At 32.1% G+C, this 142,814-nt stretch overlaps 12 protein-coding genes and 1 long non-coding RNA gene across 29 annotated transcripts; 6 read left to right on the plus strand and 7 right to left on the minus strand.

The window, feature by feature from the left end:
- Positions 1–3,502: 3,502 nt before the first annotated feature.
- Positions 3,503–11,107, minus strand: LOC7485506 (glycosyltransferase BC10). 2 transcript variants are annotated; one of them, XM_006381096.3, is made up of 11 exons: positions 10,743–11,107; positions 9,075–9,592; positions 7,837–7,935; positions 6,669–6,769; positions 6,509–6,580; positions 6,216–6,306; positions 5,779–5,859; positions 4,831–4,890; positions 4,623–4,745; positions 4,147–4,185; positions 3,503–4,048 (listed from the first exon to the last, which is right to left on the minus strand). In XM_006381096.3, the coding sequence occupies exons 2-11, from the start codon at positions 9,456–9,458 to the stop codon at positions 3,920–3,922; spliced, it is 1,179 nt and encodes a 392-aa protein (XP_006381158.1). In that variant the 5' UTR covers positions 9,459–9,592; positions 10,743–11,107; the 3' UTR covers positions 3,503–3,919. The 2 variants fall into 2 exon arrangements, with proteins under 2 accessions (XP_006381158.1, XP_024460178.1); XM_024604410.2 differs by having other exon boundaries at positions 9,075–9,530; positions 10,743–11,104.
- Positions 11,108–18,613: 7,506 nt separating this feature from the next.
- LOC7485507 (uncharacterized) lies at positions 18,614–22,029 on the minus strand. Of its 6 annotated transcripts, none has more exons than XM_052453533.1 (10): positions 21,731–22,022; positions 20,937–21,064; positions 20,755–20,826; positions 20,568–20,681; positions 20,204–20,263; positions 20,049–20,111; positions 19,820–19,882; positions 19,439–19,505; positions 18,952–19,049; positions 18,614–18,864 (listed from the first exon to the last, which is right to left on the minus strand). In XM_052453533.1, exons 1-10 carry the CDS (start codon positions 21,876–21,878, stop codon positions 18,745–18,747), a joined length of 933 nt encoding a protein of 310 aa, XP_052309493.1. In that variant the 5' UTR covers positions 21,879–22,022; the 3' UTR covers positions 18,614–18,744. The 6 variants fall into 6 exon arrangements, with proteins under 6 accessions (XP_052309493.1, XP_024459131.1, XP_024459133.1 ...); XM_024603363.2 differs by having other exon boundaries at positions 18,952–19,116; positions 19,368–19,505; positions 21,731–22,021; XM_024603365.2 differs by having other exon boundaries at positions 18,952–19,116; positions 19,368–19,505; positions 20,937–21,157; positions 21,731–21,876.
- LOC112327816 (uncharacterized) lies at positions 22,030–23,379 on the plus strand. The gene is made up of 2 exons (XR_002982188.2): positions 22,030–22,429; positions 22,663–23,379. It is a non-coding gene; the product is annotated as an uncharacterized LOC112327816 (long non-coding RNA).
- A 164-nt stretch (positions 23,380–23,543) lies between these two features.
- On the minus strand, positions 23,544–25,143 carry LOC7485509 (uncharacterized). 2 transcript variants are annotated; one of them, XM_024602493.2, is made up of 6 exons: positions 24,930–25,143; positions 24,411–24,478; positions 24,241–24,282; positions 24,027–24,152; positions 23,847–23,911; positions 23,544–23,736 (listed from the first exon to the last, which is right to left on the minus strand). In XM_024602493.2, the coding sequence occupies exons 1-6, from the start codon at positions 25,057–25,059 to the stop codon at positions 23,718–23,720; spliced, it is 450 nt and encodes a 149-aa protein (XP_024458261.2). In that variant the 5' UTR covers positions 25,060–25,143; the 3' UTR covers positions 23,544–23,717. The 2 variants fall into 2 exon arrangements, with proteins under 2 accessions (XP_024458261.2, XP_024458259.2); XM_024602491.2 differs by having other exon boundaries at positions 24,411–24,481.
- A 20,123-nt stretch (positions 25,144–45,266) lies between these two features.
- On the minus strand, positions 45,267–53,178 carry LOC18099955 (cadmium/zinc-transporting ATPase HMA3). 3 transcript variants are annotated; one of them, XM_052453630.1, is made up of 11 exons: positions 53,025–53,178; positions 52,651–52,885; positions 51,221–51,478; positions 49,682–49,779; positions 49,028–49,283; positions 48,805–48,942; positions 48,003–48,330; positions 47,725–47,924; positions 47,430–47,632; positions 46,462–47,339; positions 45,267–46,395 (listed from the first exon to the last, which is right to left on the minus strand). In XM_052453630.1, exons 2-11 carry the CDS (start codon positions 52,862–52,864, stop codon positions 45,483–45,485), a joined length of 3,486 nt encoding a protein of 1,161 aa, XP_052309590.1. In that variant the 5' UTR covers positions 52,865–52,885; positions 53,025–53,178; the 3' UTR covers positions 45,267–45,482. The 3 variants fall into 3 exon arrangements, with proteins under 3 accessions (XP_052309590.1, XP_052309591.1, XP_006381163.3); XM_052453631.1 differs by having other exon boundaries at positions 45,267–46,304; positions 46,434–47,339; XM_006381101.3 differs by having other exon boundaries at positions 45,267–47,339.
- Positions 53,179–76,685: 23,507 nt separating this feature from the next.
- Positions 76,686–81,531, plus strand: LOC7485511 (protein ROLLING AND ERECT LEAF 2). Of its 5 annotated transcripts, none has more exons than XM_024603860.2 (5): positions 76,686–76,874; positions 78,200–79,475; positions 79,790–80,001; positions 80,217–80,440; positions 80,580–81,531. In XM_024603860.2, exons 2-5 carry the CDS (start codon positions 78,320–78,322, stop codon positions 81,328–81,330), a joined length of 2,343 nt encoding a protein of 780 aa, XP_024459628.2. In that variant the 5' UTR covers positions 76,686–76,874; positions 78,200–78,319; the 3' UTR covers positions 81,331–81,531. The 5 variants fall into 5 exon arrangements, with proteins under 5 accessions (XP_024459628.2, XP_024459633.2, XP_024459634.2 ...); XM_024603865.2 differs by lacking the exon at positions 76,686–76,874 and adding an exon at positions 76,923–77,539; XM_024603866.2 differs by lacking the exon at positions 76,686–76,874 and adding an exon at positions 77,635–77,702.
- A 267-nt stretch (positions 81,532–81,798) lies between these two features.
- Positions 81,799–85,687, minus strand: LOC7487217 (mitochondrial outer membrane import complex protein METAXIN). The gene is made up of 6 exons (XM_024603867.2): positions 85,407–85,687; positions 83,779–84,113; positions 83,515–83,588; positions 83,291–83,351; positions 82,515–82,674; positions 81,799–82,289 (listed from the first exon to the last, which is right to left on the minus strand). The coding sequence occupies exons 1-6, from the start codon at positions 85,564–85,566 to the stop codon at positions 82,108–82,110; spliced, it is 972 nt and encodes a 323-aa protein (XP_024459635.2). The 5' UTR covers positions 85,567–85,687; the 3' UTR covers positions 81,799–82,107.
- A 4,714-nt stretch (positions 85,688–90,401) lies between these two features.
- Positions 90,402–91,120, plus strand: LOC7485512 (60S ribosomal protein L12). The gene has a single exon (XM_002308087.4). It carries the CDS (start codon positions 90,470–90,472, stop codon positions 90,965–90,967), a length of 498 nt encoding a protein of 165 aa, XP_002308123.1. The 5' UTR covers positions 90,402–90,469; the 3' UTR covers positions 90,968–91,120.
- A 3,037-nt stretch (positions 91,121–94,157) lies between these two features.
- Positions 94,158–97,261, minus strand: LOC7485513 (uncharacterized). Its single transcript, XM_002308984.4, has 2 exons — positions 96,953–97,261; positions 94,158–94,392 (listed from the first exon to the last, which is right to left on the minus strand). Exons 1-2 carry the CDS (start codon positions 97,118–97,120, stop codon positions 94,345–94,347), a joined length of 216 nt encoding a protein of 71 aa, XP_002309020.3. The 5' UTR covers positions 97,121–97,261; the 3' UTR covers positions 94,158–94,344.
- Positions 97,262–99,366: 2,105 nt separating this feature from the next.
- Positions 99,367–99,962, plus strand: LOC7485514 (mitochondrial import receptor subunit TOM7-1). The gene has a single exon (XM_002308088.4). It carries the CDS (start codon positions 99,485–99,487, stop codon positions 99,707–99,709), a length of 225 nt encoding a protein of 74 aa, XP_002308124.1. The 5' UTR covers positions 99,367–99,484; the 3' UTR covers positions 99,710–99,962.
- A 4,804-nt stretch (positions 99,963–104,766) lies between these two features.
- On the plus strand, positions 104,767–109,288 carry LOC7487219 (methyl-CpG-binding domain-containing protein 2). Of its 2 annotated transcripts, XM_002308089.4 has the most exons (6): positions 104,768–104,973; positions 105,486–105,530; positions 106,170–106,784; positions 107,226–107,279; positions 107,429–107,586; positions 108,751–109,288. In XM_002308089.4, exons 3-6 carry the CDS (start codon positions 106,189–106,191, stop codon positions 108,927–108,929), a joined length of 987 nt encoding a protein of 328 aa, XP_002308125.3. In that variant the 5' UTR covers positions 104,768–104,973; positions 105,486–105,530; positions 106,170–106,188; the 3' UTR covers positions 108,930–109,288. The 2 variants fall into 2 exon arrangements, with proteins under 2 accessions (XP_024458377.1, XP_002308125.3); XM_024602609.2 differs by lacking the exon at positions 105,486–105,530 and having other exon boundaries at positions 104,767–104,973.
- An 18,568-nt stretch (positions 109,289–127,856) lies between these two features.
- On the plus strand, positions 127,857–135,759 carry LOC18099958 (auxin response factor 19). Of its 2 annotated transcripts, XM_006381104.3 has the most exons (14): positions 127,857–128,501; positions 128,910–129,025; positions 129,884–129,982; positions 130,079–130,135; positions 130,329–130,484; positions 130,572–130,656; positions 130,788–130,878; positions 131,062–131,226; positions 131,340–131,462; positions 131,721–131,796; positions 131,888–132,026; positions 132,576–134,437; positions 134,601–134,791; positions 135,169–135,759. In XM_006381104.3, the coding sequence occupies exons 1-14, from the start codon at positions 128,438–128,440 to the stop codon at positions 135,302–135,304; spliced, it is 3,360 nt and encodes a 1,119-aa protein (XP_006381166.1). In that variant the 5' UTR covers positions 127,857–128,437; the 3' UTR covers positions 135,305–135,759. The 2 variants fall into 2 exon arrangements, with proteins under 2 accessions (XP_006381166.1, XP_052309447.1); XM_052453487.1 differs by lacking the exon at positions 127,857–128,501 and having other exon boundaries at positions 128,544–129,025.
- Positions 135,760–135,891: 132 nt separating this feature from the next.
- Positions 135,892–138,833, minus strand: LOC7487221 (proteasome subunit beta type-6). 2 transcript variants are annotated; one of them, XM_002308985.4, is made up of 8 exons: positions 138,597–138,826; positions 138,432–138,508; positions 138,294–138,349; positions 138,102–138,174; positions 137,869–137,980; positions 137,080–137,153; positions 136,490–136,564; positions 135,892–136,278 (listed from the first exon to the last, which is right to left on the minus strand). In XM_002308985.4, the coding sequence occupies exons 1-8, from the start codon at positions 138,709–138,711 to the stop codon at positions 136,147–136,149; spliced, it is 714 nt and encodes a 237-aa protein (XP_002309021.1). In that variant the 5' UTR covers positions 138,712–138,826; the 3' UTR covers positions 135,892–136,146. The 2 variants fall into 2 exon arrangements, with proteins under 2 accessions (XP_002309021.1, XP_024460174.1); XM_024604406.2 differs by having other exon boundaries at positions 136,230–136,378; positions 136,423–136,564; positions 138,597–138,833.
- Between the last annotated feature and the right edge of the window lie 3,981 nt (positions 138,834–142,814).

Genomic DNA, 142,814 nt, shown 5'->3' on the forward strand with positions numbered 1-142,814 from the left:
ATCCTTTTCCACCGGAGGCCCAGACAATAGCTAGAGTCACTGTGCATTTGAATTTCTATTTGTATTTTACTGGAAATTGCCTGTTTATATGCTAATTATTTTTAAAAAAATCTTTAAATATGATAGGTGCTCTTACGAGCCATCATAAGCTAATGATTATCTGTCGAGCTAGTAGTAGTTTCTTTTAATAAAATAGGTTTGAGTCTCAATATATAACTGGATCCATGTTATTATGTAATTAATTAATTCCCATTCAATTAACAGATTTCATGAGAATATATAGAACATGATTGATATACGATGAGAAAAAGGAAAAGCACAAATAAAGAAATAAAGAGTGTAAATTTAAAAAAAATCTAACATTAAAGAGATCAAAGAAAGACTCATTAAGGAAAGATATATAGAGTCATTTAACTCAGTTTTAGTTATCAACAAAACCATTCATTAAACTTGCGTACGTTGGCAAAATCAAACGTTAAAGGAACAAATTAAGGCGGACACCGTCTGCGAGGAAGACTTTTTATAATCTATATTTAATCTTATCATAAGCAAATGGACCCTCAATATGTATATATATAACAAAGTCAAAACATTAGGAAAAAAGAAATATTATTCTGTCGGCTACGAACAGGTGGCTATGGGAGCACTTGATAATAAAACAACGTTGAACAAAACAAAAAAGAAAAGGGAATTTTTTAAACTAGAAATCCACATGCGTTGTTATGCTGTAATGACACCTTTTGTGCTTGAGATGAGTTGCTGCTCCTGCTTTCCATGGATTATATATATATATATATTGAGGTTTCTTTTTTAATTTTTGTTTGCGAGTTCGTTTTGGCTCCTGGGTGTTCCCGATGGGTAGCATATAATAAAAAATTAATAATATTTGAATTAGTTTCATGAGAATTAATCTCTTCTCAGTTTTTATTTAATTATCATGAAATTAATCCTGCTTGCCTTGTGATCACTTAAAATTAGTGGGGTATCCTTAGGGATTGTGGGGCAGTCCTATCTTTTTCCAACTAGGTGGATAACTAGATTGCTTGACTTGTTCATGTAATCTTAAAAGCACACCATCCCTATAGAGATAACACTAATTGTTGATTATTACTTGGAGAAATTCAATAATCTTAATACTATAATGATACCATAGCAATTTATACCCACTGACATAATGCCTAGAAACTGTCAAAAGAAACAACTTGAAAGTCCAGAATCACACGCATTATCGCGTATCATATAAAATTATATATATTGAAACAAAGGTTACTTTTTTTTATTAGCATGTTTGTTTTTAAAAAACAATTGTAAAAATAATACAATTTAAAAAAACTAGTGAAATAATATAGTTTATACATGTCATGATTGATAAACATGACTTTTAAACTTGTTATTATTCAGAAATGCAGGATCGATACCGTTAAAAAAATATCGTGTTTATCAAAATAGCATCTTTCAATTCTAATTTGAAAACCCTCTCGACCTCAAATGATTACGGTCAGCTGGCCCCTAGTAAAAATAGATTTGTAGAATCTCATGTTCAGATTCAATAATTGGGTTGAAAGTAATGTATTTTTTCATTAGACTGGTCATTTGACGTGATCTTGGACTTAGCTCTTTCTTTCTAGTCCATAAACAAGTCTATTAGGCTTCCTATGTCAATCAAATATGACAGATATGCTGGGTTCCTGAATATCATACACGCAATGAAAACAATAGAACAAAATTATTCGGGAATCCTTAGGATCCTATTAGACAGATCTAGAGTTATTTAAGGATTTATTATTTAAAGATCTGATCTTTTCTGGTTTTGAATAGTTCTTTAAAGGTTGAGTTGTCGCAAACTACAAATCGTCCAATTGTTCGACATCCAATGGAAATCCACACGAACCACCAGTAAGAAATCTCTTAAGTCCCCATTTAGGAAAGAGAGATTGTTATGTCTAGAGTGTTAATTCTTTATTTTGTGACTTACGTAATTTTTCTGTCTAACAGACAACTTCTTAAAAATAAGAGGCATATCTTTATATTTATAGGGAATCCTAAAAACCCAATAAATGATAAAAATATCTATTTGCGCCTTAAATAATATTCATATATTATTTAAGAATAATTTTAGAAATTTAATCAATCAAGTCCTTACTTGATTATTCTAGGACTAGAATTATAATCCCTGAATTAAATACATTTCGGTGCTTAATTTCTAAAATTATTTTCAATCAAGTCATGCTTAATAAATTATCCTAGTTTAATTTCTAACTAATTGTTCTTAATGTGTGTGACCCATTAGGTTTTTAATATGTTGGTCCAAATATAAATTATAATTCTAAATAAATATAATTAAATAAATCAAACAATTTAATTTATTATCAATTCAATAATTGATGAATTTATATTTGAAAGATCAAGTGCATTGTCTAATAACATGTTATGATCTCTAAAATATTAGGAAAGTCATAAGTGATTTGACTTAACCTTTCAGTGACCGGTTTTTCAGTGTAATTATTATCCCTTCATCAATAATATTTCGATTTAGACATTTTAGCACGAAGTGTGTTTGTCATGTCAAATCATATTTGTTCGCAACATTATAGTCATTAATTATTTGAATCAGATTTGAAACTCTTTTTAAATCTCATTCCACATTATACAAGGATTTAACAATCAATACTAATTGAGAACATGCAGAACATTTTTTTTCTAATTCATCTAGGATAATAAATCTTCTTTTGATCATTTAAATATCTTCTTCATATAATTTATATTATATCCAATATCTACTTATTTATTATATTTATTAAAATAACGTGTAACAGGATCTGCTGCACAATAACATACCCAAGCAGACAAACCTGATCCAGCAGCCTTCTCCCTCTTGATCAAACCAACCCAAATCAACCCTATCATTGTGAACCAGACCGACCCTTTCAGAGCCTCAACAGCCACGCCTCATCTTCTCCACTATCAACACCTCATTGGGGCATACATATTAGCAAACTTCAACTCCCATATTAATCAAGAGAAACACATTAAATTAGATCCCCCAAAAACCAAAGAAGTTGAATAAATTGGTCGGAAAACAATCTCCCCTTTGCGTGGAATTCAATTCCTCCCTAGTCAGGATTAATTCCCATGTAAACAGGCGCGGCCCGTCAGGTTTTTGCTGTAGCATCATTCAAATCTCAAGTTACAACCTTCACAAGCATCGTGGAAAAGGCTGCCGACTCCCAAATCGTCGTTAGAGCCTCCAGTAATACTAACTGAAAGGTGGCCCTGGCATCAGAATAAAAGCGTTTACAAAGACACCCATCAACATTCAACAAGCACCATTCCAGAAGCAAAATATTTTGTCCAGCTTCTGCGACTACGTGCTTTCAAAGGTGAGATTGCATGTACACTTCCACAATTGAGAAGCAAAGTAGGAGAAGGGTGATTTTAAGCTTACATACAATTTCTTGTACATTTTTCAGACTTACACAATTTTGACTCAAAGCTTCTGATAGATTTTCAAAAGAGTTGTACCAAGTTTTGTAATTGCAGCTTCATATTTTTTAGTCAGTTTTTACAAAATATCCAACCATCAAACGAACTAAAATAAATTCCCCAAAATTCACTATACCAAAGGAGAACATTAATGGCCCAAAATGAAGGGAAAAAATGGATAATAAATCACCCACTCCTGTGGAAGCAACACTAACTAACTCTGTTAGCCTCCAACCCATCTAATTCATCCCTAACTGCTCTCAAAGTTGCCCTTGCACACAAGAATTGTGCTAGGGGAACGGAGGATTCACACCTCAATGTCACAGCATTTACAAATTTGTAACTTGTAAGATTTAATGAGAAACCGAGATGGGAGTGGGTGGTCGAGAGCAACTGCGGATTCGATCAAAGAATTTATGTGTCAAAACTATCTCACTCAAAGTGATGTGTAATTGGAGAAAAGCTTCAACAAATTATCGGTAGTTTCAGGGTGGAATTTCCTCGCAAACAAGTAACACGGCCGTGTGGTACCATTCCATAGGCAAGGTTGCACCTGCACATCCCTCTATAAAAGCCCAAGGGGAGGAGGAAAAAAAAAGAACAGAAGTCAGCCAACAGCTTATAAAAGAATACAGTACCCAAAACACCTTTAAGAAACTGTACCTTTTCATCACTTGTCACATGAATACTCAAATCGATTGACTGCAGAAAGATAAAACACTCAAAGTGTTACAGTCAAAACCACAAGAATAACACAGTTCAAAACGAAAGTCCATGAGAATAATAACTAGAAATATAACAAGAAATACCAATCAGCCTTTAGACCGATTGATAATGACCCGCTGCATTGTGCAAGCTGGTCACGGTTTGTCCCTAGAGGAGACAACCTCACCCACACTTCCACCTTTGTAGACACAATAATAACAAGGAATATAAGATCCATTTACACATGTAAATATAAAATTTTTACACAATCTTATATTTACATTTATAAGATCCCTGTTGTATTGACTATGTAACATGATATGATGGGCTTTTTGGAAGGAAAAGAGTAGGTATTTGATGGATGTTAGTAAACTCCAAACACTCATATTGAGCAGTGTCTGGAAAGAACAAAGACTACTGAGTCAAGACCATACCGTAATATTCTTCAGAAGTTCAGAAGTAACATCCTGAGTCCTATACAATTTTGGATGCCACTTTCTCTCAGACCAGTCAACATGTGTTACAGACCAGTTTGCTATTCCACCAGGATCAACTATCTGAATTCACATAAAAAAATGAAAGTCATAAAGAGAAACCAAGATAAGGAAGGTAAAGTTGAAGGAATATGAGGAAGATTCTCACATGGAAAAATGTTGGCAAATAATGTTCATCGGCAATGCAATTTTTCCCTTCCAAACCAGGCTGAAATTATGTAAAAAAAGAAAGAAAGAAAGAAAACATGTCAATATCATAACATACACAAAATTTAGAAAGTCTAATTTACAAAATCCCAAAAGCAAGCATAGTCACAAAAATTTGAGCACAGTTGTACAATGAACAAATGCAAAATAACAGATAGTGCTTGAGCTTAAAACATGGAAGAAGGGTCCCAATGTAAAGCTCAATGTGACACACCATCTGAAACATTATGCAATTTTGATTTTGATCATCCCGCTGTTCAGTGATGACATCATATAATATTATTATAGGATGTTGCCCACCCAAGTTATGAGAATGTGATACGGTTCCAGGTAGAGAACAAAAGTTAGACGCAAGCTTACAAAATATTTTGTTGGCAAAAAAATTGCACTTACTAGGTTTCATATTCCAATCAAAGTACAAAGAAATGGGCAAATAATTAAGAAATTATTAAAAAAACAAATGAATAACCAAAAAAATTAAAGCACTCATCAATCATGAACAAATAAAGAATTCTATATTCTGATTTATGACTCCTAACATCGGAGTTCCATTACCAAGGCAATGAAGATAGCATTAAAAAATGTTCACTGTATGGAGGGCACATGGATCAAACAAATTTTAGGAAGATCTCTTGAATCTTTTCTTTATTGAAAACAATTCCCTGATATCTCAACCTTTCTTTAATATTCAACTCTGAGAATCAAGAACAAAGGGTGCATCCACCAAAAATCTTGGTACACTCACAAAACACAAGTAACATGATAAATATATAACAATCATACACATGCAAGTAAATCTGTAGCTGTTTGAATAGAATGCAAGCCATATAGAACAGACCATACGCCTATAACAAAAGCATAGCTTAATTCAGAATAAAGGAAAACCTGCCTTGCAGTAATCGCGGAATTTGGTGTAGTAAAGGCTGTCAGCCATAACTATCACAGCATGTTGTCGCTTCATTGAGAACCACTGCATAAAAGTTCATTCATTAAAACTGCACAAATAAACTAAGAATCTAAATCAATGTGATCTATGCTGAAGAATCTAAACAAAAAGCTCAATTGCCAACATGACACCATGTCCAGAACTCACACACATGTTTCTTGCATGTTGAACATTATACACGTATTAAATCAAGAACCCACATTTAAGGTTAAATAGACAAATGCTAAGGGATGATCATGACTAGTAAGAATTACAAAAGCCAATGATGGAAAATATGAAATCAACATACAGCATTATTTTACTTAGTTTGATCTGGCATAATAATAAAGGCTGCATGAAAAATAGAGCCATATGGTCATAGTGGCTTGGAGAAAGTATACCTGTGCACCCTTTCTAAAGTCTTTCAACTCAATTTCAGGTAACATGTGCTCTGAATACCTACCATTCCCATGTGGACCAGGATCATAAAAGCTGAAAACAAAAGGACATGTCAATCAGGAAGGGAAAACCAATTTGGAAAATAAAGATCTTCAATTTTACTCCATTAGTTGCGATTGACCTCTTGCAGTCCAAACTCCAAACGATAACATTTTTATAGAAGTAATAACCGACAGGAGAGCCTAACACAACAGAAGAACACAGGGTAACTACCGTGTAAGAGAACAGGGCTTACCAATCAAGATAGCTCATGTTCGAGTACATCAGATAGTTGTAGATGTGGTCAAACTTGTACAATGGCACGCAACTGCAATGTCAGGTGGTCAAAATTATATCAAATTCAGATTATTTTATAGATTGAAAAGATAAAAGCTACAAAAGATATAATGTTCTACCTATCAGAAAGTAACACAAAGTGTTGGTTATCAGGATCTCCAAGAGCATTTGCCAATAGGCGTCTCTCTGCATCAATCATTGAAATTTGTCCCCATATCACCTGCAAAAATTTGCCCATGCAGAATTGATTAGTTTTCATTAGTGATTTGAGAGATATGGAATCTATTTTTCAGTCTCAGAAACTTAAAACTACAAAATATGGTTTTCATTATGTCTATTTTGATGGGATAGTTCAACCATTCATCACATATATTTTATAGGCAGTCCCACCACTGATAGTCACAATGGTAATGTTAGTGTTATCATTACACCATAATATGGATAAATTAACTAGTTTTACCAACTGCTTGGGGCTTAAGCGAAGATTTAGTACATCAATATCCGGCAGTACAATAATGATGTTGAAACAAATAGCAGTCCTTTACCAATAGTCTGCCAGCATGTTTAGATTATCCCACTCTCAGAGTAACTATTAATCTGTAAAAATTTGTTTTAAAGCTTCATCTATCACAAACAGGATAGTTTTTACAAGATTAATGATGATGTTTTGGTTCATCATCATTAAAGAGGGCTGACCACAGAACAGATGGACAACTGAAGAAGGCAACAGGCCACCACTGATTCATCTTTCAAAGGCTGACACTAGACATTATTAACAAAGCAGGGGAAAATGATCAATCAGGGAAAGGAAAGTTGACACCTTAGATAAGGAACAGGACTCCAAGAACACCATGGCGTTATCCTAAAAAAGCATCTTATATGGGTGGATTAAAACAAGCCAAATCCTATAAATTCATCTAACATGTCTTTCTTTTCTTAAGAGCTCCTGATACAAAATACGAGATCTATGGTGCAAGTATGTTTGAGAAATCATTGCCCAACTATCTACCCTTGATAATACAGAACATGAACCTAGAAATATCTAATCAATCTGTTATGTAGAAAGCAGACCAGGTACCAGAAGGCAAGAAACTATATATAACTGAAAACTAATGGAGAAACTAAAAGACTGCAAAGCCCTTAAACAAATGTAACAAATAGGAAAAGTAGAAAAGCAATAAGATATGCTTTTAAACATACATCCAAAAGTGTGGAAAATTAAAGTAAGACATGAATATATTAAATACATGAAGGCAGACATAGCATATTGACATTAAATTTACAGACCTGGTCGCTGCGTACATCTCGATCAACAAAGTAACGGCTCACATGAACTGGTTTTTCCTTGGATGCATGCACATAAACAGAGAATCTGTCCTCATGGCCCTGCCAGAAAGATAAATTAGCTTCAGCAACAGATACAAGTAGTGTAACAGAACATACAACAACAAGGAAAGTCCACCACAAACACTAACAGTTTTGACATTTATTACAACTTATTAACATTCCATCACCTCAACACCTAAACTACACAGTCAACATCATGCACATCCACACAGATATCTGAGTTAGCTAAATCATTTGTGCAAACTGCAAACCACCTAATATCTATACACTGTATATATGTATATATAACAATCTAAATCATTAAAACAGTTTCGCCATGTTCAGGAGCATCAGCAGTTACAGTTCAGAACAGCTTGCACCTTAACAATATTGACAATGTTTTTCAATTGCAACTTCACTGGAACATGTTATACCAGTCAATAATGTCTTGACTCTTGAGATATTACAATTTCTTTTGGGACAAGAATCACATCTCCAACGATAACTGCTGGAAATGAATCTTTGTTAAATAAGCTTCCAAGCAAGATTATTTGTACAACTACATTTTGGAGTCCTTGCATCATGTCTTCAAACATATTAATGGATCTAAAACAAACAAAATGATGTCTATCAGTATACTTTCTTTTTTTTTCCTTCTAGAGTTCTTTTACATTTTTTTTCCTATTATATGCATGAAAAACCTTTCCCAGAAACTTCCTTAAATAAACTTGCTTTCATCCAAATCATTTGAGCATTCATCAAAACCATCTTATCTATATTAAAAATTTAGAATAGTAAGACTTCTCCACTAGTTAATGGAATGTACCAATTTTCTAGCCCATCTGATCCACAAGGAGAAAAACTTTAAATGCATATATGGACAAGTTAAAAAATGAAAAATTCATTGATGGGAACTAACAGTCCTCAATTGATATAGAGCAAAACCTTATCTATAAACTCAAGATTGGTGAATAGTTCAAATATGCTTACATATATACTATGGAAGCTGGTCAGAAATATGAACACACAAAAGCTTCAACTATGCTTGTGAAATTTATAAACCAAAACTTAAAAACCATTTCTTTGATCCAATAGCTTTAAAGTCAATAGTTGACAAAAATTCCAAAAGTAAATGAACATGAAGAGAATGTCTAGAAAAGCAATGCATATTTAACATAAAAGTGTGATAGAAAGCTTACAGAGAAAAATTTGTCCCAGAGTTTCTCGAAAGGTAACAAACTGGTAGTCAAAAACATAAAAGCAATTTTAGCTTTTTTTGTAGGAATAGAAGGTGTATTCAAAATTTCCCTAACCACAATACGAGAAGCAATTTCTTCATCCGTAAATTCCCTTGTAGGAGCAGGTGGAAGCCAGTCTGTTAGAACCTTGCAACCTCTCGAAGAAAATACATAACAAGCGCTACTGCTTTGTGGTGGATAGATATAAGCACAGACTAGAAACAGGCTGACCATTGAAACCAAAATTATAATCCACATTGGCCTCTTCAAAGGAGGGCGGTGGCGAGCTCCATGCAAGATCTGCACATCACCCATGCCTAGACGCCACAATTGAGGTGTCTTCATCTACTACAAGCACATCTGAAAAGAAACTCCTAATGATGCATCCCTTTCCTCACAGCCACATTTCACCACTCTCTGTCAAACAAGGAATTAGGACTTTAAAGCAAGCAGCGATTCCCCAACAGAGTGAGAAAAATCTGAAGTCAAGGGTACAGATAATTAATTGGTGTAACATAAACCATCAATTATTACACCATATTTGAATTTCATAATTGATAATCAGGTGTAAACCCAGGAACGAGTAAAAAAAGAGAAGTTTTCTTTTCAAAAAGTGGACAGAGATTCTTCAATGCTTTGCAATATCCAATAGGAAATCATTTATAAGCAGATACACCTTTCGCAAACAAAATGAGAAAAAACAGCACCATCATGACATCATTAACCCAAACTAATCAACAGAGAAATTATAACAAAACCATTAACCGAAACAAGCATGCAGCAAACTCCAGAACATAAGAGATAGTGTAGGAAGTGTGTAAAGTCAAAAGCACCTTCACAGTCAAACCAAGATAGCACTTGCAATTTACTTTGCTAATACCCCAGAATCTAAATTCTAAAACTTAAAATCTTTACTTTCATTCCCTCTTCTTCCTATCTTTTGTAAACAAACAAACAAAAGGTGCATGCTCTTTGAACAATTAAAGATAAAAACCAAACAATAACAACAGATCAAATATAAAAAAAAAAAGATCAAGAAACTTAAAGAAATAAACCAAGCTGGATACTAACAATTCAAAGTCCTCAATTTGCCCAACTACTAAAACCAAACCCCATATTCCCAACTTCACCGATAAATACATATAAAAAAACCATCCCCTAAAAAAAGTCAAACCAATCCAACACACCCTCCTACAGTTCCAAGGCATACCCAGAACCAATTACTCATTCAAAATCCAAATCCAAAAACAAAACCAAAATGCACCATCAATTACACTTTAGCCAACCCCTTCCCTTTCTAAAATTCAAGATTTCCACACTTTCACTCACACCCCTGTTTGGTTCCCGAGATAACACAACCAAATAAAACACAAGAAAGAAAAGAACCAATTTTCTCTTGCATACTCGATCAGCCATTCACTCAACCTGGATAAAACACTCACTTAGATCCATGCAACTATACAAAGTCCTAATAACAATACAGCCACGTCCAAAAGATTCCTTCTTTCCTCTCCTTCCACTCTCTTTTTTCTCAAAAACCAATCAAAAAACAAGAATCAAAATCTCTCCGCGTCAACGAAACATCCACAATGAATGAGACTAGAACAAGAAAACCAACGATTACCATACCTGATAAAGCTGAACAGAGAAGAACCAGATCTTAAATCATGTCAATCTATTCAAAAACTGGATTCAAAAAGATCAAATCTTTCACCTCCTTATTGGCTAATCAAGATCTGGGGCCACACAAAACAAGAAATAAAAAACACAAAGACCCAGAAAGGGAAAGACTATATTTATTTATAGAAAGAAGCAAGAGAGTGCTGAGTTTGTATTCGTTTATGTGTTGTGTTTTGTTGTAGGTTTCTTCTATATGTTGTTTAGTGCCTTTTCTTTCCTTCTTTCTTTCTGTATATTTCTTCTTCTTTTTTTTCCTCTCTCTCTCTCTCTCTCTCTCTATGTAATGAAATGAGAAAGTCTTATGTAGTATCAGTCGTTGTTTAGGGCTGCACTGTTCCGAACATGGAAACAGGAAACAAATTAAAGCCGGCGAATTATATTTGTTAATTATATTTATTTATTTCACAATAATTAAGGTTTTTTTTTTGTTTTTGTGTTTAATTGGACTCGTTGCTTTGGTTATTGGAATTTGGAAGAACAAATTAGGAAAAGTACAAAACTGGAAATGTGGTTTCGGGTTTCGAATCGCGTTTTAATCGGAGCTTTTAATAAATTGAAAATTAATTAATTTAATATTTTTATATTATTTTAATAGACTGATATTAAAAATAAATTTTTAAAAATAAAAAAAAATATTATTTTAATATATTATTAAATAAAATACATTTTAAAAAACAATCATAATGAACACTCATTTCTTATATTTTTTTTATATTATCAATTTAATGGCTAAGAATTTATGTTTTCTATTTTTGTAAGAAGTAAATTTAATTTTGATAGATTAAAATTAATTTAAGATACCATCAATCATAAAATAAAACAATGTATTATTTTGTGAAAAATATTTCTTTTATATATATATATATATATATATGTATGTATATAGATTTGTTCAAATTTCCATAAATATTAGGTACAAGGGAAACATTGGCGGAACAATTCAAAGTACAATAATATATCATAATATATTTGATATTACGATAGAGTTACTTTTTAAAATATTATTTATTTAAAAATATATTAAAATAATATTTTTTATTTTATTTTTTAAATTTTATTTTTAACATTAATACATTAAAAAAAATTAATTTCAAACAAAAAATATTAATTTTTTTATAAAAATATTTTCCAACCAAAAAAATAAAATAAACAAAACCCAAATTTTCTATCAAATCCAGACCACAATAAAATATAATAATATCTCTCTCATTGTATGGATTTTGCGAGCCTTATGACTGGTGGTTGCCACCCTTGGGAAATTGTTCTCTTTTTTTCTTTTTATTTTTTAATGTAGTCTGAAGATGTTCACTTTTACATAAAAAGAAACTTGTTTTCAAGACCCGATTTCTTGTACTAATTGTTTCAAACATTTTTATCTTTGCATCAAACAACTATCCCTAAATAGTAGGATCCTCTATAATTCTGTTCAAAAATATTTTCTATAATCAAAATATATTAAAAAAACATGAAAAAAAATATTAATTCTATTTCTAGACCAATAAATCAACAGAAATTAAAAAAAAAAAAAGAGTAAAACCCTGTTTGTTTTTACCTTTCGAAGCGTTTTTGAAAAAATTTGAATTTATTTTATTTTTTTATTTGCTTCAAATTAATATTTTTTTGTGTTTTTAGATCATTTTGATACGCTGATATCAAAAATAATTTTTAAAAAATAAAAAAATATTATTTTAATATATTTATAAATAAAAAACACTTTAAAAAACAACCATAAAATATTTTAGCAGGCTAATCTCATTTCTTGTTTTGCAGGCCAGGTTACATCAGCCAAAGGATCCAAGGTAAGCTTATTTTAATTGCCAGTTGAGACATATGCATATTTAAAAAAAAAAAAAAATTAGTTTTCAAAATTATGGGAAAGCATAAGGAAAGGTTTCCGTTGATTTGATCGATCTGAATGTTCCTAGCAATAAGCATTGAACGTTCCTAGTAACACACACTACTTGCATTCTTTTTCTTTTTATCCTTTTTTATTTATTGATAAAAAAAAATTATAAAAAATTTATAAAATTATTAAATTACAATAATTTTCTCGCATATTATCATTAAAAATATTTTATAAAATTATCAAATTCTTCTTAGATCCACCAATAAAATATTGATCTAGCGGTTAAGATATTGTTATATCCCTATAAGGATGAGAATACAAGTTTAATTTTTCAGGAAGTGCATTTATTAAGAGGAATAACCACGAATCCTGAACGAAATTAGTCTTACCTTTTAAAAATATATGAAAATATCTACATAAAAAAAAAATTGTTCTTAAATCTGTTTTTAAACAGATCTTCTATACATCAAACCGATATATTTATATAAAATTATTTTATTTCTTATAAAATTCAAACCTCAAACAATGATACGTATAATTAAATTGGGGAACCTACCAATCTTAGACGTTTACTAATTACTATTAGCATAATCCTTTTTATAATTAATATTGGTGGGGTCCACATACATATTAACAAAATACTTCACGTGGGGAGGGTCAGCTGTTAGCTGTTCACCTTATCAAGTATCCATGGACTCCTATCATGGGTCCAACATTCATATGCTAATATAAAATAAGATTCCATTGTACACACAAATTTTTGTGTAGTAAACAAATATCAAGATTACAATAATAAATTTAATTAAAAAAACTCTCTCTTGCATGTATAAATTCTCTAATTAACAGTTAGATCTAAATTTTATTTTGAATTAGAAAATATTCACACGCGTGTCAGATTTTAACTTGATTTGATTTGATAAAAATTAAAAATATTTATATGAGTTTGAAAGTTTTAATAGTGTGAGATCTTAGCTTATTTTGATTTGATAAAGAGGAAATGTATTTAGACAAGTATGAAATATTTTGCTCAGTTGCTTACTTGGTTTGATTTGATGAAGGTAAGGACTTTGATCATCTTTGTAGATTTTAATTAAATATGTTTTATTTAGAAGATATTTTAGAAAAAGTGATATGAAAATTATTTAAAATACTCTTATTGAGAAGGATATTAAAGGAAGAATTTTTAATTTATTTTGAGTCCAAACTCAATAAATTTAATCAGTTTGATCACAACAATCTTTGGATCATAGGCTTATATTTTTTGAAATTTTAATGTCTATATCCATTGTTCTTTATCGTTTAAATTTTTGTAACATGGCTTTGTGCATCTAAGCCTATGTTTAATTAATTAATTATGAGGTCATCCCAAGAGACAAATTAATTATTAACCATTTTTATGTTTAATGACTCTATTTGTTTTAGAAAAATATATTTGTTATCTTATAAGATGGACACATTTTCACATGAGAAGTTTTAGACTCATAAATGTTTTTAGTTCAATTGATCTCCTCATACAAAAATAAAAAAATATTCTCATTCTTTCTATAGCTTTAATTATAAAATGATCGTTTATTTAAAATTCTTTCTTTCTGTTTTAAATTTTATTCTAGAACGCAATATAAGTAGACTTTTATTACTAATCCCACTCTGGAATAGCTTCGTTGCTCCTTTCTTTTTCTGTGGAATTGTCATTTTATCATGCAATTATTAGGGAATATTCAGAAACTCACCATTTCTTCTTTAATTTATTTCCTGTTAAAATAAGGTGTTGTTAATTTCTAGAAGTAGTAGAATGGTCTCCATGCACTGCTTCTGCTTCTGCTTCTGCTTCTGCTTCTGCTTCTGCTTTATTTGAATTGTATTAGTGTTGACGTCTAAGATCAATTTCGGAGTCTAAGACTTGAATTTTGACCATTGAAAAGGTGAACGGTAAACGGGAGACAAAAGAGAAGACCTTTTCATGGATTGTATATTTGCTTCTAAGCAGATTAATTATATATTCTATAAAGGTGACTCGTGATATATTACAGATCATATCAAATCTTTTCTATATATAAAAAAATATTCAAGGATGAAAAAATATTAATAAAAAACCCTATAAAAAACAGAGAAAAAAAGAAAGAGATACTAATCTACAATTGAATAAATAATGAAAGATGAAACTAAGAAAATATAATTTTTTTAAAAAAAAAAGACTCAAGCAAATCCAAGCGAATCTCCTAAACATGAGTTAATCTTTCAAATTACAACTTGTTGAATCTTAGACTCGGGCTTAATCAATTCCCAACCAATTTAGATTGTTGAAAGATGAAACTGAAAAAAATATTAATTTTAAAAAAAATTTCAAGGTAAAAAAATAGCAATCAAAAGAATGAAGATAAAATTCGATAGGAAAAAAAAAGGAGGATGAAATCGTAAAAAAATCAATTTTAAAAATTATCAAAAATAAAATAAATAGAAATTAAAAAGAAAGAAGGGCATATCTAATTAACACATGAAAAAACTAGAGGAGGATGAAATTAAAAAAAAAATTCTAAATCAGACATGAAAATTGAGGTAAAGAGAGAAAAAAAAAGCTCATCGACACTAAATCAGAGGTTGTTGACCACACGCGCAACCTAAGGATAGAGGGGTTGCCGAGGCAATTCAAATGTTGCCCTAGAAATTGATATATGGCCACTGAGTGATGATACATGCCCTATCCAAAAAGCACTACCAACACATGCATCAACCACCTTTTTATTAATATTTATGATAATTAAATTACTAAATCATCACTAAGTTAATTTGATTATAAAACAAAAAACCATACTGAGAAGATGAAAACACCAATGAACACCAACTTTTTTTTTAATTTAAAAAGTAATTAAGTCATCACTTTGTTGAAACAAATGAAAAGACTAAAACGCATTTGAATGCCGATTTAATCTATTTATAATGGTCATTAAGTCATTTTACTCTACCAACAAAAAAATTGAAAAGGATTAATTTGTCCTAATCAATATGATAATGAGCAATAAATCATGTGAAAAACATAGTATTACCCCTAACAGCAAGTTATATGATTTTGTTTGATATGGGTAAAATATTTATTCCACTATTCCAATTCATATTGATATATATATATATATATATATATATATATATATATATATATATATATATATATATATATATATATATATATATATATATATATATATATATATCTTGGTTTACAGTGAATGACTAAGCCTTTTAATTATTTTTTTAATTTAATTGTATTGTAACCAACACAAATATGAGAAACTCAAGTGCCTTCTTATATCTAGTGTGAGTATCATAATTTTAAAACCCGGCCCGGCTCGGCGGGTCACCCGGGTCCTGACCGACCCGGGGCTGGAACCGGGCCAGGTTGAAGAACAAATAGGGGAAGAAAAAACTTGTCTGACTCGGCAAAACCCAGTAAAAAACTCGGTTGCGACCCGTTGACTTTTGTTTTTTGTTTTTACTAAAACAACGTTGTTTTGATTTAAAAAACATTGACCCGGGTGACCCGGCCAAAACCCGGGACCCCGGCCTTGGACCGGGCCGGGTCTGAAAACTATGGTGAGCAGGACCTACTTTTAATTTCTCATAAAAAAATATGGTCTAATTTACACTCTATAAAGAAAATTTAATTATTTTGAACAACGTGAGACCTTTCATGGTGTTATTTTTGAACCATGAACCCAAAATTTTCCATTTAATTTGATCAAAATACTTTGATATTATAAAATAAATAGATTTGATAAAATGCTTCGAACCCTCTCTCATCATGTAATTTTCTCTCACATTTTTTTCACTTTTCAATTTGGAACTGACAACGACTAGTTATTGTTTATATTGTTAAATCGCAGGATCAAGTGATAAATGAATTTATTTATACTATTACCATTTCATATATTTGGATTTCAAAGAGTCATATGATAAAAAACATTTCGTCTATGCACTGATAAAGAGCTCCCTGTAGCATAGAATCATATATCTTTATATGTGGTTATTTTTTAATCTTTAGTTAGCATTAAAATCTCTTCTAAAATTTATTACCATACATAATCCTTAATTTATTTTATTAAACTTATGCATAAGTTTTGAGTTCATGATTATTTTTCTTTTTTACTAAAAAAATACATTAGCAATATATAGATATATATATTCTTTTATATTTATTTATTTTTTATCTATTCTGCATTGTAGTTGATGTCAATGATCTTGTAGGATGTAGGCCAATGATCTAGTTACCTAAACACACTAACAGAACTATATTACGTCACGGAGCTTCACTACTATATGAATAGTGAAGTTTCTTATTCTTTTTCTTTTTTTTGTATTTATTTATTTTTTGTTTAATTTAGTCCCTCTCTAGCATAATTATATGAAATTATGGTAGATTTATAAAATTAAAAGACAAAAGACTGGATGTGAGACACAAAGATAATATATGTCTAATTCCAATTTTTTGCAATTTTTATTTTGGCCATAAAATTTATTTTTGTCATTTTTAGTCCTTGGATGAGAGAGTGACTCACCAGAAAATGGTTGTAGAGAGAAAATATTTGATTGTCGTGATTTTGGCAACAAAAATGATCAAATTTAATATCAAAATAATTTATTTTATGAAAAGAGTTTAATGATAGTTATTTTTTGTTCTCATCTCGTTGGAAAAAGTAAATTCGAGCTTGAAAATATTTCTGGTGCTGATTTGATTTTTCAGCTTTTAACTTATTTTTTTTTTGCAACTTTAAGGGCAGAAGTGAGTTTATTGAGGTTCGTTAGGTGCTTCTCATGTATTTTTAGATGAAATATTGGTTGAGAAATGAGTTGTTTGGTAAAAAACACAAGCTTGTTTTTCTGCCCAATTCCTGGCCATTTTGACTACCCGAAACTAGACAAGTGTATGACATGTTATCCACCCTCTAAATTAAAAAACATAAAGCAAGGCCAAATGCATGGGCCTAACCTTCAGACACGCTTGTGCTTGCCTTCAAACTCGCTTGTGATTAATTTGCTGAGGGTTAAGCATCGAGCAAGCCTCTTTTTTTTTATTTCTTCCTCTTTTTTTTTGTTCATTTTCAAAATGTTTTTTTTTAGCTTTTGAAATTCTTAAAGAGATTTTGAACATGATTTTATTATATTTATGATTTTTTTAGCTTTCAATCACACATAAAATATGAACATACTATTTTGATATTTTTTTTAACTTGCTTTAACAATCATAAAATATTTTTTTAATAGAAATAATGATTTCAGTTAAAAACCTTGCATTTACTAAGATAAATAATAGATACATTAAAAAAAATTGATTATATACTTAATAAATATATTTTTATATAGCCCTCAATTTATTTTATTGAATTTACATATTAACTTTTTATTTTTAAATGAAACTTTATCTTGATGGAAGTTTTCTTTTAAAGGATCTTATTTTCAGATTTAATAATAATGTAAAATAATTTTTTAAAACTTAAATATTGTTTTTTTATATTAACAAAATTTCTGATCCCAAAACATATACAAACTAGTTTTTTTTTCCCTGTATTTTACTCTCGCTGTTAATTTTAGTTTTTTGAAAGAGGAAGGAAGTGTGAGTGTGTGTGTGTGTGTATATATATATATATATATATATATATATTAGCTAAACAACAGGGCCAAAGGTCCAAAATTAAAGTCTAACCGACAATATATAATCATGAAAATTAAGTACTTTATGAAAAAAGGCTGACGGCCCAAAACAAAGAACTGAATAACACTATCTGCAGAGAATATTCAGAAGGAGATTGCTTTATTGGGTTAATGAAGAGGCCTTGGATGCCGCATAGAAGGAAAGAAATGAGCTGATAAAATTTAGTTATATTCAGCAGAAATGGTCCAAATTTCACTGCAATAATAAAATCAATGACCAGATTTTTCAAATGCTATAATAACTAAGTGTTTGTGTTGTGTAAAATATTAATTACAATCAAACTGTAAACTTAATTAATTTATTAAAAAATATTTTTAAATGCATAAAACCATAAAATATTTTACAAAAATTAATAAACAATATCATTCAATTATTTCTAATAACATTGCTCTACTCCTGCCCTACCACCACTTCACCATCAACCCTATCATCGTCCTTATTGCTGCCACCACCCTTTTAACTAAGGATCTTGTCATTTTTGCAACCTGGTTGATGCATGGCTGAGTAAACTTCCTTGCTTCCTGTAAGAAATGCCCTTGTCACTGGAAGAAAAGTCTAGCAGAAAACCATAATTTAGGAGAAAAAGGTTTCAACTTCTTTTGTCTTACTTTCAAGTAAGGACCAGCCATTTCTTGTACGTTGATAGCATGGTGTAATGCAGTCTTCTTCCATGCATGGAAGAGCTCATCACACTTGGTAGTTTGTGGTGGAATGCATTCCCAAAGATAGCTTATACAGTTCAACGACCAGTCCTTGAACATGGGGATCCATTTCTTGACAATGAAAGATGGACAGCAGAATCAGACTAAACGATCCACTTGATTTCCCCATAATTCTAACACTTCAATATAAATTGGAAGTAAAACATGTAAATTAACCAAAATCTCCATCTTTCTTGATTCTTTGTTGCTATGTTCTCTTGTGTAGGACAAAGATACATTGACGTAAAAGGAACTACAACAAAGGAAATTCTACAGATTGAGTTTGCTTTCAAGAAATTTATCAAGAATGTTAGAAGTTGTACTCTGTTGATAGCATGGTGTAATGCAGTCTTCTTCCATGCATGGAAGAGCTCATCACACTTGGTAGTTTGAGGTGGAATGCATTCCCAAAGATAGCTTATACAGTTCAACAACCAGTCCTTGAACATGGGGATCCATTTCTTGACAATGAAAGATGGACAGCAGAATCAGACTAAACGATCCACTTGATTTCCCCATAATTCTAACACTTCAATATAAATTGGAAGTAAAACATGTAAATTAACCAAAATCTCCATCTTTCTTGATTCTTTGTTGCTATGTTCTCTTGTGTAGGACTAAGATACATTGACGTAAAAGGAACTACAACAAAGGAAATTCTACAGATTGAGTTTGCTTTCAAGAAATTTATCAAGAATGTTAGAAGTTGTACTCTGTTTTGACTTCTTAGCAAGAAGCACTAGGAAAATGACGAGAAGGTGTTCGGACAACTCACATTATAAATTGTTTCAGTGTGGTGCTCGGCCCACTTGTCAAATTGAGATTTCTTTTCTAGCACCTGGTGATCAAATAGAAGAATTGTGAAATCAATCAACGGGAATTATGTACAATAAGTAGGATTCTTCAATACAAGATTTCTCTGGAAATCTATCAAGATGTTTGTTCACAGAATGTTCAGAGTTGAGTTTATTGAATTGTAAGACAAACAATCTAAAAGATCAAACCTTCTGAACTGTCATGTCCAAGGCTTGTCTTCCGTGTTCATCCCAGTGAGTCACCACATGGTACTGATTATGGAAAAAACAAGAGAATGAGAAAAGGAAAATATTTTGTAGAAACACCCCCCCCTCCAAATATGCCTGAAAACAACACTATTTACCTGAAAATTAGAAAAATAAACTGTAAGCCAGTGTGGAAACCATTCTCCATGAACCTGAACCTGGTTAATTAAGAACAGAGATCATTAATTTTTTCTGACTCAAACGTTAAACCAAGGTTACCAATCTTTCACACGACAGAAATTCAGAACATGTAGCATATGGTTACTGGTTTTTGTATAGCTTATAGCAATAAGCTCTGCATTCAGGCAATTATGTAACTAGAGAAATCTAAAGTTCCTACCTGATATCAGAGAGAGGAGACAAATCAGCGAAGGTGTAACGAGCCGAATACTTGTGAGACTCGTGAAATGAAAACAAAATTGAAAAAGAAACAGCAACGATCTCAGCAAAAACATTACTTACAGTTTCTAATTTCAAACTAAGCTCTTTGTATTTTTTCTCAGCTACATATGCTCGGATTTCAACAGAATCTTTTTCCTGACTTTGTGATTCTAATTCCTTTCTAAGTTTGTCAACCTGTCACGAATAGTTAAATCTTAAAGATCTGTTCGAAATTAGTTGCTAGATAGGTAGTGCACGAACAACTAACCTGCTTCTCAAGTTCACCGATCCGAGCATATGATTTACTTGACTGTTCTTTGACATCTATGACTCCTTTTGGCTAATGAAAAAGAACAGAAAAAAAATCAATAATAGGGAAATATTTATTCTGGATGAACAGTTAACTTCATGTCTTGAAGAATCAACTGTTTAGTGAAACTTGAACCATACCTGGAGTGATTCTATCTCACTCATTAATGAATCAATGCTTTTGGATTTCTCATGAATGATCATCTCCATCTGTCTAATTTTCTCATCCTTGCTTCTTATTTCACGGGTTCTGTCATCAATCCTTGACTCTTTATCAACATGAAGAAGAAGAAAGAGCATGGTCAATGAGGTAGTCAAACTGAACGCCAAAACATGTATCTCAATGACCAGGAGTTAATTAACTGGAAATGCACAGAAAGATGAGAAGATCCACCTGGGTAAGTTCAGAAATGAAAGATAAAGAGGAATAGACGAAATCTAAGAGCAAAGAATCTGCCAAGTAAAAAGCCATAAAATTTGCATTCTCAACATCATATATACTCCACCGCTTGCTTGAGCCCAACGGTGTTTTGCCGAAATCTCTTTTAATTTGTCAAGAACTCATGAAAACTTCCCCTCATTTTTAAACTATAATTATTCCATCCATTCTCATTTGGGAGGTTAATAAACTGTATATTGATCTGTACAGTAAGAAAAGCTTGACTGGGCATGGTCTGCTCACTTGGCAAGGTTTTCTTCTTCTATTAATTTCCAATCGAAAAGTTCAGCTACACCTAAGATTATGAAGCATACACACAAGTTTCGCACGGTGGAGAGTATCTACAAATTATGAAGCAACACATTCTCAAAGACGACAAACCTACACACTTTGTCAGCAACCAAACAGACCAATCTATCGAAATACCACTGCACATCAGAGCCCATGTTGCACTAATAATACCACACACACACACATATAGAGAAAGAGAGAAAACCTAACACAGAGATATGGGACTTGAGTTGGTCAAGTATATTTTCCAAAGAAAAACGTTGAGGCTCTGGCTCTGGCTCTGGCTCTGATGTAATATAGGTGAAAGAAAGTGATATCAATAACAAGAAGAGCAATTTTATGGAGGCTGCCATGGAAGAAGGTTCCAAACAAACACAAACAGGAGGGAAATACAGAAAGCTTTTGACTTCCCAAATATTTCTACTTTCTAGGTTTCTCTTTTTACACTAGATTGATCCATGTTCCAACTTCGTCCTCCATAGTTTAAGACTTATCATTGTTACCCTTATAGTTCCATAAAAATTCTATTAGTATACTCGGATATGAAACAGTCCAGGTTTTCATGGATTAGGATCCCAAACAACTCCCAAAGGCCGTCGACTTTATAAAAAAATATCAGAGTGAAGTTTAATCGGGAAAGCGGGGCCCGGCTATGAAATACAAAAGGCCAATGACAGACAGCCGCACCCTGTGATCGATGTTTCTTTTCATATTAGTATTGTTGTTTATATAAACTTTCTTCTTCTTTTTTATATTAATTTCCATTTCTCTCTTTTCTTTCATTTCCTTTCCTTTTCGTGTTTACCGTTTAGTGTTTTTCTTTTCTTCTGTTCTGCTCAAGGCGATGCTATTGGCAACAGCTGTCAAGCCTTGTGATGGCAGTCATTATTTTCTAATGGCAAAAGTAAGCATTCAAAAGCAAATTTTGAATATTTACAGTGTGTTTAGTATTGTGTCAGTTTTTTAAATATTAAAAAGAAACTTTTTGTCAATCGGACTAATGTTCCTAAAAGTTTGATCAATTATTCTTGTTAAACCCTAATCATAGGTTTTCTTCATACATTACCAAGCTTTTTGACTGTAGGAATTTGTTTATTGCCAAAAACTTATTAGAGTTTTGTATTCTATTTGTTATAGCCCCTGGTGTGTTCAGTTCTTATATTCATCTTGTCTCGATCGAGCTTCAGATGACTCCCTTGATGTTCTAATTTTCATGATCCATTCTAGACTGTTGCTTTTGTGCATCTCGAGAAAGCATTTTCAATCCTTGTCGAGAAATCTAGTCGATTCAAGCTATCTTATTCAGATGATCATGGGGTGCTGACAATTTGACTTCCCAACAATATTCATTTTTCCTCATCCTGCAATTTCTGCTGGTATACTTTTTAGCAATTAATATGCTGCCTTTTGCTACTGATCCCTTTTGAGAGCCTAATGTGTTTTCGACTTTATCCTTCGTAAGAAACAAAAGCCCGCTCTGCAGTAATCTGTCATGGTTTGGTCTAGTTGATTATTTGTCCTGTGTCGGGTTTGACCAATTGCATTAGCGGAGAAGTGTTTTTTTTTATTCAGATGAGGATTCCTTAGTGTTACGAGAATTCGAGCGCTAAAACAAGAGAAAAGGACGAACTGAACATGATCCGAAGCATAAAGCTTTTCTTCTTCTATGCATAAACATCCGTGGCCTGGTTTTTCCTCTCCCAGGTAATAAACCAAATACCTTACGAGCATACTCTATTTTACTCCAAATTAAGTTTCTTGCGTTAGAATTGGTCACAGCCTCTTGTAAAAAACTTACAGGTTTGTTTTATATAATCAAAGCAATCAAGTATTCTTGTTTCCTGACTTACAAAAGCATCAATCTTCAATTTTATTTTAATTTAAACGATGTAGGGTTAAGATTTCTGCAAGAAAATCTTAATCATTTAATTTTAAAAATACAAGTTGAGACTAAATTGATATAGTTTATAGTTCATGCTAGAAGCAACTTGTGAAGGCAGTACTGGGTGGCTTACCTGTTGAAAAATTCACCAAATATAAACCCTTCGGGGTAAGGGGTTGACGAAGTCTGAAAAATATGGATAAGGAATTGCTTATACATAGTTTTAATCGTAAATTAATAAATCTAGCAATAAACATCTTCCTTCGTGACGCTCCTAGCTAGGTATGGGCACCTCCTGCAGCTAAAAGCCCTATAGCATGGTCTTTCTGCTGCATCAATTATAGAATTATAAAGGGAAAAATTAATGGAATGTAACAAATTATATATATAATAGAAAGAAATTGTATATGAAATCATTCATGTCATAAACAAAACCAACCTGGAGATATTCGACGAGTAAAGTTTCAGCATAGAGAAAGCAACTGAGGGCAACAACGCAGTAACCTACGTACGTAGAGAGAAAAACACAATTGGTATATAACATTTGCACAGTATTCAATGGCTAGAAAAACTGACAGGAAACTGAGAAGTATGTTGTATGCTGGCTAGAAATACAAACCACGAAGCATGCCAACTCCATTGTTGCAAGAGCTCTTTTGAGCTCTCTCTTTTCTGTCTGTAGTATTTCCACAGCGTAACTATACCTTTCTCGCTCTATCTCTTGAATTAATCTTGCGAGCCCTTCCTAAGGATATTAAATTAAATCTTGTTTTAATCAGTCTTTTAACGAGACATTTTTGCTTACGAAGAGAGGGGGCAAAGTTCTATTATACCTGCCACTCCTCATCGCTGCATGCGTTTACAAGACATGGACGCTTCACCGTCAAGAAACAAAGGGAGATAGATATCAGAGAATCAGACTGAACAGTATGAACTATATATATATATATATATATATATATATATATAGAGAGAGAGAGAGAGAGAGAGAGAGCTAAAATACCTCACAATCAGGTGATATGTTTGGAATCGAATTGTCTGACGCCCAGAAATCTTCCTCAAGCTCTAATTCTTCTTTAACAATGCCACACGGAAAAAATTAAAAGAGCATCAATGGAGGATTAACTAAATTTGAGGAGTTAAACTCAATATTATTCCATTCATGATATTTTTCCCCCATCGGGATGAAATAAATATTTAAAAATAAACTAAATTAATAACAAAACATTTTTTTTATTTCGCCATGTGGGTGTATAGCTTTCAGTCGAGAGATATATATATATTAAAGAGTTAAAAATATAGGATTAGCCCCTTAATGTGATTTCTCTAACTCTTAACCATCAACCTAACTGATCATGAGGTTGAAAAAAAAGTTCTAAAGCAAATCAATGTCCCAGAAGGGAAATCTATTTCATAGTGTAACTTAACAGAAGAAAAAAAATCTGCCTTATCAAATATATATTTATCTTAGCAAAAAATAAAGTATAATTGAATCCATAATTACATAGCTAAATAAACTTACCTATTGGGTCAAACTCATCATCCTCTAAACCCCGATGATCTAAAATAAGTGACTCTGATACAATTCTTGCAAAATTTAGGGCTAATAATACCAACAACAACAACAACCATGGGTTTGTAGAGGCCGCCATGAGAGACAAGCACGAGAGGGAAGATGGAAAAACCTGCCTCTCCTTTTCTCCTGCTCTTCTTCTTTATTTTTTTCACTATTTTATTTTTCTATTGCAAATAAGGCTTTTAAAGAGCAAATTCGAATTATATAAACGAGAAGTTGTTTAGTTTAAAGAAACATGAAATCTTTACAATCGAATTAGACACAATCTCTATTTGATGTTTATCCGATAATATATATTGAGATTTGAGTAAAACACTAATTCCTTCTTATGCTTGTCAAATAAGGATAAATCAGCGAACTTATTCCGGATTTAATTGGCTTCATCAATGATTAACACTTTTAAAGAGAACTCCTCTTTATATATATATATATATATCAGCATTTAATTATCAATTATACTTCGATCCGTAAAAAGAAAAAAAAGAGAATTATAGCAATTATCTAAATTACAAATGGCAAGTCTTCCTCGTAATGTTAAAAACACCAAAATAAAAAATAAATATTTGTTTCTAAAACAATTTCAGGGATCATTTTAAAATTATTTATGGTTCCTCACATATTTTTCCAACAATTTCATTTAATATCGGGGTTATAGACTTATATATACAGTAAGATATTAACCCGATATTAAAAATATTCATTTTTGTCTGAAATTTCAGAAACAAAAACTTTTAAAATTCTAAAACTTTTCCTCATTTTAAAAATATAAAAATATGTTTTATTTTCTGTGCATACAGTTAAATTCTAAAAATCTCTATGTATATTTAAAAAAAAAACAAAATTTGCATTATCGTGTAAAATATATTTAGCAACACAAAACAAAAACGCATAATTAAAAAAGCACCTTTCAGGAAGATGAAAACACTGTTCCAACTTCGAAGCTCTGGGCTCTAGCTGCCTTTGGCACGCATTAGGCCCTTGAGAGGCTCACATGAGAAAACAAAGACCAAAGTAGAGCCAAGAACAACCTGGCGGAATGTCACTTTAGCATACATCTTGCCCTGTAGCTAGCAAATGCTAGCCTGCCGGCAAGTCATTCTTGGCTCGGACTCTAGTACTCTTTATCTCTTCATGCAAGACACTAAAGATATATGAGCATCAAGAAGCTTCAGTATTGTCCCCTACATTCGTTAATGGAACGTCTCTACTCTCTACTCTCTATGATATGTCAACGAGAATTTATTCTTGGCCTTCGAGATAGAGAGCTAAGATAAGGTTCCATCTCATATGCAAGGCATCTGCATGGCCAGTACTTAGATTAGTCTCATAAATTCCTTTTTTTTCTCGTTGCATAACTTTTCTTTTCCCCGTATGAGTATATATTACGTTTGTAATTAAGAACGAATAAGCTGTCTAGTCTCTTCTTAATTTATTGTAACGCACTGCTCTATAAGTTGGATAAAAAAATTAAAAATAAAAATAATGTTTGGGCTACAAGGATATATTTAATATTGTTATTAAATTTTATCCAATGAATTAACCTTGAATTCTTCTAACTTAATTCTTTATCTAACTCAAGTTTAAAATTAACTTGTATAAGAGTTGTTGCGACGTGACCCAGTTAACTTAACAAATTCAAAGATAACTCAAACAACCGATAAAAAACATAGTTTGATTTTAAAAAATTTCAAGGTGATATATTTTTTTTCTCTAATAATGAAACAACTACATATTAGATTGTTCATGTTTTGTCGCTTAACTTATCAAATTTGTAACTAGGATCATGAATTTTATTAAATTTAACAATATAGTTTTATTTTAAATTATTTTTGAATTAATGAAATGATATCAAAAATTAAGATTACGCAATCTTGTATTCCTGGAAATATCTCAGTAACGCGCAGCGCACTCGTCAATAGCCATAGAATGCGTTTTTGAGTTTGCCCATTGTTTGGCACTCTGGGTGATGATGGGGAGGCACGCTTGCCTTTCAATTGCTGGAAGCGAAGAGAAGAGAGCCCTTTTCTCGTCAGAATAAAGGGCGGTTGGCCAGATGATGGCGCAAACTTAAGGATAAGATGGGCGGAGGCCACTCTTTCTCGCAACTATTGAAATGACTGCTGTCGCTGGGCTCATGTTGTCTTGACATACACAAGATTTAATTATAAGAGCAGCTCTTGTTTAATTTTGAGAGATGTAGTTTAACTTTTTAGATTCTAAGTTTATTCTCTAGAAATTACTAGTTTGAGTCCTATAAACCTCAGGAGGCTTATATGATCGTTAATTTCAAGGCCTGTGAGATTAGTCGAGGTGCGTGTAAGTTGGCTCGGACACCCACATTAATAATAAAAAAAGAGTAGCTCTAATTTAATCATGAGAAGTGTAGCTCAACTGGTCAGTTCTGAGTTTGGTTCCCAGAGATCACCAGTTTGAGTGCCACAAATCTCAGGATCACTGGAAACTTACATGGTCGTTAATGTTAGGGTCTCGAGGGATTAGTCGAGATGCACGTAAGCTGACTCAGACACTCACGGATAAAATAAAAGAAAGAATACCTATAGTTTTTTTCCTGGCCACATAAGACCTTATTACAGCCTTAAATTATGCCATGTTCACATACCTGCTTTCCCTCTCATTAGGAGTTCCTTAGGCACACTTTCTGTTACTTTTTATTGGCTTATAGTGAAGTATGTGGATATTTATTAAAAAAAATAATAATAACATGCATGAATTTGCAATACAGTAGATAAAATAAATGCAATAGATAAAATTAAACAGCGCAAATAAGATAAATGCTTAAAAATACATGGCATTAAAAAAAAATTAAATTAAAAAAGAAAAATACAAGCAATTAAGCTCCACCTTGGGAATTCCCAGCACAGTTGCCATGCTTTTGCTCCATGTCATCACACCCAAACATAAATGGGATTCTCTGAAATTAAAAGGAAATTATTTGAAAAATAGAGTCGCTAAACTCATCGACAAGGCCATCCTTGAAAAACTTAATATTGGTCCCTTAAATAAAAACATGTTGAAAAGATCATTACCGAAAAATTCAATTTTGGTCCCTTAAAAAAAGAATTGTCAAATGGGCCATTTACGAAAAAAAGATTAATGTCGGTTTCTAAAAAAAAAAAAAAAAATTTCATTGAATTGGCCCTTTTCTAAAATAGGTGTTGAATCATATGGTCGATAAAAATTGAGCTTTCATTTCATTCTTGACTAGTCTGAATTACTATATTATATAGTGAAAAAATATTTCAATACGTCCAAAAATAAATTTCAACCAATAAATCATTTTTTTAATCTCTCTTTAATTAATTAATTTATCTTTTTTATGAAAGCAATCGTCATTGAAAAAATTTGGACTCACATCTACGCGACAAGCAACATGTATGAAAATAAAAAAACGCAAATAAACTCACTCATCCACGACGACATGACGCATGAGATTAAAGATATAATACAAGATTGTATTACGCACACAAATTAATCCGAATATCTATATTAAATTAAAAAAACAAAAAAAACATAACACATCCTCACGCAGAAATCGATAACGAACTCAACAAAAGAATAATCCTCTAGTAATCCAAGAAGTGAACTCATCCACACAGGAGATTAATGCACCTTATAAGTCAAATTCATATACACACCATTTCAAATCGTTAACAAAATTCATGTTTTGGGGTTTGAAATCGACCTCCAAAAATCCCAGAATCATTCCAGAAAAATTATGGAATAATAGTGGCAGGGGTGGCGTGTGTTCTTCAAGAGGAAGCGCGCCTGAACGAGCTTGGCAGTGGCGGTGCGTGTACTACACGCACTGCTGCTGGACTTGAAAAAATAAATAAAAAATACAAGATTTCTATTTTTTAGGTGGCAAAGAGCTAGAATATTTTGGTTTCTTTTAGGGTTTATTTCGGTTTGTTTCGGGGAAGGAAAAGGCCACAGTTTTATGGTTGATTTTCCTAGAAAGGAGCTATGATTTGCTACAGTTTTGGGGCAGATCGGGTTTGTTAGTGAGTGGTTGGCGTTATGGGCTGGTTCCCGACTGACGGAGATGAAGGCTATGAATGGTATGCATTTTTAAGAGAAGAGAGGGAGGTTACTGTGATGGTTTATTTGTGAGGACATGGGTTTCGGTGATTGTCTTTACGTGAGGGAATAGTGACAGTGGGTTTGTGAGGGGATGGTTCATTGGTCGATGGTGGGATGAGGTTGGTGGGTCTACAATGGTTATGGAGGCTGGAATGAGGGCGGTTTGATCCAGTTAGGTCAGTGAGAAAGAGTGATTGATAGGAAGGGCTGGAAGCTGTGGTGGAGTTCGGTTAGTAATGGTGGTATTGACAGTGAGAGGGAGTTGTGAGTGAGGGAGGCTCTGTGTTTTTTTGGTCGTGGGTTCATGATAGTTTTTAATGTCTGGTTAAAGGGTTAAAGTTATGGGATTTGATGCTGGAAACTTGGGTTTTTATTTTGATTCTTGGAATTTAGGAGCTAAAATTGCTGAGAATCAATTGAAATTATAACTGAAGTTTGATTGATTGTTCTGGGGAAGAAGATGAATAAAATGACATCGTTTTGGGGAAAAGCACCGAATTCAAATAGTTCATGGAATCCCTCCGCTTCTCATTGTAGTCCTTTACCTATTGAATTTTCAATTTCTATTCAAATAGAATTTTATTTTCAATTTCATCCCTAAATGAATAAATTGAACCACTAAATTTGTCTCTTTATCCTAGTTTAGTCTTTGGTCCTTCAATTGTTTTTAATTGCAGCCAAATCAAAACATTTTTTCATATTTCTCTTGTCAATTATATCCCCAATTGCATCCTAAATTATTCCTATAATTCTTTTCCCTTCTACAACTCAAACCTTGGGTTGTTAAGTTCAATTACTTATCCTATTTTGTCCCAATTATATTTCTCTCTCTTTTTTATTACTTATTTTATTTTTTCTCATTTTATTTTTATTTTTTAAATTATCTATAACTTAACTTGTCACACAAAAATAAACTAAAGTAACAAAAATAATAATGAAAGGATTGAAATTGACAAGATTTATTAATATATTTTTTTACTTTTTGAAATATATAAATAAAAAAAACTTTGAAAACAAGTGATTTTTTTAAATTTCAAAGAATAGGACCTTTTAAGTGATCATACTAAGTGCCGTAACATAAAATTTGACCCCCGTTAATTAATTATTTTTTAAAATATGCTTTTGATTTATGAGTTGAAAATCCTTTTTTTATTTACTTTTCTTTCATATAATAAATTGTTATTAATAATATTTTTTTTAAAAAAATAGATTTTTTTCTTTGTTTGTTAATATTTCTCTCTTTTTATTATTATTAATGTGTGCCATTTTTTTTTTAATTTATCATGTGCTAGGATATTGTTTAATTATTGTAAGTAAATATGACTGGAGTAAATGTGACCCCAAAAGATCTATTAAGTGTGATTGGTGTCCCTTGAATTTATTTTAGGCATAACTCAAAAAACAAGTTTAGAGATTAATTTGTTATTTGTCATCGGTCTAACGCTCGTATTTTAAAAATGAGAATTAAATCTTATTAACAAGCTCATGTTTCAAATCATTATTTTAGGATTAACACTAATTGAGGTAAATTTTAGCAAATGAGTATTTTATTCATGAAAGATAAATAATAATGTAGCTTATTTTAAGTATGATGCTTTAGAGTAATGTATATCTTCTCTTTAGTATAATCAACTAATTAGTATTTTTAATTATTATAAAACTTGATGGTGAATTCTATTTTCTATTTTTATCTTTAGTTCACAGATATGTTACATGCAACAATTTTCAACACGAAGACTAGGCCATGATAACTTCTTTTTTTTTCATAATTTCTCTAATCTCAATAAGAATGCTTGCTTTAAGGGGGGGAAATTGAAAAAGTAGAGGTAACTCTTGATGTATGCAAACTAGGGTAAGGTTACAGTTCATGTACATTGATATTATATTTTTTTTTAATATATGGTTTTAAGGATACAGTTCATGTACATTGATGTGGTGCATCCAGAAGAGAAATTCTTGTAACCAACAATTTTGTTAAATATGAATGGTACAGTCGATTATTCATTTGATTTCTACACAAAATACACATTATATATTATTATATGGTTCTAATTTGGTTCTAGAGATTAAAAAAAACGAAAACACTTACTTCAGTAACTAAAATCAGAAGAACATCTACCCCCTCTTGTTGTTTGTGGAAAATCACGGCATGTTAGAAGCAATCTTGCATGAGGAAATAGAGAGCGAAGCAAAGCCAAGGATGCCTGCCACCAAAACCCCTTTAACATGTCACCGAGCTAGGGCCATGTATCTGCGGCAAGTCATCCTAGGCGCAAGTCCATTCTCTATATCTTCATGCTAGACAATAGAGAACTGAACTGCATTGATTGATCATCCTTCAACACTTAGCTACCATCTTTGCTTATCTTGTACACCTAGCTCAATTTCACGTATAACTTGCAGCTTTGCTAGCATATTTATAGCAGGCTTAGTAGTCAATGGCAAGGTTCCATGCATGCTTCAGAAATTCCAATTCCAGAAAGTATCAAAAGATGCTTTTGACCACCATGCATGCCACTAGTACGGCATATGAACAAAAGCTTCCGCCTACACATGATCTTCTTTTATCCATAAAACCTTCAAGTAGAGCACACAAGACTTATCGCCGGTCCTGCTTTCCACTAGTGTAGTAAAAGGGATGTTGTATGCCCATTGTTTTGGAATAAAATCGTGAAGAATTTTAGAGGAAGGTGTCTATGCTTATAAATGATATGTCAAGAGGGAATTTGTTCTTGTTAGTGGCGGTAAGGAAAAAAAACTAAAAAACTAATTAAATCAAGAAAACTGAAAAAACCAAACCGAGAAAAAAAACCAAACAAACCTATTAAAAAATATAAAAACAATTCGATTCGGTTTGATTTCAGTTTTAAAAGACTGAAATTAATTGAACTGGACCAAAACAAACTAGTATCCTCTCTCCATCGTCTAAATCATCTCTCGTTCTCTCTCGATCTCCAACAGTGGTAACCTTAATCCGTCCCACACCATCAACTATCACTGAACCCGGTAATAACCTCAATCTGCCCAACAGTAAATCAAACTTATCTATCTCATCTTGTGCAAATGTAAACCACTACTAGTGCTTCTAGAAGCTGCTCTTATTGTTATCACATCTATTTAGGTACTCTCTGTAAGTCAAGCCATGTCTCAACCTAATTGGCATGCTAACATGTCTAATGAGCTAACTACTCTCATGCAACATGCAACATGGGATCTAGTTCCATCTGCTCCAAATTGCAACCCAATGACTTGTAAGTTCAGAATGGATCAACTAAAAGCATGTCTTATACCCAAGGGGTATCATCAACATCCAAGTCTTGACTACAAAGACACCTTCAACCTAGTGGTAAAATCAACCACCATATAATTTGTTATTAACATTACTATTAAGAATGGTTGGGAGCTATGACAAATAGATGTTAACAACACCTCTTTACATGTGGAATTAAAAGAGATTGCTTATATGATGCAACCTTCAAGGATGAGTCTAAACTTGATCATGTATGTTACCTATAAAAACCAACTTATATGCTTAAACAGGCCCCTTAAGCATGGTGTATTTTTTTTTTGTTTGAAAAATGCTCTTTTTCAGCTTGGTTTTCATACATCCAAAGATAATTAATCATTGTTTATATATAGACAAAGTCTTATCACTTGTTATTTCCCGATCTATGTTGATGATTTTATGCTTATATGAAACAACTCAAAATTTATAATCTCTATTATAAAGCAATTAGATGACAAATTCTTTCTCAAAGACATAGGCAATCTTCAATTTTTTCTTGGGAGTGGAAGTAATTCATACTTAGACAACCTTATTTTTAACCTAACATAAGTATATATGTGATCTCCTAACTAGCACCAACATGATTGGTATGAAGGATATCTCAACTCTTTTTTTTCACAAATCTTTCTCTTCAATTAGTTGATAACTTGATGGTACAACTTAAGACAACTTTGAATTTCATCAAATTATTAGAAGTCTACAGTATCTCTCATTAACACGACCAAATATTTCATTTGTTGTTAACAAGCTCTTTTAATTTATACACAAGCCAACTCATACTCACTTGATATAAACTAAAAGACTCATATGATACTTAAAACACATGATTTTACATGGTATACGACTTATAAATACTAGAAATTCTTGTTTAATAACTTACTTTGATGTAGACTGAGCTAGAAATATTGACAATCATACCTATTTCAACTTACATTACTTTTCTTTGATGTAATCCTATCTCTTAAAGTTTAAAGAAATAGCAAGAATTTGTACATTTCTCTATCAAAGCTAAATATTGAGTTATTATAATTGCAACATCTAAAACCACATGGGTTTATCCACTCTTCAATGAAATTATTTTTTTCCGCTCAAAGCTCTAACTCTACTATTATATGATAAGGTAGGAGCTATTCATCTTAGTTTCAATCATGTTCAATACTCTCGTATGAACAATATTCAAATTGATTTGTATTTTACATGTGGCTTAGTTTAATGTGACACTTTTTATGTTTGTCATGTTCACACTCAAAATCAAATTGTAAATTTATTAACCAAACCTTTATTCAAGAAAAGCATAAATTATTTAAATATCAAGATTGGTCTTGCTGATAAAAGCTCAATCTTCCAAGGGAGTATAAGAGCACATTGCAAGAATTAAGGCCAAAAGAGTTAGCCTACAATTATGTTGTTAATTCTAGCCTACAATTATGCCATTACTTGTAACTGATGAATATACACAACATTTGATTGTATAAAGCTACAATTTTATAACTAATGCAATATCATAGCCTAACAATATGCATTTCCTAAACAAAATAATGGAAACATGTATATATATAACTCTACAATACATTAGTAAAGTGTGAGAAAATTTTCATTAAAACTGTTGTGTAGTCTTTTATGTTTTAATGAGAATTGATTTGATAAAATTTATTAAAAAGAGATTGATTTGGCCAAATTCACATAATTAGAGGATATTTAGTAATTTCCAGTCATTAAAGTTAATAGCTTTACTTTAAAATGTATGATTAGAAGTGATTTTGTTGTCCACTTATCAACATATATAATAGAGAAGAATACTTCCATCATTTAGCATAAGATCTCTTAAAATTTTGGATAAACTCAAATACAAAATAAAAACTTTATCTCTCAAAATGTAGGGATTGATGGATTAACGGTGCTCATATTTGACTCTTAATGTTTTAAGCATTAATTAATTGATCATGTTATTATTGATGTATTTATGGGTTTAATACGATTAGGTGTCCTTGTGATTATATTCATGTCACACTGAATCATGTGTTTTTTTTTTTAAAAAAAAAATTAGATGCCTAACACCTTGAATTGGAGATAAATTTGATAATTGATTCATTTAATACATTATAAACTTTCACTACTAGAAAATTAGCAAATAGAAATAGAAATGCCGAAGGAAAAATATAATGTTGGACTCTATAACATAAATAGCCACGAAAAGTTTCCATTGGTAATTGTTGATGGAAATTGTGATGGAATTTGTCCCATCGATAATTTCCAATGAAAATTCTGATGGAATAAAGAAAATTAAAAAAAATCATTGATAATTTCATAAAAAAATTGACATGTTATTGTTTTTAAACGGACATTCCATCAAAAAAATTAAATGAAATAAAACCTGATAGTTTTAGCCCCTCCAATTTCTTTTTCTTCTTCATGTCCAAAAAAGCATAGCTTCCTCCCCCTATTTTCTCACAAATCCAGCAACCATCGTCACAAAGTCAACCGCCTCAAATTGCCTACGTCGATTTAAATCTACCAATAGTGTCATCATTTTTCTCTTGGTTCAATTTCTTGTTAAGCTTTACTACAACAAGTAAGCAAACTTAACCATTTTTTGTAATCCATTTATATTTAAGGATAATTTATTGAATAATTTTTGTACTATTTGTAGTTTACTTGTATATTTAAGTGCTTTACAGCTTTTTTATAGAGATTTTTATTATATTAATATATGATTTGTATGTTAGAGTTTGTTTGAGATTTGAAATAAATTGATTTCATTTGTCATTTGATGAAATAAAGTTTGAATTTATAATTTAGGCGTGTTGTAATTAAAGAAATGATAGATTATTTAATAGGTACCAATAACATTTTGTTAATTTTATTGTCAAGGTGAAAATTTGAGGAAACTGATTTTTTATGGAATTGATCATAATTAAAAGGTATTAATTTAGGTTTAATAAGTTTGAATTGAACAAATGATGGATTATTTAATAGGTACCAATAACATTTTGTTAATTTTATTGTCTAGTTGAGAATTTGAGGAATCTGATTTTTTTGTGAAATTGATAATAATTAAATGGTTTTAATTTAGATTGAATAAGTTTGAATTGAGTAAATGATGGATAATTAGTTGGGTACATATTATTTATTGTTAATTTTATTTTTTAGTTCACATTTTGATGCAAAATTGAGTTTATATAGAAATGATAATTAGTTACTGGATTGTGAGTTCATTTTGAATAAAAAGTTGAATTTTGAATTGATAGTTGCATTATTAATAAATATTATCATCATTGTTCTATATTAGTTTCATAAGTATTGGATTATCGTTTTTGAATGTATCAAAATTCTTTAGAAGGGTTATGTAACAAGATTATCTTAAAGGGATTGATGGTTTTATTAACTTTATACTTTCTAATCTAGAGAATATTATTGGGGGTGAAATTAGATGACCATATACGTAGTGTAAGAATAAAAAGATCCACCATAGAAATGTAACGACAATGTATCTACTTAAAAAAGGGTTTGTCAAAAAATATTTCTATTGGTTTACATACGAAGAACCCTATGTTCCTTACAAAATCATGTTAGAAAGGATAGTTGGCTCAATTTCTAGTTCTAACATCATGCATGAGTTTGCAGATAATAATAGTAATCCTTATAGGAGTATAGTGATGGATGCAATGAAAATGTATCGTGATTATTCAAGTGAAGATTCACGTAAACATATATAGATACATGTAGGTTTTTTGATTTTTTAAAAGATTTTGATAAACTATTATGAGATTGTTATACAACTTATAATAAATTATAAGTCATTACACAAGTGTTTACTATCAAGTTAAATTATGAATTGAGTGAGGCTAATTATGATAGGATCCTAGAATGGAAAAAAAACACGTTACCTAAAAAGGAATAGGTTGAAAAATAATTTATATGTTTCAAAATCCAAGATGAAACCTCTTGGTCTAGGATAAAAAAAAAATTAATATGTCTCCACACTTTTGCATGTTGTATAATGGTGAATATGTAATTTTACCGAATGCAAAACCTATCAACATACTCAGTAGAAACCTAGTAATGATAAAGGAAGGACACCTATCGCATATAAAAAATTAAGATACTTCTCAATCATTTTTAGGCTCCAAAGTTATTTATGTCTTTGGAGATTGTTGAGCATATGACATAATATCATTCATATGATGAGGTAGAAGTCATGGTGCACCCTTCTGATGATAAAGCTTAGAAGCAATTTAATAAGGTGCATCATTAACTTTTAATGGAACTGTGGAATATATATCTTGGCTCATGTACAAATGGATTTAATCTATTTGGATCTTTTATTACATCCTTTTTTTTTTTACTAATCATTATAACAGTTTACAACTAAACCCTAGGGATGTGTATAAAGTCGGAATTCATGTTCTTATATATGATCTTTACAATCTAGGTATGATTATAGATGTTTGTCTTCAATTGTTGATTGATGAGATAAATCAATTATGGTCATTTGAGGAGTTTACATATGATATATCAAGGAAACAAGAATCAATCGCATTTCAAGAAATAATAATGGTGGTTAACTACCTTTGAATGAAAATTTGTCAATATTTTGCTATATTAGACGATCATTATTAAATAATGCAGTTAAGAGTGGATATTTGATAGACATCAAATTTAAATAAGCACATAATTATATGTTACTTAATTCAGTAAGTAAATCATGACTTCCATATTTATTTTTAAGAATCTTCTCTTATATTATCTTATAAAATAAATTCATTTAACTTATTTATAGGCAACATTATCAATTATGTTATCTCAAATTTGAAATGCTAGTAAATCTTAAATTATTAATTATATGATGAACAATTTAACATATGGTTTAAAACACTTGTAAAGTTGATTGTTATGGTAAGTTACAAGAAGTTATTGAGTTGTAATATCATAGATAAGAAAATACTGTGTTTTTATTTAGATACTATTCATATGATACTAGTAGATAAACTAAAGTAGATCATCATCATGGCTCACTCAAAATAAATAAAAGAAATAGATTTTGTAACTTTAACAATATATTTATTTTTACAAGACTATGTATTTGAAATGGATAAGTTAATTATTAATTGCTACATCTATCAATTTTTTTTCCTTTAGAATTCTAAGATAACGATTAAGGGTCAAACTTGGTAATTAATGGTTAAACCTTTTAGCAATCAATGAGTGACATGTGTTGTTCTTAGGATCAAAATTTTGACTTTACCAAAAACAAAAATGCTAAAGGATAATGAAAAGTTTTAACTCCATCCTTAATCTAAAATATCAAGAATCAAGTTATTAATGTTTTCCTCTTCTAAGAAGTTTTAAATTCGGTTCTTTTTTTATATATATAAAAAACAATTGTTTTCTTTTTTTCCGAATCATATACATAAACAATCAAAATATCAAGAATCAAGTACTGTTTAGGGTTTTTAACTTAATATTTTTCTTGCTTCAAAAGCCTATTTGCATTGGGTTCGAATTTATCTAAAACAAGGTTTATTCCTATTACTATTTGAAATCAGTTTGGCCTCGCTGTTCGAGCCTAGACATAATGCTACGGATATCCCAATTGTGCAGGAGAGCATACTAACAATAGACAGATGGGCTTCATAGACTAGCTCGATCGCCTTCAATTTGAAATCTTATACGCTCAAATCATTCTTTGATCGCTAATCGTTGGCTCATACATATGGGATTTTAATTGTAAGATGGAGTTTCTGACTGTCCCTAACCATTAAAATAAATAAATTTACTTCTTAATTATCATGTGAATTAATTTCTAATCGTGCATGAGGAGATGCTCACAACACACAGGCTAGTACTATACAACAGAAACACTTTCCTTCAATGCAATAAATTGGAATATGAAATCTTATAATAAATGCTCAAGAATTGTTGTGTCTCGTGTAGAATTCTGAATTTCACAAAAAGTGTCCGATTTTGTAAGATAGCGTATCTTGTTAGGCTGTCCCAAATGAAAAAAAGAATTGATGTGTGTCTCTCGAGTACTCTCAATTCTATTATTATGCAAGATAAACAAGATTCAGGATCCATATGAATTAAGTGAAAATATATTAAGTATATCGAATAAGATCGACTGATTAACGACTAATAAATAAAGAAAAGCATATAACAAATTAAATCCCAAATATATAAATGGCTGAATGGATGTAGAAGATGTAATAACAACGTATGTAAGATAAGATACCACACGTGTCTCTTGATGCACGTACGTACATGGGAGGCTTGCTTCTGCATCTTCCATTTATAGGTCTGGAGTTTCACATGAGAAGAAGGGAACCAAATATAGCCAAGGACAACCCGCCGGCCGGGCGTGCCAAATAGAAGCCTTGCCGGGCTCGCTACTTAGGAGGAAATGCCGGCAAGTCATCCTTGGCTGCATTCGACTCTCTACCTCTTCATGCAAAACTCCTAGACCAAACCTCACAATTCTTTTTCTTCTGAATTTGCCTTGTCTTTTGAAGTTTGTGCTTCTAGCTCTACTTCATGTTCTTGTGTGCCAAGCGATACATGATTTATATAGGCAGGAGGAATGGTCGAGGCATAGACATGGAGTGATCACATGTTCATATATTCCATGGCTGACCAACTTTCTGAAAAACGGCTAGTGCATGCATCACAACTAAAGGTTGTGACCACTTAAGGCGCCTATAAAAAATAATTAGGAAACCATATTCGCATATCATTACGCAAATGCAATTCTTCACTTTATCCTAGATATAGTAGTGGTGGGAAAATAATCTCAAATGAAATATATATATAAAAAATATATTTTTATAGCAGAAAAACGAGTTCAAGCCTCAGCCAATTTTAATAAACACTTTAAACTTTATGATCATATATTGTCCGTCGCAAAAGAGTTCTCATGAACTAGGTTTTATAGCGCACTCAAAAGCATGTTATAGGGAAAAAAGGACCGTCACATTTGATAATTTAGCCCAAAATCATTGACACAAACACCAACCAAAACTTTCTTAATTATCCTACTAGGAAGACACATTGAGCAGCGCAAAATACAGCAGCCTACCTGGTAAAGATAAAATGGAACATTAATATGCATATAATATTGCAAGGGAATAGAATCTATCTATATATATCAAGCGGCAGATGATATATAATTAGTGCATCGTTGATGACGAATATTATGGTATGTTAGATGTGGTTTGATTGTTTGAATTAAGAAAAATAAAATTAATGGCATGGGAATTTCACTTACGTGGGCAAATTTCAACTGCCGATTTAGGGTTCCTTCAATTTTCTCCCTAAACTACAAATTAATACTATCAATTACATCATTAGGGTTTCCACTTTGTTTTCAGTTAATTAGTGTTAGAAGAAGAGGGGTTGAGTTTAAGTCCTAAATAACCTCATTACCTACAACAACAACAACAACAACAACAACAACAACAACGTATAAAAGCCAACTTACATGTACATATTTTAAAATGGTACAAATTAGCTCCTATGATTACTATGATGCTAACTTACATGTACATATTTTAAAATGGTACAAATTAGCTCCTATGATTACTATGATGCTAAATTAATGTACAAAAATTTTACACTTGATAATGGAGAGGATGCTCTAATGATTTACTAAGATAGTGTTTGAAATTGTAGTAATGGTTGTTTTTTAAAATATATAGTTTTTAGAAATGCATCAAAATAATATTTTATTATTATTATTATTTAAAATTCATTATTGACATCAACACATTAAAATAATCTAAAATTATAAAAAACCTAACTTTAAACACACACAAAAAAATTCAAAGAATTCCAAAAACGCCTTTTAAACTAAAAACAAAAACACTTTAAATATTGATTAAGAGAAGCAACTTGCACCATCCTTTTTCTTCTATAATGAGCTTTTCCAGATCAGTCTTGATGATTAGATCAACTCCTTACCCCACATATTATTAGAAATTAATTAACACCGAAGCCTACTTTTCAACCATACATCTCAAGCTCACTCATATTTCCACTAGCTAGCCTAAATCAATGAGCATAATACCAGTTTCCATTGTTAACAGATGGTAATAGAATTTTGATAAAAAAAAAAGGGGGGAATAAACAAAGTGTAGAAAATTCTTTTTTTCGCAGGCTGTGAGGCACTATTTTATTATTATTATTATTATTTTTAATGAAGCTGTGAGTCACCAAGTTAATTCAATGTATAATTGGTAAGTTGGGTTCGTACTTTCGAGAAAAGAATAAGATTCACTGAGGGGAATAATTTTAATTAATGTCATAATTAATCAATATTAGTGGGTTTTGACCTTTTTTGTTTGCCTTCTATGCATATCTGACCAGAAATGTCTTTAGAATCTTATTGTCTTCAAAGGATGGCATTCAAACTACTGAAAGGACACAATTAAAATGCTCTTCAAAAGATTTACACTGTTCAATTTTGCCCTTGTTTCTTGACCTTTTATTTTAAAATCTAGCCTTTTCACTGGTGCAATATTCTTCAATTTTCTAGAAAATGTTAAAGTTATTTAATTAATTCCAAGTTGAAAATAAAGAAGAAGAAAAGGAAGCATGCTTGAAAGTTTGAGAACTCACTTGACACCATTCACCTTACGAATTCGTTGACTTTGTTGCATTCCAAAAACCATATGTAAACCATGATAATATTTCACCATGTGACAGTTATATCACTAGTTAATTTGTGGGTGGAATAATAAAATAATAATTTAATAAAATAGATTGAGGATAAAGTTGCTAGTAAATGTTAAAAAGAGGTTTCAATGATAATAAAAGAATAAGTCAAAAAGTTGATAGATAAATGCAGGTTAAGATATTAGAAGTTGTGCCGCAAAAAGTTTATATATAAGAATTGAATATGTTTGGTTACTATATTTTATTTATTTTTAACAAAAAAAAAACATAACTCTTTTTTATATGTTCTTCATTTAATGAAAATTATAAATCAACCAAAACAAATATAAAAAAAAAGACTATTTGAAATAAAGGTAAGAAAGGAACAAGTTTTTTTTTTCTTATCAACATATGCACCCTTCTTGACTTGGCTCTTCTCTTTTTTTCAGGCGTATATTTTTAGATAAATTTTGATAATTTTGATGTGTATATAAAAAAAGATATAAAAACAATACATTGTTTGCATGTTATTACGGGCAACGTTTTCTCATTTTCACCAAACTTGACCTGACATGACATGTTAAACTAGAGTCTCCTCAACTGGGGTGCTTACCTTACTTGAGTTTTAAATTGAACCGGGTGGAAGAGTATCCAATGTGATTCAATTGATTTGGAAAGTCCAAATACGAATTGGTTAAATAATTTTCAAGATGGCATTGTTTTGAACCTTTCTTTGACAATGATGTTATAGATCAACTGAGGTAATCTTGCTAAACCCGCCATATGGTTCCTAGTGGGTTTAATAAAAAAAAAATTAACATGTTTTATATTTAACAATACAACAATAAAAATCAGCATGAGCCAGTCATCTAATAAAATTTAAGAAAAAATCACCATGAAAGGCTAGAAAAAAATAGAGTTTGCTAATGTTATAAAAACAATGATATGACCTTATTCAAAAACAAAAAAACAAAAAACAAAATTGTATTTAATTAAATGATATCCAAAAAAAATTATCGATCAAATCAAATTAAAAAAAAATTCATGAAAGGTTGTACAAAAATAACACTTGCCAATATAAATAAAAAGTGATAATCTTAATCAAAAAGTGAAAAATTAATGGTAGTTAATTAAAAAAACAATTCTCAAATTAATTTTTAACTAACATATTTTAATTATTTAAAATTTAAAATCTTGGAGTAAAAAAAGAGAGAAAACAAGGCAAACACGATGGCCTATGCATCTGGCTTAAAAAGAAGGATGTCTGGCCCACGCGGAAAGCCTCCTTGTTTTTCTTTTCTTTTTTTATATTAAAGGGAGAACAAGCCCTTTAATTTTTTTTTAAAAAAAAGGTGCAGATGACACCCCATCTATAGCGGTAGATGAAGCGTTGTCAGAGTTTGAGGATCGAAGAGGTCGCTAAAAAGTCAAGGCAAGGGCTTTTTAATCTAAAAACTTATTTTCAAGTCATTTTTATCTAAAAATATCTAATAAACATCTTTTAAACCCAAATAAATTCATATCTAGCCTCAAAATAACCCTTAATTAGTTAAAAAAACTAAAAACATCTCAAAAAAAATCTTAAGACCCGATTTACTTTATTTTCCAACAAAGTGAAGGGCCAAAAAAGCTAAATGGAACTCTTTTCATCAAATGAAATCTATTAACATCAAGTTTGGTTGTTTTAGTTGTTAAAATTTGATCAATCGATAACGTTCTCTTTCTTCTCTTGTTTTAGAGAGTTTCTCTCATATCTCCAAAACTCAAGAACCAAAACGTGATAAAATGAAGTTTTTGTCTAAAATATAAAATATCCAAACTAAAAGGACCCATAAGCAAAAAGAAAGAAAGATTTGTAGGCCAAAATCTCCAAAAAGGCATAGAATAAATAGTAAAAAAAGCTACATTGTTACCTACTTTCTTATATGATCCCTCGAGTCTTAATTTTTTAATGCAACAAAATCAATTCTATTATACAAAATTGAAAATCAACCTAATTTTAGAGATTTTTTTTTCACCAAGATAATCCTATGAAAAAAAATAAAAAAAAATCATTATGCTCAAATCCCATAATGTATAAGGACTAAATTAAGAAAAAAAGTTTGTTTAAAGACCAAATTGCAAAATTTTTATATAACAAAAAACATAAACACTATATGAATCGATGGTGTTTTGTGTCTTGATCTGCAATAACATCCACATGTTTTAGATTTTTAAAATTTTGTTTTATGGGTCTTACAATGATTGATACTATTTACACCGATTTGATCTGGTCGGAAAGATAACTAGGTGTTCAAATATTTAAAACAATATTAATAAGATTTTTTAAATATGAATAGTCTATTTATTACTTCTCGTACAATGCTGCAAGTTGGATTAAAAAAATTGAACGTGATATTGTTATAAAACCCGGTGTAGCGAGTCAAACTTGAAAACTCCCGACTCGAGTTGCCTAACTTAACGGGTTCAAAGATAAAAGAATAAATCAAAAAACAAATAATATATATAAAAGATCAAACGCGTGTTTTTAAGGTAACATTGACAACCATTAAAAGGGGTTTGAGTTTTTTAAAAAAAAACGAAGTTGTCTTCTTTTTTTTTTTTAACATTGAAATGATGATGTATTTGATCGATTTCTGTCAACTCAAGTTAACTCGTGACCTGGATTGTGAATTCTAATGGGTTCAATAACATATTTTTTATTTTAATTGTATGATAAAAAAAATTAAAGACCAATCCAAAATCAATGCAATATCAAAATGATAAAATTAAAAACAAATAAAAGAATTAATCAAAAACTCAATATTGAATTTTAAAAAAACAAATAATTCAAGCCAGGTGTGTTTACCTTAGTGGCCTATAGTATCAGAGTTAAAAAAACAAAAAACCCATACATGGGGTCTAGGTTAGGCAATGACTAGTAAAAAGTTGTTTGATTTTTTTAAAAAATAAAGTTGGCATCTTTATAAAAGAAGCAATTAGACGGTGACGTATTGGATTGATTCAAATCAATCTAAGTTAACTCGTCAAACTCATGACCTGAGTTATGAGTTATAATAATATTTTTTTATTTTAATTATATAATAAAAATAAAAACCAATTCAATATCAACCCAATATAAAAATGATAAAATTAAAATAAATAAATAAATCATTAAAAATCGAAAGTTGAAGGTTGTTTTTTTTATAAAAAAAATGTTAGTACATGCATGCAGGCATGAGTGGTTTGCATGTCAGCATTGTCAGGGCCTTAAAATAAAGCTCAGGTGTGTGGGCCTAGGTCAAACATATGCTCCTGGGCCACATATTTTTTCTATAAATGGTGGATGACATCTATGTATGTGTGTGTGATAAACACCATAAAAATCTTTCTAAACCACTTACTAAGCTCATAATACCCCCAAATCATCCAAGAAAACCAAAATCAACCAAATTTGAAAAATTAAAACGAAACTCAATCTCTTTTTTCATATATGTTTTCAAGGAAAACCCACCATCATCGAATTCAATCTCCTGACATCAAGTTTGAACATCTTTGTTATCAGCATCGCGACAACCATTTTTTTTCGTCATTATTCGACAATATTTTTTCTCCCTTCTCTATTAAGAATTGAAAAATAAATAAAATAAATTTTTAGATCAGATTAAAAATTATCATGAATTTAGAGGGAGCCGTGTTTTTTTCTTTCATGTTTTAATTTGAAGCTTAATTTCATATAATTAGAATATAAAAATGAATCTGAATGAAAAAAAAAAGGGATTTGAACAGTGGTCAACCTTCTACTTTTCTAGTTTTTATTAATTTAAGATTTGAGTAAAAATAAAAAAAATCGATCTTAATATGAAAAAAGTCATCGGGAAGGCACTCTCGACTTTTATATTAGAAGATAATAATGATTGGTGCCGAAGGTGAGACTCATCGATGAATGGTGGAGGAAATTGATCGATGCTCTTGGACCCCAATTTCGATGGGTTTAGAAATCCAGTCATTATCTTAAAAAAAAAAAAAAACAAATATCTCTAAATGGGTCCTACTAACTAGGGATTAAAACAGTGCCCATGTTGTTGAAGAAAGCAATCCAAGCAATAGTCACAGGCTACATGACGGCCAATCATAAATGTTATTGAACCAATACATGATCCAGTCCCGCAAAGCCCATAATACGTAAACAGCAGCACATGCAGGTCAAGAATGGAGAACTACCCAGAAACAAAATTCACACCTTCAAAATGTTAAACAGAAGATTAAGCTTGTCATAATTCAGATAAAGGACTAATTATTATTCATATAAATGTACAATGGTTTTAATCACTTACAGAATGATGAAATACAATATTTCTGTAAACATCGAACACACTTCTTAATTTCATTTCATTCATTAATTCTGGTTCTTGGTTACTACACGTATTTCACCAAAATTTCCTAGTTTCTTCGCTAGAGCCAAAACAATATTCATCTAAAGATCTTTATACTTGTTCGATCGTGATTTCTGATAAGCCTCCACCAAAGCCAGTTGCAAAGTGTCCATGCTTGCTACAGCATTCCTTCATGTAGCTCTGGCAACATCCACCAATCTCTCTCTTCTCCATGCTCATACAAGCATGCATGGTTGTTGGCTCAATTTCAATAACAGTGTGAGGTGGAGCGCAGCCTGTACAACACTTCTTCAACTCCTGGTGTAACTCTTGATGTTGATGCTGGGGACTGCAACTGGATTCAACAATCTCTCCTAGTGACTCTTCATTCTTGGGAATGTCAATAGTGTTTTTACAACTGCTCTTGGAGCAGCAATTAGTAGTATTGTCTGTCGTTTTTTGGCTGCCTTCTAAATCATGAGAAGAATGACTTGAATGGTGATGAATACCATGATGAGTAGCAGCAGGTTCACCGTGTGAACGGTGGCAGTGTTTTTCCTTATGAAGACCATCTCCATCTGAGCATTTACCTTGAGTTTCTACTGAATTATGGCATAGATGTTTCAATTTGGGAGGGGATGAACAGTCATGGCTGCGTGGATGATTTGCCTCCGTGTTAGGATTGACTGTGTTAAAGCAACTATGATCGTGGTGCTTGGCTTCATGAACTCCACTAGCATTAGTTGCTACACGTGCATCATGGCTCTTAGCTGAGTCAGCGCACTCTTGGTTTCTGCATGAGCTGATACTATGTTGGCTAGATTGGCATCCTGAGGCAAGGCTTGAACTTTGAGCCACACAATGCTCCTTCACAACTTTCTGGCTAGAGCAACATCTGGAGGCACAGTTTGAATTTTGATCCTCGCTCTGAACCTTCTCAACTTTTGGTCTAGAGCAACACCCTGAGTCGCAGCTTGGATTCTGGGCCACAAGCTTCACCTCAGCTTTCTGGCTAGAGCAACATCTGGAGGCACAGTTTGAATTTTGATCCTCGCTCTGAACCTTCTCAACTTTTGGTCTAGAGCAACACCCTGAGTCGCAGCTTGGATTCTGGGCCACAAGCTTCACCTCAGCTTTCTGGCTAGAGCAACATCCCGAGGCACAGTTTGAATTTTGAGCGGCAAGCTGCACCTTCTCAACTTTCTGGCTAGAACAACATCCTGAGGCACAACTTGAATTTTGAGCTCCACTGTGAACCTTCTCAACTTTAGGGCTAGAGCAAACCCCTGAGGTGCAGCTTGAATTTTGAGACCCACTTGGCCCCTTCTCAACTTTTGGACTAGAGCAACACCTTGAGGCACAGGTTGAGTTTAGAGCCCCGCTCTGCACCTGCTCAACTTTTGGGCTAGAGCAACACTTTTGAGCCCCACATTCCACCTTCTTGACATTTTGGCTAGAGCAACAATTACGATGATTGTGTGATGAATTCTTAGTACCATGTTTGTGCGAATGCGACGCACCTGATGATTTGCTACATTTCCCTGCATGAGTGCCTCGTAAAAGCAGCATGCTGTTCAAAATGACCAACAAGCATGTACCTACATCAGCAAGAACGGCTGCCCAAACAAGTGGGTGACCAGCAAACGCCAAGGCCAGGATAGCAGACTTTGTAGTCATGGACATAATCACATTCTCAATCACTTTTCTATGAGATTTACGGCCAAGCCGGATGGCTTTTGGTACTTTCCTGAGATCATTGGACATAAGAATCACATGCCCTGTCTCTGTTGCAAGTGCTGAACCTGAAATTCCCATTGAAATGCCAATATCAGCAGTAGCTAATGCAGGGGCATCATTCAGACCATCTCCAATCATTGCTGTTGGTCCTTCCTTCTTAAGTTCTTTAATAATAGTCGCCTTGTCTTCAGGTAGGAGTTCTGCATGAACAACTTCAAGAGCATGCTCTAGCTGCACATGGCATTAAATTTACTTCCATGTCAGTTCGAAGTTAAATGCAAATAGAACATAAATTAGATATGATTATGGATAAGAGCTTGCCTGTTCATGTGCATACATAGCCGCCGCTTCACTATCTCCAGTAAGCATTGCAGTTTTAATGCCTAATGACTTCAGTTCCTTAATGGCCTCAGCAACCCCAGTCCTACAGCTATCAGAGAGACTAAAAATCCCTGCAAGAGTTGCTCCACAGTACACATATCCGACAGACTTTCCTGTCTTCTTGTCGCCTTCTAGTGTTGGAACTATAAGAACCCATCACCAAAGTAATTAGAACACCTTGAAAGCCCAATGATAGCAGTTTATTACTATATTACTAGGATATACAGGCTTTTACCTGTTCCAGATGCTCTGTGAGCAATCTTTCTGTTCCCAATATATATATCTTTCCCTTCAATTTTTCCTTGAATTCCTTCTCCAGGAAAATTTTGAAATTCCTCCACTTTCTCAGGCTGTGGCTCTATTGAATGCATCTTTCCATAGTCGATAAGTGCAGCCGCCATAGGATGACTTGATTTACTCTCGATGCTTGATACCCTGTGAAACTTTCATGAACATCACTTTCCAGTGGAGAAACATTTACCATAATTATAGCAAAATAGAGCTGGTCTTTACCAATAGAGCAATGTGTCTACACTGATATCATTGCAGAGAGGTTGGAAATCTGTGACAACAAATTCACCTCTTGTTATGGTACCGGTTTTGTCGAAAGCCATGACCTTAATCTTGCCTAGTGTTTCAAGATAGTCACCCCCTTTGATCAGAAGACCAGCTGATGCCGCCTTTGTTAGAGCACAAAATGTTGCAACCGGTGTAGACAGGATTAGAGCACATGGACATGCACTGACTAAAACAACCAATGCTAAACGAAACCAGCGATTACGGTCATGCAATCGTAGTGCAAGCGGTATCACTGCAACGCTAGCCGATATAATAATCACCGCTGAAAATTGGAAACAAATGAAATAAATGAGAAGGTAGGAGGATTGTCCAGAAATCAAGCAGCCGATTCACTCTAAAAGACTGAAGTGAAGGGCTGTCCAAATACTACTTCTCAATACTAAAGAACCATCTTAATCCACGAGGTTAAGCTATTAGGTGAGACTTCAAGATATTATTTATATTATTCTCTAACATACCTCCTCAAGTGAAAGCCTTTTAGATTTAAAACTTGCACAGACCCACACTACCTTGTGCTATTAATTAGAAGAGAGAATGACGATGATGGGATTTTAACTCGTGATTATTTGGTCATCAAAATTCTAATACCATGTCAAAAAATCATCCCAACCCAAAAGCTTAAGCTATTAGGTTGAGGTTTCAAGATTTGATTTATATTATTCTTTATCACTCGGTCTTCAGCCAAGGCCTATAAAACTTGATGAATGGTGTTTAATTAGACTGAAGCATGACTAACCTGGAGTATAGTATTGAGCAAATTTGTCTATGAACCTTTGAGTTTTAGACTTGCTGTTTTGAGCTTCTTCCACAAGCTTTGCCATTTTAGCCACCACACAGTCTTCAGCGAGAGCAGTAGTTCTAACACTCATATAACCTGAGAATGGCAAATACCCCATTACCATCAAAACCAAAATCCATTCAGAAACAATTCGCACAAGGCCAGAAAGAGGTATTGATACCATTTAGGTTAATGGTGCCTGCCCAGACAGTTGAATCCACCTGTTTGGGGACTGGAAATGACTCTCCAGTTAACGTTTTCTCGTCCACTTCACAGTTACCATCGACAACAACTCCATCAATGGGAATAACTTCACCAGCCTTAACTGCAAGAACAGTGTTTAACTTGACCTCATCAGCATCCACTTCTTCCCCAGTTTCAGCAATGACTGCTTTCTGTGGAGCTATGCTCATCAATGATGACATGACAGCACTGGCCTGCAGAAACGTTGTATTTTCAGCATTAAGTATCGAATTCTGTATGTACAATGAAATTCATTTCCATTCTGTAATAGCATCCAGAATCAGCATGGTAGTTCTTAGGCTTCTACTTCCAATATGTTTGAGGACAAAGGAAAATATGTCCATGTCTTTGATCCATTTACAAAGTTTCATTACTGATTTTGATCTTGCAACTAAGTCAAAGCAAGGGTAATATTCAGGGCTAACCATTTCAAAATTCGAACAGCAAGGTTCTGAAGTCACAAATTCAATTACTACCCATTAATGGAGACAAATTTTCTGCTTATTGTACCATTCTACTATATCATTGGACATGGCAGACTATTAGCTAGCACAAATACATATTTTTAACACAATTACTATCTTGAGATTACCTTGTGGCTTGCCCTTGACTCTAGCCATTCTGCAATAGTGAACAGGAAGACAATAGTTCCTGCTTCAATATAATCATCCATCGCAATCGTTCCTATGACTGTCACAAATTAATACTTCGTGAGTCAGACAAGTAAATTAAGATAATACTATAAACAAGCACCTGCTTCATCCAAATATATACTATTAACATTAATATAATCCGTCAGCAATTCAATATAGATATTTCACATTAATTCTCACTTCTTTTTCTTTAGTCCAATATAGTTTATTGCTAAAATAAACTAACTACAAATCCAATTCAAAAGTTAGATTGTTTCAGCTTCGCATTAATTCTCACCTTATACAGCAACTACTAAAAGTCAAGACAAAGTTAGGTACTGATCCCTCCTTTGATAACAGGTTAAAAAATATAGACAAAACAAGTAAAGATTTGGACAAGAAGCTGCATGCATGTGAGTCCTGATAGCATGTTTAAATTCAAAAGTTCAAATGTCTGTACTTTATGGATTTACTTATTTAATCAAACACTTTCTCTGGAGTATTTGTTTAAATAAAATATACTATATTTCAGTATGTTATGCCCACCAATGTATTTGACGAACACCAAGCTAACAGATTCAACAAAAAGGAACATAAAAAAGGGAAGGAAAATGCTTTATAGCATTATTGACTTCAACATGCTCTTTGGTCAAGTTACTTCAAATGTGGCCATGTGTCTTATAGCTTTTAGGATAAAAATCGAATCCTTGAAAAAGAATTAAAATTATATAGCACATTATGAGTAATAAATAACTTAAAAGTCATCAAATCATTGTTCACCTTTTACAGCAATACTATTTAGGTTAGATTTGAAGGAAGAAGGAAACCAGGGTGTAAAAAAAAATCATCAAGAGTTATAGAAGGATGAGACAAGATACCATTTGGATTTATGTAGCCAGTGCCCATAAGTGGAGGTCAAATTCAGTTAGCTTGAATTTTCCAAACTATATTTATATGGTCAAAATTTCAACCTTGAAGAAAATGGGTGGACTACATTTCATAACTAGCTAGCAAAAATCAACACGTGGGCTGCCAAGAAACCACTATGCTTACAACTGGCAGAGAAATTTCTAAGAAATCAAACGGGTTTGTTAGTATCCTGAATTAGTTGTGCATTCATTCTTCTAACTTGAAAGAAGATATGATATATGCCAAGCCTCACCTCGCCTAGCCTAGCCCTAGGTTTATCAAGTTTCCTAGCAGAAGAAAGATCCTATAAAATTTTTCAGCTACTATATGGACCTTAAAATAGAAGGGAAGGTGGAGCTGGTGTAAGTATATAATGGTGGCCTATACGTGGAAAGTGATTTGTGAAACTACCAAGACATACTTATCCACAAAAGACACGATAAAGTGATGATAGAAAACAAATATGAATAATAACAGAAAACTTTCGGTGCAAAATAATAGTAAAAATTTGACTTTGCTACCACTGTAAAATCCATGAGTAATCCATGCTATTCATGTAAGTGGAAAAAAAAGAGGAAAAATTAAGTTACCTGCAATAAGCATAAGAACGTTGGTATCAAGCCTAAAATTCCTCAAGGAAGCAACAGCTTTCAAGCAGATGGGAAGGATGCCAACAGCCACTGCTCCAATAGCAAACCAACGCAAAGGATGATAGACATACTTCAAAAGTGATAACAAAAGTAACACACCACAAGCCATTGCATATGGGCTAGGCCATTTCTTTTGGTGCTTGGTCTCTCCATATGCTCTAACATTTGCTTCCAGTCTTGCTTGATTTAGAGCCTTAACTGTCAAGAATTAATCAACGTCCCAGTAATTAGAATACAAATTTTGGCATTAAGTGGTTCCTGCAGCAAGAAGTTAATTCTTTTTCAAACCTAACAATGAAAAACCCAGGATCATGAAAAACATAACGTGTAGAGACTATGCTCTTGGACCATAATGCTCCTTTCAGCATCCATTCATAGAAGAGAGAAAGGAGTGTCCCATAAATTGCATATACAAATTGGCAGATCAAAATGTCATCTTTGCTAACGGACTGGTAGCTTATTTTTTTGCACCATCATTATCCTTTGAAAAGGGGATTGTTATGTGGCCCAGAAATAAATTTAAAAATGATTAAAATCTCTTCTCTTTTATTAATAATAATAATAATAATAATAATAAAAGAGAAGAAATTTCTACAACTAAAACTCATAAACTGAGTTTGTAGCTCAACTAATATTATTATTTTTATTCTTTAAAAGGATTTGTGATCGAGCATCTTGTTACTTGTACACATATAGTAAAACAAGAGCACAAATCGAAAAGATGGGTAAGAATATGGATTAAAGTGAAATTTAAAATGTAAAATTTGGAGCATAGTTTTGAAAAGAAGAGATTAAGCTTGTTAATGAATTGTAGGAAAAGCTTCGGCATCCAGTTCATTTATAGCAGCCACCAAAGCAATAGCCCACCAGCTAATGACTCGGACATCTCATCTTGATCGACCTTTCTGGCCGAATTTTTGGCTTTATCGTTGTCCAAGTCCAAGCAAGAGACAGTAACTGACCAACTACGAAGTTCATGTATTTGTGCAAGAAACATCATCATCAAGATTCTTCAAAATCTCAACATTTAATTGTTCAGGAAATTCAGAGAAAGAGGATTTGAGGTTCTGCAACTTTTGTTAGACACGTAACTTATTACAAAACAATTTTTAAGCCAGGTGTTAGGATGATGATTAAGAACAAGCCATGTCAATTGGTGATTTATGCAATCAACCTCAATGGCCCATGAGAAAAGACCATGAGGAAAAAGCCAAGGCATGGATGGCTTTCTTAAAAAGCATAAATAAATAAAAAACAAAAAACAAAAATCATGTGGCTGGGAAAGAAAAGAACGAAATTAAGATACAGTACACCGATCAAGATCAAAAAAATAAAAGGAAGAGAAGATTTAAAGTTTCAGAAATGATTACCAATTTGGAGCTGAGAAATGAGGAGATCGTCATGGAAAACAATCACTGTTCTTGTTGGGACAATCACTGAAAAATCTTTAACACCATCGAGTGACTTGAGGATATTCTCGATCAAAGGAACCTCTGAAGAACAGCAAAGGCCTAGCACATCAAAGTAGCTCTTCTGCAACTTTTTGGTAGCTGCCTTGTTGCTTTTTTCCAGCTCGGCAGCCATCGTTTTTATCTCTAAATCTATCTGCAAAAAGAAGAAGAAGAAGCAAGAACCTCGTGAGAATTAGATCATCACAACCGTAACTGCATCAAAGGCCAGCTTGGCTTCAGGTGAGAGGCAGAGAAGAAGCAGACATGGGCCCAAGACAAGAGGAGAAGCACACCTTGCAAGGAATGAAGGATTTGAAGAAGATGAGGCTTTCTTTTGAGGAGGAGAGAGGGGAGCAGGCAAGAAGATTTATAAGCAGAGAAGCTTGGAGTGGAGGAGGGGACTCTTAAGAATATGGAATGATTGTAGGTGGTGTCGTTTTGATGTAGAAATTATTTAAAAAGAAAAAGAAAAAGCAAAAGCAAAAGCCATGAAAAATCGAGAAAAAGAATAGGGTGGGAAAAAGTTGCTTTTATTTCATTGTTATTTTTATTTTTATTTTTCAGCGAGGGAATAATGGATTGGTTTCACTCCTTTCTCTGGTCGTGGAGGAGAGAGAGAAGATATAGATGCTGTATAAATTAAATTTTTATTTTTGTTTTTTTAAAATTAATATTTTTTAATAATTTTAAATTATTTTAATATCCTAGTATTAAAAATAATTTTAAAAAAATAAAAAAAATACTTTAAATTCTAACCCAAAAAAAAACCCACAGTAGTGGAGATAGAATAGATTAAAGTGCATGCAGAATTGGAAACCACGTGTGAATCCACAAAAATGTTGCTCTTATATTATATTATAAGCATACGTACCGAACTGATTGGTAGGGGTTTTATTATTATTAATTATTAGTGTTTTTCTATTTCACCTTTCATTTACCACTGCCCCCCTTTTTTTTATTTTTTCATTTTTCAACTTTAACTTTTGGGAACTCCATACGTTTTCTATGATCTTTTTTTAATATTCTAGATTTATTTCCCTTTTCGTTAGGAGGTTGATTGGAATTTGGTCTCACAGTTTTTCCTACCAAATACGTACTGTGTACAAATAAGATTTGATGTGTTGTACAAGGATTACTACGACTGTTGCAAATATTTAGGTGATTTTTGGTACTGTGGTCTAATTCTGATTTTATTTTTTTTAATTTTAAATTATATTTTCATGTTTTTATGTCGTTTTGATATATTAATATCAAAAAAAATAATTTTTTTATATTTAAAAAAATTCTATTTTAAAAAATAACATCTACCACACTTTGATTCTCGACATCATTACGTAATACTTTAAATACTCCCTCTTCATAAATGACATGTATCTCATAATAATTGTGAGATACATGTCATTTATACATAGGAGATATTTTATAGTAAGAGAAATTAGGTGAGCCCTAGTTATCATTATGTGACTTTATCAAGGATAAAGTTAAAAGATGCGGGGATGCCACTATGTGTTTTTCTTGTATTTTGATCTCTCTTTTTTTCCTTTCGTTATTGAATTTTTTTAAAAAAAAAAAGTCCTTATATAACGTATATAACGTGTGTGTATGGAGATTTAGAAAGTTTATTTAAATAAAAAAGTGATTTTGAAAAAAATTATGTTATTAAACTTTATGTTATTAAACTTTATGTTCATCGCGGTATAGTTTATTTTTTAAAAAGTTTATTTAAATAAAAAATGATTTTGAAAAAAATTATGTTATTAAACTTTATGGAGTGAATGATCTGATTTGCGAGTTTGGCGAAATAACCCTGATTACTTTAGTTCGCAGGTTTAGCAAGATTTTTTTTTTTTCTAATTGAACTCGATTATGTGATCATCTATTTTTTTATCTTATCGTTAAAAAAATAGTTTTGAAAAAGAAAACATGTTATTAAATTTTAGAAAATCCATGGAGTTGTTGATAGGTTTGGCGAGTTTAGCTTTTCTTTAAAAAAAATCATTTTTTCTGATTTTATACTTTGATATTAGGTCGATTGAGAATTGAGTTTCATAATTTATTTTGTTTTACTTTTTATGAGGTTATTATAGTTTTTTTTTAAGCCTCAATATTAGTTTGAGGCTTGATTAATTTTACAATCGTCTATTTTTTTTATCATATAGTTAAATAAACAATAGTTTAGGGGGGAAAAAACAAGTTATTAATTCCAATGGAGTCCATTACCCAGTTTGTGGGTTTGATATGTTGACTCGGGTTACCCGATTCATGGGTTTAACAGATTTACCTATCAAACCTTATATGTTTTTTTTTTTTAGTTTTTTATCCTTTAATTTTCTAAATATTGTTTTTTTTATTTCACTTTCTTTTAATATTGGATTGGTTGGGAAATAGAATTCCTGATTTTTTTTCTATTTTTTGTAGAGTTATCATGATCTCAATAACATCTTTTTAGGGTTGATGCTTAATTTTGCAAGCATCTAATTCTATCATAAAATGAAATAAAAGTAATTTACAAAAATAACAAAGTTATTAAACTCATTAAAGTCCATGACCCAGGTCGCAAGGTGACTGAGGTCGATCCAATCTGTTATCATCTCAATACTAAAAAAAAAAAGTCGTCTTAAAGTTTTTTAAAAAAAATTCATGTCATAATTTTACCAATTATTCAAGTTGTTTTTTGACCTAGTAAATTGAATTATTTACTTTGAATTAGCTCCCACACGGTTTAATTTGAAACTTGAGCTAGATAAAGAGTCGGGTTGACAGGTTTCAAGGTCGAACCACTTGATTTGATTTAATGATACTACTAAAAAAATATCCATACTCTTAACATTTTTTTAAGTTTAGAAAAAAAAACTAGTCATACCCGCAGCGAAGCGCGAGCGAATGTACTAATGTAATGTTATTCAATGAACATATTATGTGCAGACGCAAAAGGTTTTTGTGGTTAGAAAACATTTTTATAAATAATTAATTTTTTTTGTTTCAAATTATTTTTTAAATGTTTTTAAATAACAATAGTGATTCGGCAAATAACACTCACGTGCTTTCAACAATCATAGGATCCTTTTCAGCAGTTTTTATCTTGATCTATAAATCATGCCTTTCTTAACATGAAATAGGTTATAGGTCTTTGTGTGAATGTAAATGAGATAGCTAATAAATAACATTAAATTGAACTGGCTCGGCAAGAAAACTTGTCGGTTGTATTTTACATTACTTCCATCTGTGTTTTTGAAATTGTTTTAAGAAAAAATTTAGCTTTAAAATTATATTTTTAAATTGTTTTAACATGTTGATGTTTAAAATAAATTTTAAAAAATAAAAAAAAATATTATTTTGATGTATTTTTAAATAAAAAATACTTTAAAAATTAACTTTTATCATTCTTGCAAACAGTGTTTTTTTATTTGGCAGTTTTCTACCTATAATTACAGGCCCCATGGTGATCATGTAAAAAGTTCAAATCCAGTACCGGGCTTCAAAGACATGGTAGAAATTTAAAACTAGAGTAAAAATTAATTCTAACATGATAGTTTTTATAAAAATCATTGCTTTTAAAAAAGAAAGTTGCATTTTCTTGTTAATATTTCACAAAAGAAACCTTCAATTTCAATATCAAAATGAGTTTTTGGATTAATTAAGTGAAAATTATCCACCATATTCTTACCACAAGAGGAATTCATTTCTTCTTCTTCTGTAATAAATAGCACTCAATTCTCTACACAAATATAGGTATTAAGTTCTTGAAAGAAAAATGGCACATAATTAAGAAAATCACAAACTTGTTTTGCTAAAATACTGGGGAAGGCTACAACATATACATCATTAAAATTGGAATTGTGTGATGGAAATAGACAAGCAATTAGCAAAAATATTCCTTGCAACCATAACATGTGGCTATCAACTTGGAAACTGAATTAAGTATTCTTGATTCACTCGTCAATTAAAATCACAAGACCAACAAAGACAGATTGGAGAATCTCTCTCTCTCAATACTTTTATTCATTATTCCAAAGTATATATCCAACGTTACACTGTCAGAGTATTATTATTTTTGTAGTTTTTTTTAGATTAATGTGGATGTTCGGGCCAACTTGTGCGCATCTCGACTAATACTATGAGTCCTGAAATTAACGACCATGTAAGTCTCCAGTAACCCTGAGGTTTGTGAGACTCAAATTAATAATCTCTGGGGAATAAACTTAAAACCTGATCAATTAAAATACACCCTCAAGATTATTATATGCGATTCACACAAGCCAGCATTCCACTTAATTCCATGTACTCCTTACTTAGATGCTTCTGGCTTGGGGCGTCATCCTGTTCTATACATATATACAAAAATATGGTGTTTGTGGATTTTCTGAGGCAATAAATTGACATTTGCTATTATTGAATGATACCATATATATTTTATGGCATAATTAATTAATTGGATAATTAAGTTATCATGAAGAGAATGAATTCTTAATTGCAAGAGATCAATCGATATGTCTTTCTTAATTCATAGCTAAGCAATAATTTGATAATGTATGGTACTAAAATAAAATAGTAAGCCCTTTTTTAAAAAAAATTTAAAAAAAACGTGTCTATATATCATGGTTTCTCAAGAGATAAATATTAAACCTATTCCAATAAAGAATTAATGGAATGTCAGCTAATTAATTAAGCTCTATAATGACAGTAAGAGAAAAAAAAAATTAATTAAATATGCAATTTAAAAATATAAAAGAGCAAGGCACGATTTTCCTTTCGAAGATGAGCACTCGAAAACTTCTTTGCACCATGTAGAGTTGCTCAAACGAAGCCCTCCCTCTCGCATTTTTAAATTGAAATTATAATTAATAGCACTTTCCCACTTTTTTTCTAATTAATTGGACAAGAACAATCACGTAAACATTATAGAATCCTTAAAGTTTTTATTTGTATTACAATGTCGAGCTACGTACGTTACAATGCACCGACATAAACATTGTCCAGTGTCGTAGACAAATCAAACAACATAAATATGGAAAACTTTTATATCCTCCTAAGTTTCATGCCAAGTACATGTTTAGCTCATGACTTGCCGGCCACTAAGTATTATTAATATTTGTTCCATTGCCTGGATGTTTTCTGGGGAGACATGGGACCCTCCCCATGTCATGGTCCCGTCCATTAATTATTATTTTCATGAATAATATTACTTTTTAATGATGTAATTCCTAAGATTTATATAATTCTTGAAATCTTGTTTATTTAGTTTAAATTTATTTTTAAAATCTTCAGCTGTTGTTTCAGCGGACATGGTGTAAAGGAGATTGAAGTTGAGCCATGCTTCTTCTTCGTCATGCTACTTACCTAATTAAGTAGTCATCAAGCCATATTAAAGAAACAAGATGGATGTTTGAAGTGAGCAAGAAAGAAGATCTAGACTAAGGAATGGAGCTGGAGTCTGGTCAAGAAACAAGAACATGTTACATTAATGGGCTGCTTTTGATTGCTTTGGTCAACTTATGGCTACATGTCCATGGTGGTCAACACAATGCTGCTTTGACTTGGATAGTTACAAATCATGTAAAGCGGTCCTCACCTCAAAACTCAGATAATCTTGAACAAAAAGACATTGAAGTCCAACCCAACTTGGATTTTTTTATGATTATTCATCAAAGCTTGGGTGCACAGCCAGACTTGAAGTGTTCCTTGCAGAAAAAAATAATATTTATATATTATTATTTTTATGGTATGCATGGTACGAGGTCGATTTATGTACAGCATAGAGTTTTACAACAAGTGTTGGTGTGTATTCTCGCTATCAGTGCATCCGAACGAGCACGAATGGTTAATATTTTAATTCCCGTGTAACATGATCAAGTTAACACAAGATTCATTGTAGGGCACATTTGAGGATAATTAATGACGTGCAGAACGAGTAAAGTTTTGCCGTCTCATAAATTAATATTTAGAAATAGATGCCAGTTTTTTCAGACTACAAACAAATCATGACTAGATCATTATCAAAGAAGACATTTGCATCGAGGCGGATCAGAAAGTCATTTGTGCTTGACTTTTGATGGATAATTATTTTGGTCACTCTATGAAAAATAAATTTTTAGCACAAGTACTGGGTGAGGCTTGAGTTCATACTCAGCATCCCTTGATTTGACAGAATATCATGCTTATATTATATGGATTTATCTCGCTTCCAAACCCAACGTATTTAGATATAGCTACAAGTCGAGCTCAAGAGGACATAGGTCTGGGGAGCTATTAAACCCAACATCATTAAACCTGACTGTATGTCGAGCCTAAATGAGCATGGATTTGACAAGCTACCAGACTCAACATCATTGGGCTTTGCCGTACGCCAGGTCTAATTGGACATGAATCTAATGAACTACCAAACTCATTACCCTTAAGCTTGATTGTGCACTAAGTCCAATTGATCATGGGGTTGCGAGCTGTCAGACCAAATATTCTAGACTTGACTGCACGTCGGGCCTAATTAGACATGAGTCTAGTAAATTGCCACACCCATTACCATCAGGCTTGGCTGCGTGCCAAGCCCAATTGGGCATAGATTTGGCGACCTTCTCGATCCATCGACCTTAAACTTGGTTGTGTGCCAAGCCCAAATGGATATTGGTCTACCATGTTATCAGACTCAATATCTTTAGACTCAACTACATACTGAAACCAAACGGACTTGGGTATAGCAAGCTGTCAAACCCAGAGCCCTTGAGCTTGGCTGCACACCGTGCCCAATTAGGCATGAGTCTAACACACTGCCAGATCTATCTACCTTAGGCTTAGCAGTGCGCCAAAAATAAATGGTTAACGGCCTGGAGATCATTACAAGTCCAATGTTGGATATGTGCTAGAATATATGATTAACCCATAATGCAACTCTTAAAAAACTCATTTCTAAACACTTTAAATTTTATAACATCATCATATTTGAACAACTTTGGTTTCAAGGGGAAAATTGCCTCATTGGACCTAGTTTTCCTTGAACAAATTCTTCTTCAATTATTAACGCTTATACATGTGACATTTCGAAGAAAATTTGCAAAGAAAACATTTATATAGATAAAAGAAAAGAAAAGGGTCAATGTTAGGTGGTTTTTTTTCTAAGAATTAATAAAGTAACCCAAAACCCAACTCTTCCAAATGACTATAATTCAAGAGTATTTATATTTGTTTAATTAAATTGAAGACTTAGGTTTTTTTTTTTTTTTTGTAGTTCCGTCTATATAATAAACTCCTAGTCACAGCTTGCTTCACTCTGGTCAACCTTTTCAATTTGGAGGCCAAAGATTTTTATTCTGACGGCCAGCCTGGCCAAACATTCCTGAGGATTGAAGGCGGGCACCCTGCAAAATCTCAATCTTTTGGGGATCTTCGTCTCTCCGTCAGTATATGTGAGACTAACATGCAAAAAAGATAATAAAAAAATAAATTAATTGCGCATGTTTTTTTGCTTCACTGTTTTTATTCTGTCTTTCTTTTTTCGGCTAAAACTCTCGGCTATCTCTCGTCATTTTCATTTTCTGTTTATTTTGATAGGTTAATGTTAAAAATTATTTTTAAAAATAAAAATATATTATTTTAATATATTTTAAAAAATATATTATTTAATATATTTTAAAAAAAATTAAAAAAATAACTATTAACTTCCTTTTCAACGGTGCCAATTCTTGAAAAGCCAGTGCAGGTCAAGAGGCCTTTTCATTTATTATAATAATAATAATAATATATGGAAACAAATATCAAACATTAGCAATCAGCAAATTCAACAATTGGAGTGGAAGGATTTTAATGATTAATAATTGAATATTAATTTTGTATGACTTTTATTTGGATGTGCTTATGTAAGAAACGATTTTGAATCCCCGAGTGACATAAACTGAATAAGATGCATAACCATTCCATTATTTCTGAAAAGTATAATAAATATATAGTTTTAGCATACTCTTGTATAAGATACATGTTGTTCATTGATATATTGTTAACTTTACTATTTTATTCTCTGGCCGTTGAAGAAAAAAAATAAGTAATATAAAAAAATACTTTTTTTTATTCATGCAATGGATTATATGGTGCAAATCATAATCATCAGACGTGATTCAATAACTAATTTTAAAAAGAAAGTTAAAATAAAAAATAATTCTTTGGAGTTGATTCAATTGGGTTTTGATTAGATTGACCAGATCGCTAAAAATTCTACGAGATCAACTCTGATCAATATCTTTTTTATTCAATTTGAAACTCGATCCGAGTTAAGTTCTAGGTAATGGGATTCTCGGGTCAACCGATCAAACTAGATCCAAATTTAATAATTATGATGTATTCTAAATAGCTTTGTATTACTTAATTATGTGACTCGTACTCGCATAAAATGTTTTTGGACAGTCACATGCAAGTAAAAAAATTATCCAATCCCACAAGTTACTTTATAAAAGACACATATATGAAGGATATCCTTTGGGAAAAGGTTTTGATAAAAAACTGTGTGATTAAAAAAGAATCAACAAATCCCCAATATTTCCAGCCATCCCTCGTTTGTTTTTATGTTCTTCTGGCCAGTCAGAACGCAATCTTCCCTTTTCTTTGTTTTTTATTCTATCTCTTGTTTGCCAGGAATGCAATCTTTGTTGCTACTCTCGTCGTGCTACTGTTCTTAATAAATTACTTCTATTTTCTAACACATCCCTGTGGCTTTATGCCTAGGCATGCATGTTGCTCTATGATCTTGCCCACTTATTCTGCGGAAGAACTAGCAAGATTCTCTTTCTCCTTTCATTTTTTATCTCTTCTTTCTGTGAGGAAAAAGAGAAGGAATGTTTCCCTGCGTAGAATCAATAGATGTAGTTTAATTCATTTGTTCCTTATAGCTGTCAGGCAATATCTGATAATGATCATGTGATCTTTATAATGAATGATGGGGGATTGATTCTCCATGATGTGAAATAATTAGTCAATGATTTTATCGATTGATACACGAAAATGATCTAAAAAAGGCTCTAAATGGACAGCCTAACTCAAAAAAAAAGTATTTGATCGTTATATTAAGTATAAATTTTGTAGGTGTGTTCCTGACAAAAAAAACTAAACTGATGTTGAGTTTCCTTTCACGCTAGCTTTAAACTCGTTTGCTACTTAGATACATCAAATTTCACTCTGAAAACTATCAAAATTGCCTTCAAAGTTTCAGACCATTGTTTAGACTTTTTTCTTGTTTCTTGATAATTTTGGGTTTTAGCTTTACTATTTTTCATGATTGGTTGTTTCCTAGTTATTATGGATATTTAGTATAATTAAACCTATTTTTTTCAGATTTTATGAGACTTTTTCTACAGATTTTTGTAACTTTGGTTGTGTTTTTATTTGTTAGGGTTTAGATGTGCATTAAACTCAAATCTATACCTTTCCCTGCGTTCCAAGTAAACAGCTACGGCAAACAACAAATTTCATCAAAGAATTTTGCATCAGCTACCATTGAATCATTAACACAGTGATTGTTACTTAGTACAGCTAGCTGATTCCACTGGTGTCTATGATTTTTTTTCTTTCTTAAGAGGTCATACAAGGGCCTGGTTAGATCTTGTCAATGTCTAAAGTCGAAACCAAAAAAATTCTACTCATTCACGAGACTTGAAAAGGGTGCTAGAGGCAAATATTTGAAGATCTTGAACGAGGTCAAGTGTGCTGATCTGCTAAAGGCAAACTGGCTTCGGCAGGGGCGGAGGGAAGGGGGGGCAAGCAGGGGCCCGGGCCCCCCCCTCCCCCCATACATTTTAAATTTTTTTATTAAGTAATTAGATAATTAATTATGAGCTAGGTAATTAATTATGAGCTGAAGGTATGATATTTTTTTATTTTAAAAAGATGGCCTTATTAACAGTAATTAAATGTAATTGTATTTTTTATTTTTTATTTATTCTTGACTAATGTGGAAAGAAAAAAATATAAGGTTATTATCTTGTGTAGCCCTAATATAAATATTATAGCTGATAAAAACACAAATCACGAGTAAAATTTTTCTATAAAAAGATTGAGACAGAACCACCAATTAATTTATCTTTCATCAAATAAAATAAGATAACTTAAATTTAAAATATATTTTTGTTTTGTTTTGCGATGTTTGTTAATAATTTGATGAGGTTTTTTTATAATTCCACCATTTTTGTTTTTTTTTCTCAGATCTGCTAGTTCTATCAATTGTTTTTTGAATTCTTGTTATGAAGATTTTTTTAATTAATTAGATATATTTTATTGGTTTGTTTTGATTATGCTTAGATTTTTTTTTATATTTTGTTTTAAACAGAACCACCAAAATTATCAATTTTTTCTCATGATATATGTTTTGATTTTAGAACATGTCATCCAATCATGTACTCAACCATCTAAAATTAAAAAACATGTCATCGATTGCTGATTTATGTCAAGGATTGGTTGAAACAGAAAAATCAATAATTTATCCACTAGTTGACAGGTTGATTTAACTTATTTTAACTCTTCCTGTTTCGACAATAACTACTGAACAAATATTATATCTTGTTATATTAATTTTGACCCTCCCTAATAAATAATCCTAACTCCGCCCCTGGGCTTCGGGGTTTTCCAAAGGGATTATACATGTAGCAATCATCATAAAAGTGGAGGAATTAAACTGCGTGAAAGATGAATTATATATTGCCGCACACCATTATCTTCAAGAGTGCATGCGACGGAATAAAATTATATATGAGGAGATTAGCTTGATAGCAATCCTGGAAATGGATTCAGTGTCCAGAATCTGATCGCTTGAAGATACCATCTAATCGTCAAATTAAAAAAAATAAATTTTTTTTTATCGTGTATGATCAGCACTAAGAAATCTTTAGTGCTACACGACCATCACTACCATTCTGATAAACATTATTAATTAGCAGATCATAAATGACAAAACTGAGGACAACTTCTTTAAGGAGGAATAAGATCACAGATAATCTCACAAAAAGATTAATCACCTAATTAATTAGCACGATCCCTTAGCATCAACAGAATAAATTAACCATGGGAAGCATATTCAATGGTGAATTCACCCTCCATTTCCAGTTAGTCTATCCTAGTTCTCGGATAAGGATTTGACCTAATTTTGGTTGGATCAGCACTTTGAGTGTAGACTATTCGGCAACAGCCCGAAAAGATAAATGCCTCCTTTTAGGTTCATGCGATGCCCTTTACAGTCTGTAAACTATAAAGGCATGATTTTAGTATTAATCTCCTCTTATACTATATAATTAGCCAAGGACAGTATCCACAGACAGACAAATTCCACAGAGAAGCTGGCTAGGCTGATATCCCTTTAATTAGTTAGCTAGGACAATATGTTTATGCTATATATGATCAATTTGGATCTTAGTTGGTGAGTAGAAGGTTCATTCAATATCTGCAAAATAAAGTAAGCTAAGCCTAGCATGCATTAATTATTTATACAACTATATTAACTAATAATTAATTATGAGAGTGGATCTTGTTGTTCGATGGTAAAATATATTTTTAGATTAGTTTGTTTGACAACCGACACTATTTCTCTTTTCTAATTGATTTTATTGCTATTTGTCACAAATAATGAGTTTGATGCATTATGAAAAATAAAGTTTTTTAAATATTGAAAAGTCGAGAAAATCTAATTAAATGAAAGTGATACATTGATGATCTCCATAAACCAAGCAAGTCAAGATTTAAAATGCGTTTGTTTTTGTGTTTAAAAGTACTTTTATAAATATTATTTTTATTTTAAATTAAATATTTTTTTATAATTTTACATCGTTTTAATATGCTGATACTAAAAATAAATTTTAAAAATTAAAAAAAATATTATTTTAATATATTTTTAATTAAAAAACAATTTAAAACACCGCAAAGCTCACCAACGTAGAGTTGGTTCAAATGATCAATTAAACGAGGAGGAAAATGCTACCACCAGTATTGATGAACCCGTGAGATGATTCACCATCTATAGAGGCTCTTTCATTTCTTTGATGCATGCGAGTTAATCACCTTTTTTTTCTTCCCTATTATAAAGCGAGATGGTGGCAAGAATGGGGATGATGATTTTGAGTTTTGATCAATCATGCCTTCTTCACAAGCAAGAACAGACAACAAAGACAGGACCCAGGGATCGGGAAGCAGACGTGCAGTGCGGATGACACCATGAGCATAACCAAAAAGAGGCAGAGACAAATTAGAAAGCACTGAAAGAAGGGATGTCGTAGTGGTGAAAGTAGGTGCAAATGTCTTGTCAGAGGACACCACCAAAGGCTAGCTTCTGTGTCTAAAATGGCACAGAATGGCTAGTGGACATGTTTCTTGATAATGGCATGGTAAAGAAAGCACTAGGAAATCTCTATTTTAAATTGAATTAATGGCTTGGAGAAAGTGAAAGGTTAAGTTCATAGAGTATTCAAAAATCCATAGCCTTAGCACCGAATTATAACGAATATGCTTTCTATCTCCTTTCTCTATCACTGTTTGAAATTCCCATTTTCCATAAATGGATTCTTCCAACTTTAAGCAAACAGGAATATGTTCCCGGCCAAAGTGGAGGAAATGCAGAAGAGGGGGTGCATGGTGACCACCGAGACTCAGAGAAGATTATGATAATGTCTGTGATTTGATCTGTATAATTCTTAGCACATAATTGCAATTGTGATTTCCTGATATTGAATTTTTTTATTCCTGAAATATAACCAACCAACTACTTTTTATCTTCTTTTTTATTTTTCGATAACTTTCTCTTTTCTCTTATAAACTCGGAGACGGAAGCGTAAATGAAATAAATTTTGTGACCAAAATGAAAAATCATAAACCTAAGGGAACCAAAGATGAGATAATGGAGAATATTTGGACCAAAATGTATTTTTTTTCAAGATTTTGTGTAATGCACCGATTTTTTTCATTTTGAATGTTTTTCTTTTAGTGATGTCTTTATGCAATAAATTTAAATTATATTTCATTAAATTGATCTTTAATTAAGTTTTAAAATGTGATCAAAATCTTTAATTCTCAAGAATATATAAAAAAAAAAAACTATAAACTAATAAAATATAACAAACACTGCATGGAAAGATGGATAGCATTAACAATGCCTTGACACTACGTCTTTTAGTTTTATTGTAATAATATGTAATTTCTTTAAGAAATCAGTTATCAAACTCAAACTTGAGTCCTCAAGCTGCATATATATATATAAACACCAATTCGTAGAGGCAGTAAATTTCAATTTTCTTCAACAACAGGCAAGCAATTTAATTTGAGGCATTGGGTCTCCCATGGATGAGGTGGTTCTAATCAGAGGCCCATTTTGTGTAGCAGAAACTCCCAATGGGCTCGCAATAATTCTAGCATTTCAAGCATATGCTTAGAGTATACTCAAAAGTACAAAATACTGGGCTGGGCTGGGCTGGGCTGGGCTTGGATGGGCTCTTGCCACCACCAAAATAATTTCAATACATATTGCTAGGCCCGTGATTTCTACCTGAGGAATAATACTGGGTTGTGGGTTCTGTTTCAACCCATTTTATATTGTAAATTGAAGACTGAAAGCCTATAAATCCAATTCAGTCTATAATCACAACAAGAAGAAATGTTTTTAATGTAGCAAGTAGAGATGATCATTTTCGGTTCGATTTAGTTTTTATAAAAAAAAGTAATCAAACCAAAATTTAAAAAAAAAAAAACGAAACCGGTTCAAACCGACCGGTTTCGGCTCGGTTCGGTTTGATTTTTTAGAACAAAAATCGGTTCAAACCGGTTTAGCTAAGTTTTTTCCGGTTTGGCTCGGTTTTTTTGGTTTGGCTCTTTTTTTCGGTTTTGGCTCGGTTTTTTCCGGTTTGGCTCGGTTTTGACTCGATTTTTTCGGTTTGGTTTTTTCAGTTTCAGACTTATAAAACTGAAACCAAACCGGACGGTTTTTTCAAAATTCTAATCGGTTTTTTTCACGGTTCGGTTTTTTCGATTATTTTTTTTCCTATTTTATCGGTTTTTTGGTTTTTTTGCTCACTTCTAGTAGTTAGAATTCAACTAGCTTCCTTTCCCGCACTCCATTGTGAATAAGAATTTGAGGTGTTGGTAACACGTGTTACTATTTTCCAGACTTTCATAAACTAATAATATAATATGGTGACCAGGTCGAAACCTTATCCAGCAAAAAAAATACTATAAAATGACACCATCCAAACTCCATTTAAAAAAAAATATAAACGACTTTGTGTTCTTGAACGTAAAAAATTAGGGAGGTCATGGAGAACCATTTGACTATGTCGTTAAACTCAGTCTACTAGGTCAATGCTAAAACCTTCAAAATCTAATTATTTGCCTAGCTCAAGCTTCAAACTAAAGCATAAGAGAGTTGCCATAATGAAACCTAGTTGATTTGGCAGGTCTGAAGCCAAGCCGAACGATATAAAGCATATTTTTTTGCAACTTTCCCTGCTTTGATTCATTCCTAGCCTAATTGGTCATTTAATTTTTAATTAAAAAGGCTTTACAAAAAAAAACTAGTATGTAATATTAACGATAAGATGATGATACTACCTTGGTTATGCAATGTTTTAGCAAAAATTCATGAGAAAAAAGGAATTGCAATTCAACTTAGGTCATGCATTTACTACCCTTGTATTCAATACTAGAAATGTGTTACCCAAAAGAAACTTCTTCCAATACAAATAACACACCACTTACAGAATCTATACAAGCAGCAGCAAAAATCAGCTAAACACTCACACAAATCAACTGTTGAAAAACATAACACTAAATAAAATTTGACATTAAATTATTATTGCCACTATTTTCTTAGTAAAATGGAAGGACAATTTTGAAATAGATTTCATTACATACAAGATAGAAACTGAAAACAACATCAATTTCAAGCAAATGATCAAAATTGCTATTGTTATCATAATTTTTCGATCTTAACTAGTGCTAGCTTCGAAGGTCTTTACATGAATTAATAACCAAATTTAGCGTGCATAATTTCAATAAACAACTTCAAAACCTATGCCAAACAACGTATGATGAATATAAGCATATGTATACTGCTCATCTCTAGTTATGGTTAGCTGAAATGGATACTGGAAAGTAACTGAAAGCAATCTTGTTATTCATGATTTAGATATCTTAAAAATCCGCTAATAATTTAAATAATTTTTGAAATATTATGTTTCAAATTATTCAACAAAATTCAATTATTAAAAAGCGTTAAACTAGGTTGTAGAATGAACAAATTCGAAGGGAAAAGATTAATAAGAATGAAAAGAAAATGAGGAAAACTAAGAGATCTAAAACAACAATAAAGACCAAACTTAATGTTATTTAGTATAACATCTAAAGAGTCGAGAAAGAGCATTGTCCAAAACAACTTTATCAATTTAGAAGATGAAAGAGTAGGAAGTTGTTAAGAAAAGAGTTGATATCTTATCTAACAAAACCCTTGCAGCTCATAAAAAATCTTTGGTAGAAATGACAACAAACAAGCATAGTTATCCCGACCTGGAGGTTGACCCGTACAAGAAGACGAGTCCCGGGTTGCACGAGTTAACCCGAGTCAACTCGGGTCAACCCGAAAAAATTATAAAAAAAATATCTGAAGTTTTAATATTTCATATTAAAAAATTAAGAAACAAAATCCATGTGAATATAGACTATACATGTTATAAATAATTAAGTTTAAAAGATTATTTCAAAAGATTTTTTTATCCCACATTAAAAAAACATAGTTTTTTTCTGTGAATATAGAGTATATATACTAAAGGGCTTCAAATCCCACGTTGAAATTTTTTTTTTCTTGTGAACATAGTATATATACTAAGGTGCTTAAAATTCCACATTGAAAAAATAAAACATTCTTCTAGTATTTATATAATGAACTTTGAAAAGAATTAATAACCAACTAATAAATATAAAGAGAGAGAGAGGTTTACGGCTAGGAGAAAAAACACATTTGAAAAAAAAGGTTCTCAATCGGGTTTTGCCGAGTCACCCAAATCACGGGTCAAACGGGTTTTGCCGGGTTTTTGCCCATCCCAGTCTTTTGCCTTACCCAGACCGGTCCAGTCATAGGATCGACCGGGTCCCGGATCAACCCGCCGAGCCGGTCCAGGTTTAATAACTATGCAAAATAATACTCTTTATTGCTAAAAAGAAAACAAAAGAACCCTTTAAAAATCAATATTGTGAGAAAACATTGGATTGTGTTAAGAACCCTTCTTTAAGGAAAACCGAAAGCATAAGGTGTTGATGTAATTTAGTTTTAATAATTTATATGACGAAACAAAACAAAAACATTAGTTGTGACGGGCAAGTATAGAGATGAATAAAGGCACGTCACATGCTTGCTTATTGCAAAAATATCTACTGGGACAACTTGCTTTTGCACAACAAGACACTGCACCACTACTACTCATTCTCGAGATGTAAGGATGCTCAACTCAACAGAGTCCTTTCTCTGTTTTTTCCCTATCTTTCTAGTATTTGGATTTCAAATTTTGAACCTTACTACCTTATCCATTTGTTGGGGTTATTATTAGAGCAGCAATTCTTCCCATTAGTTTTTAAAAGTGAAATTGGATTTCAATTCACCATTGGATGCCTTTTACAATGCCTTATTTCCCTCTTTAAAGTGCAAACGGAAAGCATAAAGGACTTATAAAAGGGCTAGCATCATAGTGATACAGTACAGACCAATAACCAAAGTTCAAAGAGGATGGGGGCATTAGGCTTTTTTTATTCAAGAGAAATGCTTAAGTTTCTTGCAACTTCCCCTCATTTGATTCAATCCTAACCAGGTTACCCAATTACAGCTAACACTGTTTTCTACAAATCAAACTCAATACGCAAATTCAAGACTTTATCTCTTATAAACAAGATGATTATTTACTTCTCTATTTGAAAAAAAAAATCAAAACTTCATCAATTATACAGCACCCTGATTCAATCCTTACAAAACAAAATATTTCATTTCCTTCCCGCTATATATAAAAAAAGAAATTAAAAAAACAACAACTAAATCCAAGAATTAAGCAAAAAAAAAAACAGCAATCCCATTTTAAAGCAGACAAAACCCATGTCAATAAACTAATCAAACATACAAAACTCCATCAATTATGAGTTAATGCAAATGAGAAAAAAAATTATAAAGAAAAAATTATCTATCTTCAAGAACATGTTTGAATATCAATTGTAAAACACAGTGGTAAACAATATATTTCAGTTGCATGTAAGTGTAGTAGTTTTTTCGAGGAAGACATACATGATCAAAGAAACATAAATTAACAGCACTGACAATTAATCACAATCAAAATAAATTAACCAAGCATCACACAAATTAAAATGCATAGTTAATTAAAACAATTTTTGGATGGAGATAAAGAAGAAACTCATGGTCAATGTTTGTTACTAGAACAGGTTTCCCAACACCTGTACTAGTTATAGATTGAGTTTCCCCAACACAAATTTGTTGTTTATTTATGTGGAAAAAAAACCACTATCAGAAACATCATAGGCAAATCTAAATTAAAAAAATTTTATTTGAAGAAGAATAAAAAAAAAGGGTGCGAGGATATCGGATTTGAATTTGCAATAAAAAATAATCATTACAGGGCTTATTATTTGATGAATGAGCTTACATAATTACTAAAAATCATCTTTTATAGAACAAATCTGGTAAGGTAATCCTAAAGAAATAGGATGAGGCAAACAACAAAGAATATTAAGAGGAGAAAAGAAAACAAAAGGAAATAACAAGGCTGAAAAAATTCAGGAATGAGACGATATATCTCAACAATGGTTAGCAATGGTGCTAGGGTAGGATTTTTAGATATGTTGAGGGTTGTTATTGAATTTTTTTTCCAACAGTTATTTTTCTATAATTTTTATGGTATTTTTCATGGAGAGACGAGAGAGAAGTCTTGAAAGCATATGTGGGTTGCTTTTCAGAAACTGAGATTCAGTTTCTGAATGGGATCCAAAGTAACAAAAAAATGTTGTTCATGCCTAACAAAAACACTAGATTTCTGTGTTTTAACTCAATTTTATTCGCAGCTACAATACCAAACACCTTTTAAATAAACATGTTCAACGCAAGTTGTACAAAAAAATGGATTGATGAGAGGGATTAGTTTGAAAGTTTACATGAGAGAGAGTTATATACACATATATGGCCCTCTTTGACGCAGCGGTTGCACCATCATATAACTAATTCTTGGATTTTTTTATTTTAAATTAATTTATTAAATTTTTTGAGTTATTTTAATGAGTTGATATTAAAAATATTATTTTTAAAATAAAAAAAATATTTTAATATATTTTCAAATAAAAACAATCACTATTTGAAATCGGTATATATACGGGCATCCCACCAAACAGCTATGCTATGCTACCAAAATCAATTCCAACAGGAAATTGAAGCAGAATTGCTGCTGTTGCCCATAGGAAAGTGCTCATTTCAGGTATTGATGCCACATTGGGCAGCGTGATACGGATTGAAAGATTAAAGATTTCTTTATGTCAAAATGCAGTGATTGGATATGTCTTTCTTTTCCCAAGAAAATGACATGGGTTTGGAGTTCGCACCCCACCAGATATGTTTTATCATTTATGTTCATCTGACCATGTAATATTTCATTTACCAATTTTTGTTTTTGCATTTTAAAATTATCCCAAAGAATATCCCAGTTTTATGGGTTAATTTAAAGATTTCTCTCATCTTTAAATTTAATTTTTTTATTTTAAATTAATAATTTTTAAATATTTTTAAATTACTAATATCAAAAATAATTTTTAAAAAATATAAAATATTATTTTAATATATTTCTAAATAAAAATTATTTTAAAAAATAATAACTAGTTTTAAAAACATCTCTTTAATCAACATGTATTTAGCACTTTATAATTTATAAATAAGAAATTTATTAATTTTTTTATTAACATGAATATTCAGCTAATTTATATGGACTCTAAAATTAATTGGAATGTATAGGCATTTCGATTAATTTTTATGGACTCTAAAATATTCATCTAAACATCTCTTTAATTTTTTTTATTAACATGAATATTCATCTAATTTATAGGCATTTCGATTAATTTTATGGACTCTAAAATTAATTGGGATGTAGGACTTCATTTCATGTAAAGGTATTTACATTAATTGTTGATGTCTATATACTCATCAATAAGCAATAATTGGTATAATGTTTTGTATTTCCAATTGAAACAACGAGTTATCATATCAGATTTGATTGCATGAGTTGGTGAAAATTAAAGACATTTATAAGTGGAATTTCTTTTTAACGAACATGAAGAAGAGACAAAGAACAAACACCTTTCTGGTTGATATGGGACCAGAGATCTTTTTTTTTTAAGTGAAAGTCACAAAAGTTGTTATATATCAAGCCACCAAATATGAACCCAATGAGGGGTAGCTCAGAGCCTCAAAACTTTTTTTAAAAATAAAAGGTGTTCCGAGGAGGAAGAAGAAGATAAATAAATGAATAAACCTAGCTGATTAAGAAATAGAATTAGCTGTAACCAAGTTTTTCTTTTTTGAGATTGCCTGAGTCTTCGAATTTTCTCGTTTTTTTCTTCATCTTAAAGTTTTCATCTGTACTAGCCCCCATCAGCCATTAGGTTTGATGTCGTTAGGGTGGGTTTCCTGCTTCATTTTCTTACAAGCCATGAAGGATCTGGAAAAAAAAAAGGGAGGACTGACTTAGATTTCATGGGTACCTAGAATATCACAATGAGATGCATATTACAATTATAAAAAATAAAAAATAAAAACCAGTGTTTTGTTGTATATCTAAACATATATTATTGTGGATTGGAAATGGTAAAGTGATCTCTTTACCGCTCTTAAACAAAATCATTTAAATAGATATTAGAGTTAAAATAGTCTTTTTTATATAATTTATTTGTTATTATTATATTGATTAAAAACAAATTATTCTTTTAACATTCTAGATTCACAGTTAAATGACTTAAATACTATTAAAGGCAAAAAGTTTAAAAATGAGGTCTAAGAGCTTTATGGTCTTTTAATGTTTTGATTGCACAATGAAATGACTACATTGTCTTTAAAAACAAAACAAAATTGATATCCAGGGGTTTTTTTGTATTTTCATGATGTTTTTTTATAGTTATAATCAATTTGAATGAGGGACAATTTGATCTTTTAGCGAATATAAATATAATTTAAAAATAAAAATGGTTGACACGTGCATAAGTGGTGTGTTTGACATCTTTCAACTGTCAAACACCACCTTTTACCATGGTGTTGGAAGCTTCACACCATTCTTTTCCTGGTGATCAGGCCTGTGTGCACAATAGAGCAGCAGTTGGGCTCCGATCAGGTTTTTTTTTCTTCCTCTCTCGTTACTTTAGATTTCACAACATTTTAATTTGTAATCCAATTTGATAATTATTTTTTTAATTGCTATTTTTTTTATCTTTTTTTATTTATTTAATTTTTCAATTTCATTATTTTCTTGCAATTAGTTTTTATATCATATTTGGTCATTATTTTTTTTTTGTTATTTGTTTTGTTTTTTAATTCTAGATGATTAGGAATTTTTCTTTATGATTTTATTTTATTTTCCTTCTATGGATTAATCCCGGTCTCATGACCCGGATCGTAGATTTCAAAGATTAACCTATTTTTACTTTGATCTTCTTTTTAGGTTTCTTTTTTAAAATTGATTTTTTTTTTCAATTTCATCATTTTACATTAGGTTATTAGGCCTTTAGCTTTGTAGTTTTTTTCGCTTTTTTTTATGGTATTATCTCGATCTTATATCTCGGGTAATGGGTTAGTTGATTTAACCCGGGTTAACTCAACTTTTTTTTAATTGATTTTTTTTAATTTTGTCTTTCATCATTTAGTTTGCTTGAGAGTTGACCTCCATTATTTAATTAAATTTCTTTTGTACGAGGTTATCCTAACCTCACAATCGGGAAACGAGTTTGGCATGCCGACTAAAGTTAGGTTTTTTTATCCTTTCATTATTTTTTTAAAAAAAAAGTCCTTCAGTGTTTAATTTGTTGGTAATTTGGATTTTTTTTCATTTTTCTCTTTATAAGACTATCTCGTTCTCTTTTTTTTTTTCAATTAACAAATAAAGTTGTTAAGACCTTTTAAGAATATTTAGAGGGTATTTTTTCATAATATTGGCAAGCATTCATTTTTTTACTAGTCACTGGCATTTGTTTTTGCTTTTTTATTGTCGTTGGTTTTTTTTCTAATCATATTATTAGATTAACCGAGTTTATTGAACTCATTCAAATCAATGATCTGAGTTCCAAATTTATCTTACTTCTTTAAAAGCACTATCATCGTTTGAATATTTTTTTAATGTGAGGAAATATTTGACCCTACTCGTGGCATAGCCCGAGTCACCTATCTAGTTTGCTCTAGATGTTGGCATGACAGTGAAGGTGAAGGAGGTGGTTGTGATGGTGGTGAGATGACGGCAATGATAGTGATGATGGAGAAGGTGGTTGAAATAGTTGAATGATGATAAAAATAAATTACTATTTGTAAAATATTTTACAAAACTTCATGAATTAAGAATCAAATGAACTAACTTTGAAAGTTGACAATTGACAATAAAATATTCTCATTGATCTATAAGATATTTTATGAGAAACATAAAAAAAAAAACATTTTAGTAAACAAATAAAGGGAAATCGTATAAAATATTTCATGGGAAAGAAGCGGACCCTTAAGAATATATAATTGAGGAGTAAATTTTACTTAATGTTCTATAGTAAAATGATAATGAAGATTAGGTTTATATATATATAAAATAAAAGAGGGGTTAGAATCCTAGGTTGGAGTCACATGCAGCCATGGACACACAGATAACCTCTAGTAGAAAAGGCTGTAATTGTCATGACACAGTGAATCTTCTGCATCCATCAATGCCACTATTATTCCTCCTGTCTTGGACTTGGAGGGTCAACACGGAATATATTCCATATCTTCATTGCAATTATTCAACCATTGTATTTCGGTGCTCGAATTGCCTTTTACTCTTCTCCCTAATCCTGCAATTAAACACTTCTTTTACAAGTATTTCTAAGATCTCGAGGTTAACTTCCAAGTATTCTATTCTACACAATTGTATTTGTGACGATTAATCATGTACATGTTTCAATCTTTTAGGTCATGACGTGTGTGATTCGTCGAAATAACATGATATTTAGCCTGGTTATTTTTACGTTTCAAAAACATACTTGAAAAAAATTAATGTTTTTTATTTTAAATTAATTTTTTTGATATTTTCATATTATTATTTTAATGTGTTGATATCAATAATAATTTTTAAAAAATAAAAAATATATTATTTCAATACATTTATAAACAAAAACAATTTAAAAAACAATTATTATCAAACTTCTAAACACCCTCTTTACACTATACTCCACCGCGTGCAAACAAATTTATAATCTGCCGACATATTTCGCTCATGCTCACGTTCTTAAATATGGATTAATTTGTAAAATTAACATTACCTAGAGCATTCGATAATCAAAATCTAGTGCAAGCAAACTAATACGAAACGTTTTGGATTAAGAACTCGATAGAATGACTCTTGTTGATCAACTATTAGGCAAAGGGGACATTTATTTAGCTTGAAAGTATCACTTTCAAATTATATCATTAGCTTCTTAATTAAGGATGTGTTAATAAGCTGTTAATCAATTTCGAGTTCAGATACTTTTTATTATATATAAAACAAATGTCAATTTACGTCCATTATCCTCGATTTCTCATTATACCTTAAATCTTGACCCTCAAAGACAGCAAGAATTCTTCTGGATATGTATATTGTGTAAAAAAATATTATTATTTTTTTTCGGTTAGATACTTAAATGGAAATCTGCTAAAATTCAATTTTTTTGTTTAAAATTAATTTTTTATATTTTTAAATTGTTTTAATATATTAATATTAAATTTAAATTTAAAAAATAAAAAAATATTATTTTAATATATTTATAAATAGAAGAGGTTTTTTCTGAAATATTGAATTTAATATAGGGAAAAAAGCATTAATCTGAGTGAAATAACTGGAGGGAGGGCATTGTTGATATTTGTGAGGAAGGAGAGGGGTATTTTGTAAAGAAACCGTTATCGAGGCATCCCCAAGAGTCTTTAGCAGTAGGGCCAGGTTCCCTCATCTTTTGCTTTTTAGAGCCGACTCTCTTTTTTGCTTTTCAAAATTCCCTCTTTTCTCCTAACAAAAACTAACGCCCAAATTACAAAAATGACCTTGTCTTGTTCAACAATCTAAATGCCCTCCCATGGCATAGAATACAAATTAACTCATGGGCCCCACCAAGACCCCAAAAGCAACAAATTCTGTGTGCAGAGTGGAAATGATCAGAGGGCTAATTGGGATTTGATCATGGAATTAGAAAGCTGATGGGTCCCTGTTAGTTAGAAATGGGCCATTTGTGCTGGACGAGAAGATCATGCGAAATAAATGAAATTCGGTCAGCATTAGGAAACAAGCTGCTTAGGTGTGGTGTTTTTAAAGTAATTTTTATTTAGAAATATATTAAAATTATATTTTTTTATTTTTTAAAATTTATTTTTAATATTAAAATGATATAAAAAATAAATATATTAAAAATATAAAATATGTTTTTTTTCAAGCACTACTTCTTCGATTTTGCTCGAAGGGGGGTTGTGGTTAGTTTGGAGTCTTGGCCTCCAAGACGAGAGGACATAAAATAGAGAATTACAAAAGAGGACATAAATTCATCGGTTGAGGTGAGTGGCATTTGTGAAATAAAAAGTAAAAAGGGAGGGCAATTGCAAAGAGGTGTCGTCAGACTTCAATGCATGTAGGTTTCCTTCCATCCTATTATCATGTTGTCTGCTTTCGTTTTAGTTCTCCAAATCCGATGACTTTATTTATTTATTTATTTATTTTATGTTTTCATGTTTTTTTTCCTCTCTGTTCGTTCATTAATTTGAGTTTTGACCGTTGCTTTTCTCAACGTCTCTCTCTCTCTCTCTCTCTCTGTGAAAGAAGTTTGATCATCTGCAGACTGCAGCAATATCTCTCCCACCCTTCTCTTGTCTTCGACTCCGTAACTACTACTACACTACTCCTCAGGTATGTTCCTTCATTATAACCCATTTTTCCATTACTTTTATTATCATCTTACAATGATCATTTAGTTTTTTTCCCTTTTTAGCTCTTCTCGAGGAGAGCTTCTATTCTGTGCATATATGTTTCTATACATACATGGCCTCTAGCATGAGTGCTGTGTTTGTTTTTCGTTCTTATATTCAAAATCCTGACTTGGGTTTCTTCAGGATTTGTTGTTCATTTATAGTCTAGCTCTTTGCTTTTTCTTATGAAACACAGCTTACTATTTGTTTTATTTTTTTATTATCTGGGGATTTTAGTATTTATAAGAATATAATTTTTTCTTTTATGTGCAACCAATTATTTGAGATACTTAATTTGTTTTAGCAGATTCTTCCCAATGGGTTTTTATTTTTCTTTTCAAAATTAATTTCCTTCCACACTCTTCGTGTTTTCATTCTAACAAGTATTTCATCCTTGTTCTCCTCCTTGTATGCTCATCAGCTATGCATTTTGCTATTTTTTCTTTAATTTTCTCACTTTGGATTCTTTTTCTTCTTCTTCCATCTGATAAGTTCTGCTTTTATCACTGCAAAAGGGCACTGCTATTATTTAATTTCTTTCCAGTTTTTGCTTACAGCATTTGCAGGTTTCAACACGTTATCGGTCAAAAATGGTGCCTTTTTTTTGTATATGTTCTTCTCTACTTTAAACCTTTATCTTCTTTTCTTGTTTCATTTCATACTTATTGTACCTCGTAACTAAAAATCAACAGTTTTGCAGCATGGCCGGCCCCCTTTAATCATTTATAGACCTCTCTTTATTCAGTAGAACTCCTTTTTGTATCATTTGGTCATTTTCCTTTCTCTCATGTTTGTCTTTTGTATACTATTTTTCTTGTCCTTCTCTCAGCTTGAAATATTTTTCTTCAGCTTATGATTATTCACCTCCAAGTTTTAGGAAATTATTCATGCTTTTGGGGTTTGAGGGGCTGTCTTGCATATAATTCTTTCAACAAAGTGCAAGTTTTTACCTTGTTTATATATAATTATTTTATTGTTGCTATGTGAGATTTTGGAGAAATTGAGTTCTTGGTTTCTAGAGAACTCATAAAGAAAGCTCAAAAGAATCTTAATTTCTTTGTTCTGTTGAGCAAGTGAGAAATTTTCTCTAACTTGAAAATAAAGAAAAGCACAGACAACTTTTTTAAAATCTGTTTTGTTTTCTTGTATCATAATTGCATGTGATGAAGAAAAGAATGTCTCGTTTATTAGGAAATTCTTTTCCATTTGCTTCATGTTTCTTTCTGTGGATTAATATACTAATAAAATTTTGTTTTTGTTGGACAGGTAGAGAAAATCCATATGAATCTGGTGAGGTACAAGAGGAGATACTATTGCGATTTCGGTTTTGATCCAAGCGTGAAAACTTCATAGAGTGGGGAGGGAAAGGGAAGATAAAAGATAGAAATGGGATGTACTACCTCAAAGCTTGATGAAGAAGAGGCAGTTCAACTTTGTAAAGATCGAAAAAGATACATTAAGCAGGCTGTAGAGCAGCGAACACGATTTGCATCAGGACACTTGGCTTATATCCAGTCCTTGAAAAGAGTTTTGGCAGCTCTTAGGGATTATGTTGAAGGAGACGAGCCCCGAGAGTTCTTGTTAGATTCATTTATAACGCCGCCTTTTACGCCTGTGAAGAAAACTAGTCCTGGTTTCATCTCAATTTCGCCGAAATCTTTTTCTGCAGCACCTATCCAATCTGGACCTACTTCGACTTTGAAAGTAAATTACTTGAGGTCAGGGGGGAACCAATCAGTTTCAGTTGAGGAGAGACCTCAATCACCGGAAACATTCCGAGTCGAATCGTACTCTCCAATGCATCATTACGGTGCTGATGGATTCTTTGCGATGCAATCCTCACCAATGTATTCTTCGTTCTTCTCATATTCCCCCAACAATAGGCCCAGCATTCCTCCACCGTCTCCTCAAACTTCACAATGGGATGGCTTTTGGAACCCATTTTCATCATTAGACTACTATGGTTATCCCAATCGTAGCAGCCTTGATCAGATGGGTATGGATGATGACATAAGAGGACTAAGGCAGGTTCGAGAAGAAGAGGGGATTCCTGACCTGGAAGATGAAACTGAACAAGAAGACTCAGATAACAAGGCAAACTTAGCAGGAGAACGAGCTAAGGTTGTTTCCAATTACGCAAGAGAAGAAGTGCTTGTTGAAGATGTTGACGAGGATGAGGATGAGGAGGAGGATGAAGAAACTGATAGTGACTGTGAATGTGAATGTGAAAGTGAACATGAAGTAAATGGGCCGCAATCAGGATTGCAATCACAAGGTAGTGTGAAGATAGAGCTATCACGGTCTCAAAATTCAGGACAGGTTGAGGTTCACAATCAAGAAATGGCAGCTGGTAATGGTGAAGCCGCCAAGGTTGAAACACCAGGTTTTACTGTCTATGTTAACCGAAGGCCAACAAGCATGGCAGAAGTCATCAAGGATCTTGAAGATCAGTTCACAGTTATTTGCAATTCAGCCAAGGAGGTGTCTGATTTGTTAGAGTCTAGCAGAGCTCAGTACTCATCAACTTCAAATGAACTCACAGGTTAAAGAACTTTAAAGCTCCGGTTTTATTAACTCTGTCTGAAATAAGATGCGCTTTCATGCATATTTTGCCATTTTCCAAAGAAGATATAAGACTTACCTAATCATAACAGCATTTCTTGACACGCAGTATGTCTGGAACATGAATAGCTGAAAACTTATTTGATCAAGTCCTAGTCTCCATCTCATTCACCAAATGCTTGTAGTGATGTGAATTCTTTATTAAATTCTAGCCTTTTTTTATGTAATCTCTTGGTGACTCTGTCTCGGTTTCGAGTACTCTAGATATCATCTGAAAATCTTATGATCCTGCAGCCATGAAAATGTTGAATCCAGTAGCACTGATACGCTCAGCTTCATCTCGGTCATCATCATCAAGATTTATGATCAATTCTTCAAGTTCTAAAGATGAAGATTGTGATAGCAGTAGTGACTTCTCAGAGGAATCTTGCATGCTCTCAGGTAGTCACCAATCAACGTTGGACAGATTATATGCCTGGGAGAAGAAACTCTATCAAGAAGTTAGGGTATATCTCAAATCTTCATAACTTCTTGAATGATGAATTCTTATGCCCTGGTTTTTCTAGCATAGAATTTCATTGAAATTATTAGACATGTTTAGTATTGGACGTTTAATTCTGCACAAAGGGACATTAAAATGGTTGGTGGTAGTAATTACTAAATTATATTGATGTGGTGTACTAATCTGCAACTGATTTTCTTCTTTTACCTTCTTAAACAGTGTGGAGAAAAGGTTCGAATTGCGTATGAGAAGAAGTGTATGCAACTCAGGAACCAAGATGTTAAAGGAGACGACCCCTCCGTGCTGGATAAAACAAGGACAGCCATTAGGGATCTGCATACTCAGATAAAGGTTTCAATACACTCAGTTGAAGCGGTGTCAAAGAGAATAGAAACTTTAAGGGATGAAGAATTGCAGCCTCAACTTTTGGAATTGGTACAAGGGTACATACTCTATTACTTACTTAAGACTGTTTTTGCAGACCATGATAAAAGTATTCCAATCCACGGAGAAGTGAAAAGTGCTTAAATAAAGTCTCTTATATTTACAATCCGACTTGAACTTTCTATTCATGTTCCACAGGTTAGCGAGGATGTGGAAAGTAATGGCAGAATGCCACCAGTCACAGAAGCGCACTTTAGATGAAGCCAAGCTTTTACTAGCCGGCACACCTTCAAAACTTGAAGCAAAACGGCACTCTTCCATGTCAGTTGCTGACCCTCAACGGCTAGCCAGGTCGGCTTCCAACCTAGAGACAGAACTCAGGAATTGGCGAGCGTGTTTTGAGGCATGGATCACTTCTCAACGATCCTATCTTCACGCGTTAACCGGCTGGCTCCTCAGGTGTGTCAGGTTGGATCCTGACACGTCAAAACTTCCATTCTCACCTCCTCGATCCAGTGGAACCTTTCCAATATTTGGACTTTGCATCCAATGGTCAAGGTTTCTTGATGCAATGCAGGAGATACCAGTTCTTGATGGCCTAGATTTTTTTGCTGCTGGGATGGGGTCAATCTATGCACAGCAGCTAAGAGACGATCCACACAGGGTCCCAGTCAGTTCAAAGAGATTTGGAGCTGGGTTGTCAGTTGAATCAGGAAGAAGTATGGAATTGATGGAGGTTGGTGAAGTAGAAGATGTAATGACTACAGAGAAAATGGCTGAAGTTGCCATAAAGGTACTTTGTGCAGGAATGTCAGTTGCAATGAGCTCACTGACCGAATTTGCTATTGGTTCTGCAGACGGATATGCAGAGCTTGTTAAGCAATGGGAGAATGTCAACTCCCAGAGTTCCAGTAGGGCTGGACATAATCCAGGATATCCCAGTGGATAATTTTGCTAGCATCGTTGATGTAATTATAATTTATATGTTATAACCTAAATGGCAAAGGTAGTGTAGAGAAGTTGCTGCTCCTGCTAATATATTTGTTTGATTGATTAGTTACCAAGCTAACTAAAGAAGAACACAGGAAGCCTCTAGAAATGGAGCTGGGATTGGGAAAATCTATCAAATACAGAGGCTCGATATTTTTCATCTATTTTTTAGCAACCAAAGCTATCAGACATCATATTTTGTCCCAATATAATAATAATATTAATAAAAAGCTTCTCTCAGTTGCTACCAATCAAATGATTCTCTCAGTTACCGTTCTCAGAGATGTTCAAACAGGTGAGCCAGCCAAATAAAAAAACTGAATATCACCAGAAATGGTAAACAAAGAACCAGAAAGAATGTTTACAGAATTGGAAGCAAATCAATGGGAATGAATGGGTTGCTTATAGGCTGATTATTTACAGAGGATTCATGCACAAAAACTGCAGGGGAAATTTCCTGCAGCAAGGAAGGAGTCTTTCTGAATTTTCAATATTAATATCCAACTACATTTGCCACAATTCTCTCTCTGAACCACCTTAAGGTTGGCCTATTACTGTGCTTAAAGAAAAGTTGATGAAGCACACAACCAATAACCTTCAACTGTTAGATGATTATTCTTCAAAAATTTTACATGGAATATAAGAATGAAAGGTAAAAAGGAAATTATCCTTCTCACGGTTTTAAATGAAAAGGTCGAGTAAAATACAAATTTGTCAAAGAAAAACGGATGCTTCTTCAGTCATAACTGAAGCCTTCATCATCATCAACCTCCACCTCAGAAAAATCATAACCGCCCATGACAGATAGAAAAACTAAAACAGCAACTAGCTGTGTTACTAAAAAGTATTTTGCCCTTCTTCTGAAAGTTTTCTCCTCTTCTGTCTTTTCCCTCTTGGGTTGCTTCTTAGTCTTTGAACCTAGTGTTGAAAACATATGAAAAAAGTTAGGAATTTTATTTGAAAAAACAGACATGGCTGGTACTTTTTCACCTATTATTTCCTAACGGTTTTTATTTTTCTTTAAGCATTTTAAACAACAAACAGTTATTTTGATGACTAAAACATGATCCATAGGCTGGTTTGGTAATTTAACAATCCACAACTCAAACACTGTCACGTGAATGAAAGATGAAAATATCTTACTTGAATTTGAAGGACGTCTTGTTGAAGTTGATGAAGCCTCTGAATGGAATTGTGGGACAGAAGAAGATGATCCACCCTCCAAGTACTCTGACTTAAGTTTTTCAGCATATCTTATGAGATTACCGTGCTCCGAGAGTGCAAGTCGCAGCACTGATGATTCCTAATAGCATTGAACAAAACAAGAGAAAATCAGTCAAAATATTTAACAAGTAGGGCAGAATAGTCAAATGCTTGGCACCACACCATATTACGTAGATAGAATACCCATAGCAAATCATGTGAAAGTCAAATGAGTAGGAACCATGTTAGAAGAAAATGATTTCAACAGGATTTTTTTATGGTAATGCGTTTCATAACAGCACAGATTGCCGTCATATTCCTGAAAGAAACTAGTGGGCCTTGATTGTTAGATATTTACTGCAAGGCTGCATGTAATCATGGAGATTTTCATTAAGGTAACATAATTTACATGCAAACTGCTCTTTGTCTATGTGAATGTAACAATAAGTTAGAGATCCTACATATTTTGTTGTAAATATTCTCTTCATAAGCTTGCTCAAACACCGAAGCATGTTATATCCAACAGGTTAATCATGTTTTAGGTGTGCCTGTGCATTCAACAATAGAAAGTGAATGGTATAATGTAGTTTTTTTTTTGCACCATCATACTAGGTCATGCATATCCACATTTTCAGTTGTATATAATTGTTCCAACCATACAAATGGCAGCAGTCAGCTCACACGGATCATGGAAGATAGATGGTACAGTGACTCACAGGTAATGCTTGAAGAGTGAAAAGCACATGCCCAAGGAGATATGCATCCAAACTAGATGGCCTGCACAAACAGAAAAACGAAGTAGAGTGCATCATTAGCAGGTCAATATTAAATTTTACTTGACATCAAACTTCAATAAAAATATAAAAGCCAAAATATCCTTAATGAATTTCCTGTAAAAAAGAAAAATATATATATTAAACATGATATCCAAAAGAATCACCTTTCAAAAAGAAATGTTTGATCCCCTAATGTGGTTGACAAAGCTCCATATGCAATTTTTGCTCTCTTGTAAATCTATTCAGAATTAAGAAAAAACGCAAGTCCATGCTGAAGGAAAATTAACAGAAAAATGAAGAAAAATATAAAAGGCTAAAATCATTCCACAGGTGCATGCTTTTTGGCACTGGTGCATGTGTGCATATTTGAGAGAGAGCGCACATATCAACAAGTTGCAGAAAAAGATTATCAATGATAGAAGTGTAACCTCTGCTTCCTTTCGTTCAGCATTTTCTTTTGTTATCCCAAATCGTTGCTTAACAACATACACTTGTTTCATGAATAGAGCCTTTCCTATTAACCAAGGGAGGTCAGAATAATAAATTGCACGGGCAGAAGTTCCATCAGATCCCACCCATAGTTCATACATGACTGCCTCAGCAAGCCAGGTGCAAACCATTGCTTTCATTGATATCCATTCTGGGAGAGAGCAGAAAGCAGCATCCAAATCAACAATACCATCTTCCCTTAAACGTTCAATAAGCCCGCCATTCTCGTCATTGAAGGCCACATAAGTGCCTGATTCGATGTAAGGAATTTGATCTAAAATAGAAAGTCAGATAAGTGTTTTGAAGGCAATTTTGATATTTGCATGATATATTTTAGAAAACACACATATAAGACAACATGAGCAAAGCATGCACCCACATGAAAATAAATGCAAAGTAGATTCAAATTTTTTGTAGAGTTGGAAGTTTCGCAGAGAGAAAGTAACATAGAGAAAGTGAGTGCAAAGACATGCATACATACATAAGAAACCATATAATACAAAAAAGAATCTTTCAGATTTTGAGAGAAGATTCACTACCCATACATAATTAAAACAGTAGACTTCTACAGTTCTATGCTACAGAATCCCCAGCAAACTGATAAGAGACAAAAGTGAAAGCATAACCAAATTAACAGAAAGCCCAGTTACCAGAGGAAAGCCCTTCACTGTGTATAATCAAAATTAAGATTAGAGAAAGGCTCAAGAAAATGAAGTTAGACTTTTGAATACATAAAATTTCAGGACAAAAAAAAGTACATGGAGATACCTTGGTTGTGACAGAAAAGAAGACATAGTTTCTCCCCATACTACTTAACATGGTTTTTATTAGGCCATTGCTTGGTTGAATGGTAAAAATCTTGGGTTTGCAGCAACAAGGATATAGGTTCAAGTCTGGAGAACAGCCTTAAGAATAATAAAGGGTAGGACTTTGTCCACTTCAATGGGACTATAACTGGCTACTGAGAATGAAACAAATGACATAACCATGTCTCCAGTTGTTTAATAAAGATTCAAGCAACTGAGGTTTCAATTTCTTCACAAGAACTAGTAAATAAAAACAAAAACAAAAAAAACACTCATTATTCTTGAAAAGCTTTCAGCAAGAATATTGAAAACTGGCTGTCATGTATTGTCAATTGACAATGGCATTCTTTAAAACAATATGAAAGCCCTAGAAAGCATGTATCTTGGCTTCACTTATTCCATGACCCCATCATACCCATTCAGCAACAAAATACCAACTTTCAGATTTCTAAAATTTCTTAGTGAAATGAAAGCATCGATCTTAAACACAATTACAGAGCCGGTAACAGAAAAATGACCAGTAGCCATCTTAAACATGATCAAATCAACATTCATTCTGTGAAAAAGAACTTGGCTAAAGAAATGGGGTTTTTTTATCTTGGTGGTTCTATTAACACATAAGAAGCAAACTTCAACGAAATAGAAACAAGAAAACGGCCAGAAAGTCAGCCAGTAGTAACTAAAAACAAGCAAAAACCCAGTACAAGAAATTAAAAACATGAATATAAAATGAATGAAATTAAGAGGCCAAAAAAGAATACCTGAATCAGGGAAAGTGTTATTGAAATCCAAACGGAAAGGAAAGCTAGCAAATTTGAGGTGGATGTAAACAGGCAAGCAAATTGGACAACCAGTAGGGAGTCCGAAACTGGGTTTTCTTGCAACAAGAGTATACTCTGCTCTTTCTTGTGATTCTTGCATCTCTCTCTGAATATTTTTTTTTTTTTTTTTTGCTGATGATCCTCTTTTGGCTTCAAAGCTGTGAGTGTGGGGTTTTTGCTATTGTTTGATTCTTGATGGGTATAGGGTTTTTCAGTCACCGAAAAGAAAATGGTGTGTGGTGGTTTTGTATTTTCTAGTTTTGTTCCTCCGGCCCATTTCAGGTGCGGGTTGGGCCTTCTTAATCTTTCTCTTTTTTGTAGGAATGGGCTTACTAGTTGGACAACTCTCAAACTGTCGTTAAGGTTGACTTGGTCTAAAATCTAAGTTATGAATAAAGAAAGTTGATTTTGTTAATATAAATTTTGATTTAAAAAAAAAATACTTGAAACGATGTGGTTTTAGTAGAAAATACTTGTTTTTCTTTTCAATGACCCGACTAGGACAAGTCCCAGATCAATGTGTTACCAAGTTGAGCTGTAAGAGAAAACCTAGAACTATGAGTTATTGTGTTGACCCATCATCATATGTCAAGTTAAATTTTTTAAATATATAAAAAATTAATCAAGTATTGCTAACATGTTTCCAAGCAATAAAAAGATTTCTTTTATCATTAACTTGAAATTTAATGCACACATTTAACAAAATAGATTGAGAATTATATATGCTAATAAACACTAAAAAGATATATTATTGCTAGCTAAAAAATAAATCATAGGTCAAGTTAAATTTTTTAAATATATAAAAAATTAATCAAGTATTGCTAACATGTTTCCAAGCAATAAAAAGATTTCTTTTATCATTAACTTGAAATTTAATGCACACATTTAACAAAATAGATTGAGAATTATATAAGCTAATAAACACTAAAAAGATATATTATTGCTAGCTAAAAAATAAATCATGAAGTTGAGAAATAGACGAAAACAAAGACATATGATCATGCATTACGAGAAGCTCTTTAGTTTTTTAACTTAATTATATGGAACTAATATTTTTTTTATGAAAAGAGCAATAATTTAAATTTGGTTGACACAAAATAATTTTGTAGTACGAAGTCTTCTTTTCTTATTAATATATTTAATTTTAAAAAAATACATAACAATTTTTATATGTCATTTATCTAATAAAAACAAAAAGCACTCAAAAAATATAACACAAAAAAATCATGAAGATTTAAAATAAGAATAAAAAAGATATCTCTCTGAATAAATTCCTTTTATCTCATTAATGTGATTTTAAAAAACAATTCACCGAATAATTATTCCTTAAATAACATTCTCTCATCATTTTCATGAGTTTCAATTCTAAAAAATATAACACCTTAATAAACTTGAAGCAGTGTATCAAAAAAAACATAATAATAATAATAATAAACACCATTGGTGCATTGTAGCAAGAAACTCTTTGGAAGCGTCAATAAACTCAACTCAGTTGGTCATTCTTAAAACTTTTCGACTTGAATCTTTATCTAGCATGAGTTTCAAATTAAATTATATACTAATTAATTTGTTATGACCCGATCAACTTAGTTGGTCTAAAATCAACCCAGAAAATTCATAAAAATATGACTTTGACTAAAAAAAATTCAATACAATATTATTTACTTTAATATTGAATAGGAGACATACCAGTTCAATCCGGATTAACATAAGACCATCGTCATAAACCCAACTGGTTTCAATAAATTTATTTTTACGGGTGACACGAGAGTGTCTCTCTAATTGTTTTATTGATACTAGGTTGCTTGAGTTTGGGTTTGTAATGCAAATAAATAAAGTTTTTAATATTATTCATTGTCGACTAGAGGGCCAACTTTTATCTTGAATTTGCATCTTTTAATTGCATGAAAAAATAAATTTATCCTATGTGATTTTAAACTTTTAAAAATGATATTTTCAAATTATTCAGCCAAGCATGCATTGAAGTTATGTACAAAAAGTTATGGCTATTTTAGTTTATGAGTTTTCCGTATGTTTATTTATGTTTCCAATAAGTCAAAACGTGTGTTATTTATTATTTGTCTAGTTTTTTTTATTAAAGTCATTTACTTTGGTCAATTCTGTTATTAAAGTCATTTACTTTGGACAACTCTCCAACTGTTGTTAAGGTTGACTTGGTCTAAAATCTAAGTTATGAATAAAGAAAGTTGATTTTGTTAATATAAATTTTGATTTAAAAAAAAACACTTGAAACGATGTGGTTTTAGTAGAAAATACTTGTTTTTCTTTTCAATAACCCAGCTAGGACAAGTCCCAGATCAATGTGTTACCAAGTTGAGCTGTAAGAGAAAACCTAGAACTATGAGTTATTGTGTTGACCCATCATCATAGGTCAAGTTAAATTTTTTAAATATATAAAAAATTAATCAAGTATTGCTAACATGTTTCCAAGCAATAAAAAGATTTCTTTTATTATTAACTTGAAATTTGATGCATACATTTAACAAAATAGATTGAGAATTATATATGTTAATAAACACTAAAAAAATATATTATTGCTAGCTAAAGAATAAATCGTGAAGTTGAGAAATAGAGGAAAACGAAGACATATGATCATGCACTACGAGAAGCTCTTTAGTTTTTTAACTTAATTATATGGAACTAATATTTTTTTAATGAAAAGAGCAATAATTTAAATTTGGTTGACACAAAATAATTTTGTAGTACGAAGTCTTCTTTTCTTATTAATATATTTAATTTTTAAACAATACATAACAATTTTTATATGTCATTTATCTAATAAAAACAAAAGCATCCAGAAAATACACCACAAAAATCATGAAGATTTAAAATAAGAATAAAAAAGATATCTCTCTAAATAAATTCCTTTTATCTCATTAATGTGATCCTTTCTTTTTTAATTTTCACTGAATATTTTGCTCATTGGATAACATTCTCTCATCATTTTCATCATTTTCAGTAATTTTTAATTCTAAAAAAAATCACACCTTAATAAACTTAAAGCAATGTATCAGAAAATATAATAATAATAATAATAAAAACAATACTAGTGCATTATAGCAAAAACTCTTTGGAAGCATCAATAAACTCGACTCAATTGGTTATTCTTGAAACTTTTCGACTTGAATCCTTATTTAGCATGAGATTCAAATCAAATCATACATCAATCGATTTGTTATGACCCGATCAACTTAGTTGGTCTAAACTCAACCCAAAAGATTGATAAAAATATGACTTTGACTAAAAAAAATTCAATACAATATTCTTTTTTTAATATGATGTGTCGACTGCTATCTAAAATCTAACCATCATAGAGGTAGCTATAAAATCAGGTTGTGTAATATTTTACCCTAAAATCTAATTTTACCTAAAAACACTTGAAAACACTCTTATAACCTCAATAAATGGTACTATTGTTCTTGTTGTGTGTGCCAATGAAGACACACGGAACTAAATAGCATAATTTTTATTTCTTAAACCATTATATACATTTTACTTATTTTCTTTTCAATCTAGTCATTTTGTCTCAAATCTTAATTTGTAATTGGATCCTTGATTTCAAAATTTTCATTTTCCTTTTCTTTTCGGAACTAAAAATCTCTCTCCATACATAAATATTACTTTCAAGCAATAAAATACACTTTTGTACCATTTTGTTCTTAGTTTTTATAAAAAATTTGTTTATTTTCAATTTCATCATCTATTCCTATTTAGTCATATATATTTTTTTTTTCAATTTGATTCTTATTTTTTTATTTCTATTTTTTTGTTGCTCTTCTATAAAAGTTTTGTTGGCTTTTAATTTCATCATTTAATCTAAATTTAAAGTATATTATTTTTTTCAATTATGTCCTCATTCTTTTGTTTTTTTTTCTATTTGTCAATTTTTTTTCAATTTCATCTTTAAACAAAAAATAATTAATTTCACTCTAATTTATTTTTAATTTTGATTTTTATCCCCATTTATATATATATATATATATATATATATGTTTTTGATCATTTTATATAATTAATTTTTTTCAATTTCATCCTTCAACATTTGACTTGATGGGGATTGGACTTCACTATTTTTCTATATATGGTGTTTCCGGTCTAATGACCCAGGTCGCAAGTTTGAAAAACTAACGCATGTTGACATTATTTTTTTTATTTGTTTTAAATAAGATCTTTCACTACTTTAAAAGTGATTACGGTTATCTCGAGTTTTCTTATTTGGTGTTAGTTTTTTTTAGATTTATTATTTTTTTAAAAAAATTATTGATTAAATTAAATTAAATTAATTACTTAAATAATTTATTAGAATTGAGTTTTTTATTTTTATTTTAAATTAAATTTAGGTTTATCATGATTTCATATTCAAGAGCATAAATTTTATAAATTAATTATAGTTGATCCAGGATCCATTCATTGCCATCTCAATATTTTCTTAAAACAATTTGTTGTCGTACAGACCTGATCAAGGGAAGTAGAAGCTGCCTGTTTGCGCATGGTTGCAATCATCAGCTGGGAAATAAGGTCAGAGGACAAATTTATAAGACAGCTTCATAAGAAAATTTGGGATTTTGGGACTATTTTCGTTACTGACTATATATATATATATATATAAGTTGGAAATTAGTTGCAGCAATCCCAATAATCTAAACATAAAATAAAATAAAATAAAATTTTATTTTTTAAAATTTGAACATTTGCCATTCTTTAATTTCAGGATAAAGAATAGGGTCCAAGATTTGTGGATGGTTATGGGCCATGGCAACTTTTGGAAAACTGCAAATGAAGAAGTCCAGAATAATCCAACAGGCCCACATTATCCAGTCACTTATTTCCCTTAAAGCCCATTTATCAGGGCTAAAACAGACATTTCGATCTCCTAAAACCCTAGCCACCATCATATCTATATATGCATATGCTCGTTTATTTCTGCAAACCCTAGCCCCCTCTCTTTCCCTAACTTTACAAGTATCAACAGAGCAGCGACAATGCCGCCAAAGTTTGACCCATCTCAGGTTGTCGACGTTTTCGTCAGGGTGACGGGCGGTGAAGTTGGTGCGGCCAGTTCACTTGCTCCCAAAATCGGACCGCTTGGTCTTTCTCCCAAGAAAATCGGTGAAGACATCGCCAAGGAGACAGCCAAGGACTGGAAGGGCCTCCGTGTCACCGTCAAGCTCACCGTCCAGAACCGTCAAGCCAAGGTCACCGTCGTGCCCTCAGCAGCGGCTTTGGTTATCAAGGCGTTGAAGGAGCCAGAGAGAGACAGAAAGAAGACGAAGAACATAAAGCATAATGGGAACATCGCTCTTGATGATGTGATTGAGATTGCAAAGGTTATGAGTTCGAGATCAATGGCTAAGGATCTGAGTGGGACCGTGAAGGAGATTTTGGGGACTTGTGTTTCAGTTGGGTGTACGGTCGATGGGAAAGATCCAAAGGATTTGCAGCAGGAGATTACTGATGGTGATGTTGTGATTTCTGAATGATTGAGAAATTGATTTTTTTTTTAGTTTCGGAAAGATCCCATCTTATGTTTTTTGTCTAATTTTGTGGTATCTGGATGATTAAGGATGTCTTTTTAAGGTGACTTACAATTCTAGTTGAGGGTATTTTATTTATCTATGTTTTTGTTCACTCCATGATTTCTGTTAGTTTTATTTGTTGTTGAATTTAGTTATGCGACTTTGTTTTATGCTTGGTTTTGCTTGAGAAATCATGTGCTTGTGCTTAGGTAAAGATGGAAGTTTAGTGGATAATTTATTTAAATCCGTGTGTTTGAGGATATCAATCATTCACACTCTTAGCTACTCTTGGTGGCCCTTGTAGAAGTTACTGTATGATGGGGATGGATGGATGAAAAGTAGGGATGTCATGCTTCATTTGGTTTTTGCGGGCAGATGATGACCTTAGGATTTGAACTTATTCTTCGCCATTTGCAAGAATTATGCTGATTGGTTTCTATCTCACTCCCTTTTCTCATCCTTCCTGACATGTATTTGTATGCTTGTGGATGGGGCCATGCGATAGACAAGAATAGGTTATTATGAACACATGATTTAACTTGGACTTCTTAAGCTGTTTTCCTTCACAGGGAAAAACTTCTGGGGGATAGAGAACTTGTCTGATGGACTGGCAAATTAACTGACTTGTGAAAGCTAGTTCTCAGAAGTGTGGATTTTCTGCACTATCCAGCTTTACTTTGAACTTTATAGTTTGTCTACAAGTCTGAAACTTGGTTTGGACGCTTTGCCATGTACCTTTACATCTAGTTTGATCGTACTAGTTGTTTTGGCCAGCTCTTGTTGAGAGGCAGTTTACTGGTGTATTGTTTGTCATGAATTGAGAAATATGTGGTGCGTACCTGATGCTATTCCCCATTTAGATTTGAAATGACTTCATCACTCAACTGATAATAAAAGAACCAAATTTTATTCAGGTTTAGTTTATGTTTTGCAAAGAGAAGCCAGTTCTCGGCAGTGATTAACCAGCTTCACTTTTGTTTAGGAAAGCCGGTTCCTTGCTGTGAATTTTGCTGTTTGTTCTGGTTTCGCATTTAACTTTGTAGTTTCATGTTTTCTGCTCTGTTTTTGTCTCATGCTTTCTTATTGCATGGTATTTAGCTGTGAAAATTTGGGGGTGCTATGAGAGTCCTATTTTCCTGCTGATAGATGATTTATTCCTTGTATATATAGATAGATAGAAATAGATAGTTAGTTCTAATGAGCTTTGTAGAAAAAACTATAATATAATAGATATAGTAATAAATAACGGGGTCTAGAATTATTGCTTCATAGCTTGTATGCCAAAACCAAGTGCAGAAAACATCAAAGATTTTTCTCTCCACACAACACCCCAAACAGTGCATGGTTTTTCTCTCCACTTTCGCAACACGAATTTTCTGTGGAATTCCCTAACTAAACCTGTTGGTGAATATTTTCACATAAGTAATGTGAAAACTGTTGGTGAATAACAGTTGATATAAAAAATATTATTTTAATAAATTTTTGCTTGAAAAACATTTTTAAAAATAACTGGTGGCATAATCTCGAACACTCAGATAGTCATAGACTTTTGGCTACACTCCTAAGTCTACACTCCTTGCATCTTTGAACCCATTTCATTCACTTTGGGCAATAGGTTTCTATGCTGAACAGGGAAGAGTTTCAATATCCAGGAATTCAAATTTTTCACCTCCGAAATAAAGCTTGTCTCCAATCTCTCCTTCCAAAATCTTCAAGCACTCTATCATCTCCTTCTTTGCTCCCTCTTGTACTTCTCCTTTGGTCATCAGTATCCTTTTCCCACTATCACATATCTGGACCATATTTCGCATGTATATCAGAGGAAAATTACACTCCAGGAGTAAAAGAACTATTTCTGGAAAAGAGTAAATTTTAGCTTTCCTTTTTGTCAACAAAATCAGCCCAAAACCTTGCTTGTGAAAGATGATTAAGTATCAGAGGGCAACAGATCGGGAAACTAAGTTTCCAAACCTCGTTAATGTATTGAAGGATGACCAGAGATTCACAGATGGGTTTTCCATTGTGGATCAGAACAGGAACCATTTTATGAACTAGGTTCATCTGGAGAAGCATAGGGCTCTTATCAAGCATGTTCTCTTCCTTGTATTAATATTCAATCCCTTTCTCTTCTAAGGTTATCCTCATCCCAAATGAACTTCCCAAGATATCAAGGAGGATAACTTCTTCAGCCATCTTCAAAGCTTGACCAACTGAGCTATCAGCTATTCTCTTATAGCTGGCTATGATGATAGTATGAGTTTTGGATGAGATTAGCGCATCTATTTATAGGGGAGGAATGTCTGTTGAACGAATGAGACCAGTGCATATAAATGTAGGGGAGGCATGACTGATGAAGTTCAGTATAGTCCATTCCTTCAGCATTTTTTTATTAAATGCTGAAAACACTTGGTCTTTCTTTATGGGAATTATTATCCTTTGCCAACTGAAATTTCAAAGAAATTTGCATCGCTGACTGTCACTCAAGGACAAAAAAAGAACTAATAACTCTTTTCAGTATAGAATGGAGTCTTCCTGTTAAATGCACGACTACTTGAAGACCAAGTTATGGTAATGCCATTAAGGTATAAATAGAGAACATATTTTGCAGTTTTCAGTCCACTCTGTTGAATTTCATAAACACAAAGAGCGTGGTTCGACTGCCAGGGTCGGATTGTTTGTTTTTGAGGTTGCATGAAGTTTGCACCTGCTGTGCAACATAGGTTTGGAAGTGAAAAACATCAAACATTTCCAAGACAAACACGTCTTCTATGCCAACGGCAGTAGTTAGGCAATTACTTCTCAAATTACAATGAGATGAATGGCCTCTTTTTCCCATCCTTTGAGTTTGTCTCCCATGATTCTTAAATTGAACAGAAATGGTGAGCTTTGGCCAGAATTAATCGAAGTTGAAGAGGAGAAACAGGAACGAACAAGTCTCTGAGTCAAGTACACACTCACTCACACACACACACACACACACACACACACATATATATATATATATGTTCGTCGAAATAGCTTGTAATTTTGAGCTTCTCTTAGGAAGCTAACCTTGCTACCATAACTTATTGACAATATGGGAAAGCAAGATTTATGACATGAGCAAATGCAAGAAATTTTAACATGAAAACACTGCAACCATGTCAAGGCAGAATTAAAGAAAATATTCAAAATTCTCAGCAAATTGATTGGTTTCAAAGAAAAGGAAATGTGTCCTTAAAACCACATGCTACAGATCAAACGCAGGAAAGAAAGTTATATGAAAAAGGCAAAGCTTGCAGGTTCTCATGGACAACCCCGTTTTCCTCATCCATAATTATTGTCAAACAACTTTGGGAAACTCACATAAACTTCCTGTAAGGCCTGCCTGCATCTTCATCTTGCATATTCTGTCACCAAAGTTATCAGAGCATCAGGGTGCAACTAAGTTAAACATGAACAGCATCATTCACAATCTAAGAATCAAGATGATCAAAATAAGATCACAAGCAAACAAAATGCAGCATAGATCTATTGAGTTCACTAGCCAAATAAAAATATGAAATCTGAAAACTCAAGTCTTGACTTCAAACACACGAAATCTGAAAACTTTACAGAGATATAAGAAGACAAAAAAGTGCAGGCAATGGACTTAATGTCTCGCTATGATTATGGAGAATATGCTCATGGAACAAAGGAAGCAAACAAACAAAAAAAAAATGAAAAGGACAAAGCTTAAATGGCAACACACAATAACATCCCTATTTCAAGAGGCCACACTTCTGATGCATTGCTAAAAAAATTTGAGCATGGAATTCATCACTATTTTGCCACCGAAAACAAAAACTTCTGAAAATTGGAACCTTAAAACAAAAGAATGGATGCCAAATTACTAGACATGGTATTGAACAAGGTCAGCAGCTCCAATACCAAGAATGGTGAAGTTCATTTTGTGCATGATTCAACCTTTTAAAATGAACTTAAAGATGACAAGATCTATTATTATAATCAATAGAGATCATCTCTTATCTTTTCTGCTTCTTACATTTTAAATGACTAATCATTATTTCCACCAGCCATGTGATTTATCTTTAAGCCTAGAACATAGAGATCAAGAAGGGGAAGCTCTTATGCAATAAGGTTCTTTGTTGGTTGTCATATTGGTTGAGCATTCTTTTCTTTGTCCAACTGTACTTTTAAGGAAAAGATGTAAGAATAAATAAATAAATCTAATTTTTACTGAAAAGGAGGCTAATCAACAGTTAGAAGAGCCTGCCCTACCGAAACAAGACTGACTGTTGGCCAACAAACATGAGTTGTGAAGTTCACTCTACCAGTAATTGGAAAAGACAAGCAACAGAAAGGATGATATAGACAGACAAGGAGCCTTGTCCAGTGGTCAGTTTCCATTCCAATTGACAAAAGAAAACAAAGTTTTAAATCCTATACTTTTTTAAATAATGCAAAACTTCACCTGACATACGTTTTCTTGGACCACATAAGAACATCATAAGCCAAACATGCATACTTCTTTGTTTCCCTTAATAATTTCCACTAGCAACCGAACCAATCATTAGAACCAAGAGCAAATGTCAATCAAGCTCAATTGAAAAGCATGAACTCTTTGTTTTCTCTTCCTCAATTCTGACCACGACCACAAGCAACCTGATCTGACCCCAATATTTGTTTTAAGAATTGAATTGAGGCAGCAGCAAGGCAATATTATCTAAGCATTGAATAGATTAACCTTCAATTAATTTCCAAATGAACCCAGGGCAAAGACTGTACATGGTAAAATATCTGAAACCATTATTTTCCATAGCTTTATACAAGTCCGTGCTTTCTATTTGGCAGACACGGTCTAGCTTTAAACTTAGAAAGCAAGAAAAAGATAACTTCCAGGTCTGATAAATTGGCAAAACTAGTCAGTTCTCCACTTAGTGAATTCCCAATTGAAAATGAGATTTATTGATTTTTTTCATAAAGATATTTTCAGGAAATGGGTCCAATTTTTAACAACTGAACAGGCAGTTAGTTTTCCATATGGCTTTATTTCCTATTGAGGGAAGAAATTCTCATATCTGTTGAAAGGAACCTTCTATTCCTACCCTAATAGGTTATGTGTTCCTATAAATCTTTCTTTGTTTCTCCCCTTCTTGTCCTCTCTTTCCTCGTTTTCTTCCTCCTACTCCTTGTATATAATTTGTTTATCCTACGTCATGAATATTCAAAAACATCCAGATAATTCAACCTCAAAAACTCTTCCTCACAGAGAACATCCTCCCAAAAGCACAACCTTTTTCCACCCTTTAATTTATCAGAAGCTTTTCTGACAAAACATTTACAAACCAATCGATACCCCCTTCCATAATCCCAAAAATAATTATGCTGCTCCAAAAACCATTAGTAACAGCAGAACAAACCACTTACCAATCAAACAATTGATGTTCGAACATTTCCCTATATATACCTATCCATGATATAGTTTCTCCAAGCATGGTTGCCACAGACTACAAGAGATATGTAGCTGAGCTTGAAAGAACACTTTTAACTAGAATCAATCGACTACCTTTCAACAAATATTGCTTGTTCCATTACTGTTTTTGGGTTCTCATGGATTGACTCATACAGATATTTTATAAACGAACATCATTTCGATTATTAGAATGAGAACCCATCACGCTTAGTTACAAATCTTCATTCCCAAATCAAATTTCCAAATTAATCAACATAACTTCGCACCACAAATAATCAACCAAGCAAAAGAAATCACATTTAAAAGCTAAACCCAAAAAAAAAAAACTTAAATCACTCAAAAATACCAACTTCAAAACAAAACCCCAAAAACTCAATCTACAAATACTCAACCAGATCGAAACTAAATCAAGAAAAAACCCAAGACAAAAAAGAAAACCCGCTTCAAAAATCACATAAGAATCAAGAAAAAGGAGGAAGGTTGATAGAAATTACGAATTCTTTGACGATGCCTTTGTAGACTAAGATAGGGACAGCAATTCCAAAGAGACCAATAAGAGCGAAGTTACGACGAGTCCAGCGAAAGTTTTGCTCAAGAGTCTCACGAGCTGAACCCCAATCCTCGATAAACTTGTTCTTGTTTGCTTCCATTCCTCCTCCCATTTTTCCTGTGCTCTCTGATTTGTTCTACTCTCTTCCCTTTCCGGCTCAGCTAAAGTTGATCGTGTGGAAGGACTGAATGAAGTCTGTCTGGTTTTTGTTGTCTTTGAGGTAACGGGTGAGATGGGGAAGTGTTTGGGTTGGTGGACTGGGTTGTCTATTGAGAATTTTGTGTGAAAATAAGTGGGCTTCTTTGCTTTATTACAAGCCCAACTTAAATTGAGCTAATAATAAGAAATGGTGATTGATAAACGTTGTTGCCGGAAATCTTTCTTTTTAAGTAATTTACATGTAAAGTTTATTCATAACAAGTTAATTATTTGTTATATTTTATAATATTATAAAAAATATTTTAGAAAATATTTTTTAGTATTTAATTATACCATGAAAAATAAGTTGAGAAATAATTTATTGGTGTTTTAATTTATTTTTTCAAAATTATTAAAAGAACAGAGATCAAGGTTGACAAATAAAAAAAATTACAGAATGATGAAATTAAAAATAAATTAATTTTACAAATTATTTTAAATAAAATAAATAATAATTAAAATAATATAAACCAAATCTGACAAATTAAAAAATTAAAATGAAAAAAAATTCAATTTCATAAATTATTTCAAATAAAACAAATAGCAATTAAAAGAATGAGAATTAAATTTAATAGACAAAAACCTCAATTAAGAAAAGGATAAGAAAATAAATAATAATAATAAAATAAAGACTAAATATGATATAAAAATCAAATTAAATCAAAATTTAAAGGATAAAATTGAGAGAGAAAATTCAAAACAAAATATATAACAATCAAAAAATTGAGGACTATATTTAATATAATCAATAAATAACATGATGTTTTTTTAAATTTTTCATAACCTCTAAAAAGTGTATTTTGTTTATAATATAAGAATTTTTTTTATAAAAATCAAGCTAAATTTTTCCTTCATTGCAAAGTATTTTTTATTAACCAACTTTTCTAATAATAAATAAACATATAAAAATTTAAAAAATATTTTTCTGAAAACTACTTTTCTTAAAACAAAATAAACAGTATCCAAAATTCGTATGATATTGGTTTCATATACTTATAAAGTTTCGTATACTTATAAAAATTTGTTTAATATTATATTATTTTTTATGTTAAATATATTTTATAAGCATGTTTGATTTTGATTAATTAAAGGGATAAACATACAATCAATTATCTACACCATTTAAAATCCAATAATAAATAATAAATAATCGAAGAAGGTCAAAATTAACAATGAAAAGGTTCTCGAGCATTAAAAGGGTGCTTAGTTTTTAATAAATAAATCCATAATTCTTGATTAAAACATTATTATTGTAGAATGATAGATCAAGTGATAAATTATTAGACGTGTCAATGCTACTTCAAAAGAATAATTGAATTTAATTATTTACATTACCTCAAATCCAATTAAAAGAATTGAAATAAGGCAAATTTGTACAATGAAATGGTGCTTGAGTAATCTATATTGGAAGGAAGCTTTGTTTTAATAAACAAGTCCATAAGAATTGATTAAAAACTCCATTATTCTTTAGTTGACAATTTTTTTAAAAAATTTCTCATTAATATAACTGTGACATTAATTTCAAACATTCGAAATCTAATATAAATTTAAAATAACAAGAAAAAATAAAAATATTGATTAAACCGAGAAAACTAGAAAAAAAAATAACCTCAAAAATCAAACTATGAAAAAAACTCGATTAAACCGATTAAAATATTTTAAAAAACTAACCGTTTCGGTTCGGTTTTATAAACCTGAAACTGAAAAACCAAACAAAAAAAACCGAGTCAAATCGAAACCAAACCTATTAGAAATTAAAAAAAAAAACCTAAAAAAAATATAGTTTTTTTTTAATTAAATAATTGAACCGAATTGAAACCGGTCGGTTTGAACTGGTTTCTGTTTTAAAAAAAAATTAGTTTGATTATTTTTTAAATAAAAACCAAACTAAACTGAAAATAATTACCGCTATAAATTTATATAGAGAAACAAAAAATTGAGTAATCAATTATTTGATGTGTCAATCTATTTTTTAAAAATACTTTTTTTATGAATAAATACTTCAAAAGAAGAAGAAAATTATATTTTTAATACTTGATGAGTAGCTATGATCAATTTAAAAGCAAGATATAATTAGCAAAAAATAATATAAACTAAAAAATGATAAATGATAAATTATAAACCATTTAAATCTTTCTAATCTTGATATGTTAATCAGTCACACCAAACACGTCACACAATTAAAATCCAACACATAAATATAAGGCTGTTCTAGGTTTTCAATTCTTAACAGCGCTAACCCACCCTCCCCCAAAAAAATAAAGGAAAAAAATAATCAATGGCGTCTAGGGTTTCTCTGAAGACAAAAGGCAAGAGCAGCAGCGGCAAGGGAGCAAAAGGCATGGAAGAGAAATCAGCGTCACAGTATTTCAAAGAATGGAGCACATGGTCATTTAAAAAGGCCAAAGTTATCACTCACTATGGATTCATTCCTATGATTATTATCATTGGAATGAACTCTGAGCCTAAACCACAGATTCATCAGCTCCTTAGTCCTTTCTGATTCCAACCCAGATCGTAGTTTCTCTTGTTCTATCATGGGTCTGTGCTTATCTGTCGAATCTACATCTTTCTGAGCAATGGGGTTTGTTAGGTTTGACTGTTTTATGGGGGGGTTTAAACGTATGGATTGATTAGTATAAATGTTAAAGTTGTGAACTTTGTTATGCTGGTTTATGGATGGTTTAATTATTAGTATGAATGTTAAAGTTCTGAGCTTTTATTACTCAGTAATAATTGAGTGATTTAACGATTAATCATGGTTGCTATTTTATCTGTTATACTCTTTATTTTTGCTGGTTTATGTTCCTGATTTATTCTTTGTTTCTTGATGGATTAATTGATATGTGGAATGGATCAATATAGCTCTATAATGAGCTTAGTTGCGGAACAGGAAATGAAATGCATTCTGGGCACAGCTGAGAGCAGAGGTTCTTTCTTTCTTTTTTTGTGGGTGTGTAGGGGGGGGGTGCAAACTGATAGATTTTATTTTTTAAATTATAGGAAATTTAATAGTTCGACTGATAGTAAGCTTGATTATTACCTGGCAACAAAAAAAATCCCGAAGTTTTATGTTTTAAGTTAGTTAGCATTCATTAGATATTTGGGAAAGAGAGTAAGTAATCAAGACGAAATTCATGACAGCATGGGTTTTTTTTTTTTCCTTTCATATTTTGTGATTTTTCGATTGCTGTCCTGTCAAGTAGGAAATTCATAATTATAATATAAAATTCTTTCGGGGAATTTATGATTTGTGGTGTTGATAGCTGATAAAGTCCCCCCACCCCTACCAAGCAGAGCTGCTTAGTTTTGGTGAGAGTATTTCAAACATTTGACAATTGTGTGCTATTATCTCCTTCAGTGATGAATTTATTGAACCTGTGTGGACTATGGAAGGATTTACATGTATATTACTTCTTTAACCTGAACCCCACTTAGCAACAGTAGGATAATCAAAGGCTGTTTGTTTTACAGATGCATATAGTTATCCATGTGGAGAATCAACTCTTATGCATACTGTCTTATGCATTAGGGATTTTCCTCTGCATTGTTGTTTTAACTTTTGTTGCAAGTTGAACAAATTGTTATGTGGCAAGAGATATATCTTATTGTAGAGTGTGGAAAGTGCATGTTTGTTTTAGCTGTGTTTTTCTATTTGGCTGCTGTTGTCTTGAGGAATAGGAATACCGTAAATTTTTAGGGCTGGCCAGCATCTGGTATGATTACTGTGGATCTCTATCTTGAATCTCATTCATGCTATTAGATAACGTCAGTGGTTTTTCTTCTTTGTTGCGTGTGTAGTTATCAGCATTCAGAATTAGTATCAGTATCTACAGTAGCTGTTCTTCTCAGACACCTGTTATCGCCATAAATGTTATTTTGATGATATATTTAAAATATTTTAAAGCCTTTTAAATGGACATTTCCTTTCCCAATGATCATCTGTTTAATTTCTCCATGCTGATTTTGTTGATGATTGCTTTTATGGCCATGGAACGAACTTTGTGTATACCACAATGTTTGCATATGGAGGTAGTGAAAGCGAAATCTAGTCATGCATCAGGCATGATGATTTTTGCAGTTATGAATTAAAGAGGAAAGAAAACTCAATTAATTGAATTACTTAGATTAAATTCTGTAAATTTCTGTTTCCTTTACCTTTCTGGGGCCGGGAACATTTTAGGCAGATGTATATCCAATATTGCGTGTGTTTTTGACTTGGTTTCTAGGAAACCTGAACAGATTTGTACAAGTTGCATGCATGCAGAGGAGAGCTTAAAGTTCCAGAGAGAGTACAGAATTGATCAGATCTGACCTATTTGAATGTTAGCTTATTCAATTGGGTCTAACTGTGGTTTTACTTCTCCGTTGAATTCCTTTGATTATTGTTCATAGAGAATTTGTATTCGGTTTTTTGAGGTCATTACGTTTGACCATTCGACAATGGAGGGCAATTAGGAACAAGAAGTTGAAAACAATCCCACTCTCTAGCATCATCCCGTCAGGTCTTGCTTCAATCTGCTTCTTTTTCACAGATTGCTTTCAGGATGGTTGTTTTGGTTAACTCGGTGTCGAGGGAAATTGTGCTAGTTATCAGTTTCTACCGTGCATGATGCATGTAGAATAATTGTTTATAAAAAATAATATATATATATATATATATATAACTTAGGGTTTCATTGTACATTCATCTTCAGTGCATCGGGGACTAGAACAATGTAATAATGATTTTATCTTCACAAACTAATAAATCATTAGACCGGTTATTAGAGGTTTTTTTATTTAAGATTTATTAGTTATTATCGGATCAAACTCGAGATTTTTTTTATATTTTTAAAGTATAGTAAAATAATTAAATTAGCTTTAAAAACTGAAATTTATATAACTGATGTTTAGGGGTGTTTTTGAATTTTTATTTTTTTAAGTACAGTAAAATGATTATATTATCTATAAAAGCAAAATTTCTTTAACTAATATTCAAGGGTTTTTTTTGTATTTTTATCCTAGTATTTTTTAGTTATAATCAAATTGGCTGATGGGTAATTTGGTTTTTAGCGAATATATTAAAACATAAAAATGGTTAGCTCGTGCATTGCGCGAGGCAGCATGTTCACCGCTCTATTGTGTTTAGGCAACGTGTGTGATGGATTTTGGTAGCCAAAGATAACTTTTTTTGACATCGTTGAAATCATCTCAGTGGCCTCTACCTTCTTAAATGGCATTTGTAGCTTACTGATTTCTGGTTTGTCGTTGACTATTTTTTTTCTTGATTTCCACACCTGATCCTTCAAATTTTCAAAACAACATTTTAATGTCTATTTCTTCAAATTTGGTCTCTATTTTTTTTATAACTATTTATTTTATTTGAAATAATTTATAAAATAAGATTTTTATTTCAATTTCACCTTTTAATTTGTTTTATCTGTTAAATTTGGTCTTTATTTTTTTTTTATTCGAAATAATTTGTTTTTCGACTTCATTCTTCTTTAGTTTTTTTTCTATCAGATTTAATCCTCATTCTTTTGATTGCTATTTTTTTTACTTTGACAAATTTATTAAATTGATAGTTTTTTATCCGATTTTATCCTTTAATATTAAATTAGCGGGGAATTGAGCTTCTTGATTAAGCTCGATTCTAGGATTTCATGGGTTGCGGGTTTGGGAGATTAACCCAAGTTTAAAAGATCTGTTCGGATTTGCTTATTTTTTTTAAGCTTATATTTTTTTAGTTTCATCATTTAACATCTATTTAATTGGAGATTGAGCTCTATTATTTCTTTTATTTGCTTTTTATATGATTTTGTACTAATTTTGAAAATGACTTGAATTATCTTAGATTTGTATTTGTTGTTCTTTGTTAAATTTAGCTTTTTTTAAGAGATTTTTTTTAATTAAATTAAATTAATTGATTAAATATAAGCATGAGATGCTCACTTTATGATATTTTATTTGATTTACTTTATGAGTTGTTGCTTTGACATCACATATGATCTCTTTTGATGTTGTCATGCAACCTTAACGAAGAAAAAAATTCAACATAAAAAATATCTAGGTGTTGCTATTAGTAGATTTTAAAAAAATATGTTTGGGGATTAACTCGATGTGACCTAATCAACTTAACGATTCCAAAAGCAACTACGAACGTCTAGTAAATATGTAGTTTGACTCAAAACAAATATTCAAGATGATATATTTTTTTTATAAATATCAAAATGACAACATATTGGATCGATTCGGGCTAACTCAGGCTAACTTGCTAATCTGCATACCGGATCATGAGACTATGACAACCTAATGAAAATCAAATTAAAACAAATAATAAAGCCTAATTTTCAATAAACCTAATGTTGAAGGATGAAATTGAAAATAAATAAATAAATACATAATCAGAAAAAATTACTCAAGTCAACCCGAGTTAACTTATCAAACTCACATGCTGGATCTTGAGTCCAAGATAACCCAAAAAAAAACAAATTTAAATAAATTATAAAATTTAATTTTAATCAATCGAGTGTTGAAAAACAACATTAAAAAAAACCAATTAGAAAAGAACATAAACTTTGGAAACCTCATAAAGAGACACAAACACTTTATTAATCAGAAGATTCCATATAAAAACAACCTATGAAAATTACTCTAATCCAAAAAATAAAAATAAAACACTATTAATAGTGTTTTGTTAATTAATGTTAATAATTCAAAAGAAAAGAAGATTAATTTATTAAATAATACTTGCATGTTAACGCTGGCACAAGCACATTGATGAGCTGTGGCCAACAAGCCCTCCCCTAGATAACCTAGACCAATTTGTTAAATTATTATGTTAAAAAATAAGTTGTGTTCATGCCATTCATGCAGTGGCTTGTCTGTTTTCTATTTTTAATTCAATCTATTACACATAAATCTATCCATGTTAGAATACCTTCTTTATCTCTTAGGAAAAAAAGCAAAAAACTAATAATTTATGTAATTAACTTTAGTCCTTAGACTGTCAAGAAACAAGTAATCTAGTCCATCTTGTTCCAAAAAGTATTTATTAGCCTATTTGTTTAAGTTTGATCAATGACATTTTATAACCTTATTGGTTTGATGCCATTTGTTTGCCTCTTTTTATTATTATTATCTTTTTTTTTTAATTTACTTGTATCATAGTTATATTTGTCATTTTTCTCAATAGATAAAAAAAATTAGAAAAAGAAATATTTTAAAAATAACAACTATTAAATATATGACACCTCAACACCAAAAACTCATAAAAAGAATAATAAGTTATACGTGGATGGTAAAATAACAAAGACTTATTTGTCGAGGAAACAGGTCCCGTGAAATTAATCAATGTATACATAAGTTGGCGGAACATCTATATTAATAATAATAAAAAAAACTCACCAAGGAAGATACCAAAGTTACAAATAATTTTTTGAAAAGGGACTAAACTGTTTATTTTTTAAAATACAAGGACTCATTTAAGTTATTAAAAATAAAACTATAACAGTAAGAGTCATAAATAAATGGAACTAAAAATGGTAATTTATATTTCTATGGGCTCTTCTTTTTATCATCCTTAAAAACATGACCTTTTTATAGATTCGAAATATTAAAAAAGACTACTGGGGAAGAAGGAGACAACAAAATCCAGAGTCTGTAACCTGCGAAAACATTAAAAAAAAAAGATTTTTCTCACTTCTCCTGCACATTCTTCACCCTACGATCCAGTCCATTCTCATGCAAACCAACGGCTCCGATCACATCATCTTCACCAACTGTGTATGTTTGATTCTTTCTCTGTTTCTCTTCCAAGTTGTGATTTTTTCTTGCTGTGTTTTGGATCTTCTGCTTTGTCAATCAGATCAGGTCCTGTTGCCTTAATGCTTGTTTGGTTACTGAGAAAGAGAAAAGTTTGGAATTCGAGCTGGTTTGTGATCATGGGGTTTCATTGTTGGAGGTTTTATGTCTCTGTTGTGTTGGTTTTCGGGAAAGTGTGATTTGTCAGTGTCGATGTTTTTTTATGCTAAAAATGGTTGTTTTCAATATTTCTTGCTTGCTCTTAGATCCTACTAATATAGTCAAATATCTTAATTTACGCTTACTGTCTGGTTGAGTAGTTACATAGGGGAGGAGGGTTTTAAATTTTGTTTAGTTTTGGGCAACATGCAACATTGAGTTCAACTACTGGAAAAATCTTGTGGTTGTGTGTGTATTTTTTTTTTTTCAATATTTGTTGTGGTCCAGAGTCTTAAGACTAGATTGATATTATTGAGTTTCTTTCATTTGTGCAGGTTACAGGAGGATTTTTTTTTTCATGTTTTAAAGAGCATATATAGGTAGGTTGGTAATCCATGTTGATTTTACTTATTCTGATTTGTCATTAGAGGATTTATCATTTTTTATTGCATGCTGCTTAGGCACTTTTTAATTTTTATCCTACCTATTTAAGTGATGCATGGATGCTCTGATGAAAACTTAACGTGTTAATGGTGAACAACTGGGGTGATAAATTAGTGAGCTATAATCTTTTAGGTTACTTGATCTATGTCTATAATTATAGATGAGCTTAATTATTTTGCCTTCTGCTTGCTTCTACTTGTTTTTTGGGCGGGGGTGGTCTGTTACAGAAGAAGAATATGGTTTCTTTACCTAAACTACTTATGCATGTGTGAAGAAGCAAATGATACATGTTAATCCCACATCATTTTATAATTATACTGGTACATCACCCTTTTTTGGTTCGATCAGAACCATGATCATTATCAAAATGTTGATATAGATCTTGTTCTTTGTCATGTTTGAAAGGGTTTTGAAAGCCCTTTTGCATTATTTTTATGCTGTTTCTGTAGAATTGTTTTTACAAGGATGTTTAATCCTCCTTTTATTGACATTTTCCTTCTATTTGAATAAATGTAAGAAGATCATTTCTTCATTGTTGGTGAAATTTATGATCTAGTTTTATGACTGTCTGTTAGGTGGTTAAGACATATTCAGATGCAGTCCCGTCCTGAAGAAACTATCCGTATGGTAAAAAAGGAAGCAGATTGCTGCACTGATTCCTGTCACACAGGTCATTTGCAGAGCACTCTTCAGGAACCCATAGAAGTTTCTTCCTCAAACGAGGATAACTCTCATGATGCAGGGGATATTGATGACCCATCAATTGAAGATTCCTCTAAACAGTTGGTCCTTTATGACCCTGTGACTAATGGTGCTGGTCAAATTGAACCTGTTCCTCAACCTATTCAGTTCCAGCGTCCATTTAGAAGATATTCAGACCCGAATGTGCCTTCTAGAGTCTTGCCATCTGTAGGAACTTTTACTGTACAATGTGCCAAATGTTTTAAGTGGAGACTCATCCCAACGAAGAAGAAATATGAAGAATTACGTGAACATATTCTAGAAGAGCCTTTTTTCTGTGAAACTGCTCGTGGGTGGCGACCTGATATATCATGTGATGATCCAACAGACATCACTCAAGATGGGAGTAGGCTGTGGGCTATTGACAAACCTAACATAGCTCAACCCCCTCCTGGCTGGCAAAGGTTGCTGCGAATCAGGGGCGAAGGAAGTAGCAAATTTGCAGATGTGTATGTGTCCCAACCTATTTGTTTAACTCTCTTTTATTGAGCTTGACATAATAGTTTGCTCACTTCTGTAATCTAATTTCACACATATTTTCCATTTTATGGAAACTTAAGCAAGAACCTTAAAACCTTCCATGTTTTCTAAGAGCACAAGCAACTCCTCTTCAACTGTATTTGAGTATTATGTATTCTTCTAATGGTTAAAGTCTTAATTGATGATGACAACTAAGTTTGTAATGTCATTTGGCTACTCTTCCTCCTGTCTTCTATCAGATGTAATGTAGTTTTACTCACTTTGCATTGTCCTCTTAATCAGTTTTCCCATTTTTGAATATGTACATGTCTGCATCAAGATCTCTAGCAGTCCCAATCTGGAAACTCGTGGTTGCTACCATCATGGTTTCTTCAGTATATACCTTGTGATTCCCCTTTCCAATTTTTCAGGTACTATCAATCACCATCAGGCAAGAGACTTCGCTCAATGGTGGAAGTCCAAAAGTAAGTTCACTCCTCTTACTTGAACATTCCTATATTGCCTAGCCCATGCCCCTTGTTTATCACATTTTAACTAATCTCTACATGTATGTGATGCTAGATAATCTTGTGGGTGATCCTTGTTTTAGGTGTTAAATCCCTTGATTTTGCAGGTACTTAATTGAACATCCAGAGTATATGACATATGGTGTAACTCTCTCACAGTTTTCATTTCAAATCCCAAAGCCTCTGCAGGAAAACTATGTGAGAAAAAGGCGTCCAAGTATATCAGCTTCATGTGATTATACTAGACATCTTCAACCCGGTGAAGGTATGTAGAAAAGGCCGGTTTGCTTTACTTGCTAACATGCAGTGAAAAGAATATTTGGTGAACTGGATTAGCTTTCTATTTCAACGATTCAAACTTCCATCAATTTTAACTTTTGACTCATGGCCATAGATCTGAAGGAATGCAGTTCTGTATTCAGACTTGAGTAACTTTTGTCTTCACAGCTTCACACGCGCATGACCAAAGCATTTGAGGCAATTCAAATGAAATTTGCCTTTTCCCTCTAGTTCTCTATAAATTTCTGCACGTTTGCTGTAGGATTTCAAAAGTTGCATATTTGGAAATTTCTCATTTTACTGTGTTGGTCAGGATATTTTAATTGATTTTTCTGTGTAAAGCTTTTGCCAGTTCTAACATGAAACAGATATCCAGTTATTTAAATTTTGTGAGGGCCAGACCATACAGATACCTGTGTGCTTTTGCATTCCAAAGAATCCTCGACTGCCATTCTTTTCTTACTTTTCTAATGGATTCTAGAATCTGGGTCAAATAATTGCAAGGTTGATTACATCGTAGTTTGAGTTTTACTTTGCTTGTGAGGTGAAAACTGGAACTCATCCGTTCAATATCTGTACAATATGTGGCTTCATTACAACAAGGGAATGCACTCTTGCCTCTTCATGTGGGCATGAGTGTATTTTGTGGTCAACCCATGAACTCCCTCAACCCTATTCAGGCTGGATTGATTCTGCATTTAGATCATCTGGTTTTTGTGTGGTTCTGGAATATGAGAACTGCCTCAAGTGGATTGTTGATTCGGTGAGATAAACTAATCCAGCCTATGTTAATAACACTGTAGAGAAACTCTTACAAACTAATTTAGTTTCTTCTACTAGTTTCTGAAGGTAGAATCCATACCACAAATTAATAAACACTTAGTGTTTTCTATTTGATTTCCCCATGTCCATGAGTTTAGACAACCTGAAATGAATTCTTCAAGGGTTGGGTTGGTTACAACTTAAACTTCTGATTGATTAATGGGCGGCCCTGGGAAGAACTATTTGAGAACCTGTCGCCCAACTGGATTAACCTTTTGGCCACAATGCTGACTCAACCTGCTTGGGATTTTCTTTTGAATTAAAGATAGCATTACTGATGTGAAAGTCTACTACTGACAGTATCCTTGTTTTACATGGTCTGGTCCAGGTGATTTTACAGAACTCCAGCTTGGCAGGCCTGCTTCTCCTTCTTTTGATCGACCAGTAAAGAAGAAAGCCGGGACACAATCAAAACAGGATTACAGGACTGCCAATCCAGTATGTAATCAGGATGGAGCGAAAGTTGAAGAGCTTGATCAATCTAGAAACAGTGGTTCTGATTTGTGAGGCTTGTTCCATATCCTTTTTGATGACCGGATGTTACAGTTCGTGTTTTGCTGTCATGTTTTGTCTTGCAATACTTTTTATGTTTTTCGACCACAGGGTTCTGATGAACCAACACAAACAAGGCAGTAAGATGGGTCCGGGAGGATGCATAGTTGTTTTACTTTGTGCATATTAGAGGATTTCTGGGTTTCTTTCACCCTTAGAAATTAGAATCATATATTCTTGACTGTTCATGGAGTTTTTAGTTTGACTGGTTATTGTTTGTATCTCCATTTCCATCGTGCAGGCATGTTTATTATTATATTATAACAAGCTCTAAATCATGTGGAAAAAAACACCGTGCTTCCTTTTCCATTTCACCGTGGACTCACTGTTTGATTTTTTTATATATATATATATTTGGTCATCAAACTTTTGTAAATGTCAATTGCATCAAATTTGTTTTGTTGAGGAAAGGAAAAATGGACTAGAGTGAAAAAAGGCAAAGAAAATAGATGACATCTTTGAAATTGGGTCAAAAGGTTTACTTTGATCATGCTTTTTAAATTATAAACTTTTGGTCTCTTAATATTTAGAAAGTTCAATTTTAGTCTAAAATTTTAATTTTTTTATTTCTCGTTCTTTAATTTAAAAAAAGAGGGAATGATTGAATCATGGTGAAAAAGAGATAAAGTTTTGATTGACATTGATTCAAGTAATGAAAAATATTAATGATAATAAGTATTATTCAATTATGAAGGTTTAGCTTATGTGTTCCTTGCCCAATAAACTGTCTAAGTTAAATTCAAGTCCAAGTTCAAGAAATTCTTTGGTTTTAAGTTGTTTTATGAGTTTTTGGGTTGGGTATCAGGTTATTTGAGGTTATATATGTATTTATCAAGATATTTACGGTGTTTTCTAAATATTTTAGATCAAATTAGGTTCAAAATCATATTTTTGGGTAAAACAAAACCTAATGCTTGATTTTCCATCTACCACAAGGTTGCAGGAAACTGGATTAACACACAATGTGTTATTTATTTTTAATATTAAAAATAAATAAAGAGAATGGATGATATATTATGTGCTATTTGATATTGGAAAAAAAGGGCTAGTGAGTGGACCGTGTCTCTTTTCATAGACCAGGTGCATGAGTCAAGCACTTAGATAGTCCTGCGCACCTAGCTTGTGGGTTTTCTTTAATGTATTTTCAACCCTTTTAATTAAAAAAAAATATCATTTCATCCCTTATTTTTTAAAGGTCTCACTTGAAAAAAAAAAACCCTCCTTTTATTATCGAACTTTTAAAAAAATAACGTTGTTTTTTATTTCAGTCTCCTACCATCCCTATTTCTTTTTTTTTTTTGAAAAAAGAATTTGTTGTTTGATATATAAAAAAAAATCCCACACATCTGGTTGGTGTATATAAAAAAAAATACCACGCACAATATGTTGTTATTTTAATATTTTATAAAAAAATCGTTCAATATGTGCCAAATTTTGAATTTATATTAAAAAATTCTCTTAGAAAACACATTGACGATGCTTGAGCTTTTTTTTTCATTCAAAAAAGGTTAATATAACTCGTTTTCTTTTGTGTGTTTTTTTTATTGTTCGATTTAATAAAAATAATAATTCAAGAAATAAAATTATTAAACACGATCAAATTCAAAATACACATCTATCTCTCAATTAATCTAATCTTCAATTATTATTAATGAGTTTTTCTTTGCATTTATTATCGTTAATGATTCTTCATTTATTTAATTAAATACATGCATAAATCTTTTTATTTTTTATTATATTTTTTTTGTCAAAAGAACATATAAACACTCACACGTTTATTTTTTTGCATTGAAAATTTTTTACAGTGCATAACAAGAACCTGAAAGGGTGACATAGGCAGGTAAGGATGAGAAAAAAACTAAAAAATTAAGAAAACTAAGAAAAATATAGCTAAGAAAACTGTTAAACCGAACAGTGAAAAAAAACTAATTAAACTAATTAGAAATCTTTTAAAAAATTCAGTTCGGTTCGATTCTAATTTTAGAAGACTAAAACCGAATAAACTGAACCAAACCGAACTAAACAAAGTTAAAAAAACCAAGGGTGTAAATAAGTAAACTCAATAAGTAATTGTTAAAGCTCAATTTAATATATATCCGTTAAAAAAAACCTATTTAATTGGTATAAGGTCTCCCAATTTTTAATGCTAGAAAACAATCAAACCGAACCAATTCCATTTGAACTAGTTTTCGATTCATTCCAGGTTATATTCTCACAAAATTATAACTCTCAGTTTAGTTGAATTTTTTAGCCCAAACCAAACAAAACTGGACTGTTACCATCCCGACTACTAATAACTTGAAAGATAAACTCTTAAACCACAATAAGATGAGACTCAGTTACAAAGATATGTTAGATTAGTGTTTACTCATGACATTTTATACTCGTTAATTAAAAGTGCATAATTTTATAAATATATTTCTCTGTGGAAATTTTTTTATTTGATCATCTCATGACATATCTTGTAAGTTTATTATCATAGATATTGAGGCCATTTCTGATTGATTATCTTGTTATGACATGGTAACAACTCATTGATCCATGGAACAAGCTAGTTCAGCTAGCATGCCACAAAACCTTGAGCCCAGCCCCATGTGCCTTCCCTGCTGAGCCCACGCTACTCATCTAGCAGCTAGATCGTGGATTTGTTCTGCTACAAGCATATGAAAAGGCAATGATACAGCACAAACAGGTATAACTTTGTGATTATATATCAGGTAGTTTCTTCCCTGGGCTAACCATGGTAAGTTCATTAGGAAATTCAGCTTTTTAGTTACAAAAGACAGGAGTGTTCAATGAAGCATGAACCTAACTGGAAATCTTTTGTAGGTTCTTATGGCCAAACCATAAATCCATAACTGGAAGCTCTGTAATATCAAGCTCGTCAGGCTGTTGGACCATTTACAGGAACAGATTTTTCTTCCTGGGCTAACCATGATAAGCTCGTTAGGAAATTCAGCTTCTTAGTTACAAAAGACAGGAGTGTTCATTGACTATCATAGGCTCTTCGTCTAAATTCTGCGACTCCATCTGGATCAAGCACAGTGCATCAGCAAACCCATACTGACCTGATATCAATCTCTAGTCTAGTCTCTTGGAAACATATGGGACCCAAATTTGACAGATACATGTTAACAGGAAGGAGAAAGGTCCCGCCATATAGTGAAATGGTGCGATAGAAATCCAACATGCTGCCATCCATTTCACCCACAGCAGAGGCACAGCTGTTGATGGATATTTCCCTGGCTTCTGAAATGGCAAGCCCTCCTCTAAATGTGGATATGAACAAGCAAGCTTCGTCTCTGGGAGAATTGAAGCACAATGTCCCCTTACAGGGCACTCCAAGAGGTAGATTGGAAGGATTGATACAAGATTGCTTCAGCCATACATTTGAGGTATATTTTTTGGGGTCCTAAACATCTTTTTGGTTGTTTATGGACTAATTGATTGGCATGCATTAGCTTCTGGACATCGATTTCCATGGCTATAACAATTCAGGCACTTATATTTACTTTATATTTAATTTTAAAGAAAAAGTTTACTCAATTTTATATTTTATCTCTATTTAAAATTTTTTATAAAAAACATCATCGAAATATTTCAAAGTTATTGAAATGACTCAAATAGCACCATATATTATATCATAAAAACAACCAAACACACCCTAAACCTTCTATATTGGATTTATGACTTTTCTCTCTTCAAAATTAAAATTTTCTCTCAATAGAATCGAAACTAAATCTAAATCAATCACAATATCCTAAAATATAAAATTGAGTAAACTATAGGCGATTTTTCATACATAATACACAATAGAATTCCCATGTTCGAAGAAAAAACAGCATTAGGTCAAAGAAATTCATAGATATTCATTTTGTCACCATCATCGTATTAGCAAATCACTCGCAGTCACAGGACCGATCACTTTTTATATCTCCCAACCGTGACTTTGTGCTTGTGCATATCTTGGAGTAGCCATGGCATCTGGGTTTTTATTTTTCAAATTGTTGCCATCAGAAATTGGTCCATACCTAAGAATCTGCTTTAAAAGTGACAGTATTATAGGATAGAGCTGGTAAAAGGCAGCAGCTTTGGACTTGATTGATGCTTTTCAAAGATAAGAACAACCTTGCTACCTTTTGAACATGATCAATAGTGATTATCATCATGATTCAACAGATTACACAATCATTCCCTTTTCCCACCATACATCAAACTCTCTCTTTTCATAACTCTATCTTCGTCATTCATAATTCTATCTTCATCATGCTTGTAGTTATGATTATTTTTTAAAATATTTTTTATTTAAAATATATTAAAAATATATATTTATTTTAAAAAAATTATTTTTAACATTATAATATCAAAATATCCATAAACAATATGGAAAAACACCATTTCTACACAGTTCCAAGCAGCCTCGCAGCCACAACACTGAACCTTCCATGTGATCGATGGACGTGCATTAAAAACTGATGGGCTTGAGGGAGTACGTAGGAGTAGGACCAAAAAATAGTCTTTAATAGAAATGGGGTCTAGGCATGCTTTCCTGCGTCTGTCGTTATTTATCACAGGCTGCATGATACCAATTTACCATGTAATAATCCAACGATTTAGAGACCCTACAGTATTGCGTCTGAAGAAGGCATCTCTAGCAGCAGCATCCCTTTCAATTTTTTATCATGTGTGGTCCAAAAGATAGAGGAAGGTTGGATAGAAAAGGCCTAGACTACATAAAGGACTTGACTTCCTAGACCTATATCAATGGCGGTAGCTGGCTTGTGGGATCAAATTCTGAAGAAGAAACAAACCTATCAAGTCGGCAAGTGTTTTGCATTCAATGCTCTTATCCTCGCACCACCAGGCTAAATTAGTGAACCAGACCTTTCCATGCATGTCTACGAGATTATCATATGAACTTCAAGTGTATATTTCTTAAAAAATTCAATTCTTAAATCAGATAATAAAAATTATCTGCTTTTGATCTGTTTAAGATGAAGAAGAAATAAAAAGATTGTTGCATAAGAATCTATATCAATCACACTATTTGAACTTGTTGCGTCAACCAGTTTAGTCTTTATGAAATGAGTTGATTCTTCATCATAAGCATTCTGGTTTATGTGAAGTACAAATTAAACTTCAATTTTTGTGACGGGATTTTTACTCATAGTATGGAGTAGTCTTGTTCAGTTTCCTTTCCATGTCGAGCTTTCTAATACTGTTAGAAAATTAATAAATATAAATAAAAAATTTTAACATAATTTTTAGCTTCGACCTATTAAATTAAGTTTAATGATGCTATTAAAAAAAATTTAATTTGAATATTATATTTTTTATATGTGAAATTTTTTTAATCTTGTTGGCAGCATAACACGGGCATTAATCACTATTTTTAGAAGGCAAATTTAATTATTGCAAGACATAAAAGAAACAAAAATGGAGTCCTATATATATATTGGCCAAATTTTTGCCATCTTGCATGCTTGATATCCACAAATATGACATCGAACTAACAACCAGACCATGGCCATGCTTTCTTGGAATCACCGAGGACTCCTATACTTGTCAATTGATCCCACATGTTGTAAATAATTTTCCAAAAATTTGTACGTACTATCTTCTAAGAGACATCAATATACGAGGTCCCCCTGCTGTAAAAACCTGTGTAACAAAAAGATTATTGTGCTAAAAATAGCAACAAAAATCATTATTATGTCTTTGTTCTTTACCCACGTACGTTGAAGGAGAGCCCTAGACCGTGTCATCCTGCCTGCCTCTGAGATTACCAGCACCCAGCAGCATGTATATTCCTGAAAAAACATCGACTTGGAGAATGATAGATGTTCAAGAAAAGAAAAGAAAAAAGACAGAGAAGAAGAGAAAGGAATTAAAGATGACCACATGAGAAACAAAAAAACAGACAAACATTGTTTGCAGGGCTTCATTTATGGAACCACTTGAACACGATGTTTTCCTCCTAGGGCACAGAAAATAAGTAGGTGATCTTCTGTTTTTCCAGAGGACATGCAGTCGTGCTATATATATATATATAAAAAAAAAACTTTGAATTCTATTAATCTAACCTAGTCCTTCTTATGGGCATGCTTTGTTCAAAAATAAACGAGAAAAGAATAAATATTAATACTCAGCTTGTACGAATCATCTGTAGCACATGCATGAACTTAGCTGTCCATACAAATTAATGAGGTGTTGTATAGTACTCTACCTCTATGGCCACGATTAATCTAGTATATGTATAAGGTGAATTGTTAATTAATTAGAATATACATCAGTTTCGATATTTAGACAGCAACGGGAAAAAAAAACACAAAGAATAGCACAAGTGATAGAGAAATGGAGAGGTTTTGAGTTTACCTTTTGTTGGCTACAAAATAGTTTTTTAAAAAAAAATAATTTTTATAAAAACAAATTTCTAAACTTTTTTTATGGAGTTATCACGTTTTCATTCAGGTATTTATTTTTTAAGTTAATTATTGATATTTTTTTTTAATCAATTTATTTATTGTTGTTATTTTTTTATCATGTTATTAATTAACCGAGTTTATTAAACTCAATTAAAATTTTTAATTCCTCTTACTTTTTTTTAAAACACTACAATCACTTGATATTTTTTTTATACTAGAAAAATTCTAGACGCTATCCCATATTTAATCACGGGCCACCAATCTAGATGAATTATACTGATAAAGGATGCTTATTATTCTGTACTCCAGGTGGGAATTAGTCTTCGATCGATTCCCATTTGCACCTATAGAAGCTAACTCGCACAACTCATTTGACAAACACATACGTCGCTTAAAAATCCCAAATGGAAAGGAAATTAAATAGAATAAATTTGTAGACAAACAAGTAATATGCACTCAACTTTTATACTTAACAAGTGTCTGTATGTGCGCATCCAAATATATACCACCTAGCATTCAAATATTCTAAATAGATATATTATGGATCTATTAAAATTAAATTAATTTGTAAATAAACACTGATAGCCCACCTAAACCATGTTGTTTGTTATTATTAAAGAATAATATAAATTATATTCTGTAACCTCACATAACAGCTTAAACTTTTGGGTTGAGATGGTTCTTTGACATGGTATCAGAGCCTTAATGATTAAGCAGTTACGAGTTCAAATCTCACCAAGTAATGTAGGTCTGTACAAGTTTCAAGCTCAAAGGGTTTTCATTTGAGGGGGTGTGTTAGAGAATAATATAAATTATATCATGGAACCTCACCTAACAGCTTAAACTTTTGAGGGTTCTTTTACAGTTATGAAAAATCTAATTATTTAAATAAACTCTCATTAAATATCATGAATTTTAAAGAGTATGCGAAGCCTGCCTGCATGTGAACCTTGATCATGAGATATAGAGATATATCATTTGTGTCAAATTTAAATAGCATGAATTTTTAAATTCTAACAGGCAGGCATGAACTGGTTTTAAATACAAAGAACCCTAAAATACCAAATTGAAAGAATTGTAGAGGTTTGACAGAAGAAGTAGTTGTTATTGGGCATGCGCCGTATAGAACCATGTGTTGCATCTAGCCATGATTATAAAATTTGAAATTAAATATATGGTAGTTGACAATAACATCATGGACCAACTCAATTATATATAAAGAAGCTTACGACAAAGTTAAAAGATATGTGTGCACATACGATCAAAGATGGGATTGGTGTCAATTCCCATTTACTTTCTTGTGCCTTAACATCATATCAGAATTTGGACCTGAGAAAATGCCCCATTTCCCCGTCATTTCAAACGCGAGGTCTAGATTCCTAGCTTATCTCCCTTTTCTTATGCTTCTTGCTTTTCCTGAGATTTTCCCTGTGATGTAAAAAAGAAAGGGAAAAAATAGCATTTCCTTTTTAAAAAAAACTATGATTCTCTTTTGATGTTTATTTTCTTCGAGGGCAATTAGTGATACTTACTACGCCTGAAAAAATAGTTTGTTTGCCCTACAACCCAAACAGAAGAAGAAGCAGGGGCTGAGAAGAAAATGACAGTACAAAACGAGGACAAGAAAGCAATAAAGCAGGAGAAGTTGGCAAGCAAGAAAGAGAAGGATATGCACATCAAGGTCACCCCAGAATTTCAATGGTAACACTAACAATTTTGGTATCATTAGAAATCTCCTGACGAAAAGAATTTGTATGTATCTTTCAAGGTGATTTTAGATCAGAGTGGGTCACACATGTTATTGAAAAGCAGCGAGTGTTGTATTTATTACTGCATGCAGCATACGCACCAACCATAATTTTTTTTAAAAATGATTCATTTAAGCTAGCCTAAATTAACTGTTCCTCTTTTCCACTCATTTTGATCTAAATTTGATCTAAAAAAAATTATTTGAGCTTGGAGTTAATACTACAAAAAAAATTCCGGTTATTAGCATATATCTTGATATATTTTTCAAACTCAAAAGGTTAGGTATAGGCACACCAAATTTTTCAATGAAAAATAAAAACCTACATTTTATACATATCTTGAGCTAGAATGGATTACACATGTTGTCTAAAAATAATAAATGTTGTATTATTAGCGCATGTATTATCCTCTCCAACCATAAAAATTTTTAAAAGCGGTCTATTTGAGCCGGCATGAATTAACAGTCCCTCCTTTTCCTTTCATTTTGCCCTCTAAAGATTATTTGAGTTTTGATTTAATATTACAAAAATTTCTCAGATTGATATATACCTTAATGTATTTTTCAAAGCCAAGAAGTTATTTCAATAAAAAATAAAAACCTACATTTTGGTAAAAGAATACTAAAAAATAGAAACCTATATTTTATTTATTTTTTTATTGTACTCGATAATTTCACAGGGAAAAAAAAGGAATCTAATTTCAGTTAAACTTAACTACAGCTAGTTGTCTGCATATGACTTGTCCTCTTATAACTTTTATTTTCTCCCTATTTGTTTTTTTTTTAAAAAGAAAAAAAAGAAGAAGCAATCTCCCTTGTCCGTACTCCATGGGGCATGTCAAATCTTCCCAATTTAACGAAAACGGGCTTTAAGAAAATTAGGAGGGAGAAAGTGGCATGAAACGTGTAAGAATCTGAGATGGTGGTGAGCGAATGCGCACGCAGCTTGATGTAACATCGGGAATCACAGTTTCCGTTAAACCTGCCGTGTTTTTGGCTCTAAACGACACTATTCTCACCTACTAGCCTTTTTAATTACCAAATTTATACTTAATTACATGGCAGAGGCGCACCAGAGAGGAAAGGCATTTTATCATTTTATCATCTTTATCCTGTTTTTTTTTTAAAAAAAAAAAAGAATTTAAAAAATAATATTTTTTTATTTTTTAATTTTAAATTAATTTTTTTTGATATTTTCAATCATTTTAATATATTACTGTGAAAAATAAATTTTAAAAAATAAAAAAATATTATTTTAAAAAGTAATGACTATCACAATATTAAACGATAAACGCGTTCTTCATCCTTGTCCTTCTTTATATCATGATACCATCATTCTTTACTATCTAGATTTTTTGAATAAAATTATTCTCTGAAACATATCATATTAATAATATAGGATTTGTATAAATAAATTTATTTATTAAAAGAATAATATCGGAAATTTCAAGGGAAAGAAATCGGTTGGAGTCACCGTTAAAAAAATTTGGACATTATTAATGATGTGGTTTCATGGACACCACACCAATCATCGGCCAACCCATGGTGGAAAAATAGGAAGGAAAAAAGATAGGCAACCTGGAACAGCTGAGGATCCTGAAAGAGGGATTGTCCTATGTTGGACTAATTTATTACTCATCAGATTATACGGTCATGATTGACGATCATCACAGCACATCTTCCCCCCATCATGATTCGGGTTCCACCTTAAGTTAGAAAGGTGCACAGTATATACCACCTATCAGGACCGACGGGGTTGACATGGGCTAGCCGCAGAGTAATCAGCGGCTGAGAACCCCTGGATCAAGAACTGAGCAATAATGATCGTTGATCATGCCACGTCAAGCGTCGGCTTTTAATTTAAGCACATAGCTTTTTGATAGTCAAACCTAGGGGCCCCCCCGCACAGCGCCCCAGGAAACACGGCGTGTGGGACCCACAGGTGTTTCATTTTTTATAGTGATACTGATACAAGAATAAATGGATAGATAATTAAACAAGTGCGAATAATTCCCTAGATTTTATTTTTTTTGCACTTTAACCCTCTTATTTGTTAAAACCACGCCGAAAACCTTTTCATTCTCCATTTTATCTTATGCATAAATCTTGGAGGATACTGGTTTTTTACCATTCTAACGCATTTTGTTAAAAGTTTTCGGAGAATGATATAAGTTGAAAAGGTATTTGGAAAAAACACAGTTTATATATAAATGTTATTTTTAATATCGATTTTCTATATAACTGTTATTTCTAATAGCGGTTATTTAGTCAAAATCATATCTCATATAAATTAATTAATTTGAACAAGAATCAATCTAAAAATTTAATGGTTAAAATATAATATTTAAGATCCAATAGCAAAAAAAAAAAAAGATGAGATAAGCTGATATGACAAAAAAAAACAAGAAGGGAAAAAAAGGAAATAAAAAGCAGGTCATCAAGGACACATTAGGGCTTTATTTTTGACACATTCGGTATTGTTAGAAAAATTTAGACTAGATAACTATAACTGCATCCTAGCAGACTATCAAATAAGGTCATACTTAACTGTAAATTAATTACGAACAAAACCCTTGACTAATTACGACCTTGTTTGGTCTTCCACGGTGTAGTGAAATCGTTTCTTCAAGATATTTCTAATCGTACAAGGTGTGTAAAAAATGGAGTTTTGGTGTGCATTTAGAGACCCATTTTTTCTTTTTTTCTTTTTCTTTCTTCATTTTATCTCCCACCACATCAGCTTATCTTATTTCTCTTTCTTGGGCATTGGATCTTGAATCTCATCTTTTCACTATTAGATCTTTATAAAATTCTAAATTGATTTTGTTCAGGTTAATTAATTTGTACAAAACATGCATTTTGATTTTAATTAAACAACTTTTATTGAGAATAGCAGTTGTGTACAAAATTGACATTGAGAATAACAATTGTACACAAACTTTGCTATTTTCCCAATACTTTTCCAACGTGTGTTATTCTCCTAAATTTTTTATAAAATTGTGTTATTTTAAAAAAATCAAGTTATTCTCGTGAGATGTGTGCTTTTTTCAAAGACTAAAAAATAACAGTTGATAATAAAAAAAATCAATATTGCAATCAAGAGTTCATATTTGGGTTTTTTTTTTCCTAGTCTCGTATTAACTCTTTGAGGATAATTAGAGGTGGAGATCAATGACAAAGTAGATTAAATTTATAATTTAAAAGATTATATTATGTAGGGCATTGACAAAGAGAACTTCGATAATAAGATGACAATTAGCAAAACTACAAAGATGCAGGGTTGTTTTGACATTTGACAAAGAGAGCATGGCAGAATGGCAAAGCTCAGAAATAAAAGAATGCTCGGCAAAACAGTGGTGTCAACATCGCACATGCAATGTGGGTCCCAGACGCCGACCTTGTCTGCCACATTAACGAGTAGTTATTAGGGAAGATTTGTAAATAAGCAATTAATGTTTTCTTAATCTCCACTTAATGAGGCCTTTAATCATTATTATTGCCTTAAAAGAGAGTGGCCGTACGGTAATAAGCATGTGAGGTTGGTCAGGTAAACCTGCTTCAAATTTCCCCTTCGAGAATTTAATGGCCATTTTCCCTGCCTTGACTTTTTAATTAATGTGTGCGTGCGTGTGTGGTAATAATTATGCTGTCTAAGACCATTTATTTCTTCTTCGCTATTAGTTGATTATATTGTATTTTTGAAATTTTTCATGATAGTAAATGAGATAAAACTTCATGATAAACTGTGTTTTTTTATTTTTGAGCTTAGAAAAAAATCAATATATTTTTTATTTTTAAGACCATCACTTTAAAATTATTGAAAAACATTAAACAAATTATTAATTTGATGTTTTTAAGATAAAAAACACTTTGAAAAACTAGTTGAACTGTATTACCAAACACCATAAAGGGTGTTTGTTTCATAAAATAAAAAGTGGTTTACTATAAACTACTTTATAAACTTTTTTATATTTGTTTACCATTAAAAAAGTTTGTTAATAGAAAACACTTTTCAGTTAAAGTAAAATTTAGCTTAATTTCCAGGAAAGTATTTTTATTTTATTCTTGAAGTTGTTGTTATTATTTGATTATATCAAATTTATTGTTATTTATTAATTGTATCAAATTTGATCATCAATTTTTTTATTGCTATATATTTTATTTAGAATCTTTTTTATTTGTTTTTTTAATTTTATCCCTTATAATTTGATTTTTATATCAACTTTGATTCTCATTTTTTTTCTCTTATTCTTTTTTAATTAAAATTTTTTATCTATCAGATTCGTCTATATTCTTTTGATTGCTATTTATTTTATTTGAAATAATTTATGAAATTGGATCTTCTTTTTCAATTTCATCAACTTTTAATTTTTGTATTGGTCAGATTTGGTCACTATTTTTTTATTATTTATTTTATTCGAAAGAATTTATGAAATTAAGTTATTTTTTTCAATTTCATCATCCTTCAAATTTTTAATTCAAATTTGATTATTATTAGAAAAAAACCTTGAAAAAAAAATATTATAAAGTTATTTTCTATCTCAATTTTCATAATATTGTAAGAAATCAGAAAACAATTCATTTCTCATGAATAATATTTTTCAAAAATAAATTATTTTCTAGCAAATAAACATAGCCTTCTAAGGATGGATCATTAATCATTTCATAAATCAGTGGTAAACTTATGGTAATTCTCTTGGGTTATTGATTGCTTCTCTTGATTTCCGAATTACATGAGCTTGTAGCAGATTTTACCTGATAACGTGTAAAATGACATGAGAAATAAAATCCATTTGTGCTGATAAAAAAAAAAAAAACTAGCAAAGGGCACTCATGTTACACCACGGATAGGATTCCAACTTAATTTCAAATGTAAAATACGATGACATGGAATTTTTACTTGAAAAAAAACTGATGTCTACACCTAATAAAACAAATTGAAAGATATGTTAATTAACAAATAAAAAAAAGTAGTTGAAGCTAATTAAAATCTAAAACAAGAAGCTAATGTTTTTTTCTAGGTGATATGTACATACAAATATTTTATTTCAACAAATATTTTTATTTTATTTATTTTAAAGTTATTTTTATAGCTAAATACATATAATTTTCCTTTTTATACATGCATCATTCAAATATAATTTATCAATCTAAAATTTAAGAGAAGAAAATTAAAGATGGATTATAATAATCTTTTTGAATTATTATGAAATTATAAAAACAATTCAAAAAATTAATTATTAATTTTGAAAAAACTAAACTAGATAATTTATAAAGGAGAGATGGTATTAGTAAAAAATTAAATTAATAAATAATAATAATTAAAAAGAAATTAGGTCCGCAAACTTGGTTTAATTCTTTTTTAAGCCAGACTCTGAAGTCTTTTTCTTTATCTATTTTAGCGGATGACACATCATTTGCTGTGGAATATAACTTGTTGTCTATTTAAGTATTTTTTCGGTCACCACCTATGAGTCTATGATTGAAAAAAAAATATCTATTTCAACTTGTTTTCACATAAAACAATACCACGAGAACATCCTAAAAACATTTTCAATCCTAAAATACTTTATAATAATTTTAAAAATCTAAAATTAAACTGAATCAAAATACAATTTTAGTATCTTGATCTAATTTTTTACATGTGTAAAGAAAAAAACCACTTCCATTGAATTCATCTCTTAAAGATGAACCTATTGACACAAAGTTTCAATTAAAATCAAAAACAAAATCATGAATTGATAATTTTTACTCACTTGTATGAAAAAATATATGAGAACAATAAATTTGAAAAAATTATATAAAAATTGCAATAAAAAAAAACATACAAATTTCATCTAACTTAGTATTAAAGAGCAAATTATTTTCAAAAAATATATACATATAGTACGGTAATACATAATTATCCACAAATCTATTAGTAATGTTGAAGAAAAAAAGCACATAATCACACATATTATGCTAATAATAATAATACACGACATGATTTATCTTTTTTTTAAATATCAAAATTCGAGAAAAAAATATTTTTAATTTTGCATGCATTGTTTGATTTGATAACAAGTTTATTAAATCCACGAAAACTTGACCTATAATTAAAGAATATAAAAAAATATAATTTGTTTATTTTAATATTAAGAATTATAAATTTATACGTAAGTCATATTTTTTATATTAAAAGAAATAAAATGTAAAAATATATTTAGATTCTAAAATGATTGGGGTTGACCCATAAAATTATTGTCCACTCTACTAGGATAGACAAACTTTTAACCACTCTAAGACAAATCCCCAAAACACAGGGTTTAAAAAATAAAAAGTAAAAACTTCAAGGACCAAGTTGTAGTTTTTCACACTTCATGAATAGTAAAATAGGAATACACACTTTTTTTTTTACTTGGTCCTTGTTATCTTATTTTTTTAACTGGTAAAATTAATTTTTATTTTTACAATATTGAGGATCAATTTAATATCAAGTTGCTTTTTTGACTTTACGAATATACCGTAGCACACAAACCAAATACAAACTATGATGCTTGAAATAATGTGAACCTGTGAAATTGAAAATAGAAATCCAGTGACCATAACTAAATAATATTTCAAAGACAAAAAAGAAAAAAAGAAAAAAAAAAGGAAAGAGGTTCTAACTCAACTATGTTGCAGCAATCCACATTATAGACTCTCCTGCCACGATAAAAGAAATATTAAATAACCTCTTCTTCTAGTTTATTTATAATTAGTTTGTACAATGAACCTATTCAATTTTTTTTTTTGTATAAATTATTTGCATGTGTTTTTAATAATGGAAGATGTAGTTGTCTCATCTCGTCGATGCTCGTCTTCTTTTTATGATGCGTGGAATTATTTACAATTTATGTATGCAAATACATGCATTCAATTAAAAGATTACTAACGAAATATTCGTCTAACGATTAAAACATTGTTATATTCTTACAAGAATGAAAAATAAGAATACATGTTCGATTTCTAGAAAGTATGTTCATTGAAAAACAGCAACAAACCTCAAATATGACTCGTTTTATTTTTTAAAAGGATGTGAAAATACATGAATAAAAAAAATTAAAAAATTAAAAAGAACTTCAAATTTATAGCAATAAAATGTTAATTTTCAGGCCTGTGTACTTTTAATGTCAGAAGTTCAAATTATATTATTTGCCGGTGATAAAATATTTTATCTGTCTCTAAATTTCCATATTTAATTAATTAATAGTATTTAGTAGATTAATTCAAAGTTGATATTTAAATAACACCACTCCTAGTAAATCGGTCATGTATTTATAACATTTATTTTAAAATTGAGTCGTGGATCATCAAACTTATTGCATTTGTTCAGATAAATAACATTATTTTCACTTGACATTTGACGATATATGTGATTAATTTTTGCCAAAAACAATTTTAAATATATACCCCAGACAATAATTCATTGCATTTAGAAAAATATTTAAAATATTAGGTCCAAAGTTTAAATTCTTTTTTTTTTAAAATAAGTTTTCTGAATCACAAAACTCATTCCATTACGTTGATTTCATTCTGACAATATGGCCATCTCTATTGAATTCACCAAGTGAATTAGTGAAAATGACATATGTCTATATTACACATGTCTATCGCGTATCCTCGATCACGAAATAAATATAATTTAAGATATTTAATAACATAACATGAATTATTTATCTGATTATATTTAATAAATTTATTTATTAAAACAAATTATTAATATAAATCAATACACACATAAAATTTATTAAATAAAAAAAACCAATGCAGGGCAAGAGCTTGGGACTAAGGGGTTTGCTCCTCCTGTGATCTCAAGTTCGAACCATGTGGTTGCTAATATAATAGTTACTGGAAGTTTACCCGAACACCTATATTAATAATAATAATAAAAAAAAAATACGACAAGGAAAAAAAGTAATGCCGAACTCAGAAAGAATAGGTATTGGCCACGTGCAACAAATGTGTTGATAGTGGAGGGGTGATGGTGATGGTCAAAGCAAATGGCCTATAAAGAAATCACTTGTGTGTGTTTTTCTCTGCCTGTAGTGGGGTTGGTTGATCACTTATCACTCTTTTCTTCACAAAGTCTTGGGATGTATAATTTTTTTTTAGACATTTTCTATAGCTAAAACAAAGTCTTTGTCATGTTTTCTATATATTTTTTTAATAAACATTTACTAGGAAGTTAGCTTTAGGTCTAAAATGAAATGACCTAGTCGGCTAAATCAACTAATACTTACAAATTAGCCAGGCCGACGACTGAAAAAACATAATAATAATAATAATAATAATAAGGGCTTGTGCTAGTAAATTGCTGTCCCAATTTTAGCCCTCGGATCATTGCTAATTTACAGATAAATAGCAAATTAAAACAAAAATAAAACATTAATTTAATTGGTCCTGAAAGCGTTTAATAACATTTTTAATATATCTGTTATTAAAACATCCCTTGTTTCCGGGACTAGAAAAAAGCAGCCCCCATGGATCATCATTCAAATAATTAACAACTTCGAGACACTTCTCACGACGTCTTCTTGAATTTTTCACTCTAATCTTAATATTCTATGGTGTTTAGCATTAAACTTCTTATCCGGATAAAAAAAAGGGTTAATCCGAATATTCATTATATATTAAACTACTTCTACCGTGCATTAATTGTCTACCATTACCGTGGATTAGAATAATAATTTTTTATTTTTTATTTTAATCCCTGAGCTTTTACTTTATACAATTAAATCATTTTAAGCTCTAACCAACATCCAATTATATCTTTTAGGAGGGAGGGCTAAATTGAAAGAAAAGGATTGAAGTGATGAATGTGTGAGAAATAGATGGTGGATGTGAAATTTATCTGAAAAATTCATTCTAGTCCCCTATACTTTATAGATCTTGCGTGACCTATCCCTTTAGTTTTCAAAATTATAGTTCTGGTATCAAACTTCATTTTTCTCATTCCTTAATCTGTTTTTGGTGAGAGGATAGAGGGACTTGTCGGATTTCAGTACAGAGAGAGAAAGTTATCGCTAACGACGATTCCTACCATTAAAGTGATTGATTTTTATATCAAATAGTTTCATATAATAAGGAGTTTGAACTAGGTGTTTTTTTTACCCTTAAAGTATTAAAAAAACAAATTTGAGCTCATAAAGATTTTTAGTTTCAAATTTTGAGGTGCGTTTTTTAGGCCATAAATTAGTTTAACAAAGTTTATAAAGTGTTTTTCTTAAGTGTTTTGGGTTAAAAATTAGTTTTTTGGTGAAAAAACATGAATCTCTTTTTTCTGAGCATCATAATGGTTGAAATCTATAGAATCTAAACGACACATCTTTTTTTTTTTTTGAAATAACCTGAGGGCCATTAACTTAAAAAATAAATAAATTAAAGGTTCACGCACATGGGCTTAACCCGCAAGCCCACGTGCGGGCCATTTCTTGATGGGCTAGATGCTTGGTCTGACTTACTCGATCCAGCAGCTCCTAACTTGGCTTACCAAGACAGTAACACTTGACCTCATTCTTTTTTTTTTAATTTGATTTTTTTAAGTAATATCTTTTTATATCTGTTTTTAAGTTTATATTTTAATTAATATCTATTGTCTATGATATTTTTTGCTTATTTAGTTTCTTTTAAATATCGATTATTTTTTAATTATAGTGCATGTGTTTAATTTTTTGAAGAGGTTAATATGATTCAATTGTAGTTTTTTATATATTTTGTATAAATTAAATTTATTTTTATAATATTTTTAACATGTGTAGCCATGCATAATATTTTTTTATTTTATTTTATTCAATAAATTTTACGTGTATTGATTTCTATTACAAATTAATGTCAATAAACAATCTCATTAAACATAACTGGGTAAAAATAACCAGTGTTGCGATATCAAATATCTTGATTTATATTTGTCTCTTAATTTTTTTACTTTTGTTTTTATTTATCGTCAATTTCTTCTTCTATTAAATTATCATGATCTAAGACACACGATAAACATGTAATTTAAACATATCTTATGTTTAAATTACAAGTTTCAATTGGTAGCCCAAAGCTAAAAAAAGTTTAATTTTTTTGTTCTTATATTATTTTTTTATCATATTATTAAATCAAGTAAGATTTAGGCACCGTTTGGAAACGCGGTGCAAACCACGTTCCACAAAAATTCAATTTGTTTTTGCTAAAAGTTAAATTTTTTTGTATATTTTAGATCGTTTTGATGCGCTGATCTTAAAAATAATTTTTAAAAATTAAAAAAATATCATTTTAATATATTTTAATATAAAAAACATTTAAAAAAATTACTACGATTACAATTCTAAACAGATACTTAATCGGGCTATAACATTTTTTTATTTCTGTAAAAATATTATTATCCTCTTAATCTCTTTTTAAGTTAAAAGAATTTAGCCCCGCCCACGGTATCGTGCACGTCACCGATGTAGTGGTTTTATAACCTAATATCTTATCCAAAGTACCATTTATGACAAGACAATGTGAAAATACGATGATACTAATGTAAGAAGATTAACTATGGTTGAGTTGAGAAATGAAGTACATAATCCTACACATTAACCCTACTCAACCTACATGTGGACTCTACTTCTGTAGGGCCGGAGGTGGTTGCTTAGTTGTGAGAAGTCAGTGCCATTTTCAAGGACAGAGAGAGAGATAGAGAGAGAGAAAATCTTTTTTTTAGTAATACATATAAAATACTCTAGAGAGAGAAAGAAAGAAAAAATAGACCAAGAGAGAGAACGAGAAGTGTAAGAAAGCAAGGCAAAAGCAGAGGGAGGAAAGCAGAGGAAAAGAGAGGAAATTTGTCTGGGTAATGTAGGGGAAGAAAGGGGGCAAAGCTTCAACACTTGGTCTCTGAAAAACTCAGCAGAAACTCTCTATCCCATAAAAACCCATTTCTTCGTTTTTTATTGCTTTTTTTTTTTTTTTTGTCTCTTCACCATATCTCCGGCGATCTTGCCGGAATTTCTCGCCGGGAAAACCCACTCCCTTTCTATCAAACTAATCCCATAATATTTTTTTCACTTCAAAGTCCACCCCTTTATTTCATTTCTTCAGAAGTTTGGTTCTTTCTTGTTTATTGAGCTGATCTAAGCTAAAAAATCTGCTTGCGTTTATAATTTTCTCACTGAGTTTCTTTGAAGCGCACCTCACCTTTCGATCTTAAAAAAGCTTAAAATTATGAGAAAGTGAGGAACTTTCTTGTTTTGGATAAAAAAAGACTTTGTTTTTCTTTTTGAGTTTCCATAAAGAAACCAATGAAGTCACCGGCAACCGGTGCCGGAGGAACCGCCACAACCTCCACAGCTACCAACGGTGAAGGTTTGGTCATCTCTTAATTTATGCTACTACTTTGTCTTTATTTATTTGTTGTTAGCAATAGATTTAAAGGAGATGAGCGTAAAGCATTGATAAAAATGTTAAGAGATTTATGTGTAAATAACTACCCATTAAGGTTGTTTTGTTTTAGTTTTGTCTTTATTACATGTCTCTCTAAGCGCCGGTTTGTCTCTATATTTTTGGAATCTATTTTCTGTGTATTTATTTATTTATTTGTTTATGTGGTTTTTCCTTCTTTGCTTAAAAACAAGATTGATTTGCAAGTCTGTTTCCTTTTCCTTTTCTGGGCTTGGTTTGTTTTCCCGGGAAACAAACAAAGAGGAAAAGAAATGAGGATTTTGAAGGGGAATTTATCGACTAATGAGTGCGAGACACGTGTTGATGATGCAGGGGCAGAGAAGAAGAGCATAAACCCTGAGTTATGGCAAGCATGTGCAGGACCACTAGTGAACTTGCCGGCGGCCGGAACTCATGTGGTCTACTTCCCCCAAGGGCATAGTGAACAGGTTCGTGTCTGTTGCTATTTTGTGCCAAAAATGTGTCCCACCAGCCCGCACCCTTCTTTTATTGGGATTTATCGGCTAATTATTTGTGGTAAATGGTGTGTTAGGATTTTGATCTGGTGTGTGCTAAGTCTTATAATTTTACCTAAACTGGTTGGTTGGGTGTAATAAATAGGTAGATTATAAGGAAAGGAAAAGTAGATCAAGATTTGGGATTTACTTTTGAGGGTACTATTTTAGGTGGCAAGTTGAAGCTACCCTTTTTGCCTTGATTCAGATTGTGTTAAACTTGATTTAATGCGGCTTTGAGTAATAATAGAAATATTCTCTGGGTATGTATGATCTTGCTGTCATGTGCTGCTTTTGAGTACTAAAAACCATCAATGCATCGTGTTATCTGGCTTGTGTTTATAAAGTCAACTCATGGTCCACGTGAGTTTTCTTTTAATAGAAAACTGTGATGTTAGTTGATCAAAAATAACAAAAAAATAGGATCTTGAGGTTTTGACTTCTTTGACTCTGTAATTTATGTTAACTGAAATTTCTCTTAATGTTACAGTTAATCATCAAGAGTCTCACAGGTCATTGTGTATTTGCATGTCAATTTACTTGTAATGCAAATTTTTAACCATGATCATGTCCTTTAAAGCCTGACAAATATTGACAATTTTTTGAGGCTTGTGCAAGTTTTCTGTTTCAACTGAACAAGGTGACAGAACCAGTAGGTGTAACATGAAAAATATTTTCAGTTATAAATTAGTTTCATGATTATTGTGGATGGAATTTTATACTGTCTTTTTTTTTTCCCTCCTTCAGAAGTCAGTTCATGTTCTTACTTGAGAGTAAAATTACTGTTTTCAGGTTGCAGCGTCCATGAAAAAGGATGTAGATGCCCAAATCCCAAACTACCCAAATCTTCCGTCGAAGCTACTTTGTCTCCTTCACAATGTCACCTTACATGTAAAATAGCTAACCTTTCTGGCCTTCATGTCTAACATCACAAAATTTCTTTATTTGGTCACTCAATTATTTTAGTTCTTTTGTTTGATTTTGTAGGCGGACCCAGAAACAGATGAAGTTTATGCTCAGATGACCCTTCAACCTGTTTCTTCCGTAAGAACTTGATTCATAGTAACTAAAAAAAGTATACTTGCTTTCGGTGTTTGGACTAAGAAAAGCAACTAGAAATCAACTGGCAATAACCGATCCCTATGCAATTGCCAGAAAATTAATAGAATGACTTTAGCATGTTTTTAGTTGCTAACTCCTACTGAATCTATCAGCAACCTTGTCAATCCTTTTGCAGTTTGACAAGGATGCATTATTGAGGTCAGATCTTGCACTGAAGTCAAATAAACCACAGACAGAGTTTTTCTGTAAAACATTAACAGCAAGTGATACGAGCACTCATGGAGGTTTCTCTGTTCCTCGTCGCGCAGCTGAGAAAATCTTCCCACCACTTGTAAGCTGTTCTCTGTTAGTCCTAAAACAGTAGTGTCCATGTTAATCCTAATAGCATTATTTAATCTTTTCCCTTTCCCTTGTATAGAATTTCTCCTTGCAACCACCTGCTCAAGAACTTGTAGCCAGGGATTTGCATGATAATGTTTGGACTTTCCGGCATATCTATCGTGGTATGTTAATTTTGCAGCACCCATGAAAACTAATTAGTTGATACCCAATGGTTCTTATACTTACAATCAGTAATTGCTTGTTACCAAATTTGTTGTTATCTTATGTAAGTTCCTGTTTTCTCTAAATCCAGGACAACCAAAGCGTCATTTGCTTACAACTGGATGGAGCCTATTTGTCAGTGGAAAGAGGCTTTTTGCCGGTGACTCAGTTTTATTTATTAGGTAAGAATTAGTGAATTCTGATTCCATGAATTTATGTGTCAAAAGGACTTATTTTACTGAAATTCGATTCTCATATTCTTAGGTATCTTAAATCTTGTATACATGCATTTCAAGTTCAGGTCATTTTCTTACTATAAACATGCCCTTTTAATCAACCTAATGATGCTTATTATATGTGATTAGAGATGAAAAGCAGCAGCTTCTATTGGGCATCAGAAGGGCTAACAGGCAACCTACCAACTTATCATCATCAGTATTGTCAAGTGATAGCATGCATATTGGGATCCTAGCTGCTGCAGCCCATGCAGCAGCAAACAATAGCCCCTTTACTGTGTTCTACAATCCCAGGTTAATTACTTATATTTTTCTCTGTAGGGTGCTTTTTTAAAAAAAATTCCTTACTCATAGTAATTAGGTTGTGTGTGTTGGATTAATTGACACCAGATGCAAATTTTGTGCAGGGCAAGTCCATCAGAATTTGTTATCCCTTTAGCCAAGTATTACAAGGCAGTGTACAGCAACCAAATATCCCTTGGAATGCGCTTTCGCATGATGTTTGAAACTGAAGAGTCAGGAACAAGAAGGTACATTTGGTCTTTTGGCACTTCTTGAATGTCATTTGAATACTATTGATTTCAAGAATTGTGAACTTGAAATGGAATTCTATTGAGACCTGAGGACATGTTGTTGGGAAGGAGTGTGTCATCGGATTAATTTGACTCTGAAAAGAGTTTTAGTCGAGCTGATTAGTACCTAGATTCTTTGCCTGGTGTTCTTATAACACGATAAACTCAATTTTCTTCACCAATTAGAAAGTTAAAGAAATTGAATCTCTACTGCAGGTATATGGGCACCATTACAGGTATCAGTGATCTTGATCCTGTAAGATGGAAAAATTCACAATGGCGTAATTTGCAGGTAGAAATTGTGACATCCTTTTATGATTCCAATCATGCCCAATTTACATGATAAGTGCATTACCGTGTAAACACTCCATACTCTTTCATAGGTTGGTTGGGATGAATCAACTGCTGGTGAAAGACGCAATCGAGTCTCAATATGGGAGATTGAACCAGTGACTGCTCCGTTTTTTATATGTCCTCCTCCATTCTTTAGATCTAAGCGTCCAAGGCAACCAGGAATGCCAGGTACAAGATAATTTTTTATCAGCTTCTTTCATTAAAAGGAAATTTTGAACCTTAACATTGTATGGTATACTCTGCTAGTCATTTCGGTTATAAGTTTATCACATGGGTTCTTTGCGTACATGTCACTCAGGAATTTTGGTTAGGGTACCCTTTTGCTAGGCATCTTGATTGATTCATGTGTTCTGTTTGCTATCCCTTTCCGTTAACCTGTCCTTCCTGTTAGTTGTCTTGTGTAATAGTGGATGGCATCATCTGGTTTATACTATCAAATTGACAAGACAGTACTGCTGTGGGGTAGGTTTTGATAGGATATAATCTACCTTTTTGTCTTTTCTGTGTCAAAGTTTGACTATCAGGGTTTCTGCATGTGGTCTGTTGGTACCAAATCTGCTAATATGATGATTAAAATCTTGAAGATGCTTCTCACTCTTTTCATGAAATTTACTAATGCCAAAGTACACTTTCAAGCTTGACCACAAATTAGGCTTTCAAAGTTTTGGTGTTTCTTTTAGAGTAAATCTGATTCACCTCTGATCTTTACTTTTGCAGATGATGATTCCTCTGATTTTGATAGCTTATTCAAGAGGACTATGCCTTGGCTTGGTGATGAGTTCTGCATGAAAGATCCCCAGGCTCTCCCTGGCCTAAGCTTAGTCCAGTGGATGAACATGCAGCAAAACCCTTCCCTGGCCAACTCAATGCAACCCAACTACATGCAATCCTTGTCAGGATCTGTTCTGCAGAATCTTCCTGGAGCTGATCTTTCCCGTCAGTTAGGCTTGTCATCACCTCAAATGCCTCAGCCAAACAACGTACAGTTCAATGCCCAAAGGCTGCCTCAGCAAGCACAACAGCTTGATCAGCTTCCAAAGCTACAGTCCTCACTGATCCCACTGGGTTCCATCATGCAGCCACAGCAACAGATGGGTGACATCACTCAACAATCAAGGCAAAATTTAATGGCTCAAACTCTACCCTCAAGTCAAGTTCAAGCCCAACTTCTGCAGCCTCAAACTCTTGCCCAGACCAATAACATTCTTCAGCAACAGCCATCTATACAAAGTCATCAGCTTCTTAGAAACCTTCCTCAAACCTTGCACCACCAGCAGCAGCAGAATCAACAGCAACATATTATGGGTCAGAACCAACAGCAAAGCCTAATGCAATCCCAGTTGTCTGATCATGTAAACCAACATATGCAAATTTCAGACAATCACATTCAGCTTCAACTTTTGCAGAAGCTTCAGCAGCAACAGCAATCACTTTTAGCACAGCAATCTGCAATGCAGCAGGCTGGTCAACTCGGGCAGCTTCAAGATTCACAAAGACAGCTCCTGGATGCATCTCAGAGTTTTTCTAGGTCTATGGCACCCAGCCAAATGTTGGAAATCCCTCAAACTGCACCCACCTCTCTCCCTCAGCCAAATACCATTCCACAACAGTTGACTAAGAATAACAACCAAAACAATGTTCGATTCTCACATCCGCCTCAGCAGCCAAAACTTCAACAACAGCATACTGGCATACTGCCATTGTCTGAAATGGCAGGTCATATGGGGCTTCTGCCGAGCTCAATGGCCAATCAGCTCTCCGCAGCTGGTAGCAGTATATTGACTGCAGCTGCAGGACAGGGACAGTCTGGGATTACTGATGATGTTCCTTCTTGTTCTACTTCACCTTCCACAAACAATTGTCCGAACATTGTTCAACCAATGATCAACAGTCGGGCCCACCGAAGCACAGCAATGGGGGAGGACATGGCTCAGTCTGCTGCCACACTCTTGAATCCTAGCGCTTTGGAAACCGTGTCCTCTAACGGTAATTTAGTTAAAGATCTGCTGCAGAAATCTGAGGTTAAGCCGTCGTTGAACATCTCCAAGAATCAAAGCCCTGGATTTTTTACCCCGCAAACATACCTAAATGGGGTAGCTGCTCAGACAGATTATTTGGACACGTCATCATCTACAACATCAATTTGCCTTTCTCAAAATGATGTCCATTTGCAGCAGAATAACAATTCACTGTCTTATAATCCACAACCAATGTTGTTGAGAGACACAATCCATGATGGTGAACTCCAGGCAGATCTGAGGAATAATATTCCATGTGGGACGAACATTGATAGCCAACTTACGATGCCAGTGAGTTCTGACAATTTATTCACAAAGGGCATGGTGGGGCTGGGGAAGGACTTCTCAAATAATTTTTCTTCGGCAGGCATGCTTACAAGTTGTGAAAACTCCAAAGATCCTCAACAGGATCTTTCATCCTCTATGGTTTCCCAGTCATTTGGAGTTCCAGAAATGCCATTCAATTCAATCAACTCAGCAATCAATGACAATAGCTGCTTGAACAGAGGTGCTTGGGCTCCTCCACAGCAACAGTTTCAGCGAATGCGAACATATACAAAGGTTTGTTATTTATCTATACAATGCTAATTCTTATATGCATGCATTCATGCACATGCCCACACTCACAATATTTTCCTTGTTTATATTTTCATATCCTTTTTTTCCTGCAATTTCTTCTGCTTGGCCTCGTAATTTATAAGTTGGTCAATGTTTTACTGAAAAGGTGTACAAACGTGGAGCTGTGGGAAGGTCAATTGACATAGCCCGGTATTCAGGTTATGCTGAGCTTAAGCAAGATCTGGCTCGTAGGTTTGGTATAGAGGGACAGTTCGAAGATCAACAAAGGATAGGCTGGAAACTTGTCTACAGGGATCTTGATGATGATGTCCTGCTAGTAGGGGATGACCCTTGGGAGTAAGCCCTTTAACTCTTCTAATTTCTATTTTATTTTCTATGTTATGTCATGGTATTATCTTTCATGAAAGACTTTACTATAAGAAACAAAAACAATCAGTGTAGTTCAAGTAAATTTCTGATGAAGTGACATGCTTCTTTTGTCTAAGATAGCAATTGTTTCTCTTTTCTGTGTTGAGGAGGATCTTGAGTTATAGATTAAGCTATCTGCATTGCTGCTGAAATTTTATAATTTCTAGAATCTACTCATTCGAATTATTGACTCACCTAAACTGCTATGTATATTTTGAATGTGCCACTTGTATTCTGAAATAGCTTCAAGCTGTAAATAGTATTTATAATTTGCCCTTCTCAAATTCTTTTGTTTGGGTGTCCAGAGAGTTCGTGAACTGTGTCCGCTGCATCAAGATCCTGTCTCCTCAAGAAGTTCAACAGATGAGCTTGGATGGAGATTTTGGGAACTCTGTCCTTCCTAATCAAGCCTGCAGTAGTTCTGATAATGTCAATGCATAAAGTAGCCTACAAAGATGCTAACAATTCTTCTTCCACGCGGAGACCTTATATTATTTGAGGATTCTGTTAATAGTTTTCCTATCACTCAGTCTTGACTAAGTTTTTCAGTTGTCTGCCTGCTGAATTTTTCCAGGCACCTGCAATGAGCAGGTAAAATTGCGAAGCTGTTCTAGGCCAGTTAGTGCTCTGTTTTTCCTTTTAGCCTAGCTGTACATTAGAAAAACAAGGTCAGAAGCAGGAAAATAGAGGTTTTAGCACCCGAACCATCAATCCCTTTCTGGTCCAAAGTTGATCTGTTCAGCTCGGTGAAGAATCCAGTTTGGTGCGTGTCCTTTAGGCTACTTGTGTTTCCAGCAGTCGAGAATACTCCCACTGGAACGTGTTGTAGAAAGAAAAATCATAAATTTGTATGCCAGATTCTGAGTATAAATGTGTAGATTTCATCAGTTTCTCAATCGACTTGCCTCTGAATTTCAAAGGTTACAAGGTTCTATGGTGAAGGTCTCTTCTCTCTCATATCGCATTTTATCTAATGTTGAAAATAATCTGAATTACACTGACCATAATGTAAGTAATAACATGGAACATTTGGCATCTGCCATTCTTTATGGCCTTTGCTTATGGAATGGTTATCCTTAAATAAAAACAAATGGAAGACACAGCAAGACAAAAAAGATGATCAAAATCAGAAAAATAGTCTTTACACTGGAAAATGTTTCCTGGCATACATTGGTATGCTAACAACATTCACTTCATGACATCATGGGGCATTTTCTTTTGATAACAAGTGCCTGACATCATTTTCTTAAGACAATCGATGCCCAGCATGACGAGGCATTTTCTCAAGAAACCATTGGCTCGGGACTGGATGATGACAATATGTCCAACAATGAGTTCTGTGGCTCCAGCTCCTCATGCCATCGGGGGAGCTTGTCCTCAGGATAGTACTTTCTTGTCACGCCTTCTGAGTTTATCTGTGTAACATGGAGCATTTGATTGCCATGAAATTTGCAGAATAAATATGACAGTATTTATACGTATGCCAGAACGGGAAGTGATCAGGAAGCTGTGTCCCTGAATAATTTATCCCAACCAAGCCCTACTTACTAAAGTAATACGAGTGTCTGTACTAATTTGATGGACAGGCAGTTGGAAAGAGAAAAAAACAGAGAGGACGCAACTCACAGTGACAGTCCGAACAACACCACCACTTGCACCATCACGAGCAATAGCAAGAGAGACTGCTTTCACCACTAATTGCTGCGAGAAAATCATCAAGTGTATAAATCCAAGGGCAATGAATGGCATAATAATTACAACAAATACTCTCAACAAGAAATCAATAAAAATGCAGGTCTTGGCACAGCGAAGGTGGCAAAAAAACAAAAAAAGAAGTTTTGGGAGAGAAAAGTCACCAAAGGCAACTTCTTAGCCACCTAAATAGGTTTTCCATGAGGCTTGGGAAGAATCACACTGAGATGAGAACATGTTTCTATTATCCAAAAATCTAGGATGGGAAGCAAATACCATGGTCTATCCACCAAGGGGGAATTCTATATGAATCTCGGGGAAAAAGGAAAGTTCCAGAATCCACAACAAAACCAGAGAATACATGCTTTAGAGAAACATTGAGTGTTATTGAACAGCTATTTGAAAATTGTGACCATTGACATGACCAAAAAGAAATGGGTTTCTATGAGTCAAGACAGCAGTTCCAGACCATAAAAGTTTATTCTGTTTACATATTTAAAAAATATACAGGTTAAACTACATACCTCAGCTTCTTCTTGGGTCATCCCTTCCTTCCATGCTTGATCAAAGAAACCATACAAGTAAGTGGATCCTGAACCTGTATGCCACGAGCAGATAAAAAAAAATTAATCAGCCGATGCAATTAATAGCCCATCCCACGTACGTAGGATGATGACAGATCAGTCAAATTTTACAAAATTAAAATAAGTCCAACTCCTGCAGACATTGGTAGTTTATTCCCCTACAATATATCAGATAATGGTGATTTATTCAATCTTAACTAGTCAATATGAGTTATCAGCAGCAACCACCTTTGATGAAAAAAAGAAGAATAACCTATCATCATCATTCATCCCCAAAACACACCAGATTCAGTGTGTAAAAATTGAATATCATAAAAAAGCCACAAAATTACATCTCTTAAGTAACTTTCTAAAATCTAAAGGGTTATGACACCATGGCACGTGCAAATTATTACTGCCAGCAAATGAAGTTATATGGGGTTGACAAGTTTCTCAGGGCAGGTCACACTTCCGCCAAGACTTGCAAAGAAAGCAGGTACAAGTGAGGTGATGCTATTAGCAACTGACAAGATGGGTGCAAAAGAGAAATCCACCGACGACCCATGCCGCTGCCTTTAGTAATTATACAAGTAGCGAAAATAATAGTAACAATCTATTAATGTTGTTGCCTATGAGTTAAGAATAAACAAGTGCATGAGCAAACAACTAACATTTCAACAAGGATCGCAAAAACAAAAAATATGGATTATAGTTAGTAGACAAAAAGGTCAACAAGTTCACTTCACACACCTCCAATAGTAAACGGCAGCTCCAAAAGTGTTCCTCCAAGAGGCACTCCATAAATTTTACCTCCTTCATACTTATCCCAACCCCCGATAATCATTCCAGTTTGCAACATATTCTGCCAAAATATCCAAAACAAAAATGTATCAAAACAAACCAGAACCATTCCACAGTTACGACACCCAACATCATCTTTACATACAAATTCACTAAAGAGCAAGGATTGAAATCAAACCAACCTTGTTACTGTAAGACAACAGCCTAACAAGGTTAGCAGCAACCTTAACTGTCGCCGGTTGCCCCAATTGTATCCTACACACAAAACCCATAAGGTCCCAAATCAATCTCCAGCTAATCATCCAAAAAATCTAAACTTTACAGACAGAAAAGGAAAACATTATTCATTAACGCAACAAAGAGAACCCCCTTACGTGTGCTGATGAAGAAAATATCTCACATAATCAGACACAGTTTGAGAATCCGCTGCCTATCAAAACAAAATCAGCTCAAAATAAAAATTAACAAAAAAATAAGAAATTTAATTAACAGAAAGAGAGAGAGCCACATACAGATCCAGAACGGCATAAGTAGACATTATCAGTTAGCTGAGTGATTTTATCAGATGCTCGATTTGCAACATAAATTCCTACAAAAACCCAAGATAAAAACAGTAAAACTATCAACAGCTTTTTTTTTTGGGTTTTTGAGGGAAATGAGAAAGTTTTGAAATTTACCTGTGCTGGTGCGAGAATCGGCACCGAGGACGACACCACCGTTATAAGTGACGCCGATGATGGTGGTACCCATGGAATGAGGGCCATTGATCTCACTTTCCTCGTGTGATTCCATTGTTTTCAGATAATTCAAAGAAGAAGAAAACTTGAAATGAAATCGAAGCAAGTTGGGGATTTGTTTTCAAAGAAAGCGGAGTGTTTGTGACTTGCTTGTGAAGTCAGAGAAGAAGTGAAGTATTAATGGGCTCATGGGTTGGGTTCGGGTGCTTGGGCTTTTATGGATTTTTGTTTTTTGGGATTGGGATTGAATTTAATTAAATAAAAAGAAGAAAGTAAAAATATGATTAATTATTATAAGAAACTTTTAAATTTGCGGGGGGAATTCACGGTGCAATATTTTGCACCGTTGAACATCAAACAAAATACTATGAACTTATTATTTATAGTGGTTTTTTTGTTTTATTTTTTTGTATTTTGTTCTTCTAAAATTAAATTATAGGTTAATTTATTAGAAAAATGTGGGATTAAAAGGTAGGGGATCAAAGAAAAAAAATAAAAAAAATGAGTGGCTTTTTTTTAACTTGAAGAGAAATATTTATTGTAGTCCTCGTATTTTATAAATTATAAATATTATATTTCTTCAATTTCAAAAATTTCAAAATAAAGTCAATTCTAGTCTAAAATTTTATTCTTCTCATTTTGAAGTTTTTAATTTGAAAAATAGGTTAAAAATAAGAGAGATAATCACCTGATTTTGACGGTAGAAAGAGAAAATCAATGTTGACATTGATTTCAATAGCCAAAATGGTTAATTCTGATGTTAACGAGGTCCATCTGGTGAAGAAAGTTCCATTTAGATTTTTTTCACCTTTAAATTGTGTAAAAACTATATTTAAACTTGGAAAGATTTTTTATTTCAGGTTTTTTTATATGAATTTTCAAGGCTGTCGGTGTTTTATCAAGGTGTCTAGAATGTTTCCAGTTAATAAACCATCATCCCTGATTTTCTAGCCACTATCTAGGAAAAGATGATGACACGTGGGTTGCCTCAATATAAAACGGGTAGTCTAACTTTATTTTTTTTTCAAAATAAAATCAAGGTGGATGAATAGTTAAGAAAAATAAGAGACTCACGCACTGGCCCTTTCTAAATATGTTAGGCGTGGTGGACTTCCTTATTAGGCATGGTAGCTTCTGGCCTCTTTCCTCTCTTTTTTTTTAAATACCTTTTTAATATGTATTTTTTCCTTTATATTTAAATCAATACTTCTTTTCTCAAATTATTTATTTTCTCTATTTAGTCTTTTTTAATTAGTAGTTGTTATTTAAGTTATTTTGTATGTATTTAGTTTTTGAAGAGATTATTATAATTCATTTATCTATAATTTTTTTTATGTTTTATATAAATGGACATTATTTTAAAAATTAAAAATATTTTTTTAGATAATATTTATAATATGTGCACCCTTACATAATATTTTTTTCCCTTTGATTTTATTCAATCAATTTTATGTGTGTGTCTATTTCTAAAATCATATGATTAAAAAAATTAATTTCGATAAACCTAGTCATGAAACACAATCGGGTAAATGGCCTGAGGTCAAATATCTTAATCTACATCTGTCTCTCAATTTTTTTTTAAATTTCATCTTTAGTTATCGTTAATGACATTTATTAACACAAATGGTTCTTGATTTATTTAATTAGAAGCATGCATAAGCTTTTAAATTTACACTTAGGATTTTTTATGTTAAAAAAAATGTCGGAAAAGCCTGTATATTTATTTTTTTGTTGGAAAAAAATATCTTACAAACAGCAAAGCATGAGTCAGATAGCTAATAATACTTTATGTGTAAGATAAGTTTTAATATGCTTTGTTTTTAGAAAGACAAGTGATGCGAACCTTGTGATAATATGGTCACGCAACCCATAACAAGATTGACAACGAATCCAAGAAAGCCAAAACATGTTTAATAAGAGTGTGCCACAGTGGAAACTTGTCTCAAAACACCAACACTATTGGAATAAGAACCCTCATCTTACAAATACTATTTCACGAATGAGAATTATAAGGAAGACGCTAAGAAACCAATGAATCTTTGATAAGTCAATTTAGTTCAGTAGAGAACCAAAGAATACGAGGATCTCTCTCTCAAAAGTTGAATAAATTTAGTAGCAATGACATTATCAAGTCTGAATACTTTGTTCTTACAAAGAATATTTATACAATTTAAAATAAAAACCCTAATGGATTTATCCTTGCGGGCTAAATTGGCCAGCTTACAAAACCGGCCCAAAACCTATACTAATACACCATAAAATATGGATCTAAACAAGCCTTGGACCATAACTGAAACTAATTAATTTATTAAGGCCAAACAAGCTTTGGGCCTTAACTAATTAATCAATCCCAAAAGCATAAATTAAGAATAAAAAGCTAAGCTACTGAAACTTAAAGAGAACCAAAAGAAATAAAAGACAACTGAAGCTAAAGTATTTTCAAAGCCCCTAGCTGCCACATATATCCTAAGAAAGAAATGACTCAAATTTTTCAATGAATCCAAACCACATTAGAAACCCTTGCAGCCTAAACCTATCCACAAGTTTAAGGCCTAAATAAATATAATTTAATCTCACTTTATTATCCAATATTAACTCATTGCAGGTCTGGATTGAGGGCCAAAAATAGCCATGAAAGAACATTTCATTGATGGATCTGCCAAAATAGTAATAACAAATTTGACTAGTTTAAATAATATGTTTCCAAACTCTGATTGACTTAAAATTATACCAAGATATAGTTTCATGTATATAGTATCTCCTTGTAAAATTTCAACTCGATTTAATATACGGTTTAAGAGATACACCAAATCTTGTAAAATTGGTTAGCATGCCTTTTAAGGCAAAATTCGGACCTAACTTGGTTTGTATCATCTCCTCCATCCTCAAAAGAATTTGTCCTCAAATCTATAAAATGAAGATTATCCTGCTAAGAAAAAAAATCAGTATTAAGCTAAAAAATAACATCATCATCAAAGCTTAGAAGAACTTTGTTAGAAAAAAAGGTCTTTCTAATAAATACAAGCTCTCATTTTAACCATCTTCCATTTTTTTTTAATTTTAGTTGTTCATCATATATTTGATCAGGTTCCAAAGATAAAAGAGTTACAGGCCTTCCATCCATCTCAAAAGAATTCCTATATGAAATCAACTCTTTTACTTATTTTTAAAGCTCTTTTGTTTCCTTAAGATTACTTCGATAGGTTAGGTGATCAGAAATTGATGAACCAAGTACAAAATCAATATGATGTTTGATGCCTCTTATTGGTGACAAGCCACTAAAAATCTCATCATGAAACACACCAGCAAAATCCTGCAACAAAGAAATACAAACACTAGGAATAGAAGAGTCAAATTTTACAGTTTTAAAATAAACTTCCTAATAAATAAGTAGAATTATCAGATGGTTTGAATAATATATATATTTAACCTCACCCTCTTTTGCATAAAAATTAGGTTGTTTCTTTAGTTTTTCCACATAATTCATACTTCGCCCACTTACTTTTTTCACTCATTGGGTTCTACCTCCATTCTTGGCTTGATTTGGGTTTGTTTTAAAAGTGGTTAAATGGTTTAGGTTCTTGGTCGAATGGTTTTAGGTAGTGGAAGAAGTGTTTTTGGGTTATGGTTGAATTTGATGGTTTTCTTTCTTGTTGTTTCTTACTTTGATTTTCTCTACTCATGTTATAATGTTCCTTTTTTAGCTTTATTTAATCATCTTATACACCTGTTTTGGTGTAAGAGGTACAAAAGTGATGGTTTTATCATATCTTATAATAATATATCTATTTCTAATCCCATCATGTGTTGCCTTTTATCCAACTATCATGGTCTCCCCAACAAGATGTGACTTGCATGTATTGGAACCATATTACACAGAAATAAGACCTACAAAATCACTTTCACCTCACCATAATCATCCAACCATTGCAATCTATAAAGTCTATGATGCTTATTAATACACAAGTTTAGTTTACTAATGAGGGCTATACTTGCTATATTAACACAACTTTCACTATCTATAATAAAATTAAATATCTTGTTTTATACAAGTGTCATAACCTATTTTTAGGTTATTCCCTAAATTTTACATTTTTTCCTTCCTCATAAAAAAATAAAAAATAAATAACAATAGCAAAAAGACCGGTGATGTGGTAA

This window comes from Populus trichocarpa, chromosome 6, assembly GCF_000002775.5.
Source record: "Populus trichocarpa isolate Nisqually-1 chromosome 6, P.trichocarpa_v4.1, whole genome shotgun sequence".
In the NCBI taxonomy this organism is placed as follows: domain Eukaryota; kingdom Viridiplantae; phylum Streptophyta; class Magnoliopsida; order Malpighiales; family Salicaceae; genus Populus; species Populus trichocarpa.

Excerpts from the sequence above, each read along its gene's own strand:
- LOC7485506 (XM_006381096.3), bottom strand. The coding sequence starts at position 9,458 with ATGAAGACACCTCAATTGTGGCGTCTAGGCATGGGTGATGTGCAGATC. Across the intron at positions 5,860-6,215 it reads ACTTTAGAAAGGGTGCACAG|TGGTTCTCAATGAAGCGACA; the intron begins GTATACTTTCTC and ends ACTTTTATGCAG. Across the intron at positions 4,891-5,778 it reads AATTCCGCGATTACTGCAAG|CCTGGTTTGGAAGGGAAAAA; the intron begins GCAGGTTTTCCT and ends ACATAATTTCAG.
- LOC7485507 (XM_024603363.2), bottom strand. The coding sequence starts at position 21,878 with ATGGCAGCCTCCATAAAATTGCTCTTCTTGTTATTGATATCACTTTCT. Across the intron at positions 20,112-20,203 it reads TTTATTTTTCTAATTTTCAG|TACCATGTGGTGACTCACTG; the intron begins GTAAATAGTGTT and ends TTCCATAATCAG. Across the intron at positions 18,865-18,951 it reads TGGCTGGTCCTTACTTGAAA|GAAGCAAGGAAGTTTACTCA; the intron begins GTAAGACAAAAG and ends CATTTCTTACAG.
- LOC7485509 (XM_024602491.2), bottom strand. The coding sequence starts at position 25,059 with ATGGCGGCCTCTACAAACCCATGGTTGTTGTTGTTGTTGGTATTATTA. Across the intron at positions 24,283-24,410 it reads ACATATCACCTGATTGTGAG|CGTCCATGTCTTGTAAACGC; the intron begins GTATTTTAGCTC and ends TTGACGGTGAAG. Across the intron at positions 23,912-24,026 it reads TGGAGTTGGCATGCTTCGTG|GTTACTGCGTTGTTGCCCTC; the intron begins GTTTGTATTTCT and ends CTACGTACGTAG.
- LOC18099955 (XM_006381101.3), bottom strand. The coding sequence starts at position 52,864 with ATGGCTGCCGAGCTGGAAAAAAGCAACAAGGCAGCTACCAAAAAGTTG. Across the intron at positions 49,284-49,681 it reads AGTCAAGGGCAAGCCACAAG|GCCAGTGCTGTCATGTCATC; the intron begins GTAATCTCAAGA and ends ACGTTTCTGCAG. Across the intron at positions 48,331-48,804 it reads TGCTCAATACTATACTCCAG|CGGTGATTATTATATCGGCT; the intron begins GTTAGTCATGCT and ends TCCAATTTTCAG.
- LOC7485511 (XM_024603860.2), top strand. The coding sequence starts at position 78,320 with ATGGGATGTACTACCTCAAAGCTTGATGAAGAAGAGGCAGTTCAACTT. Across the intron at positions 80,002-80,216 it reads AACTCTATCAAGAAGTTAGG|TGTGGAGAAAAGGTTCGAAT; the intron begins GTATATCTCAAA and ends CTTCTTAAACAG. Across the intron at positions 80,441-80,579 it reads CTTTTGGAATTGGTACAAGG|GTTAGCGAGGATGTGGAAAG; the intron begins GTACATACTCTA and ends CATGTTCCACAG.
- LOC7487217 (XM_024603867.2), bottom strand. The coding sequence starts at position 85,566 with ATGCAAGAATCACAAGAAAGAGCAGAGTATACTCTTGTTGCAAGAAAA. Across the intron at positions 83,589-83,778 it reads CTGAACGAAAGGAAGCAGAG|ATTTACAAGAGAGCAAAAAT; the intron begins GTTACACTTCTA and ends AATTCTGAATAG. Across the intron at positions 82,290-82,514 it reads AAGACGTCCTTCAAATTCAA|GTTCAAAGACTAAGAAGCAA; the intron begins GTAAGATATTTT and ends TTTCAACACTAG.
- LOC7485512 (XM_002308087.4), top strand. The coding sequence starts at position 90,470 with ATGCCGCCAAAGTTTGACCCATCTCAGGTTGTCGACGTTTTCGTCAGG.
- LOC7485513 (XM_002308984.4), bottom strand. The coding sequence starts at position 97,120 with ATGGGAGGAGGAATGGAAGCAAACAAGAACAAGTTTATCGAGGATTGG. Across the intron at positions 94,393-96,952 it reads AAGGCATCGTCAAAGAATTC|AATATGCAAGATGAAGATGC; the intron begins GTAATTTCTATC and ends CTTTGGTGACAG.
- LOC7485514 (XM_002308088.4), top strand. The coding sequence starts at position 99,485 with ATGGCGTCTAGGGTTTCTCTGAAGACAAAAGGCAAGAGCAGCAGCGGC.
- LOC7487219 (XM_024602609.2), top strand. The coding sequence starts at position 106,189 with ATGCAGTCCCGTCCTGAAGAAACTATCCGTATGGTAAAAAAGGAAGCA. Across the intron at positions 106,785-107,225 it reads AGTAGCAAATTTGCAGATGT|GTACTATCAATCACCATCAG; the intron begins GTATGTGTCCCA and ends CCAATTTTTCAG. Across the intron at positions 107,587-108,750 it reads ACATCTTCAACCCGGTGAAG|GTGATTTTACAGAACTCCAG; the intron begins GTATGTAGAAAA and ends GGTCTGGTCCAG.
- LOC18099958 (XM_052453487.1), top strand. The coding sequence starts at position 128,597 with ATGTTAAGAGATTTATGTGTAAATAACTACCCATTAAGGTTGTTTTGT. Across the intron at positions 129,026-129,883 it reads CCCAAGGGCATAGTGAACAG|GTTGCAGCGTCCATGAAAAA; the intron begins GTTCGTGTCTGT and ends TACTGTTTTCAG. Across the intron at positions 130,657-130,787 it reads TTTCCGGCATATCTATCGTG|GACAACCAAAGCGTCATTTG; the intron begins GTATGTTAATTT and ends CTCTAAATCCAG.
- LOC7487221 (XM_024604406.2), bottom strand. The coding sequence starts at position 138,711 with ATGGAATCACACGAGGAAAGTGAGATCAATGGCCCTCATTCCATGGGT. Across the intron at positions 138,175-138,293 it reads TATTTTCTTCATCAGCACAC|GATACAATTGGGGCAACCGG; the intron begins GTAAGGGGGTTC and ends TTTTGTGTGTAG. Across the intron at positions 137,981-138,101 it reads TGTTGTCTTACAGTAACAAG|AATATGTTGCAAACTGGAAT; the intron begins GTTGGTTTGATT and ends ATATTTTGGCAG.